Consider the following 144,179-nt stretch of genomic DNA (forward strand, 5'->3'; position numbering starts at 1 on the left):
GCCGAAAGGAAGGAATCCCCAGTGCATCCTGTGCAAGAACTAAGGGAGGAAGCCAGGACACAGCCAAAAGGAGGGTTGGCCATAGGACAGGAGGCATTAGGAAATCAACCCACAGCAACAGGCACTCAGACACGAATCAGGCAGACAAGGAGAGCAACCATAAGGGAGGAAATGATCCCTGAGTATAAGAACACATGGACTGATGCGGGACAGCTAGAAACATTATGGCCAATTGGGGCGGGCAGACCGGTAACTCGCTCCATGAGCAGAGTGCAAAAATGGCCAGTTTTATAAGCAAGCTCCCAAAACACCGGCATTTTACTCTGATGACGTTGGCAGTTAGCCAATGAAAGCTAAATGTATTAAAACAGTTTTGTTTGTATTTTATCCTGGTGTTCGATTATCTTTTTGAATATGAGTATACCCAGGATTCGTATTTTTAGTGTAATTAGGATATATATATATATCCTAATTACGCTAAAAATACGAATATATACAGACATGTTTTCTGAGGTTTTTGCGGGTGTTTGTATGTAGGTCTTTGGTTGTTCGGGTTTTCTCCTGCGTAAAATTGGAAGTGTCTTGGCAACGTTTCGACGAAGTCCCATTCATCATCTTCAGGCTGGTGTTTTCAGCTTCGTGCTTCGAGGAGCAATGTGTGGTCTTAGCTGTTTCTTCCTTTTAACTGCCAGTGGGGGTATGAACTGATTGGGTGGGAGCTTGGCTGTGCTCTGATTGGCTGGGAGGTTGGCTGTGCTCTGATTGGCTGGGGGGTTGGCTGTACTCTGATTGGCTGGGGGAGTGTTCTGTTTGGGTGGGGGCTTTGTTGTGCTCAGGTTAGTCTGAGTTGCAGGGGGGTTTAAGATGGTGGGCTGCCTTGCTATTTTAACCCCAAAGATAAAATTGAGTTAGAAAATCAAGGAATATATGAAATCCCATGCACTGCTTGTCCCAACACATACATCGGACAAACCAACAGAAGAATAAGTGCACGCACTGAAGAACATAAGAACTCAGTCAAAAAAAGAGGAACCAACATCTTCCCCGGTCCAACACCTTAAAGCCACAGGACATGAAATTGACTTTAAAAATACCAGAACTATCGCCAAAACTGAACATTTTAATAACAAAATAATCAGAGAAGCCATCGAGATAGAAAAACGCCCACACAGCATGAACAAATGAGATGATACGTCCTGCCTACCAGCCATTTGGAAACCCACCCTTATTGAAAAATGACTCCCTAACACAAAAAATGACACCAGACCCACACTCACAAAAACCAAACAGGATGTCACCACCACACATCCACGCAAAAAGCAAACCCAAAGCCACACCGATGATGAGGCACGACCACAAACCAGAAGCCAGACCACAGCTGCATCATTAGCCACTTTAAACCCCTCCAATCCATACATGAAGCAAACTGATACCCTCCATGAAGACGAGGCACGACCACGAACGCGAAGCCAAAAAATAGCAAGGCAGCCCACCATCTTAAATCCCCCTGCAACTCAGACTAACCTGAGCACAACAAAGCCCCCACCCAAACAGAACACTCCCCCAGCCAATCAGAGCACAGCCAACCCCCCAGCCAATCAGAGCACAGCCAAGCCCCCAGCCAATCAGAGCACAGCCAAGCCCCTAACCAATCAGAACACACCTCCACCCAATCAGAACACAGCCAAGCTCCCACCCAATCAGTTCATACCCCCACTGACAGTTAAAAGGAAGAAACAGCTAAGACCACACATTGCTCCTCGAAGCACGAAGCTGAAAACACCAGCCTGAAGATGACGAATGGGACATCGTCGAAATGTCGCCAAGACACTTCCAATTTTACGTGGGAGAAAACCCGAACAACCAAAGACCTACATACAAACACCCGCGAAAACCTCAGAAAACAAATATCGAACCTCTATGGGGAGGAAATCCACCATCTGACCAGGACCTATGAAAAACTTGAAGTCCAAAGAGCTTCCATTTTATGCGACCTCGCATTCCTACGCAACTGCCGAGATCAAAATCTAATCCCCACATGTTTCCAACTGAAATTCCCCTCCAACTCTGCAGCCACCAAACGGATCCTGAAAAGAACAGAATTGGCCCTAATCAGAAATGAACTTCACACAAAAAGATTCCTCCTAGACCGAATTAACAAAGATCTCCTCACACTCCACCTCAAACTCAGCAACAAGATCCACCTCGCACTTTGGGACAAATCCAAGCAACTTGCTGTCGGGAGAGCCAAAACACAGACCACCCTCAAGACAGATACACACACCAACAAACTCCGAAGACTACAAGAACGCCAGAAACAAACCCCTCCTCCCTCACAGCCACACATGAAACAAACAGTGCATAACATCTCAGATAGGATCCTCACCAAAGCCGAAACCAATGTCCTTTCCAAGGATTCAACTTTGCAGTCGCTCCCAAACACATCCCCACTGAAACCATTATATGTGGAGTTGAAACCAGCCTGACCAAAATCAACCCCGATGACGCAAACAGAATCAGACTCGAAATTACCAACCTTCTCTGCACCAGCAAGCCACCCAAAAGCAACTTACCCAAAGAGGAACAGACAGCACTACGTAACCTGAAAGAAGACACCAGCATAATAATCCTACCAGCAGACAAGGGCAACGCCACGGTGGTCATGAACACATCTGACTACCAAACCAAATTAACCAACCTACTCCAAGACTCCACATACAAACCCTTAAATACAGATCCCACCACCTACCTGGAAAAAACCACCAGATCCAAAATAAAAGCCTCCCCCATTAGCGAAGAGATCCAGCAAAGAATCATTCCCAGAGAGAAATCATCCAGATGCCCCAAACTCTATGGTCTCCCCAAGATACACAAAGAAGGAACCCGACTCAGAGCTATAGTCAGCTCCATAGGCTCACCTCTACAAAACCTAGCTAAATTTCTCGCCAAACAACTACAGCCCTATGCAGAATCCATCACCTCACACGTAAAAAACTCATTCCAGTTTATAGAGATCATAAAGAAACAAAACTTACAGCCCAGCGACCTACTCGTGAGCTTCGATGTCATATCCCTCTTCACCCAAGTGCCTATCAAAGAAGCCTTGACAGCTATCCAAAACAAATATAACCCCCCAAACACATCTTAGATCTGACCAACCACTGCCTATCCAACACATACTTCATCTATAATGGACAAAAATACAAACAAACAGAAGGAGCACCCATGGGATCACCCCTCTCACCTGTCATTGCAAACCTCTACATGGAACACTTTGAAACCCAAGCTCTAGAAAAATCTGATTACAAACCCAAACTCTGGCTCAGATACGTAGACGACACCTTCATAATCTGGCCACGTGGGAAAGAAAAACTGGACAACTTTCTCACACACCTCAACAGCCTACACCCCAAAATACAGTTCACCATGGAAACAGAAGCTAACAACCAACTTCCCTTCCTGGATGTTTTAGTCTACAAGAAATCCAATGGCTCCCTAGGACAGACCATCTACCAGAAGAAAACACACACAAACCGCTATCTGCATGCTCTCTCACACCACCACCCAGCACAGATCAACTCCGTAGCCAAGACACTCATCTCCAGAACAAAATGCTTAGCTGACGAACAACACCTAAAAACCGAACTACACACTCTCGCCAATGTACTAACATCCAATGGATTCCAAAGAAATAAGATTACAAACCTAATCCAAAAAGAAACCCCCACTAAAATCCAAGACAAGACAAAGAACAAGAAAACGGCAAAGCCCTCCTCCCATACATAAAAGGCACCACAGACAGAATCAGTAAGATTCTCCATAAACACAACATCAAAACAGCATTCTGCACAAACAGAAAAATATTCACCATCTTAAGATACCCCAAAGATAAAATTGAGTTAGAAAATCAAGGAATATATGAAATCCCATGCACTGCTTGGGATTTGCTTGCTTGCTTCCAATTTTGCGCAGGAGAAAACCCGAACAACCAAAGACCTACATACAAACACCCGCGAAAACCTCAGAAAACATATATATATATATATATATATATATATATATATATATATATATATATATATATATATATATATATAGAGAGAGAGAGAGAGAGAGAGAGAGAGAGAGAGAGAGAGAGAGAGAGAGAGAGAGAGAGAGAGAGAGATATTTAGTATTCCATTCTGTAGTTAAGCATTTGAACAGAAATTTCTCTATGTACTTATCTTTAAAAACATAAACATGACCTTGTCAATAATCCCTCCCATATCCCACCAGTGGTCACTGACAAAGACATCCAGATGAAACCTAGTATGTCTAACTATTATACCATCTGCTTGTTGTTATTTCAAAGAAAAATGTCCTTATTATGCTCCAGAGGACAGTATTGAAAAGTAGTTAAAACAGGCTTAAACATTCAACTGGCATAGCTTTATAAGAAAACACAGTGAATAGGGAAGGCAAACTATATTTTAAATATTCAGACTTTCTCGAGAAATGCGTAGGCTTCTGAATACACATATTACTATTTTGAATTTATTATCATGATATAACAAATGCCATTTTTGCAAAGATATTTATTTCATAATTTAGAAAAAGATATGTTATTAATGTATTTTTCAAGAGGATTGCTCATTCAATAACTTTTTAAAAGGATGTGAATTGTATTCAACCTATGTTTTTTACTCCAATCCCACGAATCCTCAATGCTTTGATAAATAGGATCCCAAAAGCTATCTCACTTGCTTAATAACATGATAGATAAACTCAAAACAGCTGAAAGAAAGAAAGTTGACATGAGGAACTTTCTATGACATATCATATTGCAAACTGTGTGAAAATAACTAAAGCTATTCATGAAAAATTATTTCTTTACTTATGAACAAAATTTTACACCAACTTATCTTTATCTCTCTCTGTGATATATAAAATCTCAATAGAAATATTACCATATAAACACAATATTAATGAAATCAATGAAAAAGCATAAACAAAGGCCCTTTCTCTTCTCATATGCTTCAAATGCATCAAAGGACCACTTCAAACAAACGTTTTCAGAAACTTTTTAAAAATCAGGAGAGAAGAGCCTAAATGTTTTCAAGGGAAAATGTGCTCCATAAAGTTGGTGCCATGACTCAGCATTTTTGTAATAACCTAATAGGACAATCAGATTCATTTATACCTTATTTTTTACATTGTGAAATTTCATTTATACTTTTTGGTGTAATAGAACTTTTTTCTTTCCATCTTTTGTATATTTTTTAACACAACAATTTCTCTTTTGCTTTAAGACAAAGGAAAAATATTGATATATTGGTCTAGTACTTATTCATCCTGAATACCCTGAATTCTAAATCAACATATTATTTCTTTAATTCTACAGACTTTTTGTTAGGAGCTCCCATTTGTCAAATTAAACTAGATTTTGCAGAATAGTGTTCATCAGATTCAGACAAGGCCCCAAAGTGGTGTAATTTATATTGCAGGCCATCAGTTCAAAGTGCCTACTGTTCAGGCATTAAGACATTTATTCTTGGCTGCTAAAGTCATAGCCTAAGGAACCTGAGCTATAGAAACTGTTTTTGATTTTTTAAAAATGTATAGCTTGTCTTATTTTCAGAAAGTGGGAAAATAGGAAGGAAATTCGCCAGTAAAGACCAGTAAGAAGTAGAATTGTACAGTTGCTGGAAATGTATCAGAAAGATTGTTTTTACATTTTTGTTTTGCTTGTAGTGTATTACAATGGTACAATGGTAGCCAGTTTTTGTCTTTTGTTGTTTATTTTGACTCTCTGATTTAACTCTTTCAAAATCTTCTAAAATTCCTTTATATTTTGGCTTAGTTATCCTTACTATTATTACTTATACATTTTACACAAGACTACAAACAAATACAGATTTATATCATTAAAGTTAAAGCTGTTGCTGTTTGCAATTTTTCTCACTATATTAGGTCAAATATGTGGAAATATAAGAAATTTTAAGATGAAGCATTGCTTGTTTTAAATAATGAGTACAATCTATCTTTTATAGGGCAATCCTTTCCCAGATGGAATTTACATGAAATAAGTAGCTTTTTCTGCAGTAACAGCATTAACCATCCGAAATTGATCTAAGAAAGTAGAACCATAGTTCTACACCTGTGGTATACAGCACATTCCCATTTTTAAAAAAGCCCAATTATTCTTATACAGCATAAACTACCACTGTTCTGGTCCATATACTGAAGAAGAGAGAAACATATCATGGTTGGAATTATTCCCAAATGCTTCTATTAAGTTTGGTTCAAGTAAATTACTTTGATATCATTTTGAAATGAACTATTCAGGAAAATATAACTTTTTAAAAGTTAAATTATTTATTATATGAACAGCCAACCTGGATTTATTTATATTATATCCCACCTTTTCTATTTTTTACAATTTTTTTTACTATTTTTACAACTCAAGGCAGCAAACATATCTAATACTCCTTCCTATTTTCCCCACAACTTCTGAGTGAGATAGATTGGGCTGAGAAGCAGGGTTAACTCAAAAATCACCTGTTTGAGTTTTGTGTTCACTAGATGTATGAGAGATTCTGGGAGTGTGTGTGTGTGTGTGTGTACGCAGCAGAGGAGGCATGGGTCAAGGTTATTCCTCAAACATTTGGCAGTAAAATAAATGAATTTCAGTTGCCTAACATTTTTACCAGTTTTTCAAAATAAAGAGTGGGGATATCTAGCCATGGGCTAGTTATGTTTGAATAGTCCGATAGAATAGAGTTTGACATGTCTGCTATAATGTTTTAAATGTTTTTAGAGTCTTTTCTTAGCCTTGAAGAAGCAGGCCTTTTCTAAAGCAGAAAAACCTGGGTACTTGAGTACTTTTTATAAAACCAGATTGTGTAGGATTGATAATTAAAGGTGATATTGTATATAGCAGGATCCAATCTAGGTCGGTCACTGGGATCAGAAGTTTAATCTTCTGAGATTTTGGACTCATGCTGGAGCCCCCATCCTCGGGGAACTTCTCTCTAGCAGAGAGCACACATTTTGCTAGAGAGAAGTTCCTGGAAGATGGGCTCCAGCACGATTTCAAAACTCAGAAGACTAAACTGCTGGTGCTGTAACTGACCCAGATTGGATCCTGCAACATTATCCTGGGATAGTCACCTTCATTTGTGAGAAATATTGTATATAATCTACACTGATTTTGTTTGATTGATGACATGCTATCAAGTTGGTGTTGCCTCTTAGCGACCACATAGATAGATTCCTCCATAACAATTTGTCCCTAATCCCATCTTCCAGATCTTCCAACAGTGCATCTACCACCATTGTAATTAAACCCATCCATTTTGCTGCTGATCATCTTCTTCTCTTTCCTTCCATTTTTCCCAGCATTACAGCCTTCTGCAGAAAGCTAAGCCTTTCAATAATTAGTTCAAAATAGGATAATTTGAGACTGGACATTTATGCTTCTAGTGAGGGTTCTGGGTTACTTTGGTCAATATTCCATTTGTTTGTTTTCTTGGCCTGCCAGTGTTCTCTGGAACCTTCTCCGATACCAAAGCCCAAAAGCATCAGTACTCTTCCTATCCCATCCTGCTTCTCCAAAGTCCAACTTTAATTTCCCTAAAGTGTCACAGGAAATACTATGGCTTGCACATTTTTTTAATGTTTGTAGTAATAGCAATAACCTACATGTTAGTGGCCTAGTAATATTTTTGTATCAATGCACAGCAAAGAAGTGAAACAATAACAATAACTCAACATGATTTAACAAGCATTACTGCTAATTCTCAACACAGGGGGATAGAAAACATTTATTTAAAAAAGACATCATCATAAATTTCCAGCTCAGTCAGAAGAATTGAAGCCATATAAAAGTATTTGGTTTAAAAACAAAAATCTAAATGTATCTGTTTCACCATCTGTATCAGGATTTTTCATGGATATATTGTTTCTTGGAGAGATAATAGTACTGTTAAATAGGCTGCTTGATCATGCATGACTAGGAAAAACTATATTATGTAAAATATCATTAATTTATTCCTTTGTTATATTTAGCTGTAATATATTCTAAATAAAAAATAAAAAACAGAATTTTACTGTGTCTGCATCATTGTAGAGATATTACAGTGTTGCAATTGCTTCAGATGAAAGACTAATATTCTGTCAATCCTTTTATTAACTTCCCAATTTCAATAAATATTTTGTTTCAGGTGAATAATGGCAATTAAATTCCCATTTACACTGTGTATAATTCTCATGTATGTTATCCTTTATTATACTTAAATGTTCATTAACTTCTTTATCCAGGTATTGTTTTTAAATTTAATTTAATATATTTAATTTAAAATATTCTAGCTGGGCTGTATGTAAAAGAAAGCATCAGCCTATCTGTACTTTAGTAGTTAAGCTTCTAATATTTTCTATGTACAAGAATTAGATTTAGTTAGAATTATATTCCAATCTAAGAACAGATTAAAATTTGATTAAACTTGATTAAAATTTCAAGTCATAAGTATCTGTTTCATAACAAAGTTTTAAAAATCTGCAATATATCTGGAATATCCTTAGCATGATCATAAAAATTAATAAATGCAGCATATTTATTTAAATACTTAGCCATCAGTATTCAAATTTCCATTTGGATTTATCATCTATTTTTCCCCCAAACATTTTTAACCTTATTAATCAAAATTATTGCAGTTATTGTAGATTGTGAGTTTCCACTCATGCATACTTGGCCAACCTCTCTGCTAGATAAAAGATTGTTCTGTTCTAACAATTAGACTTTCTTGTTAACAGAAAAAGTATCAGGTCTTTACATGTTCAGTTTGTTAACACTCTAATCCAGTGATGGCGAACCTTTTAAAGACCGAGTGCCCAAAAACTGGCCCCACCTCTGCTTCACCCCCTGCCTCACCCCTGCTCTGCCCCACTCTGTCCCCTGCCCCACCTGCCCACAGGCCACTCACTGCTTCCAGGGCCCGCCACAGATTGCCCAGGCAGCCCAGCAGTGCCATGGCAGCCATCCCATCTGCCCGCGCCCCCCAGCATCAACTGTGCACAATGGGGCATGAGGGCAGAGTCTTATCTATGCTGCCTGGCTGCCAGGTCCTTGGCTGCGCTGCTCCACTGCTCGGGGCGACTCTCCTCCAGGGGGGCTGTTGGTGACGGGATCGCAGGGGGAGGTGGGGCTGGGGCAATGGCCTGTGTGCCCACAGAGAGGGCTCTGAGTGCCACCTCTGGCACCCATGCCATAGGTTCGCCACCACTACTGTAGTCCTTCTTAAAAGAACATCTAAGACCTTTTTATATAAATGTCATAAATGCCATTTATGGCAAAAATGTGTGTACATATTAGAGATAGAAGGAGGAGGAGAAGGTTGAAGAGGAAGAGTAATAGTAGTAGAAGTAATAGTGCTGAGTATTTTTTCTTCTCTGAACAAAAATGACACACACTCTTTTTCTCCATAGATATGGAAGGGGCTTCATTGAAGACTATGGAACATAATCTGCTGTACTGATCCAACACACGTTATGTATATATGCTTTTCAACTTTTCATTCTGGGGCTGAGGAAGTCACCAATTGCCAGCTACTTTCCAAAGAGAGGACTAGAACTATCTATCTATCTATCTATCTATCTATCTATCTATCTATCTATCTATCTATCTATCTCTCCCACACATACTAGTCTCATGTTATTTTTTTTCTGATCATTTTAGAAGCTCCCATTACTTTCCACATCATGGAAAATCAGATACCTGTGTGTTATATTTATCTTGCCAAAAGCATCAGATTGCATGGTTGGCTGTTGTTTGCTTGATGGATTCATCAAAGATACTCCTCAATTGTGACATGAAGTTAGCATGTTTTCTGTATCCAAACTATTTTGTTGCCCATTTAACAAATTATCCAGTCAAAAGGCAAAAGATAAAACACTGGATTATCATCCAAAAACCAGCAGATCAGGAGAGTGACAGCTAAAGTTGCCATCAGTTGTGGGATTTTTCATAGGAGGGAAAGTAGGTGGCCTGTCTCTTGGGCTAGTTAATTTATTACCAAATTCATTTGGTCCACCTGGGCTTCTTTTTGGTTGTAATACTCTACAATTTTGCTCAGATGAAGAAATATATTGCTAATGACTTGCAGTTAGAGCTGCAGATAGTCTGTCAGGCCTTCAAACACTCTGAATTCAGCCATGATTCTTCGTTTTCCGGCTGCCACAGCAATGGGAGGGGGGAAACTGCATTCTTATAGTTTAGTCAAAACAATAACTTTCTTGTGGGAACCAAGGTCAAGCAGCTAAAGTGTTTGGCGGGCTGGAACTACTGTTAGGAAGCCAGCCAAAGGTGTTAATAGGGGATTGCGATTTATGACATATCAAATGGGTGGGGAGTTTTACTTGTAACCTTTTGGGGGGTAACTTTCAGTCTTGATTTCACCTTTGATCATGCTGATATTATGTAGCCATTAAAATTGTTCTTTGGGGAAATCAACTGCCTCAGAATTCTTATTTCTACTGATCTCATCTATTGAAACCATGACATAATTATTACTACTATTACTACTATTACTACTAGTAAAAACTGAAAGTCATTCTTTTCTGTCATAAAAGTGGGAATAAGAAATCCTACACACTAGGAGACTCACTGCCAATTATGAGGGATAGAGCAACACATTCCTGCAAGTCAACTGTCTTAAATTTGCAGAGAAGCAATTTTGTATACAAATGGAATATATCAAATGATTTAGAGATACAACAGTTATATTAATTTCAAGCACTAGAAATTCTGTGAAGAAATTCAATAACTATCAAGTGTAAAATGCAAGCTCTATATTTGGTAGAAGCAAGTTTTAATTCTTTTTTTAAAAAAGTATTTTATTAGTTTTTTATCATTACAATTTATCTGTGCTTAATAAACAATGTGTTGTCTGGGTTAATTTTTGCCTAGTCATAAAAATTAAGTTCTTACTCTCTATCCCGCTTTTCCAACCATTGTAAAATAAGTTCCATGTTTGAAAGTATATTGTATCTTCTTTTCCTTTGATTCTCAATGTAAGTCTGTCCATTTCCACACAGTCCAATATTTTCTTAATTATCGCTTCCTCCAATGGTATTGTCTCATTTTTCCAGTGCTGTGTAAATACTATCGTCACTGCAGTTAATACATGTAATGTTAAATATACATTTTGTTTATCAAACTTTTCTGGCATTATGTCTAGTAAAAAAAAGTTCAGGTTTAAGATCTACATGTTTTCCTAACATTTTTTCTAACCACGTATGTATTTTAGTCCATTTTTTTTAATTTTACACATGTCCACAACAAGTGATAATATGTACCAGGATTTTGATTACATTTCCAGCATTTGTTAGACATATTTTTAAACATTTTTGCTAATCTAACAGGTGGAAAAGTTTTAATTCTTGAACTTCTTTCTACTGTCAATGCTGTGTAGGGGATGAGCTTCACTTTTGGACAGGAGTTAGCGTCTGTTACTGTAATGGTTCAGTCAGAACCATCAGACTGTTTGCCAAATATAGATATCACAAGAAACACCACCTGCACTATTTAAATTAATTTGACTGTTAGTAAACGAAAAGAAATATTTCAAAAGATAGTATTAGTTTCATTCATTTAATGAAAGAAAAAGGATTCTGAAAAATACTGAAAATTTAACAGAAGCATCATATATATTTTACCTTTAATCTTATCAAGGCATATGATGGCACTAGATCAGTGAAATGTATTTCTACAGAGTTCATAAAACAGTTATATACATATTTCTTATTTGACTCTTCAAGGGACAAAATTCCAGAAAGTAACAGAAGTTGGTAAAGGCACTTTACAAACAGTCTGGATATTGGGAGTATTAAATTTATCTATGTTAATGCTCCTCATGAATATATAATAAAGATGATTTAGAGATACTGTTATCTTAGATTATATGCTCATAAATAGTCACGAAACATGAAGCATGAACTGTTACATGAATGTAAGATTAGGAAGGGTATATACTGTTGTAGCAGTTTATCTATTTGAAATGTACAGCTCATTTCTTTCTGATACATTTATAGTTCAGAGATCTGTTAAGAAAAAATTCTTTGCAAGCCTTGATAAAGAAATGGGTTAGTAAATTGATGGTGTGAATGGTAAGCCATACTAACTTTATAAACTTTTAAGACAATCTTTACTGGCTTTAAATATATTTGCATTTTAGTAAAAAGTAACATACATTATTGTTGCTTCAGGAAATGGTTTAAAGATAAATACCTGCATAATAATGAATCTCTATTATTATTTATGTTCCCAGGGAAATATAATGTTATTGGTACTTGATAAATTAGTAACTCAAGGTTTCTCAAATGTTGTAGTGCCATGAGCCCTAAAATGATAAATTAATATGAATTATCAACACATATCCCCTGTGAACAAAATTAATTATTTTGTCAAGTTTATGGTTGGGCAAAAAATAAAACCCATAGTGTTCTCACTTAATTCTTTGCATTTATTTTGTAGATAGATCCAAAATTCAGGAAAATATGGTGTGGAGAATTTTATTTTCAATTCAGTGTCAAAAAGGACATCCATGAAATGCTTATCTTCACTAGCAGTGAGTGTGCTAATGATCACTTTAGCATCGACTGACTGGATGCTTAACGTTATAAATTAGAAACAGACTTATGTTTGTGAGAAAAGCATGTTGATTTGCTCAGCTGACATGATTACTTGTATCTGCTTGAAAGAATGCTTATGATGTCCAAAGGAAGCACAATGAAGCAAGACAGATTATGGAAATTGGACAATTAAAAGTAGAATCTAGAAAATTTGAATTAGAAAATTAATCAGATGTTATATTGTGATTTAATTTTTCCACAGTAACCCTTGTAGATATGGTTTGTTTACCATGTGAAAAGCTGACAGCAAACTATCTGAAACTGTCTTTCATTTCATTTAGAATCCTGATTACTCAGATTTTTTTTTCTCATAGCTTAGCTTAAGTGCTGTTCACTATCCAGGAAAAAAAAACCCCAAATCTACATGAATATTGCTATCTCATTTCTGGCTCTAAACTATTTCTACCGGGTCATGCTAAATCAAGTGATCAGTGGAATTCTCCAGCAATCCTGCCCTCTCTTCTTGTGAATATCTCCATCCTGAAGAAATGATCTATAAATTATTATAGTAGTGAGTGCAGCTTGAAGCAAGTAATTTGGTGTCTTTTTGCCTCTGCCCTTATCATTTGTCAAATAAAGGAAAACTTGCCAAGAACTAAAAATAAATGATGGGAGGAGCATGCTTTAAGATTTTATATTTTATTGCAGAATCTGTTCATATAAATATTGTTTGCTGCCTGGCTTGGTTAAATTGGAGCCAAACTACAAAATCCCACATATACATGTACCAGTGGCCACATGCAAATACACTTTTTGCACAGTTGAAAACAGACATTTTACAAACAGAACTAAGAATGAACAAGCTGGGTAAATTAAAATTCTAGTGCTCACCTAAACATGTTCCCCTCATGACCCTGGCATTAATGACACCAAGATTTTTAAATTGTCTTTTTACCTATTGTATTCAGCTATTAGGGATGTGGTATCCAGCTGTTAGGGATACAGTATCAAAATAATAACAGAGGTCATTCAGCAGTCGTTCATCAACAGAAAGCAGAAAGCAGTGGAGTTTCAGCCTGAAATGTCCAAGTGAGCATGCTCTATTTACTTCCACTACTTACTATATTATTTGACTTTACCTCCCAATGTAATTGATGGTAAAATATTACAAATGACATACTGCTCCACAATAACTTCAGCACTGAAACAGTACAGCCAGGATAACAAGGTCATCTTATTCATGAACTGGGTGGGAAATACAGGTAATCTCATGGAGACATGGCTTAAAAAGAAGTTGCTAGGATATACTGTATGTGTTATTATTTTGCTTAGATCAAGGAAGGCTCATAAACAGTTTTAATTCTTCTAGATAAACATAAAGCTTCAAATTGGAACACACAACAGAGTCGCAGATGGGGGAAAAAATAGTATGAAATAGTATGAAGAATCAGAGTTGTAATCAGCATAAAAATCACAACTCACTTTCTTTTTAGTCAGTAAGCATACTAAAAAATTCAGATTAAAAATAGAACTAACAAATCTAATACATTCATAAGAACAGCATAAAAAAACAAACACAATTGTAATAATAATAGTCCTTTTGCAGAGACTAAAACAGAGAGGTATATTCCCACTAAAGTAGTCTATATTGAAAAACAAGAGATGGGAATAATAGTGAATGTCAAGACAACTGATTTGTGGATACTTGTCTGTAAAATTGTTTATGATATGCATATTCTTTAACTTGTTATTGTTAAATCATAAATAAACTGGATTGCCAGAATCACCTTCCATGAGATGGAAGGCATATACATTGATTAATAAATAAATCTAAACATTTATTCCACTTTTCTTCTTGTTTGCTGTTATAAGGGAGAGGGTTATGTTGTTCTCACAAAGCAGCTTGGACAAGAAGGAACAATTTATTCCAGCCTTTGTCTAAATGAAATATCCCAGTGAATATTTGCACGGCCTTAATATTTTGGTGCAAAATAAAAGAAAATGTCAGCAAGCGTGCAGAGATACTGTGACTTCAGGATTTTTACAAATAAATCCATAAATTGGTGGGCAATACGATGATATTTGTTAACCACTCAGAGAGCGCTGTAAAGCACTATGGAGCAGTATATACTGTAAGTCTAAGTGCTATTGCTATTGCTATAAGGCGAGGAAATCAAGGCCATTTTAAGACATTTTACTATCAGGAATACCTTACCTGAGGCACATTTTTATAAATCCTCTTTCCTTTTTTCTGAAAGAAAACATGAAGAAAATGTATAAATCTATCAAATGAAGAGGCAATTTGATCCTCTTTCACAACAACTTGATGTAAAACATGTTTCAGTTAGTTTTGAATGGTGAATTGGCACCATATACTCCAGATGCTTATTTGGAAGGATTGCTCCAAAAGTTTTTCTTTAATGCAGTAAGGCAATTTACTTTTTCCATCTGCCAAGAAGAGGCAAAGAAAGCACATGATAATTTTCATGGTATCTGATAATACAAAGAGTGCAATTATCTTCATAATTATTTCTGTTGAGTCTCTGAGGCTGTGATAAAACTTTATTCAATCACAATGTCAAATCATGTTATATTCCCAAGGGTGCTACCAATATAACTGGAGATGGCAATCACCTAACATGTAAAAAAAAAAAGATATTGTCCAAAGATTTAAATAAATGAATTCAATTTAGAAATCTTGAACCTGGAGCCCAATTGCCATAAATTTAAAAATGTAGTAATACAGCTTGTAACATAAAAATACTTTAAAACTTTAAAACTCCCTTTAATAAAGGATGTATGCTAGTATGCATTAGAAAGTAAACAAAAAAGGTTGTGAAAAATTTCTTCCAAATACAACCATGATCATTGGAAAACTACATATATGCATGCATTTGGGAAAAAAAAATATGTAAACTATTTTTCTAAACTTGTAAACAATACATTTATAAGTAGGAAATTGGAATTGGGCTGAAAGTGAAATTGGCACAGCCAAGTAGCTAACTTTGTGCACAAGAACATCTGCACAGAATATGGGCAAGAACTTCCCACATCCAAATGGGAGATCCTTCAGAAGGTCATGGAGAATAAGATCATGTGGGAGACTTCCGGTTTTGTGTCACGTCAAGACAGACACAGGAAGGCAGGGCTCTGCCTTCCATGCCCGATTTCGTCCTCCTGGGGGCCATAAAAAGGGCCTAAAGTTGGCTCAAAGAGGTGATGAAGAAGGAGGGGTGACTCATTGATGACAGAGAGATGGTGGTATTTCCATTTGATCTGAGAAAAACCCTCCAAACCGGTAGAAGAAGACTGGCTACATTCCTATGGACAGCCATTAGCTGCTGACAACCGAAGAAGAAAAATACCAATTAACACATCGCAGACAGCATGTTTGGAACTGGGTGAGAATATTGATCTTTTCTTTACAATTTTACAACTGAACTTCCTGGGAAAGGCTCCCAAGAAGCTAAAACCTCTGAACATGAACAGAAGTGGCATTTTAATTTCTATGGGAGACAGAAATACACAATATTGAAGTGGAAGTAACATAAAGCTACAGTTTTGAAATTTGAGAACTGAGATAATTGTTAAGATTTTCTCTTTGAAAAAAAAACATTGAGGTGAAACATAAGAAATCAATCCTTTGTTTTAAGAATGGAAAATTAATTTTGAATGACATCTAGTGGTGGATCTGAGTACAGCACTATAACTAGCTTCCTGACTGTTTGGTGATTCCTAGCCTAAAGGAGAACAACTGGCAATAAAGGAAAATATTTTGGCATACTTATCACTCTGACCTTGTTGGATTATAAATACCCACTGAGCTTGGACTTTTAATCTCAAGAGTTAGTGGAAGAGAAAGAAAAACTTGACCTTTGATTATGTCTGCTGGAAATGACTTTTGAGCTGTTTTCAGCGACGTTGAACACTTTGAACACTGTGAACATTGTGGATTATAACCTTGCTGAGTGACAACTTTTGGGTGCCTGAGACAAAGGATCACTATAAAATATTGCTTTGGGGATTGGACCTGTATTCTAAAATCTATTGGATTATAAAGGCTGCATATAAAGACCAGAAAGGTAGAGGAAACTTTGTTCTACTCTTACTGAGACCAATGATATTAGAGGATCTCCAGGAATGAATGCTTCAAGAAAAAGCAAATACCTTTCAGAAGGAAACATACTCTACACTACAACTAGTTCACCAAACAATTGTTGCATACAAAGAGGACATAAAAAGAAACCACAATGAGACTAAAAATAACTTAGATAAAATAAATGAGAAAATCTACAAATTAAATCTACAACTAGAAAGTTCCAAGACAACAACTACAAAGTATGAACAAATAAATCAGAGATTGGAAGATGAAGCAGAGGAAATGGATCTAGAGACAGAAGAGATGAAAGAAGGGAAATATAAACAATGAAATTGCAAAAGACCCTTTACCCTTTAAGCTTGTAAGATGCACCTGATGACAAGGAAAAAGATTTTGGGGAATGGAACATAGAGCTGTCAGGAAAAATGTTACAATTTGGGAGACAAAAGATGAGGGGAGAAATTGAGGGAGAAAGAATCTGAGAGTTGCTTAAGGAACATAAATGGGAGAAATTCCTCCTCAAAAATACCCTATCTAAATTGTCTCCCTCATGCCAAGCAACTTTCATAAAAACAGAAAGAAAATTCCTGGGTGATTTAATTGCCTTGGCTTAGAAAGCTACTTGGCAAAGAAAGAAAGTGAGAGTTAGATTTAAAAAATAGAAGATTTGACCTATTAGAAGGGGCATCATAAGTTTAAGTACTTGTTTGAATATGGTTAAAAGAACGGATGACCCTTAGATATAATTAGACTTTTATAATGAAAGATATGATTTAGAATTAAAATAGCATTTTTTCTCTTCTTTTGATATGGGAAATACGAAAATAAGAGAATTGGTATGAATAAATTTTAGCTATATAAATGTAATTAATATTGAGAAAATCATAACTGACAAAGATACTTTAAATATTGATGGAATTAAACCTTTTTACAAAAGCACAAAAAACAAGATAGTGATTAATGAATTGATATTATTGTTATTTATATAATATTAGTAAAATATGATGAAGATGTTTATATCTAACTCTATATACATCAATAGTACCAAGAACTATTGATGTAATTGTGTAATGAGGGGAAAATGGAAAAAAATGGGGAAGAAAGGAGGATATGGGAAAAAATACTGGATTGTGCAGTACTGAACAGACTTATATTGAAGAGGTTAATATTAAATATGTGAATCCAGACAACATGTTGTTTACTGAGCTCTACAGATTGTTATTCTTAAAACTTAATATAACTTTTAAAAGGGAATAAGATCATCTGGGCTTCCAGATCTAAACAAACAAGCAGATAATAGCCAATGAAAAAGAGATTGTGGTAATAGACAAGTAGCAGAAAACAACAATGATGATAAATGTAGTGGTGCCAAGTGACAGCAACATGAAGAAGAAGGAGTATGAGAAGCTGAAGAAGTACTAGAGTCCAAAGAACTAGAAAGGATATGGAAAGTAAAGCCCAATAGTCCCATTGGCGGTAGGAGCAATCCAGGCAGTGACTCCAAAGCTAGCAGTCACAATGTCAGGGGTCTCTCTCCAGAAGAAAACACAGCTAGGAACAGTTAAGATATGGCCCAGAACCCTCAAACTCCCAGGCCTCTATGATTGAGGAAGATTCTACCTACCCATAAGGGCAAGAAGGGATTTTTTATACACATATGCACATATAGACTCTTTCTTTCTTTCTTTCTTTCTTTCTTTCTTTCTTTCTTTCTTTCTTTCTTTCTTTCTTTCTCTCTCTCTCTCCCCCCTCTCTCTCTCAAACACACACACACACACACTCATACACAGACACACACAGAGAGATACACACACAAATACACATTTGCCCACATCCAGGAATTTGATCCTGACTGGTTCAAGGTTGATTCATCTTTCCCTTTCCAAGGTCAGTAAAATGAGGACCCAGATTGTTGGGGGCAATGTGCTGACATGTGTAAACCGTTCAGAGAGTGCTGTAAAACATTATGGAGCAATATATAAGTGTAAGTGCTATTGCTATTGTATGGATGGGCAGTCTGCAGTCCTAAAGTCTCAGGCAGTCTTGGATCTAATTTCAAAATCTGTCAGATAATTTTATGCTTTGTTTTCTGTTCCTTTCTTGCTCAAGAGAAGAGATGACAAAGCAAAACAGTTCATTGGAAACAAAGAGATGAGTACTCCTCACTCTTCATATGTTATAGACCCACCAATTACATCTTCAAAAACATTGTTGTTGTTGTTAATTGCAAAGTCATGTTCAACCCATCGCGACCCCATGGACAAAGTTCCTCCAGCTCTTCCTGTCCTTTACCATCTTCTGGAGTCCATTTAAGTTCACGCCTACTGCTTCAGTGACTCCATCCAGCCATCTCATTCTCTGTCGTCCCCTTCTTCTATTGCCCTCAATCTTTCCCAGCATTAGGCCCTTGTCCAGTGAGTCCTTCCTTCTCATTAGGTGGCCAAAGTATTTGAGTTTCAACTTCAGGATCTGGCCTTCTAAAGAGCAGTCGGGGTTGATCTCTTCTAGGACTGATCGATTTGAACGCCTTGCAGTCCAAGGGACTCGTAGGAGTCTTCTCCAGCACCATAGTTCAAAGGCCTCAATTCTTTGTCGCTCAGCCTTTCTTATGGTCCAACTTTCAGATCCATACATTGCAACTGGGAAAACCATGGCCTTGACTATACGCACTTTTGTTGGCAGGGTGATGTCTCTGCTTTTTAGTATGCTGTCTAGATTTGTTATAGCTTTTTAATTAAAAGCGTCTTTTAATTTCTTGGCTGCAGTCCCCATATAAGGTGATCTTGGAGTCCAGGAAAATAAAATCTGTCACTACCTCCATTTCTTCCCCATCTATTTGCCAGGAACTGAGAGGGCTGGATGCCATGATTTTGGTTTTCTTAATGTTGAGTTTCAAGCCAACTTTTTCACTCTCCTTCTTCACCTGCATCAAGAGGCTCTTTAGTTCCTCTTCACTTTCACATTAGAGTGGTATCATCTGCATATCTTAGGTTGTTGATATTTCTCCCGGCAATCTTAATTCCAACTTTTGATTCATCTAGCCCTGCCTTTCTCATGATGTGCTCTGCATATAAGTTAAATAGGCAGGGCAACAGTATACAGCCTTGCTGGATTCCTTTCCCAATTTTGAACCAATCAGTGGTTCCGTGTCCAGTTCTTACTGTTGCTTCTTGACCCACATATAGATTTCTCAACAGACAAATAAGATGGTCTGGTACTCCCATCTCTTTAAGAACTTGCCACAATTTGTTATGATCCACAGAATCACAGGCTTTAGCATAGTCAATGAAGCAGAAGCAGATATTTTTCTGGAACTCCTTAGCTTTCTCCATGATCCAGCGTATGTTGGCAATTTGATCTCTAGTTCCTCTGCCTCTTTGAAATCCTGCCTGTACTTCTGGTAGTTCTCGGTCCACATATTGCTGGAGTCTAGCTTGTAGGATTTTAAGCATAACTTTACTAGCATGTGAAATGAATGCAATGGTGTGATAGTTTGAACATTCTTTGGCATTGCCTTTCTTTGGAATTGGAATGTAAATTGACCTTTTCCAATCCTGTGGCCACTGTTGAGTTTTCCAAATTTGCTGACAAATTGAGTGTAGCACTTTTACTGCATCGTCTTTTAAGATTTTGAATAGCTCAGATGGAATACTGTCACCTCCACTAGCTTTGTTGTTGCTCAGATTTCCTAAGGCCCATTTCACTTCACATTCTAGGATGTCTGGCTCAAGGTCAGTGACCATCCCATCGTGGTTATCTGGGATGTTAAGCTCATTCTTGTATAGTTCTTCTGTGTAGTTTTGCCACTTCTTCTTAGTCTCTTCTGCCTCTGTTAGGTCCCTACCAGTTTGGTCCTTTATCATGCCCATCTTTGCATGAAACATTCCCTTCATATCTCCAATTTTCTTGAAGAGATCTCTGGTCCTCCCTATTCTGTTGTTTTCTTCTATTTCTTTGCACTGTTCATTTAAGAAGATATTCTTATCTCTTCTAGCTATTTTCTGGAATTCTGCATTCAATTGGGTGTATCTTTCTCTTTTTCCTTTGCCTTTCACTTCCCTTCTTTCCTCAGCTATTTGCAAAGCTTCCTCAGACAGCCATTTTGCTTTCTTGTATTTCTTTTTCTTTGAGATGGTTTTAGTTGCTACCTCTTGTACAATTTTGTGAACCTCTGTCCATAGTTCTTCAGGCACTCTGTCTATCAGATTTAATTCCTTAAATCTATTTGTCACCTCTGCTGTATATTCATCAGAAATATGATTTAGTTCATACCTGAGTGGTCTAGTGTTTTTCCCTACTTTCTTCAATTTAAGCCTAAATTTTGCAATGAGAAGCTCATGATCTGAGCCACAGTCAGCTCCTAGTCTTGTTTTATTTATTTATTTATGAGACTTATATACCGCTTTAAGTGAAAGCACTCTCTAAGCGGTGTACACCAGTAAGCAATGTATATATATATTTACATTGCCCCCAACAATCTGGGTCCTCATTTTACCTACCTCGGAAGGATGGAAGGCTGAGTCAACCTTGAGCCGGTGAGATTTGAACCTCTGACCTGCTGAACACAGTCAGCTAAAGTGGCCTGCAGTATTGCACTCTAACTGCTGCGCCACCTCGGCTCTGCTTTTACTGACTGTATAGAGTTTCTCCATCTTTGGCTGCCGAGTACCCAGTCAATCTGATTTCTGTGTTGGCTGTCTGGTGATGTCCATGTGTAGAGCCGTCTCTTGGGTTGTTGGAAAAGAGTGTTTGCTATGAACATCATATTCTCTTGAGAAAATTCTATCAGCCTGTGCCCTGCTTCATTTTGTACTCCAAGGCCAAACTTGCCTGTTATTCCAGTTATCTTTTGGCTTCCTACTTTAGCATTCCAATCCCCCACGATGATAAGGACATCATTTTTTGGTGTTGATTTTATAAGGTGCTGTAGGGCTTCATAGAACCAGTCAATTTCATCCTCTTCAACACCAGTGGCTGAGGCATAAATTTGGACTGCTGTGATATTGAATGGTTTGCCTTGGATTCAAACTGAGATCATTCTGTCATTTTGAGGATTGTATCCCAGTATTGCTTTTCTTATTCTTTTATTGACTATGAAGGCTACTCCATTTCTTCTGAGGGATTCTTGCCCACAGTAGTATACCTGATGGTCATCTGAGTTAAATTCACCCATTCCTGTCCATTTTAGTTTTCTGATTCCTAAGATGTTGATGTTCAGTCTTGTCATCTCTTGTTTGACTACGTCTAGCTTGCCTTGATTCATGGATCTTACATTCCAGGTTCCTATGGAGAAAAGATCTTTACAGCATCGGACTTTCCTTTCACCACCAGATGCATTCACAACTGAGCATCCTTTCGGCTTTGGCCCAGTCACTTCATTCTTTCCGGCGCTACTAGTACTAGCTCTCTGCTCTTCCCCAGTAGCATATTGGACATCTTCCGACCTGAGGGGCTCATCTTCCAGTGTCATATCTTTTTGCCTTTTGTTACTGTCCATGGGGTTTTCATGGCAAAGATACTGGAGTGGTTTGCCATTTCCTTCTCCAGTGGATCATATTTTGTCAGAACTCTCTGCTATGACCTATCCGTCTTGGGTGGCCCTGCACGGCATAGCTCATAGCTTCATTGCCACTACAAGGCAGTAATCCATGAAGGAGTCAAAAACATTATCTCTTGACAAAAAAAGTTTCCCTAACACAACTGCTTATTAATATGCAAAGTGAAACTATCGTCTTATATTTTTTTGAGTTTTTGTAAAAAATAAAGACTTATTATAAAGACAATAAAGAAAAAGTTATGAGGAATCCTTTAAAATGTCTCCCTTTTCATCTTCAGAATTTGCCATGTTTTCTTCCCTTCTCTATTTTCATTTTCTTCAAGCATTCATAGTAGATAAAATTTCAAAGTACTGACATTAATGGAATTCATGGATGTAAATATTTGAAATATGAAAATGTTCATATTTGAACATTTTCTCCTATCATTTGTTAATGAAGGTTTAGGACTTTCAATATTTAATATATGATAGTTGTTACATTGAAGTAACTCTCTTTCCCTCCTACCCATCAGTAATAATTTAAGAAATGTCTCCTAAGACCAAAATAATCTGACCAATTTAATATGAAGTTGCAAACAATGCTGTATGGTATGAAATTCCTCTTTGTGTTTCCTCATATTATTTAGTTGACTCTGAAAATTATATACTGCATATTTTTCCCACAAAAATATGTACATGGGTTCCTTGTCTCAAAATTTCCATAGAGATCATGGAATTATGCCTTACCAACAGAAGTAGAATATTAGATATTCTAGGATTCAGACATTCCATAACATAAAGCTTACAAACTTCCTGATGCATTTTTGGTTCCTTTGAAATTACTCTTACCAAATTGCTTGTCAGAAAGTCACAAATGATGATCACATGACCCCAGGATACTTCAACCATCATAAATCTGAGTCAGTTGCAAGTGTCTGAATGTTGATCACATGACCATGGGGATGCTGCAATAGTTATAGGTTGAAAAACGGTCATGTCACTTTTTTCAGTGCTGTTGTAACTTTGAACACTAAATGACCTATTGTAAGTTGAGGACTACCTCTATTTTGGGGGGGTCTTATTGGTCATTTGGCAGTGGGAGGTGGGGGAATCTCATTGTCATCTTGGGAATTTGATTGTTCTCTATACAGACTACTGCAAGTTGGAATCTTTTATGTGTTATATAACTTGCAGGGAAGCACTTCTATAACTACTACAGAAATAGCAAGAAAAAACCACATATTTGTATATATATTGGTAATTAAACTAAAAGAACCAGCTAAAAAAAGGAATGGCATAATACAAAAGTAATACAAGTGGTATTTCTGAACTTTTTTTCAAGGCCAAAAAGAGGGTTATATTAACTTATAGGCTTGAGAAACCCAACTGAAGTATAGCTTTCCTTACTTTCTTCCATTAAACATATAATTAGTGTTCTTATAAAAAATCAGTTTAATAAAAGGATCATCCCTTCTTAACAAATCTATGTAAAGGTAAAGAAAGAGGGTATGACCAACAATGAATTCTGCCTTTTTACATTATAATTATTTCTTTTGGAAAGCTGCAGCTTTCTGCCGTAATATTGCCAGAGTTCATTAACAGAAAAGGGAGCCTCACAAATTGAGTAAAGGAAACCAATGATGTTAACCTGGTTAAAGTTTGATATGTCATCATTAATGACATCTTGCCTGAATATAGAGCAAGGTGCTTTTCTGTTTTTATATGGTCTTCATTTCATGTTAGGAAACAGTACAAGGAGAAAATAGGAACACTGTTGCTATGCATCTCATGGTCCTTGATCACATCTCCATGGTAACTACCAAGGACAATTTATGCGGAAGCATTAGAGAGATATGCAACAATCATATTCTTCTTTCATATTCCACTTACATATGGGGAGTCTTTGGAAGGCTTTGAAAACTTCCTAAGCTTGTTAGTTGATTTGTGTTGATTTACTCCGTTTATCCTATTTGCATATATTTGTCATCATGTTTTTACTGCCTTAGTCATATACATATCCTGCCTTTTCTAGAAAAAAGAAACAACCTAGATTTAATTCCCTGCTCAGGAAGTAAATTTAGAAAATCGACTTATGCAATGCTGTCATAATTTGCTTTTAAAAATTGCTGTCACTCTTGATCTGTCAGACCAAACTAATCTCTTATAGCCTGTGGAGGTGGCTCAATATTTCTCATTTGCAAACATTTCTAAAGATCTCTGAATAACTAAATTATAACTGAAGAGTTTGCCACTGAGTAAGAGTTAGATACCCTGTTCATTGCAAAGAATTAAAGGCATACTATGTCTTCATTACAGTGATCTAGAACCAAAAGGAGTCTTATAGTCTTTTTTCAGACTAAGAGATCTTATTAAAAGGTATATGCTTTTATGAACTCACTTCATCAGATTCACCAACTAGCACAATTCTCTTCTTCCACTGTCTAAAATGATCTAAGGCTCTTTTGCTGTTTTGCTCCAAGGTGACTTCTTACCTTTTTATTGACTGTTTACCTTACATTCCTTTTTTCCACTTCCCCTGCTTTTGACATAACAATAGATCTGATGCCAGACACTTGAAACAAATTCTATATCTTGATTCCATTCAGAGGGGAGGAGGGAAATCCATCCAGATTTCAGGGAAGATTCTTTTTCATTTCCCGACATCTGCATATTGCATACACAACAGTCAGTGATCAGGTTGGTGTCAGATAAGGGTTATTTGCATGTTCACAAATACAAAAGCTTTGCATTATTTTATTGTGTTACAATAAAATCTACAAAGAAATACAGGTCTTTGGCAACAATTTAGTGTCAACTAGATTATATTTCCAATTACAAGTAAAGTGTCAAATAAATACACATCAAATATAATACACACATACTCACACAATAACAAATTATTCCTATGTCTAAAGGGCAGAATAAGGTAGTATATTTGGTCTTCAGGTCTATCTAACCATCAAGCAGTATATGAACTGCAATAATTCAGCTAATGATTAGAACAAAGCTGGATTTATAATGTTTAACAGCAAAGCACTGTGTTTTTTTTTTCCTGCTTTTGTTAGGAAAAGGGGAACATTTTAGCAATGACTCCTTGATACATGTTAAAAATTAAAGGAATGCATGATGATGACTTTAAAATCCTGAACAAGTCTTAATTGTCATAATCCCAAAGAGCATCCTCCCTCCAGTATTAGCCAAATCAATCTCTTTGGATAAGGAAGAATTTGACTTTGAGAATTCAGTTCCCAGATAAAGGTTAGTGTTTATAACAAAGACCTGTCTGTGTCTAGGAATGCTATCTCCATGATTTAATATCCTGCAAATCAAGGCCTTTAATTTAAAGATATAGAGGGCTATGTACTCCCTTGGTCATATGTGGATACAAATGTCAAATCTAAGCTCATCTCCATGTTGCTTTCTCTTCTGAATTTTTTTTGTGTGGAGAAAATATTTGTCAGTCATATATAAGAAACTTTCATTTCAAACAAAATACAAACTACACACACACACATAATTTGTATAAAAAGTTTTAATAGATAGATAGATAGATAGATATAGATTGTCTCTAATTATACTAAAAATGCGAATCCCGGGTATATTCATGTTGAGAAAAGTAGTCGAACACCGGGATAAATAAAAACAACTGTTTAATAAACTAACAACTGTTTGATAAACTTAGCTTTCATCGGCTAACTGCCAACATCATCAGAGTGGAATGCTGGAGGTTTGAAAGCCTGCTCATAAAACTGGCAGTTTATGTGCTCTGCTCATAGAATGCATCACTGGTCTGCCTGCCCCAGCTGACCGTATTACTTCTAATAGTCTTGCATCCGTCTGTATATTTGTAAGTTTAGGGATCACCGCCTTTCTTATTGCCGCTCTCTTTGCCTGCTTTTGGGGTATCTGGGTACACTTTGCTATAGGATGATCCCCCAGTGCATCATGTCTTGTGGCCATCCCTTGTTGTGAGTGTGGCACTCTGCTTCCCATCATTGACTCCTGTATGAATCGTGCTGGGGATTTCTCCCTTTTTGCCAGTCATATTTCTTTGCTATTGCATGAGACAGTGGTTCTGGTCTTGCATAGGCTGTACCCGTTGCACTCGTTGTGGGTTGTTGTGTTGTTGTTCCCACTTCCTTAGTGCCTGATAAGCAGGCAGTAAATCTATGTGACGATTAATTGAATGTTCATCTGACAGCCAAGCCTCCTTTAGTAATCGGCCACCTTTAGAGACATCCTGTACGATGGCCTCCACCCTGGCAAGGTCGAATGTGTGATTGTTGTTGGCCATATGGACCCACACCTGCAAGTGTTGCTCATGTCGTTTAATGGCCAGTTTTTGTTCATGGATTCTAGTTCCAATCCATTTGGTTGTTTCCCCAATGTAATTCCAGTGACAATCCTTACATTTCACTCTATATATCACTGAAGATCTTTCTTCATTGGGGAGTGGATCTTTGGGGTGCATTATTTTGGCACAAAGGGTTTGATTTTGTTTATGGGCAATACTAATGTTATATGGCACCAATATTCATGCCGTCGCCTCTGATACCCCATTGATGTATGGTAGAGTTGTCCATGTCATAGTGGTGCCTGCATGTTGTATTCTGTGAGGTTCATATGGTCTGCTGTATCATCTGATGAAATCAGATGGATAGCCATTTTGTCTGCAAACATGGCATAGATGATTCCTCTCCTCAACTTTTGCCCTATCCGTGTTGCAGTGAGTGTTCACATGCTTAAATAGCGTTCTGATACAGCTTATTTTGTGTGACATGGGATGATTACTCCTGTAGTGTAAAATTCTGTCTGTATGCATTGGTTTTTGGTGGACGGTCGTGTGGAGAGTGTCATCAGGCTGATGGCTGACTAGGACATCTAAAAATGCAAGTGTGCCATTGATTTCTTCCTCCGCTGTAAAGCAAATGTCTGGGTAAACTGAATTTAAATCTCTCATGAACTTGGCGCTATCTTTTGATGACAGCAAAAGTGTCATCCACGTATCTAACCCAAAATTTGGGGCAATGCACTGACATCATTTCAGCTTCGAGCTGTTGCAGGACCGCCTCCGCAATGACTCCTGAAATTGAGGATCCCATCAATGGGGTATCAGAGACAATGGCACGAATATTGCCGCCATATAACATTAGTATTGCCCATAAGCCAAATCAAATCCTTCGTGCCAAAATAATGAGCCCCAAAGATCGGAGTGCAACACTCACAACAAGGGATAGCCACAAGACAGGATGCACTGGGGGATCATCCTATAGCAAAATGTACCCAGATACCCCCAAAGTAGGCAAAGAGAGTGGCAATAAGAGAGGCGGTGATCCCTGAACTTACAAATATACAGACGGCGGGCAGACCAGTGATGCATTCTATGAGCAGAGCACATAAACTGCCAGTTTTATGAGCAGGCTTTCAAACCTCCAGCATTCCACTCTGAGGACGTTGGCAGTTAACCTAAGCTAAGTTTATCAAACTGTTGTTAGTTTATTAAACAGTTGTTTTTATTTATCCCGGTGTTCGACTACTTTTCTTAACATATATATAGATATATAGATATAGATATATATGTTTTCTGAGGTTTTCGTGGGTATTTGTATGTAGGTCTTTGGTTATTTGGGTTTTCTCCTGCGTAAAATTGGAAGTGTGTTGGCGATGTTTCAACGAAATCTCATTTGTCATCTTCAGGCTGGTGTTTTCAGCTTCGTGCTCCTAGAAGCAATGTGTGGTTGTAGCTGTTTCTTCCTTTTAACTGCCAGTGGGAGTATGAACTGATTGAGTGGGAGCTTGGCTGTGTTCTGATTGGGTGGAGGTGTGTTCTGATTGGTTAGAGGCTTGGCTGTGCTCTGATTGGATGGGAGGTTGGCTGTGCTTTGATTGGCTGGGGGAGTGTTCTGTTTGGGTGGGGCTTTGTTGTGCTCAGGTTAGTCTGAGTTGCAGGGGTATTTGAGATAGTGAGCTGCATTACTATTGTTTGGCTTCGCATTTGTGGTCGTGCCTCATCTTCATGGTGGGTGTCAGTTTGCTTCCTGTATGGATTGGAGGAGTTTAAAGTGGCTAATGATGCAGCTGAGGTCCGATTTCTGGTTTGTGGTTGTGCCTCATCATCGGTGTGGGTTTGGGTTTGCTTTTTGCATGGATGTGTGGTGGTGACATCCTGTGTGGTTTTTGTGAGTGTGGGTCTGGTGTCATTCTTTGTGTTAGGGACTTGTTTGTCACTAAGGGCGGGTTTCCAAATGGCTGGTGGGCAGGAGGTATCATTTATTCATGCTGTGTGGGCGTTTTTCTATCTCAGTGGCTTCTCTGGTTATTCTGTTATTAAAGTGTTCAGTTTTGACGATAGTTCTGGTCTTTTAAAAGTCAGTTTGATGTCCTGTGGCTTTAAGGTGTTGGACCAGGGAAGAAGTTGGTTCCTCTTTTTTGACTGAGTTCTTATGTTCTTCAATGCGTGCACTTATTCTTCTGTTGGTTTGTCCGATGTATGTGGTGGGACAATAATCAAAGACCTACATACAAACACCCGCGAAAACCTCAGAAAACACACACACACACACACACACACACACACACACACACACACACACACACACATATATATATATATATATATATATATATATATATATATATATATATATATATGTCTTTGGTTATTCGGGTTTTCTCCCGCGTAAAATTGGAAGTGTCTTGGCGACGTTTTGACGAAGCCTCATTCGTCATCTTCAGGCTGGTGTTTTCAGCTTTGTGCTTCGACCGTTTGCTGCTCGAAGCACGAAGCTGAAAACACCAACCTGAAGATGACGAATGAGGCTTCGTCAAAACGTCGCCAAGACACTTCCAATTTTACGCGGGAGAAAACCCGAACAACCAAAGACTTACATATATATATATATATATATATATATATATATATATATATATATATATGTGTGTGTGTGTGTGTGTGTGTGTGTGTGTGTGTGTGAGGGAAAACAGGTGGTTGTTTCCAACATTGCATTACTCAGTACACGCTGGTGTAGGCACATGCTGGTGTAACTCATTAGGAGGGGCGAGGTTGCCTCCTTGCAAGTAGCCTTGCCTCTACCAGAGGAAAGGACAAGAAACAATGGTTGGAAATTGACCAAAGAGAAAAACAACCTGGAATTAAGGACAAACTTCCTAACAGTGAGGACGATTAACCAGTGGAACAGCTTGCCTTCAGAAATTGTGGGTGCTCCATTACTGGAGGTTTTGAAGAAGAGACTGTCGGAAATAGTATGGATTCTCCTACTTGAGCAGGGGGCTGGATTAGAAGACCTCCAAGGTGCCCTCCAGTTCTATTCTGTTCTAACTTACCATCCATTATAACTCCCTCCATTCAGCCCTGTGCGTCCTTGGATCTGGTGGAGGAGGCAGTTTGTCCTCATTCTGCAGCTATGATCCTTCTCCACCCCATGGTTCTGACTAGGTCTCTGAGTTCTACAGCTGCATCTCCAGCCAGGTGCTTGTCCAGTTGTTCCCCAACAGTCCCTCTGAGGTTCCTGGCCTGTCTTCTTTCTCTGGCCCATTCACTCCAGGCTCAGAGACCTTGGTGTCTTCTCAATGTTCCTCCACACTCCATTCTGAAGTCCCCAGAGTTGGCTCTTCTCCAAGCTGGTGTCTGGGGAAGCTATTACACAACCAGAATTTCTATTTCTAAGCAAGTGACAGATTTTATTTTCGTGGGCTCCAAGATCACTTCAGATGGGGACTGCAGCCAAGAAATTAAAAGATGCTTGCTCCTGGGGAGGAAAGCTATGGCAAATCTAGACAACATACTAAAAAGCAGAGACCTCACCCTGCCAACAAAAGTGCGTATAGTCAAGGCCATGGTTTTCCCAGTTGCAATGTATGGATCTGAAAGTTGGACCATAAGAAAGGCTGAGCACCAAAGAATTGAGGCCTTTGAACTATAGTGCTGGAGAAGACTCCTGCGAGTCCCTTCGACTGCAAGGCGTTCAAACCGGTCAGTCTTAGAAGAAATCAGCCCCCGACTGCTCTTTAGAAGGCCAGATCCTGAAGTTGAAACTCAAATACTTTGGCCACCTAATGAGAAGGAAGGACTCATTGGAGAAGGGCCTAATGCTTGGAAAGATTGAGGGTAATAGAAGAAGGGGATGACAGAGAATGAGGTGGCTGGATGGAGTCACTGAAGCAGTAGGCGTGAGCTTAAATGGACTCCAGAAGATGGTAGAAGACAGGAAGACCTGGAGGAACATTGTCCATGGGGTCACGATGGGTCGGATTTTCAAAACAGGAATTTTATAAAACATATATGTTTACTTTCTTGGTATGGCAAGCTTTAACATGAAGCTTAAAAATAAATGTACTACTTCTGTTTTTAAGAAGAAAAAGCTAGAATCCATGCTCTGGTAAGACAAATAGACTGGTCTTATCGCCACAGAAAATTGAGAACATTATGGGAAACCACTTGTATTGCAGTTCATCACATCCAGAATAAGGAACAGTCAGTCCCATATAAATGTCTGATACTCTGTGATAAACATGAAATTCATTTTGTTTATTAGTTCTTATGAAAAGGTAACTTACAGCCTGAAGGAAGAGTGTTTTAACCTTTAAACAACAATGTTTATACAATTTTACAGATAGGAATTAATTTGGCAAATTTTGAGAGACTAAATATATGCTTTAAAGCTAATTTATTTTTTTAGTAAATTTAATAGATTAGGATTAATTATTATCTTTTAAAATTTAAATATGAAATTGACCATAGTTGAAAGGTATAGGCATGTTTGATTGTTCAAGATACTTTAAGAAAATGTACTGCTTAACAATAAAGTTTGATAGCAGTAGTAGCACTGAAGCTAGAAAAGGTTAAAGAATCAAAGTCTGTATATTACAGACAGCTCAGCAGATCTTATTTAACCTGACCTTTATTGTTTTCTGAACTTGAAGAATAATGTTTCTGTATTGATATTTCCATGTAGCCAAAATCCTATGTTTCACTATAATGTACTGCTGGCAACTATTTTTAATTAGAACAATTTGTCAAATTATAGTTGAAGAAATAGCAAGAAGGTAACACAGTTTTTGCTTTTCAAGGGGATTTCTCTGAGAGTCCAAATGAAGTCAGTGACAAACATCTCTTAATGCATCAAGATACCTGCCAAATATTATATTTTAATATAATATTAATGCATCAAGATACCTGCAAAATATTATATTTTAATATAATATTTATTGTATAATCTTTTGTTTTACAGGGTTTTTTTAGTGGTTTAGTTTTGTGTTTTAACTTACACTTGCTCCACTACAGTCTCTGATAAAGTTTGCATTATAGATTATTTTTCAGGTAAACTACAGTTTAGAAGGCATGAACTAATATGCTAAAAAAGCTAGTAGATACAATTTTGACAAATTATACTATGCTCTATGACAAACTGTTAGATTCTCCACATTTTGGGAGTGATGATAACCAACTCCTGGGATATATTTGCATAGAAAAGTATATGTCACCTTCTTCACAAAGTCCTTGGCCAGATCTACAAATTTGCTCACTAAGAAGTTTCCTTAGGTAGCAACTGCACTGAACCATAGAGTGTAATACTGATGCCATTTGTGACCATTATCCCACATCATACTGAACTGGCAGTCTGGATTGGATTGTTCTTCACCTTAGATAGCAAAATATATTGGCCAGCCTAACTAGAAAGAACTATGGAATGATTTATAGGTGTAAACTGTAAGATTTTTTTGAAGTTAGGGCTATATAGAGAAATAATTATTGTGATTTCATTTAATTTATTTAAAACTGTATCTCTCTTGAAATTTTAAATTCTTTTTGTAGGTTTTTTGTTTTTATTGAGAAGATTTCTAGAACTCTGCTGAGATTTTAGTATAAATTGGAAAGAAAGTTCAATCACATACAAGGAATCAATCAACCAATCAGAATAGAGCTAGAAGGGACTTGGAGGTCTTCTAGTCCAACCCCCTGCTCAAGCAGGAGACCCTATACCAGTGGTTCTCAACCTTTTTAATGCCGCGACCCCCAACCAGAGGTAAGTCGAGGACTACTCAACCGGTCATAAGTCGAGGACTACTCAACTGGTGCAGCACCGTTTGCAGAATGGGATTTTTGGCAGGCTCAGCAGGGCACAGACAGCCTGGACAATTCCTATTGGCTTTTGAAAGCCAATAGAATTAGACTCTATTCAAGAGAGTCTATTCTATTGGCTTTCAAAAGCCAATAGAATAAAAGGGAGTAGCACAGCTAAGAAAAAGGGGGGGGGAAATGGTGGACTGCGTTGTTTGGCGACCTCCATGAAATGGTCGTTCGACCCCAAATGGGGTCCCGACACACAGGTTGAGAACCACTGCCCTATACAATTTTAGACAGGTGGCCTTCCAGTTTTTTCTTAAAAACCTCCAGTGATGAAGCACCCACAACTTCTGATGGCAAGCTGTTCCACTGGTCAATTATCCTCACTGTTAGGAAGTTTCTCCTTAACTCCAGGTTGCTTCTTTTCTTGGTTAGTTTCCATTCATTGTTTCTTGTCTTGCCTTCTGGTGCTTTGGAAAATAAGTTGACACCCTCTTCTTTTGGCAGTCCCTCAAATATTGGAATACTGCTGTCATATCCCCACTAGTCCTTCTTTTCTGTAGACCAGTGGTTCTCAACCTTTTTAATGCCACGACCCTCAACCAGTCGTAAGTTAAGGACTACTCAATTGGTGCAGCACTGTTTGCAGAATGGGACTTTTGGTGGGCTCAGCAGGGCAGAGACAGCCTGGACAATTCCTATTGGCTTTTGAAAGCCAATAGAATTAGTCTCTATTCCAGAGAGTCTATTCTATTGGCTTTCAAAAGCCAATAGAATAAAAGTGAGTAGCACAGCTAAGGAAAAGGGGAAAAAATGGCAGACTGTGTTGTTTGGCGACCCCGTGAAATGGTCGTTCGACCCCAAATGGGGTTCCGGCCCACAGGTTGAGAACCACTGCTCTAGACTAGCCATACCCAATTCCTGCAACCATTCTTAATATGTTTTTATCTCCAGGCCCTTAATCATCTTAGTTGCTCTTCTTTACACTTTTCCCAAAGTCTCAACATCTTTTTTGTAATGTGGTGACCAAAATTGGATGCAGTATTCCAGGTGTGGTCTTACTAAGGATTTATAAAGTGTGAATTTGATTCTATGCCTCTATTTATACAACCAAAGATTGTATTAGCTTTTTTGACTGCTGCCTCACACTGTTGACTCATATTAAAGTGATCATTCATCTGACTCCAAGGTCCCTCTCACAATTATTGTTTTTGAACCAGGTTTCACCTAATCTGTAGTGATATCTTTGGTTTTTTCCTGCCTAGGTTTAAAATCTTGCTTTTCTCCACATTAAATTTCATTTTGTTGGATAGGGCCCATTGTTCAAGTCTGTCAAGTTATTTTTGGATCCTGAGCTTGTCTTCTAGGACAGTGGTGGTGAAACTATGGCACGGGTGCCAGAGGCAGTACTCAGAGCCCTCTCTGTGGGCACACGCATTGTCACCCCAGTCCTAGGCCTTCAGCTGGGTTTTATAAAGCCTTTTCACTTTAGGCCTCCGCCGCCATGTGCAAAAAAAAAAAAAAAGTTCAATCAGTCAATTTCAACTTCTCGCGGAAAAAAAAGTTCTTGCAAAGTTGGAATTCATTGATGAACTTTTTAGTCCCACCCAGTCTGCCATTACTACTGCAGCCATGCCCATCCAATGGGCCACACCCATCCAATGGGCCACACCCACCCGGCACTCAACGATGCATAAGTGGGTTTTGGGTTGCAGTTTGGGCACTTGGTCTCTAAAAGGTTCGCCATCACTGTTCTAGGATGTTGGCTATTCCTGCCAGCTTAGTGTTTTCTGCAAATCTGATGAGTTCCCCTTCTCTCATCTAAGTCATTGACAAAGATATTGACGAGTACTGGGCCTAAGACAAAACCTGGTGGTACCCCACTGCTTACTTTCCTCCATGTAGATGTAGTACCATTTATGACTATTCATTGAGTATGGTTTGTCAGCCAGTTACAAACCCACCTAGTGGTGATGCTGTCTATCCCACATTTTTTTAGCTTACCAAGAAGTAGGTTGTGATCTACTTTGTTGAATGCCTTGCTGAACACTAAGTATACAATGTGCACAGCATTTTGTTAGTCTACTAATTTAGTCACTTTGTCAAAGAATGAAATAAGATTGGTTTGGCATAATCTCTTTTTAAAAACCTGTGCTGGCTACTAGTTATAACTTTATTTGTTCTAGATGGTCACAGATCTGTTTTTTTTATTATTATTTTTGCCAATATCTTCCCAGGTATTGAAGTTAGGGTGATTGGTCTGTAGTTTCCCCCTTTTTTGAAGATAGGAATGACATCAGTTCTTTCCAATCCTTTGGCAGTTCCCCAATGCTCCATAGTTTTTTAAGATATGGTACAATGGTTCTTAGATAGCATCTGCCTGATCCTTCAGAACTCTGGGATGCAATCCATCAGGTTCCAGTGATTTATATTCATCAAGATCAGACAGGTGTTCTCTTACCAGTTTCTTGCATATTTTAATTTTTATTTCTACACTTTCTTTTACAGTTATATTTTTGGTAGGTTTCTTTTTTCATGAAGAATGAGTTAAGTAGCTCCGCTTTCTCTCTACTGCCTGTTACTTCCTTGCCATCTTCTCTCTTTAGTGGACGACTACAGCAGTGGTGGCGAACCTATGGCACGGGTGTCAGAGGCGGCACTCAGAGCCCTCTCTGTGGGCACGCACGCTGTCGCCCCAGTCCTAGGCCTTCAGCTGGGTTTTATAAAACTTTTCGCTTTAGGCCTCTGCCGCCGTGTGCAAAAAAAAGAGGTTCAATCAATCAGTCAATTTCAATTTCTCGCAGAAAAAAAAGATCTTGCAAAGTTGGAATTGATTGATTGAACTTTTTAGTCCCACCCAGTCTGCTGTTACCACCACAGCCACTGCCCAGCCAATGGGCCACACCCACCCCATACCCGACAATGCATAAGTGGGTTTTGGATTGCAGTTTGGGCATTCGGTCTCTAAAAGGTTTGCCATCACTGGACTACATTATTTCTTGTTATTTATATGTTTAAAGAAACTTTTTTTATTATCTTTGACGTTCGTTGCAAGTCTTTATTCATTCTGAGCCTTTGCTTTCCTGACTTCATCTTTGCAGATTTGAGCTATTTGCTGATATTCTGCTTTAGTTAGGTGTCCCTCTTTCCATTTTTTTACTTATCCTTTTTGTCTTTCAGTTTATCAGAGAGATCTTCGTGCAACCATGCTGGTTTCTTCTTGGATTTATTTTTCTTTTTCAGTGGTATTATGTTGGACTGGGTTTTTATGATCATATTTTTCATCATTTCCATGCTTCTTGAATTGTTTTCTCCTTTAGGATTTTTATCCAAATAATTTTTCATAGGGTCTCTCTGAGTTTGTTAAAATCAGCTCTTTTAAACTTTAAGACACTGGTTGGATTATACTCTATTGCTTGTGTTTGCATTATATTGAATTCCAATATGATGTGTTCATTCTTGCCCAAAATTCCGGCACCATCAACTCCCTCTACATTTAGGCAAGAAAAACCAAATGCACAGATACAGTATAGGTGGTACCTCAATAGTAGTAACTGTGAGACAGACCTTGGAGTCCTAATGGACAATCACTTAAATATGAGCCAGCAGTGTGCTACAGCTGCCAAAAAAGCCAACACAGTTCTAGGCTGCATTAACAGAGGGATAAAATCAAAATCACATGAAGTGTTAATACCATTGTATAACGCCTTGGTAAAGCCACACTTCGAATATTGCATCCAGTTTTGGTCACCACAATGTAAAAAAGATGTTGAGACTCTAGAAAGAGTACAGAGAAGAGCAACAAAGATGATTAGAGGATTGGAGGCTAAAACATATAGAGAACAGTTGCTGGAATTGGGTATGTCTAGTTTAATGAAAAGAAGGACTAGGGGTGACATGATAGCAGAGTTCCAATATCTCAAGGTTGCCACAAAGAAGAGGGAGTCAAGCTATTCTCCAAAGCACCTGAGGGCTGGACAAGAAGCAATGGATGGAAACTAATCAAGGAGAGAAGCAACCTATCACTGAGAAGAAATTTCCTGATGGTTAGAACAATTAACCAATGGAACAGCCTGCCTCCAGAAGTTGTGAGTGCTCCAACACTGGAAGTTTTTAAGACGAGATTGGACAACCATTTGTCCAAAATGGTATAGGGTTTCCTGCCTGACAGGAGGTTGGACTAGAAGACCTCCAGGTCCCTTCCAACTCTGCTATTCTATTCTATTCTATTCTATTCTATTCTATTCTATTCTATTCTATTCTATTCTATTCTATTCTATTCTATTCTATTCTATTCTATTCTAGTTTAGTCTAGTCTAGTCTAGTCTAGTCTAGTCTAGTCTAGTCTCACTTCTTCTCTATTAGTAAGGTCCAGTATAGCTTTTCCTCTGGTTCCCTCCTCTACCTTTGGATGGCAAGTTCTCAGCTAAGTTGATTAGGAATCTGTTCAATCTCCCATTTGCTGCAGAGTTTGTCTCCCAGTTGATATTAGGGTAGTTAAAGTTTCCCATTACTACTGTGGTATGTTTCCTACATATATTTGTTAAGTGATTAGCAAAGAGTTCATCTATTTCTTCTGCTTGGTTGGGTGGTCTGTAATATATGCCTATAGCAATGTCATTTTTTCCCTTTTATATTGACCCATATGGATTCTAGGAGATTTTCATTTTTGATTTTATAGTATTTTTTGTAAAGATGTAGTGATCTTTTATATATAATGCAACTCCACCTCCTTTTTTGTTAGATCTGTTTCTTTTGAATAATTTGTATCCTTCCATCAGTACATTCCACTCACGAGTTTCATCCCACCAAGTTTTAGTAATGACAACTTTATCATATCTACCTTCGTGTACTAATACTTCAAGTTCACCTTGATTGTTCGCTAAACTTTGAGCGTTAGCGTATAGGCATTTGAATCCTTTATGGGTCTTGGGTATGTTTCTTATTTCTCCTACTTTGTAACTGGGATTTCCATCCTTCCCATCAATGTCTAATTCATTATGTTTTTCTTTTTTTTCTTTTGAATGGCAGATGTTACTGGTTTTTTATTCTACTAAAGCTCTGTAGCATACATAATTTGACACAAGACTGTTTTCTTATGAGGGAAAAAGAAACAACTTCAATCTTCTTTTATTGTTGTTTTTGTCTACTAGAGTGGATCCTTCATTCCCTAATTAGCAGATATAATTGTCTTGTGGGAAAGTGTAAGACATTTTGTTAGGGCATGTGTAGAGATTTGGAATAAGAATTCACAGTGAATTAATTAAGTAGTTTGTACTTATTTACATTGGTATTATATTACATATATGTGTTTAATTTACTTATCTGGTAGAAGCTTTAAGAAAGGAATTTTGTTGCACTGCTACTGTAGTTTGTGATTAATTGGTTATTTTCAACTTTTGAAATGAACCCAGCTGAAGCCATTTTCAATCATTCTCAGCAAACTAACTGGGCAAAACTTCTGCCCTTTGCTGAGGTGGCATACAACAATGCTGTGCACAGCAGTACTGGACTTATTCCCTTCAAGATAGCCACTGGCAGGGAATTCGTTCCCATGCCTGAATATCCCCAAGAGCCCCCTTCCTCAATAATGTTGACAGAATGAGTAGACTCACTGCAGAGCACTTGCTCAATGCATTAGCCAAAGCCACAAAAATTCAGAATGAGCAAGCTGATAAAAGGCGATCCCCCCCCAAAAGCCATTTCATGTAGAAGAGAAAGTTTATCTCTCAAGCAAATACCTAAAATTAAAATTACTATGCAAAAATTAGGATCTAAGTTCATCGGTCCTTTCCCTATAGTAAAGACAATAAACCCCATGACTGTGAAGCTAAAAGTCCCATGATTCTTAGGGAAAATACATCCGTTTTTTCATTGCAGTCTGTTAAAGTTGGTTTTAGAGTCAACTTTGAGATCAGTAGCTTAAGTAGTCCCAGGTCTCATTATAGTGCAAGATGACATCCATTACAAAATAAAATGGATTCTTTACTCTAGACTGTACAAAGGAAAATTATAATATCTAATTCTGATAAACGCTATCTTTTATCAGAAACTATATGGGTAAATAGTAAAGATGTAAAGGCAGATAGATTAGTTCAGAAATTACATGAACAACATACCCAAAAACCTAGAGACCCTCCAAGTGATAGAGCAGGAGATTAAAAAGACACTATTGTGTACCTATGCTTGTTATCTTCCAGGTACTTCTTTCTCTCTAGGGGAGCCCAACTGTCAACTTTTCAAATGAACTTGGCTGAAGCCATTTTCGGTCATTCTCTGTTGCAACACAAATTGGGGAGGGGGGGAAGACAATGAAGATATTGCCAGGCATAACACAGAATGATCCCATGGGAACCGAGGTCATCTCCACAGGTTCTGATATGTTTGGGTTCATTTGTTGGAACCTTGACAATTATACCATGTATGCCTTGAAAGAAGGCAGATTTAGGGCTTTGTGACACTGATTCTTTATCTCTTTCCCCTTTTTCACAACTACCTTTTACATCTAGAATAACAAATAGAGCTTTGGCAAAGAATGTAGATTTGAGGCATTTATTTATTTGTGATAAATATCTAAACATTAGTGTTAAGAGCTACCATTTTTTTAGAGCTGCAGGGATGCTTTCATGAAGCTATAAGCTAACAAATTCAGCTATAAATAATGACTCGCAGATTTGCAGATAAATACGTATGAAACTTTTATTGAAATATCAGATTTTAACATTATTTTGTTTAACTGTTGAGGCATCATGGCTGTGGTGGTGCTAGAATATGATTTAAGATTTTAAACCAATTACTTTATGCAAACTACAGTGCATAAAAGCTGTCACTTTACCAGTTCAAAGTAGCATTTTAAAAGGCACCTAAGGGCTTTAATTTCACGAAATCAAATGACCTTCTCCAGAGGACCTTCTTTGATTGCATCTAAATCTGACACTGGTATTGGTCTCCACAGCATAACCCAACAGCTTTTATTTGTTCCCATCAAAATGTGTCCAAGCATGTAGCTCTTGCTATTTAAAATATATGAACCAGTGGAGTCCATAGAATTTGACAGCTTACATTTGCAGCTTTTGTTTGTACTTTAATATTAAAGATATTATATTTTAAAGGCTGGGCAAAGCATCAGCATTCTATGCAGGGGTTATATTTCTATATAAATATAGACAGATGTTAGATGTTTTACTGTAGTCAGTTTGTATACTTTGAAGAATTTTATTTAGGGTTTAAAGGTAACAAAATACCCCAATATATTTCTTGGTTATGTTTATAATTTAATGTATTGAAATTACTTAGAGTTTGAGGTACCTTACTACTAGTTTACCCCTTTTACTGGACTGCTTCCAATGCATAACTTAAGATTGAAATATGTAACTTAAATGCCCAGTAGTTATGCTAATACTTAAAGGACAGTAATAGTTGTTTTTGCATTTAGAGCAAAAGGAGAATTTGAGTGGGATGAAAATTGTATGTCATTACCACATTTGATTCACACTGGGTGTTGGTTATCTTTCCCTTGATCTCCAGAATTAGTGGTATTAATTTAAAATTGTGGGATTTTCCCCCCTCAGGTAATCTATGACTATATACAATTTTTCAAAATATGTCAAAATGCTAACAAGAGACTACATAGAAAAACATATGTTTTCCCTTATTTCATCTATCTATCTATCTATCTATCTATCTATCTATCTATCTATCTATCTATCTATCTATCTATCTATCTATCACTGATCTCTCTATCATCTATCATATTTATATAGCCAACCATCCAGTGGTGGGATTCAAATTTGTGAACAACCGGTGCTCTATGTGGATGCCGCTTCTGGAAGTCCATTCTGGGCCTGCGCAACAAAAAATTAGCTACCGGTTCTGCCAAAGTGATGCGAACTGGCTGAATCCCAACACTGCAAGCATCTCACTAATAATTAAAGATTTAACAATTAAAAAACACAATCAAATCATTTCTTGATAAATGTTTGGAGTATTTATCACCAACATTAACAGACTTGCTTTAGCATTTACTTATTACCTATGTACTGTACATTGTTTATGAATTAAGCATGTATACATTTAAATATTCTTATTACAATTTTATTTTTCAGAATTTTAGAACTTATTTATGTTCATGAATAAAATATTGGAAATTAGTTCTAAATTTGATAATTTTGGAAAGATGGACTGGTAGGCTGTTCTTTAAATTATGATAAAGTATATACCTTTGAGTCTAGCATAATAGCTGCCTACAAAAACTCTAATGAGTTTCCATTAAGAAAAAAGTGAAAATGTGACTCTGGGAAAGAGTGCTTGATCAATGATAGGGTTTATTTGAGGATTTACTTCTGCTGCTTAGTACCAAAATATTAGTAGTAGGTGCTGTCATGATTATTATACACTTTAATTTACTGTAGCAGTCAGTTGCACCAGATGGTCAGTTTAATCTTTCAGCCTATTATATCATTACTTTAAAATGGATATCTCTTTTAAAATCTGAATCGCAATAATCATGCTAGGACAGACAACAGTCCAGTATCTTATATTTATGTCTTTTTCCTGTCAAGTGTTGATTTGTGACAGGATGGTAAAGCCTATTCCTTCGAGAAGAAAACAATAGATGTGTTGTGCTTCTGGCAAGAAATACTATTTTATAGCTTATACAGCACGCATGACATCCCTCAAATACTTCTATGCATTGCTCATAAGCCATGTCAAATTTTCCTAAAATAATTAATTGAATTACCTCCCTAGTTTGCTTTTGTTTGCTAAATGTCCTTTAGCCCCCCATCCCAAGATTAGAATGCAAAATAATTATTTGGTACATCGCAGTGCCAGTAATGGGTGTTGAAGGCTTCTTAAGTAATGCTTCTCAAAATCTCTTCATCCGTATCTCTTTATTTTCAATTATCTGTCTTTGCATAAATATTCACAAGGAGTCTTAGATTGTATCATTTTATATTTCCATGTTTTGTAGAAAGTATTGCTTTGCACAGGGTCAGTTTGGGGTCGTGAGTAAGGCATCAGGCTAGAAACTGGGAAGCCATGAGTTATAATCCTGCCTTAGGCATGAAGCCTGCTGGTGGATCTTTTCTTGATAAGATTCCAGAAGTGGTTTGCCATTGCCTTTTTCCTAGGGCTGAGAGAAGGGGACTGGACCGAGGTCTTCCAGAGGGCTTTTATGCCCTAGGCAGGACTATAACTTACAGTCTCCTGGTTTGTAGCCTGAAGCAGTAACACTACATAATGTCAAGCTCCACTTTCTTTAAAAAGAAAAAAAAATACATTTTCGTTAGGTAATGAGAACAGTGAATAACCTTAAGGTACAGAAGGAAAAACCACAACAAAGATAAAGATCAGATTATCTTGGTAAAAATATATATATATGTGAGTCTGGTCCAGAATTGTAACCTAAGAAAGTTAGGTTGCCAGCAGTTCAACAGTTCGAATCTTCCCTGCTCAAGACGGACTCAACCTTCCATCCTTCCGAGATCAGTAAAATGAAGACCCAGATTGTTGGGGGGCAATATGCTGATTCTGTAAACTGCTTAGAGAGGGCTATAAAGCACCGTGAAGTGGTATATAAGTCTAAGTGCTACTGCTAAGAAATCATCTCAGCCATGTCCCTTACTAGTTTTCATGAAAATAAAAGGAGAGAGGAGGAATCCACATTCAGACTTGCAAGACTCTGTTACTATAACTTTATAATAAAAATAAATTTAGCATGCATGGTTTTGCTTTCTTCATCTGATCTACCTTCAAGGGCTGATATTAATCTTGTAAGTCTAAACTGTGGTTGTTTGGGGTGTTTTTTTTTCCTGATGGATTGGAGTTTCAGCAAAACAAATGCTTCTGAAACTTCCTATGCTGTTAAAGATTATAAGAAATATACACATTTATGAGCATATTGGACCATTTATATATACCCCTATGTATTAATGTATCAATCAATGGTTCTCTCTCTTTTTTAAAAAAGAACAAAACCTAGAACAATAAATTCCATAGCTGTTAGATGCATGCTGAAAAATCTTTGCTGTATTTCTAAAAATACGAATAAATTATTCCTGAACCTACTTTTTCTTCCTAGGATATTTAATTGTTTACACTTTATAGTTTAGCTTCTACCTTTGTAATTATGGAAAAATCCTTAAAACTAAATAGTTGTTTTATTCAAAAACTTAAAAGTCAATAAACATTGCAAATGAAATTTATCCATGTAAACAACTTTGAAATATTTCAATAAAAAGAAGGTCTCATGTTTTTAATAATTTCTACTGCCAATAATTGTACCAGAAGCAGAAAATGCTTGTTAATCAATATTTCATTATTCACTAGCCTTGCCCTATTTTAAAACTTAATCGCATTCAAATATTTTTAGTTCTTTTTTCACAGACTGAATTTAAGTCATAGAAAATATTAACTGTGGTTGCTTCATTGTCCATGGACTTATACTGCATGTTATGTGGAGTTCTGAAAGGAAAGCCAAAAGCTATCTGCTACAATTTATTGAAGATCCTATGAAACATAAAGTAGCAAAAAAGGTTAAAACAACAAAATTATATTTGCCTGATTATATATTTGTAAAACAGATCACTTTTATAACATCACAAACTTATACATAATTTTATAAATGTATTAATGATTTAATATCTACTGCACCACTCAAACCAAAATAATTCTGTATACATTTTTATTACTTTTATGTTGTTCCATTGTTTTGACTACAGCAGTACACTTTTTTATCTCTTTTGACTCAAATAATATAAAATTCTGAAAAAATAGCTTGAATAAAGTAAAGAGGAAATTAATAAGAATTCTTGAATCTTGATAAACAGTTCTTCTGTACCTATCTTTCAGTCTTTCTGTGTAAGTATTAAAAACAGCCGAAAGCAGGAAATATTGTCTGTTCCTTCCCCATTCATAGCAACATTGTCATAGTCTACCAGGAAGATAACATGATAGGTTTTTTTTAATGCAATCTCAGGTTGCACAAGCTAGACACTACTCATAAAATGATTAGATAGTGTATTACTCCTACATAACCTCAACAACAGAAAATTGCATCCAAGTTTGCAGAGATGCAAGTGAATTTATCTATAGGTACAGCAATGTGTCCCATCTTTTACATTTTCTTCCTGTATGAATCAGCAGTGAATATACTGTGAACAATATCAATCTAGGTAGAATCATATTTTCTGATCTTGCCTATATGAGGTTAATGCAAAGGCTGAGACCAATTTTTAGAGTCCGGGACAAAAGCTTTCATTCATCAATTCATCATCTTTGTTTGATGCCCCTATTCCTACTCTTACAAAAAAGTACACAAGAAGAAGGAGAATATTAGTGATAATATTCTAACAGATGTTTAGAAATGAATGGAATATGTGTTTCTCCAGCATTATGACTGAAGAATCCACCAATGGGTTATTTCAGTCCTCCTGCCCAATCAGACCAAGTTGTCAAGTTGTCATGCCTCCTCTTTGTCTGGGACCTCCCAATTTCATCTTGGTCTTTCGCCCATGAGGATGTGATAACTTGACTCTCAGTTCATTTGGAGCAGGTCAGACTAGATGTTATTAATCTATTGGTGGATTCTTCTTGAGATTGGGAGAATTAGTGGAGGTTATTTCCTTCTCTGGGAAATCTGAATCGCTTTCCCCTTTCCTTCAGGGCTAGATTAGTACTACTCTCCAGGACTGGGTGGTGGTGGTGGTGGTGGTGGTGGTTTCCCTTCCCTGAATTCAGCAGTTTGCTGAGCTATTCCAAAACTTTTACCTGATAGAAGTGGGGGGAGTTTCCCTTCGTTGTAGTTAGAGGGGGATTGAGTATTCACACTCCCCTCGCAAGTGCGCATGTTTTCTGGCTGGTGGCAGCCATTTTGAGGCCTCGTGGCTTCTTCTCTGACCGGGCCCGGTCAGGGATTCCTACAGCGGCTGCCATTTTGAATCCGCGGAGCTAAGCTTTCACCGAAGTTTCTTTCTGGCCGAAGCACAGCTGAGTGGATTGATTGAAGCGAGCGATGGGGGGAATTTTGCCCGGACTTTTCGTTTGCCCTCTGGCTGACGCTGAAGAGGAGGAAGCCTTATTTTACAGCAGTGAGCTGTTTCGCGCCGATTTGCCAAACCAATCTTTTCATTGCAGAAAAGCCTCGAATTTTGCTTCCTTACCCTTTGGGTAGCCTTTGACTGTCTTAAGAGTCTCAATTCTCCTCCTCCTCCCCCCTTCCTTCCTCATGGAGCTCAGGGCGTCCGCCATTTTGAGGCATATTTCCATAGGGAAATGCCCATTTCACACCCAAGGTAGAATGCCATTTTGTGAGATTGTTTAAACAACTTGCTGCAGTTATATATTTGTTCTGCATAGTTTCACTGGTATTGTTACATAGATTTTTCACATGCCTTTGCATTATCTGTATTCACTTTATCATTGAGCTTAAGTGTTTCAGAATCTATCATTCCTATTGAAGACTTATCAACAAGAGTGTGGAATCATTGCAGAAGCAACGGTCCTTCAGGCCCTGCTCACCACGTTGCCTATATCTGCCACTCTGCATCTAGTGGTTGCTTCAAGATCCTGACCATCGCCACTATTGTGGGACACATGTGATTTCTTCATCAACTTGGTCTCAGGTCCATTGCCGGATGACGAGTGCTTCAGCACCAAGCGTGAGTCCAGGTTAGCCATTTGGGCCAACTCACATTAATCCACATGAAGTCAGTCCCTCTTCAGGGGGGCTCCTCACATCCCTTGCAGAACGAGTCAGTTCCAGAGTCACCTCTGGGTTGCATCTCGATTGATATGGCAGAAAACACTGAGCCACAGCCTTTGGACACAGACAACACCTCCATCCAAGTTGAGCCGGCACCCGTGGCGCCTAGAGGTAAGGCCAAAGTCAAATCGAAGTACGGCAGGAAGGCTGGCAAGGCAAGCGATAGGCAGGCTGACCGAACACACAGAGCCCTGGAGAAGCAATTCTTCCGGGCCCAACGCTTGTCTGCTGAAAGAGGTCATACACTGTCAACCTCCACACCACCTGACACGGGGGCGCCTCTACCATCCACATCAAGAGCTTGGTCACCTGAGAATGTGCATCAGCAGGTCTCGACTCAGACCTTTGGTCAGAGAGGACTACCTCTGTTTGGGGAGGACCTTGATTTGCCCAGCCTGTCAACAGCACCCACCGCTGCTATCACACCATCTGTTGCAGGGTTATGGCCTCTGCTAGAGCAGCCTTCTCCAACCAGCTCCAAGTGTGGATATCGCAGGCTGTGTTCCAAGCCATGGCATCAGCGAGTCAACAGCAGGCGTCTCCCATTCCGGGGTCTTCTTCTGCACCAACCACCTCCGCACGACCTCCACTGGATCGGTCAGGTATGGTCTTCCCATCCCATTCTCCTGAATCCAACTCTTCCAACATTTCAGATTGTGAGGGAGATAGAAATGGTTGGTCAGATTGTGAGGAACCTACCCATGAATCTCAACCCATGGCGGAGCTCTTTAACGCTTCGCTATTTCCTTCATTGCTGCGCAGAGCCTGTGCAGTGGCAAGTTTTCCTCTCATCCAGTTCCAACCCCTCAGCCTTCCTCTGATCAGGACACTAATCCACTGTTTGCTGTGCCTGTAGACGAACACCTACAAATTCCCTGTCCCCTATTATTCCTCAAAAATATTCGGGGCAGTGGGAGTCACCGGCTGCTCAGCTGACCCAGGGAATGGCTGAACACAAGATAGTGGATGTGGCTAAGAATTTGGCAGATTTATTGGAGGTACCAAAAGTAGATGAGTCACTGGCTCCACTTTTTTCGACTGCCAGTCTCCCGGCAGATGTCTCGGACGCCCTTAAGGCGGAAGATAAAAAATCTGAAATGGCCTTACGCAAGGTCCATTTGGCATCTGCATGGGCTACAAAGGCGGCAACTTCCATTTCCTTTTTTGCCAGGATTTCAACTACCTGGCTTCATCAGTTGCAGGACAGGATTCCGTTGGAAGAGGCCAGAATCCACCAGGATTTAACCAAGCTAATAGCCACATCCGAGTATATGGCAGATGTCTCCCTGTATTCGGCCAAGCACTCAGCCTGAGCAATGGCTTCAAGCGTAGTCACGAGGAGGCTTCTATGGCTCAAAAATTGGAGGGCTGAGAGTAAACATAAGTGGCATGCGGCCACTGCCCCCTTTCCGGGTGGCAGATTATTTGGGGAGGCCCTAACGCCATATCTCATCGAAAAAAAAAACAAAAACAAAAGGTGATTTCTCATTTGGCAAGGAGAACTAACAGATGTTTCCTCCCTTACAGTCACCGACAGTCCTTTCAGACTGGGACCGCAATGGAGTCTGCACAACCATACCGACCCCCAGCGCCTAAGAATGAGTGCTCCTCTGACAGGCAAGCTATAGGGACAGAACCCGGTACCAACCCCAAAACAAACATTCCTTTTGTGGCAGAAGGGGTCACCCCTTCCGTCGCACCAAGTGACTCAGAGAGGACTCCCCCCATTGGCGGCAGAGTTACTCTCTTTATCCACCAATGGGAAAATACGACCACAGACTCCTGGGTTCTGCACATCATAAGAGAAGGCCTGTCCCTGGAGTTCAAATCCATGCCAGTAGATCATTTCATGTCTTGCCCAGCCATGAGAAACTCTGTAAAAAGAGGGCTCATGGAAGACGCCATCCAACACTTACTCACCATCAAGGCTATAGAGGAGGTCCCCCTGAATCAGGCGGGACTGGGGTATTACTCCATTCTATTTGTAGTCCCAAAATCTTCAGGGGGATGGAGGGCAATCCTCGATCTCAAGGGACTGAACCTCCACCTTCAATACTGGAGGTTCAAAATGCAGATGTTACATTCCATCTTAACCAGCATAAGATGGGGGGATCTATTGACTTCAATAGATCTAAAGGAGGCATACCTGCACATCCCTATACTCCCGGACCATGGCAGGTATCTGAGATTCTGCTACCTCAACCGCCACTTTCAATACAGGGCTCTACCATTCGGTCTCTCCTCAGCCCCCAGGGTCTTTACCAAGATCCTGGCAGTGCTGGCAGCTTATTTAAGGTTAGTCCCTGTACAGGTCCAGTGTTATCTGGATGACATCCTGGTCAAGTCCCTGTCAGTTTCAACTGCCCAGTCAGATTTGGCCTTCACAATAAGGACCCTACAGAACCATGGGTTCTTGATAAATTTCAAAAAGAGCCAGTTGACTCCCTCAACCCACCTGTTACATCTGGGCACAGTGATAGACACGGAAGCTTGTCATGTGTACCTATCAGAGGAGTGGCGCAGGAGCATCAGAGACATGGCACTCAGGGTGTGCAGAAGCAGGACTGTGTCATTGGCCACACTTTCTCAACTCCTGGGGAAGTTAATATCACATATAGCAATAGTGCCGTGGGCCCGGTTACACACACGGGATCGTCAGTGGTTCCTGCTCCCGTACCAGAGACAGCACACCAGTACATCCAACCAGTTGGTGCACGTTCCTCATCAGGTGCATCATTCTCTCGGCTGGTGGACTTCATCGGCCATTCACAAGGGGACTCTATTCAAAGAGCCCAATCGAATCAGGGTGACCATGGACGCAAGTCTCTTTGGTTGGGGTGCACATCTCCAATCCCAGATGGCTCAGGGTGAGTGGTCACAGATAGACCTCAGGTACAGCATAAATTGGCTGGAGCTCACAGCAACCCATCTAGCTCTCAAACATTTTCACACAGCAATCAGGGGGGAACATGTGCTGGTCCTGATGGACAACGTGACTGCAAAAGCTCACATGAATCGGCAGGGGGGGTACCCGGTCTAAGTCCCTCATGACAGAGGCTCGAGCATTGAGCTCCTGGGCAGAGAAACATCTTCTCTCCATCAGGGCCAAGCATATCTCGGGAGAGGCAAACAGGCAGGCAGACTTCCTCAGCAGGTCGATAGTGGATTATTTGGAGTAGATGTTACATCCAGATATCTTGAGGGAGATCTCGGACAGATTTGGTTATCCGATCGTGGACCTGTTCACCTTGCCAGGGAACACCCAGCTGCCCAGATTCTTTTCTCGGTTCCCCTCCCAGGGAGCAGAGGGGGCGGATGCCCTGTGCAGCTGGTGGCCGCAAGGCCTGTTGTACGCTTTTCCCCCACTGCCTCTGCTTCCAGCAGTTATCAGGAAGATCCTGAAGGAGCAGGCAGAAGTGATCTGTATAGCTCCTCACTGGCCCAGAAGACCATGGTTCACAGACTTGGTGAGCCTTTCAACCTCAGACACCTGGAGGATTCCCGATAACCGAATACGGTTGATGCAGGGGGATCTTCAACATCCAGACCCCCAATGGCTTTAATTGACTGCCTGGGACTTGAACGCTGCACCCTGACTAGGGAATCGTATTTGGCGGAGGTGATAGATATGATCCAGGTGGCCGGGAGGCCGGCGACTAACCGTATTTACGACTGTACGTGAAAGAGCTTCTGTCGCTGTTGCGACAGGAATCACGTGAGTCTGTCACAGGTAACCATTCCCAGGGTGCTAGAATATTTGATGGAGGGCGTCAAAAGGGGGTTGGCGCCCAACACTATCTGCAGTTAGCAGCACTTTCTTCTGTACTCTCTTGGGACTCCTCAGAGTCCTTATCAAGGCACCCCACCATATGGTCCTTCCTCAAGAGAGTCACTAATAGTAGACCCCCTGTGGTTCATAGGTATCCTTCTTGGAACTTACCTCGGGTTCTTCAGGCACTAACCTCATCTCCTTTTGAAACACTTAAAATGTGTTCCTTACAACACTTGTCACTCAAGGTCTTCTTCCTGGTTGCAATTACCTTGGCTAGGCGCATTTCGGAATTGGCTGCCTTGTCGGTCACCAAGGACCTGTGCATGTTTCATGATGACAGGGTGGTTCTCCGGCTAGACCCTTCATTATTCCCAAAATAAATACGGTATTCCATAGAGCACAAGAGGTCATTCTTCCAGATTTCTGTCCTCACCCGTCACATGAATTGGAACGGCAATGGCACACTCTTGATGTAAGGAGAGCCTTACTCTGTTATATCAAGCACACGGTGCCCTTCTGTAAGTCAGAAGCCCTGTTTGTGTCCTTTCAGCCTTTTTCAATGGGTCAAAAGGTGTCAGCTTCCACCATAGGTAGGTGGATCAGGGCCTGTATCACAAGCGCATACGTCTCACTTGCCCTGCCAGTTCCTCCTTATGTGATGGCTCACTCTACCCGCAGTGCTGCTACAAATTCAGCGTGGGCAACCCAGGCATCCATTGAGGACATTTGCAGGGTGGCGACATGGTCCTCGCCATCAACTTGCATTAGACATTACCATTTGGACAAATTTGTGTCGGCTGAGGCCGTTTTCGGTAGGCGTATTTTACAACAAGTAGTCACACCATCTGGGGGACTGGCCCCAATTGACTCCCACCCTTAGGGACTCCGGAAGCTTTGGCACATCCCATTGGTGGATTCTTCAGTCATCATGCTGGAGAAGGAGCGTTGGCTTACCTGAATGCCTTTTCTCAGCATGATGATGAAGAATCCACGCCCTCTCTTTTAGAAGTCAGTCAGATCCGGGTTGGGCACTTGTTATTGTAGTTTTTTTCCTAATACCTGCTTGAGAATCATCACGTTGAACTGTTGTCATTGGCTATGCCGTCGATGAAACTGGGAGGTCCCAGACAAAGAGGAGGCATGACAACTTGACAACTTGGTCTGATTGGGCAGGAGGACTGAAATAACCCATTGGTGGATTCTTCATCATCATGTTGAGAAAAGGCGTTCAGGTAAGCCAACGCTCCGTTTGTATGTATATGTGTATACACCAATACAGAGTGAGAGAGAAGTTCAGGACCTTTAACAAACATTAAAGTCAAACCTAAATTCTTCTAATAGCAATGACAAGCAAGCAAAAGGTTATTATATTCTTGGAAATTTCAGTGGAGAAGTCAGCAAGTATAAAATAACTACAATTATAATTTATTAAATTTATATGCTATTAAATAAGCAAGTAACATTTCAGTCAAGAGTGCACAATGGGTAAGAGAAGCAATGAAGTGAAAGTATAGTCTCTGGTTTGACTTTAGATTTGGAACAGATGCATAAATCTTCTCCATAAAGGATATTACTATATCCCCTTTTCATCAGCACTGACAGTAAATCATTAAACCTTGCTTATGTGAATTTTCTTCTATGAGTAATTCTATGGAGGCTATTGGGGAGTGTGAAACAACTACGAAAGAGGTCCTTGAGACAGTACAATGAAATTGTAATTCTGTCATTCTATTTATTCAGATCAAGGACTCTGTTTAATTATGTGCATGGCTTTGTCATGCTATTCTGAATGCTATTAGGAGTAGAAGAGCTACTAAAGTACAAATAATCAGTTATGGTTTTAGAAAATGGAGGTAAGCTTATCTGCCAAAGCAAGCTGCACTAAAAATTCACCTTAATGGATGTTTCTAGCCAGCATTTCAAACGAGAGACCCTGATTCACTGTAGAGAGACATCCAAGTTCTAACTGCAGAAGTGCATTTGGAGTAAAGTGTGACACTCATGAACAGTTCTGATGATTTAGACTGGATGATTTTGAAAAGTGAATAATCAGAGAATGCCCATACTGGGTGCTTAGCATTTTAACACTGTACATTTTAATGGTTGCCAGAAAAAAATATGTTCCTATTGATGCTGGAAAAATCTACTGACTGCATTGGGGGCTTTGTGAGTTTGGACTGTGTCCACTCATCTTTGCTGTTTCAGGAACTGGACAACTGCAAATAGATCCCTACATATTTACACATCTTTACTTGCTCAGTGGGATGGGTATTGATTTCCCAAATATGCTGGCTCTATTGCTTGGTGAATGGTAACATCTTCATTTTTTAGTAATTTATTTCCTGTTCCTGAATTCAGCTACAGTCCAACAGCTCCTGCAAACTCCATATGGATTAAAGGAGAGAACAGAGAATTCAGCATAGAGAACTGTGGAAATTACTTTATGATTTACTGAGGTGGGATGAAATTCTCACTTGGAAAGGGGCTGGACAATTCCATTAATGTGAAAGTTGAATAAATTGGGAAGGGCAATTTATTGCTTGACATCCAATTCTGTGGGATTGATGCTGCATTTAATCTGCATTAAAATGTTCTTATATATATTATAATTAGCACTAGAAGCTAACTATAATAGTTGTTTTTTCCATAATTGTTTCAAGAAATCAAATTAAGAGCTTCCTTCAAGTCAAGACTGGTTCTGGGAGGCTCTAGTATTTTTAAGCTAAGTTTTGTAAATTAAACATTAAGAAATCTAGCCTAAAGGTAGTGTGTTTTACAGCCAAAACCTCTTCTTGAATTAGCAAGTTTTGTGTGTAGATGCAAATATTTTATATTTTATTTACTGTGCTGACCAGGCTAACTAATCAACAATTGCCTGTCCTCCTTTTTAAAAATGGAGTGCTTATTGAATAGTTCAATTCTTCAGAATAGAGGAGCATCTGATGAATGATTTTATCTACTATGGAAATAGATGGAACGGAGGATACACAAATGAAGGTGAATATATGTATCCCAGGATCATATTGCAGGATCCAATCTTGGTCGGTCTCCAGGACCAGAGGTTTTGTCTTCCAAGCTTTCAGACTCATGCTGAAGCCCATCTTCAAGGAACTTCTCTCTAGCAGAATGTGTGCTGTTCTGTCTATGATATTTATAGTGCCTGGATAGAGGATACAGCATGGCAAGGAATGGTGGGATTGCAATGGTGACCATCTTCATAGTAGGGAAAGTAGTTTCAGGACTAGAAATTCAATAGGGTCTGCTATATTCTCCTTGATGGACAGCTGTGTGGTTGGTAGAGAGTTCTGAAGGGTTGGTGGGTGTGAAAATCAGCTGCCTGGGCTTGATAGATTGGTTGATATGGGTAAAGAAGGAAGTTAACAGGAAGCACTCGCTTTTCAAATCTAAAAAGTTCAGCTGGACAAAATCACCACCAGCTGCTTTGCCATATAGTTTAAGGAGTTTGATGTGATAATTGGTGTTTGGTCAGAAAGTGGTCTTGCAAATTATATGGTTTGCTAACTGTGACTGAAGCCTATTTAAATTCCTAGCACTAAAGGCTTGCCTAGACATTGAATTGATTACAGTAGGTTTCATGGGCATAATTTTCTAACACAATGGATTATTTAAGCAATAATACTAGCTCATTGCTAGCTAGGCTAGCAACTGTTCTGGACCACCTAGCAAGGCAGTACTCACCTGTGCATGCTTTCAATCCATTCTGAGTCTAGTTGATGGATGGTGCATAAGGGCAAGTAACCCAAGCAATGTGAACAGCTACAGTACTTCAAAGATATGTTTCCCAATGGAGGTGATGGATGTTAGCATGTGATGTTAACAGCTCCTTGGGGGTCCCATAAGTGAATTATCTTTCTTGGTCAAAAATAATTGAGCTACTGTATATAAAAACCTTAGCTCATATTTGGTGGCTAAAAGTCAATGTCCAACCTCCTATTATTATATCTTTATACTTGGTATGGCAGGGCCCAAAAAGGAGGAGTTTGTCAAATACAAATTTAATATATATTTAATACATTAAAATATAGAAAAGGGGATTTGTCACCAAGTCCTCTACTTGCATTAAAATAATCAACTACAATCAAATTGGAAACTGAAAGGTCAAATCTAATATAAAATCCTAGGAAACCCTGGTCTGAGAAATCAGCCTGTTTTGGCTGATAGGACCAATTCCTTCATCAAGCAGCTTTGAAGTTTTCCCCTTGTATGCATCTTTAGCAAAGCAAAATAGCCCTATTTATTTCACCTGTTCATAATGCTGAATAACTGCACATATAAACAATGTACAACATTAGCTATAGAGACCTTTAAGCTATGCTATAATGGATTTAGAAATAGTGCACATTCCAGTTTGTATTTCTAGTCAAGCATGGGAAAGATTTGCCCAGGCAAAGATTGAAGAGGTGAGCCATTTTCATTGATGCCATGACATCTTAAGACAAAATTCCACATAGAAATTCTGCATGCAGAGAATCAACTGCTTTACAATTCATCCATAATGCCTTCTTATATGTATCATTATCATCATCATCATCATCATCATCATCATCATTATCATCATCATTTTAGCCATTGTCTGTCCACTACAGGATGAAGGCCTCTTCTGCATGTTTCCATCCAATATGGTCCTGAGCTTTCTTTTGGCAATTGGGCCTGCAATACTTGTTGATTTTGTCGATCCATCTTGTTTTAGATCTATTTTGTAGATGCTTTTTATCAAGTGGGATCTATTCTATGAATGCCTTAGGTCCACCTGCCATCAGTCATTCTTGTTATGTGACCAGCCCATTTCCATTTCAATTCTTTTACTCTCTTGATGATATTGTATACTTTCGTTTGTTCTCTAATCCATGTGCAGGTCTTTCTGTGTTGTCTTGTAATGCCGAGGATGTATCTTTGCTCTTAGATGTATACCTGATATATTTATGCTAATTAATATATAACTAATTCTTATTCTGAAACACCTCAGATATGATACTGTTTCTATTGGCAGAAATTTAACAGGTCTATAAGATAATTTTCTTTCGAGAGATGTAATTATTATGTTGCTGATTTGTATGCTACTTTCACTGACTAATTGATGTACAATTGTGCCAAAATCATTGGTCTAGTAGAAAAAAATATTTTCAGTTGTGCAGGCCAAAAATTAATGTTTACTTAATATCCAATCTTAAGAAAAGTCTTGATGAATTCAATTTTGTTTTCATTCTTTTGTTCATATAGTAGATGCTATTTTGCTACAGTTGGAATTTTCTTTTTTAACATAGTCTGCATTTTTGTTGTTAAGAGCTCACTGTAAATCTTTGTAATCAATGCACAATGTTTAAACAGCATGAATAATTTTTGACTGACTGAAAACCTGTTCAAGCAATTCAGTGCAGTCAGCAGAAATAATTGAGGGAGCTTCTCTCAAAAGACACCTAGTCTCCTGAGTATTCTGGCAGTTTTATTGTCTCATTATTGTACTATGTGGTCTTAAACAAACTACTGGTAGGAGCTTCTTCCAACAATACAGACACCCACAGTTTGTTTAATTGCCTAGGCTTATCTTTCCATGATATTTTCAATCCTGGTAACTTATTCTCATCTCTCATTCCAGTACTTCCTTCTGTTGCTGCTTCCCTTCTTCTCTAAAACTGCTTTTAGAAAAACTTCACTGCTTCAAGTTCTCCAGGACTTGATGTCACTCACTTTATACACTTTCTGTTTCTGAAAAATAAATTGTTACAAAGTAATGATGGCAAGGTAATTATAAGTATATTTCAAATGATTGAATAAGTTAGATGCTCAACTACAGACATTTATATTTTGTAAATCCAGTACAAGAATATTTTAGCCAAGTGCTCTTTATGTAAATTTCAGTTTTTATCTATTAGAATAGTAGTTTAGTTTTTCAAACCTGTTTAATATGAAAGTTGATCACCTTTTGGAATGATTATTGCTTTTATTTTTATAAATGTTAAGACAAAATCTCTGCTTCTCCCCTCAGTGTGTAAGCTAATCAGAATTGAAAAGCATATATGCATACGTACATGCATAATTTATATACACTATATGCTGATTATGAATTGAATAGCACAAAAATATACTGTTTTATGAGCTCCCTAATATAGCAAGCAACATACCTAATCATGCAAAACTTAGGAAGTACAAACAATAATACTAAATAATAATTTTAAAACTTTATAGACTATTTTATTTTCCTGTACCATATGATGATATTTCTTCCAGAAAAGTCATTTCCAAAAACTGATGGTGATGTCCTCTTTCTTTATACTTTGGTCTAGAAATTCATTTTTGTCTAATGGTTTGAAATAGCTACATGAAATTTCTGGGATATTTTAGCAGGATTTGAATGTTATGTGGTGGTTCTCCTTTCATTTGATTTCAAGAAAATCAACAATGAATTGGACTGAATTTGAAAAGCTTTTGAAGAAGAATCAATGCATTGATCTCCATTGTGTCATCAATGGGAAAGAAGATTCCAAAAATAATTGGAGAGCTTATAATGATTCAGTAGAAATAAAATGTCCCCCCCAAAAATCTAATCATGTAGCCCAGAATGTCAGGTGATAAGCTCAATTCCAAATAGATATTGAAATTTTGCTACCTTTTTATACTAAGAAAGTATAAACAGTAACACCTACAAATGGCTTGGTAGCATGTTTTATCAGGGACTTGATCATAACTTTAGACAGGATATTCTCTACCATCCTCTGATATTTTAGGAAAGACAAGATCCCAGCAGAGAGCCCTTTGGAATGGTCTGATGATATATCTGGTCAATATCTTGGAAACCTGCACATGTGGTCCTTTGTTAGGAATGAGTTTATGAGAATTTTTCTTCTAGTAGGCAGCTATTGTTCCCCTTCTCTTATCAGATATGAGTTTATAGGAATACAGAGAACAAGAGACAAACAAAAGTGATTAACAATACAATTATGCAATTTCCAAAGCTCAGTAAATAACTTTAAGCTCAGGTATGGAGAAATCTGCAAAGTAAAACTTGCTTAGTAATAGCTCCAGTTGACTAAATGCCTTTTTTTACCGGTGCTATTTGTTTATTGTTTATTTGACCAGTTTATATAGCTTCCAATCTTATATACATGACTCTGACCCTAACAATATAGCCACTTTGCAGATTCCATACCTATAGCCATGTTACAGTATTGCCAGGCCAGATGGCAAAGTGAGATCTTTAGATCCTTCCAGAAGGCCAATAAGATCAGGGCCACTCTAACCTCAGGTGAATTGATGTTCCAAAGAGCAGACAAGGGCCATCTCCTGGATCCTGTCAGATGACCATTTTTTTTGTAAATGAGACCCACAACATGCCCCTCCTGATGGACCTGATGGGATAGGTAGATGTGGTTAAGGACAAGCAGTCCCTCAAATATCCCTGCCCCGTACTATATGCAAAGAAAAAAAGAGGTCCTATGCTATTATTCCTTTGCCAAACTTCCACAATGCTAATACAGTGTTTGGCAACAGCTCCAATGTGGCTGACCACTTCATTCATAAGTCCCCTCCTTCATTTACCCTGGTCACATGACTCAGGATAGAGCTGCAATTCACAGGTTTGAAAGAATTCTAGAAGCCATTTTTTTCTATTATTTTCCTACTTTGTTTTAATCTTGCTCCATTATTGTAAAGCACTCCATATAAAACACCTATGTAAACATACACACAAAATAGATATCAGCAGATATCTAATACACAATAGCTAGATTATAATTTTTAGATTATAATTTTTAGTTAGGTTTCTTTCTTTTTTTTCCTGGAACTGAAGATGGCCAACGTTTTTATTTACAATAAATCTCTGGGTCAAGAGATTCCCAGAGAATCTGCCTCATAGTGAAGGCTTTAAGATAGGCTTGAATCTGGATCTCACTGCTATAGTCTAGCCCCTTAACCACTACCCACATTGTTTATCATCTCTAGTTCTTTCAATAATGGTTTGCTTTAGAGCTGACTATATGGGAACCCATTTCTTTTGTTATTAATCACACTTCCTATGTTTATACCACCTCTGTAAGCCAATACCCAGCAGACTCCAAATATTGCAGAGAAAACTAATTAACATAATCTTCTGGCTTTGTGACCTTATGAAACTTTCTCCCTATGGAAAATCACTAGTCACACAGAAGATCATCTTTTTTAAAGCTTTCTTTTTTTCCCCCAGTGCTGATACCATGTGCTAATAATGCCTCTTGTTTCTGTATAAATAAATCATTTCATTATTTTATGATAGCATTGAAGACTATCCTGGAAGCATTTTAATTGGACATGGTTATTATATTTTAACAGATAAACAAATGGTTATCAGACTGCTAATAGCAAAAATAAGCAAGGGAAATTCGGACAGTCCAAAATCCACTGACAAAAATATTATTTTTGTACTGGAAATAGTCACTTCAATATCAATTTCATGAATGTCCACACTCTAAGACAGACATGTCAAACTCGCGATGTCACGTGACGTTGTGCAACGTATTGGGACAGTTTGGCCATTGCCGACAATAGGGTGGGCACAGCTTCTGCGTCCGGCCCACAGGCTGGCAGTTTGATACCCCTGCTCTAAGACAATGTAAATTTGTGAAGTTTTAAGTCCGTACCAGATACTGATAATGTATATATTTTTAAAATAGCTATATTAAATTAATTCAGCCAAAATGGTAGTTATTGTCCAGTGCTGTATTATGAAATATAATTGAAAATCATGAACAGAAATGGTATCTTTTGGAAAAAATATTGCAAAAAGAAATGATGTTCATATTATGGAATTTGGATCAAGGAAAACAATAATGTCTCATTAATTCTCCAGGATATATTTGTATGGAAATTAATTGAATAGCAATTAAATTAACCTTCAGCAAATCAATAAACCAGTAGACCTAGAAATATGAGAACTGACTCTTAAGTTTATACAAAATGTCGAGGGAAAGAGAGAGGAAGAAGATATAAAATTATCATTTAATAAACGTGTCTTAATAAATGGCACATAACTCATAAATGTTTTTTGCTCCTTTTGAACTGGGAACATGGGTTCACTTTAGCACATAAGTCTTATTGAACATAAGCAATGGATTTCTTCATAAACATGCTAAGGATTGGGCTATAATTGTTCTAAATATAGGAAACAAAACAGTGGGGTAAATCCTTTCTGCAAGTGACTAATGGAAAAACTAAGGGAAAAACAATTTCTTTGAACAAGAATAAGTCTTACTCCTCTTTGAAGGGTTTTTTTTTTCTCATTCATTGCAGAAAACTAGGCTTTTTTGAAATCCAGTTTGAAAAAAACCATTTTAGAGCACAAAATTGGTGGATTTCACACAAATTATTATTTATGCTTCTTTATTTACATAGTATGAGAATAAACCATGTTATCCAGAAGATGAATGATGCATAACAATCTAGTCCCTGCTTCCTTAAGACGTATTGGACACTATTCTTAGATTTACCCAATAGTGCCATTCAATTTTGTCTTGCTGCTTTTATCAGAATGACAAAAGTGGCATTGCAAAGTTGCATGGCAATATCCATCCTTTTGGGGTGAATATTGCAGTACAGGTATTGCATCACTCAAACCTTCCTTTTCTCCCTCATGATCGCAGACACTGTTCATGCCATTCTTGCAGGAGCTTTGGGAATTAATATCTAATATATTTGTAGACATCCCTAAATTAAAGTGTCAGATTTGAAAAAGCTGCTTTGATGGCATATCTATAAGTATATAAAGGGACTCTTCCATTATACATTTTAAAAAGTCATAAACTTTGGTACATTCTATTTTTTTATTTCTACATGCTCATTTGCAAGATTTCATACAGATATATGCATGCTGTAAAAGATAAATTGACAAAGGCATATGCAATTCAAATATATTCTAAGAAATCTTGCAAGTGAGCATGTAGAAATAAAAAAATAGAATGTACCAAAGTTTATGCCTTTTTACATGTATCATAGAAGCAGAGAATATTAAAAAGTACATATGCCAAGGATACATGTCTCTTAATGCAGGGGTGTCAAACTTGCGACATCACGTAACGTGTCGCGACATATTGCAACTTTTTTTCCATTGCTGGCAATGGGGTAGGCGCTGTTTCGCCATGAAACATCCGGCCCACGGGCCGGCAGTTTGACACCCTTGGGTTTGTATAATTTCAAAATATATCAAATCAAAAAGTATTTCTTTTATTCATAATAAGTCACTATTAAAATAAAAACATGTTTAAATATAATGCAAATTTTCAGTGTGTATCAACCCACGGATATAAAAATAAGCTTCTGTTTTACATATTTAATTCATTCACAATATGAACATAGAAATAATATATTTATTGATAAAAATTCCCCATATTGTTACTATTTGGAAACTACCTACACTTTCCTCTGTATCCAGAAGGACCTAAGCACATTTTTCACTTAGCTATGCTGGAATGACAAAATTGCAGTTATCTTATTTGTTTCTTCACTCAGACAAATGTTTCCATGATGATTCTAGAAAGAAAATATTCCAAATATAATAAATAGCAAAAGTGACTCTGCCAGGGAAAATACTGATACTCACCGAATAGAGGATTTTGTGTCGGTACTGTGATGAATGTTCATTAATGCCTGCAATTTCATGGCAAGATGCAACCTCTTTAATGGCATACTTCCATGCTATTGCCAACAGCTATATTATGGCATTGACCTTATATTGGATTCTTTTCTGCAAAGTTTGCAGACTAAGGCACAGATACTTTTACATCTCTTAACCCCAACCTGTATTCTGCTCGGATGGTTTTTAGTTTAGTTGAGAGAGTTCACTTCATCCGTGCACATTATATGGCTGCAGACTTTCAAGGCTGAGGTAATCCTTCATAAACTCTGTAAAATATGGTTATTTTGCAATATGAACAATGTTCCAGGTAGTATGCATTAAAATCCTCCTGGGACTCTCAAATATCTCCCAGAATCTCAAGAGAAGGGAAAGATGCTGATTCAGTTATCTCTCCTCTACAGCAGTGGGTTTTCTTTTATTCCAGAAGAAGACCAGGACCTCTATTGGCAGGTTTTTATATATTTCTTACAAACTGCTATTTAAAAGCAGTCTATCACTACTGCCCTATGTCCAGTTTATAGTTTCTCATAGAATGAGAAAGCTGATAGAATCAGCTATTTATACAGAAATATTTCCCAGGCCAAAGAGTTGGTTGTATTGTTTGAAGATTTAAGATCATGGTCAAAATTCAATAATATTCACTGTAGAACAATTCTGATAAGATGTACATATTAAAAATATGTCAGACCTATTCTGGTCGTTTTAGACAATTATACTATACCTTATTATGACTACTTTTAAAAATAAGGCAAGAAAATTACTTATGTGATCTTTTAGACCACGGGTGACAAACTCATGACGTCACGTGTCGTGCCGCGACGTATCATGATGTTTTTCCCATTGTCGCCAATGGGATGGGTGTGGTTTTGGCATGATGCCTCTGGCCCACAGGCCGGCAATTTGACACCCCTGTTTTAGACTATCTTAAATCATTGTATAAATAAATAGGATTTTTCTTACCAACTGCTGCTTACCAACTGTAGCTGGAATGTCAGATTAGAATAAAGAATGAATATTTCAGCTTCCCAGTAAATCTACAGTTATTTCTCATAAACTGTTGAAAAGTGATTATTAATCTGGTGAGCCTTTCTTTCTTAGTATTTTCTGTTTTGAAAATATTTCAGGGTGACTGAACACTTGTCACTAGGAAATAGATTTAAATTTCTCATTGTTGAAATGAAATAAACAGCATTGCTGTTAGACTTTCAAAGAGATGCATTTCCATCTCTGAGCCAAAGAAAATGGCTTTTTTTAAAAAAAGCCGCAACCCCAAGAAAAACTTTATCTGTATGTCAGGAACTACTATCACTTCAAATTCAAACCTATTGCAACTTCTGTTTGTTCTTTACTGTGTCTCAATTCAATATATATATATATACAAGAGGCGTATATTTGAAAAAAAATCCATTTGGCTCTTTTTCTGCAGTTAACATCACCCTCTCTTGTTGGCATGATTTTTATATTTTTTAATAATACATATTTATTGGATTTTTTAACTGGCTATTGTACACCACCCAGAGTCATTGTCTTATGAGATGGATGGCTATACAAATATGATAAATGAATGAATGAATGAATGAATGAATGTATCAGGCAGATAATTTTCCTCACATTTTTTCATTCTCATATTTCTCAAGTTCTACTACCAGCTTTGATTTAGTTTATTAAGAGATCCTTTGCTTTCAAATATATTTTAAAAAATAAAACAAGTTTGGATAATTTATCTTGGAATGTAGACATTCATTTACAGGTAACTTTCCAGTAGTCAAATGGTGTCTGGTAGCAATAGCCCTTAGACTTATAAACCACTTCACAGTGCTTTACAGCCCTCTCTAAGCAGTTTACAGAGCCAGCATATTGCCCCCAATAATCTGGATCCTCATTTTTACCGACCTCTGAAGGATGGAAGGCTGAGTCAACCTTGAGTCGGCCAGAATCAAACTGCTGGCAGTCAACAGAATTAGCCTGCAATACCACATTCTAACCACTGTGCCACCACAGCTTCTCCAGTACCCCATAATTCAGTGAAACCCCAAGGAAATAAATCTGGCTGTGCCTGTCTGAGGAATTCTGGGAGTTGAAGTCCACAAGTCATAAAATGGCCAAGTTTAAAAACCCCTGATATAGACTACCTCATTGACCTTCCTCAATAGTTGTCCTATTATTGCTAATAAGATAATTTCTGTTATTTTGTTATTTTTATTATGCTATTTAAAAAATGAGAAAAAAATCTATATTGTTTTTGATTTTCAAAAAGCAATTGGTATAATCTTAGCATTCAAATATATATATATAATTATATATACCATGCTGTTCTTCATCTTCCTCTTGGCATTTCCATAAAAGCCTTTTTCTCCGTTGGGAAAAATGCTATTCCAACAATAGTAGTGTCTCATGCTAATACTGTTGGATGGCTCTTTGTTGTCATCACCAAGTCCACAACCTGGGTAATTGCATGTAAAGCCATTATTACTGCATTCACCACCACACAGTTTGAGCAAGTATACTTATGCAAGAATGAATACATCTGCAATGAATCAGCTGAGATGTTATTATGATGCATTTAATAATATTACTCCCTTTGGTCATTCTGTGGATGAAAGAATAATATATTCAAATAAATACATAAATAAAAAGATTCTACACAAAAAAATTCAGATGCCATTTTAAAATATGTTTTAGATTAATAATAGTCTTCAAATTGGGAAGCAGCTTTTAATTATGCTAGTCATGTTGAATTAAAATTATGGCAGTCGTAGGGTTGTTTGTATACTTCAAATTTCAGATGATTTGCCTGTAAAAGAATGACATCATAATTCTGGCAGATATGTTATTTTGAGCTTTTATAGACTCAAGCATATCTAATCAAATGTATATGCCTGTCATTCTCTATAGGCTCAGTCTAGTGTAAATGCACTGATGAGCAAGGTTATTCAGCTGAAAAGACTGCTGTTGGCTAAGTATTGGATAATATGCTTTAAAATAGTCTAACCTGGGGGGTGGGGGGGAGTTTTCAGTCTCAGCAAATTTAAGATGTGTGGACTTCAATTCCCAGAATTCTTAAAGGTGCTGAGGCTGAGAAACACTGTTCTAACCCATTCATTATTTTCAACTCCTGCCATGATTGATCACTAATTTAGGGGCAGATACAGTTAATTTCTGGAAGAGTAATTCTTCAACTTTTGCTCCAATGAATTCAGTCTGAATTATCTTCAGAATTTGGCCACTCTTAGTAATAGTTTAGTATTAAGTATTACAGCATAGGAAATGCTTCATGCAAGAATTTATGAAGATTCCAGGCAAAATTAAACCTGAACCAAAATATAATCTTCTTTAAATATCTTATATTATCAGGCTCCAAAGGAAAGTGGTTTAACTATAATAAACTCCATTAAGGATTTATTTTGAGAATATATATGATTAAAAAGGAGCTTCATAAAGGATCAGAATAACAGTAATAACAGCCTGGAATTCTATCCTGATGGGGCTCAAGGTTGACTCAGTCTTCCATCTTTCCAGGTCGGTAAAATGGGACCCAGATTGCTAGGGACAACAGGCAAATAATATTTCTTCATTGTAAACTGCCCAGAGAGTACTGGGAACTCATAGTAATGCTACCATTAATCACTGCACCACTATGTATGTATGTATGTAGATATATATGTACGTACAAATGAACAAATGAATGAACAAACGAACAAAAGAAATGAATGAATGAATGATCAATATAAGAAATCATGCAAATTGTGTAGCAAATAAAAGATACTTACGATGACAGGCTGGATGGAGTCACTGAAGCAGTAGGAGCGGGCTTAAATGGACTCCAGAAGATCGTAGAGGAAGACCTGGAGGAACATTGTCCATGGAGTCACGATGGGTCAGACACAACTTCGCAACTAACAACAACACGATGACAGGTGATAGCAGTCCATGCTGGATTTATGATGTACTAGAAAGAAATTACAATTAGAAATTGAGTGCACTAAATAATGGTATGTCACAAGGCTCTTTGAAGTAGAAATACCTGAGAACTTGTGGGTGCTTGGAGGAGTGTGCCAATTCTCAAAATAACAACCACAGAGACATAAATAGTGGCAAAGCACTAATATGGCAGAATGTTATATGCTGCATTCTCTAGTCATTCCACCTGCAGAATGTTCCCACTTCCCATCCTCTTCATGACCTGTTTTCCTTGTTACCTTCTCGGAGGAGGCTTCATGTTATCTGAAGCAGAACATCCAGATTCAGTCATAGTTTTGTTCCATACAGTATAAACCTTATGAATTCTAAAGCTTCCTCCTTCCGTTATGTATTCAAGATGGACAGTGATTAATATTTATATGTTACTTATATGTAAGGGGTAGGTATGTATGTGTGTGTGTGTTTATATATATATATTACAGCTGCCTAACATGCAGACAGCCCAGGTTCGAATCTCAGAAGGGTATGTCTGGTTGAAAAGAGCTAAAGAGTTCGAAATAGCTATTCCAGTTCTCCCTTAATTCTTTGCTAGCAATCCAAATTTTAGAAATATATATATGTGTTTTCTGAGGTTTTTGCGGGTGTTTGTATGTAGGTCTTTGGTTGTTCGGGTTTTCTCCCGCGTAAAATTGGAAGTGTCTTGGCATATATATATATATATATATATATATATATATATATATATATATATATATATATATATATATAAACAAATAAAAGAAAAACCAAACACCAGGATATAATAAACCAGCCTGTTTAATATAAACAAGCCTGTGGTTAAGAAGAGTCACTAGGGTTTCGTCCGGCCAAAAACTGCTGGCGTCATCAGAGTTAGAATAGGAGGAGATCGGGAAGGCAGCTCATATAGCCTCCTGCCTCTGCGCCCAGCTCCTTGAGCGTGTCATCGGCCTGTTGATTGTATTAATCCGTGTCGCGCAAAGTTGTTCCACATCAGGCAAACTGTCCGTGGCTCCACTGGTTGTTTTACGATCCTCAAGTGCTCTTTTAGAGTGTGTGCAAGCACTTGGAGGGCGGCTGTCAATCCATCCCTGTGCCTAGTCTCCCTCCCTCCCAGGGCCATTATCCTCCCCCACCCCCAAGGCCGTTGTTGTAATTCCTCCGCTCCTATCCTGCAACAAGCAGCTGTTCCGGCATTCCTGCTCTCTATCTTCCCCCTCCCTTCCCCTCCTTCCAGATCACTTCAGCGCTTCCGTCCCTGGCTTAGGGAAGTTTGGTCCATCATCTCGGTCCATGGGAGTCATGGTCATCCCACCTATAGAGCCATCGTCCCAATTATGCAAAATGCTGTCATCGTCTTCCTTAGAGATTGTGCCCGTCTCATCCATCATTCCACTGCCCCAATCCTGCCAAGGAGGAGTTAAATGTCTTCTCAGCAGGCCGTGGTGCTGTTTTTCCCATCTCCTAAGAGTCTGGTAAGCCGCCAAAAGATCTATATGCCAGTTGATGGAATTTTCATTAGAGAGCCAGGCTTCCTTGAGTAGGTGGCCACCCTTGGTAGTCTCATGAGCTATGACCTCTGCGTTAGCTAGATCAAACGTGTGGCCAGAGCTGGACATATGGGCTCACACTTGTGAACATTGCTCCTGCCTTCTAATAGCCATATATATGTTGTATATAGTATGTTTAAATGTGTGTCATGTATGTGTACACTTTGAGAGGAAGCAACTAAATTTCATTTTTAATGTGTGCCATTGTGTCCACAATAAAGATGGTTGTAATGTCTGTCTGTCTGTCTGTCTGTCTGTCTATCTGTCTGTCTGTCTGTCTGTCTGTCTATCTATCTATCTATCTATCTATCTATCTATCTATCTATCTATCTATCTATCTATCTAAATATCTCTGCTTGAAAGTTAGATGAATATACTTTCAATGAGCTGGTATAGGGCCCAGACCATTCTTGGACCTAAGAATGATTTTGGAGGCTATCTCTTTCATTTTATAAGAAGAAATATTGGGCCAGTGGTGGGATTCAAATATGTGAACAACCGTTCTCAGTGTGGATGCTGCTTTCAGAAGTCCATTCTGGGCCTGGGCAACAAAAAATTAGCTACAAGTTCTGCTGAAGCGGTGCGAATTGGCTAAACCCCACCACTGGGCCAGGATACTAGCAAACACCAAGAAACAGCTTTTTAAAAGGAACTAAGTGACCTGTGACCCACTGGGTCATCCTTTCAAAGATATTTTCTTAGCTAAACAGAGAAACAGAATGACCATGGATGGATTAGGTGTTTTGGTTTTCAAATTAAAGAAGAAAACATCATTTTATTAAAGAAAAAAGATGCATAGCAAGACAACATAAGGCAAGACAGGTCTACCTGATCTCCAGCAGCCAAAGGAGGGGATGGTCTAAGCCAATTTCAGAGTAGAAAGCAGTTTAAAAATGAAACAGGATGGACAAGGACTGAGGTATAGTGGCTAATGTATTTGACTGACATCAGAGAAATCCAGTTTCTACTATATCTGCAGCCCCAGTAGTTCACTTAATGGCTTTCAGCCAACATATCTCACAGGGTTGTTGTCAAGAAATATAGGCGGATAGAGTTCTATGCATGTGCCTTGAGTTCCTGAACAAAGATGTACATGTTTGTGTGCCCATAGAAGAGGCACATAAGTAACACAAATATCCAGACTTGTCTTCATTTATTTTAAGTGGCGGCTTTCATAAGAGCCACATGATGAGTCAATTCATTGCTGCTAGGTGGGGGAGATAGTGAAGTATTATGAAATTGGCTGGCAAACTGTCATGTACATTGAAGATGAATATCATGTGACCGCAGCAGCAGCCCAGCAGTGCAGCAACAGCCTGAAGTAGCTATACCTTTCCTAAATTTCATTCCCTCTGGGGTCATGAATCTTGGATATTGTGTTAGCCCATTTGTGGTACCTTGTACAATTTTGCGCAGATAAAAATGCTTTTAGGGGAACATATATCATGCAAGTTCTAGTAATCATTGTAGATAATTCCTGTGGCTAATGGCCAATGATCCAAGAGGATATTAATTTATAAGATTTATATGTCTGTCCATCTTACAATACTTTGGGATCCTTAGTGCTCTCTGACTTGATTGTTTTCTTGCAGATGTTTCATTATCAAACTAGGTAATGTCATGAGTACTAGTAGGGAGCAGGTTTGCTCTCAGTTTATATGCTACTAGCTTGTCCTGCCAATGCTGGTAGGAGTGGTCTTGGTGGTTCCTTGATTGGGCAGTTTTTTATTGTTAGCTTGTTTGGCAGTTTCTTAATTAGGATATTGTTTGCTTTTTGATTGTTAGTCTCGTGTTAAACTTGGTGTTAATCTCTGCTCATCTGGCTGTTGATTGCTGCTGAGGAGATGTTTTGGTCTTATAATTTTCTTTTGGGCTTTTTGATTATCTCTTTTGAATGGTATGTAGATGTTGTTTATATCTATGTGCCTATTGATGGCCAATTTGTCTGAGTGCTAGGCTTCCAGGAATTCAACCCAAGGCATTTTTTGGTTTGACTTGGTGTAGGATGCTCTCAGTTTCCCAGTTGAAACTGTCTGGAATCTGTCCATGTGTTTTAAAATTAAGGTTTTTTCACCATGTCTTCTGACTGCTAGTTGGTGTTCAGGAGTATACTCTGCAACTCTTTTGCTTCCTTGTACTACATAGTAGCTATTTCATTGTATATTGCAGATGTCTCCTATTTTTCCTTCTGGGGTTGCTGGGTCTTTTGGTTTACTTAAGATTTTTTGGAGGGCTTTAGTTGGTTTGTGTGTTACAGTGATACCATGTAGTTGTAATAATGGTGGTTTCTGAAATTTTTGATGTATGTCAGTGTTATCCTTTTCACAGCTTGTGTTGGTTGTACTATATTGGGTTGAATGGACAGGCACTTTTTGATGAAGTTGCATGGATATCCATTTTATTGGAAGATATTGTATAGATCAGGGCTTTTCAATCAGTGATACGCATACCACCGGTGGTACTTTAGCACATGGCAGGTGGTATGCAACCGTTAGCTAAGTGTAACGGGGAAGGAATGAGCTAAAGTGGTGCCACACAGGCCTGGAGGAGATCAGCTGGAGCTGCAGGGTTCAGCAGAAGCCCCAGGATCTGCGCATGCAGCTGCATGCTGATTGGAGCTTCCAGAGCATCCAGAAGAGAAAAGGAGGAAGACAGAGAAGAGAGGAGAAGCTATAAAAGGAGCAGGTTATGGCAGGAGAGGGAGAAAAACACATAGAGAAAGAGGAGAAGCGTTTTTTGTTAGTGAAGCAGTGAGGAGAGAGAGAGAGTGGTCGTTGTGAGCAAAGGTGAGTGGGAGGCTTTTGCAAACAAAGTGTGAGTAAGTGAAAGAGCGAGTGAGCAGCCTTTGCCAACAAAGTGTGAGTTAGTGAGTGAGTGAGTGAGAGAGAGAGGCTTTTGTGAGCAAAGTGTGAGTGAGTGAGAGGGCAAGAGAGAGAGTGAACAGCTTTTGCGAGCAAAGGGTGGGTGAGTGAGAGAGTGAGTGAGGGGCTTTTGCGAGCAAAGGGTGAAAAAGAGAGGTGGGGCTTTTGCGAGTGAAGAGTGAGAGAAAAAGGGAAAAGTGAAGGGGAGAAGGGAAAAAGAAAAGGCATTGACTTCTGACTTCCTCTGTTGCAGTAGAACAGTGGTTCTCAACCTGTGGGTCAGGACCCCATTTGGGGTCGAACGACCATTTCACGGGGGTCGCCAAACAAGGCTGTCTGCCATTTTTTCCCCCTTTTCTTTGGCCACGCCCCTGGCACCCGGTGATGTATAAGTGGTTGGGGGTCACCACAACATGGGGAACTGTATTATGGGGTCGCGGCATTAGAAAGGTTGAGAACCACTGCAGTAGAAGGAAGCATTAACACTGAACCTCAACTTTTTACTTTTCCATAATATTATAAACTAGCCATTTCTATAACAACAAATGAATCTAATCAGTAAAGCCCAAAATCCTCCCCTTTTTTAGTCATCAAGTTTTTGACACTTTGCTAAGCACTGGTGGTACTCAAATATTGTCATGTCTTAAAAGTGGTATAATCTGTGAAAAGGTTGAAAAGCTCTGATAAAGATGATCTGTGTCCTTTTTCTGATGCCTATTTTATTTAAAACATGTTCCAAGGCTATTCTCAGGCCAGCATAGTAGCATCTTATTATTTAGAACTATCGAAAGTACCTTCATACTTCGGTATGAAATCAATTAATTAATTTTCAAAAAAATAGTTTTAGGTCAGAGAAGTGGAATCTGAGTAATCAAGGGCAAATAGGATAGAACAAAAGCATATCCCAGTTTTTCTTGGTAATTTGCATCTAAAAGGAATACTTTAGGGGAAACAAATCTGATTGACTTTTATTGCATTTTTCCTTTTGTAAACTGTAGATTGACTTTATGGTATGGTGTTAATGTATGTATTATGCACAAGGGGTTACTAACTCAGTTCTGTAATAAACTTACTATATCAATTGAAATGAATGGGCTATGAATCAAAACATGTGAAGATTAGTTGCTTTGGAGGGTTGGGGCTGATATAATAAAATACCAGTTCTTCACAGAGGTTGCAGGGTCTCTTAATAGAACCATAAATATAATCTACTTCCAAATATTATGCAAAAGAAGTACACAGGGAATTTAAGAATATAGTAAATACAATCAAAAGTTTATAAAAGGTACCCAACTATAACATTAAATAATAATGGTTCAATTTCAATGCAATTCAGGAGTAGTGTTATGGGATAATCCTAATTTAAGCAGAATGGTTATATCTGTTTTCTGTGTAAACAGGACTTTTCATTATATTAATATTGGGTAATAATATTACCTTAAAAACTGAAGGAAATTTTAAAACTTTTGCAAAGCTAAAAGAAAAAAAAATCCTGTGCAAATCACTTATTTGTAGCTTACTCTATTCAAACTTTTGGGAGGGAGGTTTTCTTTGTGTGTGTGTGTGTGTGTGTGTGTGTGTGTGTATCATACTGGTGTCATTGCTACTTTTGAAATTCCATAGAACTTGGGGATTTTGGAGGAGGTAATTATGGATCCAGTTACCCAATTTTTTATATGAACCTGAAAAAAGTTTATTAATGTGACACTAATTATTATTCACTTTTGGGAATAAGGAGCTTAACCCCCTTATAAATAAGTGGAAGATTACTTAAAACAATATAAAATTAATTTCACATCATATTAAAATGAAGTTTATACAGTAAATACTTTCTTTGTGTAGAATGGCCAATTCAGAGAATGTTTGATGGCTTGGAATACTGTGTTTCCCCGAAAGTAAGACCTACCCCAAAAACAAGCCCTAGCTTGATTTTTGGGGGTAGACCTAATATAAGACCTACCCCAAAAATAATCCCTAGTTTTGGGGCGAGGCACACACCTAAAAATCAATCTAGGGTGGGGTATGGAGCTGTGCCACGGGCCCCACACCCACTTACCTTGCAGTCAGGCCTCACCTTGCTGGCTCACTTTTTCTGCAGCATCCCCAGGCCTTCATTTCATGGTCAGAGGCCTTTCTGGAAGGCCACTGCAGCTGAGAACCAAGCTGGAAAGGCCTTTGACTGCGAAATGCAGGCCAGAGCAGGAATGGAGCTGAGCTCCATTCTCAGCTGCAGACTGAAGCTGCTCCTTCAGCCCCAGAAAAAGTGGACTGGCTGGGTAGAGATTTCGGTGCCGGAGGTGAGCGGAGGAGACTCCCCCCAAAAATAAGACCTGGTGCCTCTTTTGGAGGCAAAAAAATAAAAATACAAATAAGACCGGGTCTTATTTTCGGAGAAGCACAGTAGAAACTTAGGTGGTGCTGTACCTGTCTTATTATTGTCATATTTTTATTTTGTGCTGATATGATAATGATAATAGGGTTTAGGATTAATCAGTGTGTCTAAAAATCATAGAATCAAAGGGTTGGAAGGAATGTTGGAAGTCAACTGGCCTAAACCTACCATCCTGGATAAATGGCTGTCAAATCTTTTCTTGAAAACTTAGACCACCTGCAATTTCAGGAGGCACATTTTCCATTGTTTAATAGCAATGTCAGGAAACTTCTCATTATTTCAACTTTGGATCCGTCACTGAAAAGCTTCTCCCCTTTGATTCTAATCTTAACACTGGGCATTTGGGAAAATAAATCCTGCTCTGTGACATCACTTCAGATGCTGACATTCTTGGTGATATCCCTAGTATTTGGAATCTAATACATTAAAATGAGATACCTTTGAGCCCTTAGTGGCTTTCTAAAAGAATCATTGCACAAGTGCTGAAGAACAAATGTATGTTTTTGTCACATACCAGCATATGTGTTTTTACTACTGTAATTGTTAATATGTGTTTTTGTCAATAATGGAATTAAGGGTTTTTTTAAAAAAAATGGGGAAGGAAAAAGAGTTTTTAATCATTTTTATATTTCTTTTAGAAATATTCTTTTTAAATCACAGTTTTTCAGAGCTTTCTCTTTTATATATTCTATACTCTTATCATGAGTATAGAAAAGAGGCTTTATGGCTGCTTTTTAATGGCAAAATGACTTGGGGGCAATGAAATTGCAAAATTGAAATTGACATTTCACTAGCCATATTGCTAGTTTCTTCAGAACAGATATTCAATCTTTATTACAATTATATATTATAATTATGGTAATAATTGCCATTATTATTGATTTTGAGGTTGTATTGTACTATGGATATTGTTGTACAGTTTTTGTTTTGGTAATATAATAAATATTTTAAAAATATTTATGCTAAGTTTGCACAATTATATCAAGAGCTGATATATTAACTATTCATTACATACACACACACACATCTGAACTAGACTGTGCTGTTTCTCTGGGCCACATATATGTGTGTGTATGAGGGTATATGCATAATTTATTTTATTTATTTTTTGTCATGTTTATGCAGTGTATATTGGTGGTGATTATCCTTTGAGAGCTCTATGCAACAAAATCTCATTTTAATGTATGCTGATTAGTGTACATTTAAAGTGACAATAAAGTTATTTATTCTATTCTATTCTATTCTATTCTATCAGCATCAGTTGTGGGTGATAAACAAGAACTACAGAACTTCTTCTTAGTATCATAATGCTGAATTATTTCAAATTTCTAAATCTTAAAAAGAACCTATTATTTGCTTCCATCCTCGGTATGTATCCCCACTTTTTGCTATTTATTTATATGTTATTAAAAAACCAAGCCCTTTACATGTTTACTCTCAGATAAGTATGTATCTAATTACAACCAAAGCCTGAAATGTATTGGCTGAAATCTCACAATGGCATATTTTGACAATTGAATCTGGCATATTTTGTTTTGCCTTCTATTGTTTCATTATATCACACTGATTTTTTAATACCACACTTCAGATGATATTTACTTTAAAAATTAGTCTGGGTAACTAAGAATATCTGATTTGCTACATTTTTATCGCCTGCTTATAGTTGTCAACAGGTAGTGAGTTGATTAGAATGTATTTTAAAAATATAGATCTTGAAAAATATTCTATACCTATGAAGATCAAAATAGTGCAAGCAATGATATTCCCTGTGACATTCCATGGAAGTGAAAGTTAGAGTTTTCAGAAGCAGATAGGAAGAGTATTGACACTTTCGGATCTTGTGGTTGGAGATAACTGAGAATACCACGGACCACCAAGGGAGAAAAAACAAAACAAATGGATCATCAAACAAACCAATCTAGAGTTCTCATTTGAGGCACAAATGACCAAGCTCAAATTATCTTACTGAGACACATTATGCAAAGACCTATCTTTCTGGAGAAGGCTATGATCCTGGGGAAGATAAAAGGAAAGAAAAAAGAAGGAGCATCAGCACAGTGGACGGATCCATGAAAGAGAATGAAAATCAGCTGTTACTGAACTCTTTTTTCACACAGCAGTGCAATCTCTTTTGGGTCACTGCCCTGGTCCCATAATATGTTCCTTATGGTCATGACCTTAAATAAGTTTTTTTTTCCTTAATGGTGCTTTAAATTCTCATTTCAATCATTCAGTCCATCTTTTCAGGTAATTAGCTAATCTTTGAAAGTGTTTGGAAGTTGTATAAATATTAATGGAACAGATATTTTCCCATTCTATTTGGCCTCAGTGTCCACCATATATACCACCAATCTCTGTAAGCCAACATGAAAGTTATTAAAGTTATTAATCTCATTTCTGTAGTCAATTTCAAGCACTCAGTCTTCCAACTTTCCATTATTGAAACCTTTCTTAACAACTTAGGTTAGGAATAAAAATAGATACCTCAGATTTACTTTTGATAAAATATATATCATTATATTCTTAACAATATGATAACATATATTTTATCCAAAGGAAATAATTTAACTTGTTTATGGGGAAAGGTGATTAAAAAGAGAGAGTTACAGAATACATATTGATTTGATTTTCCATTTCACAGGAAGAAAGAGCAGATAGTGGAAAAATGTATCAAGGAGGACCAACAATTGCTTTCTATCACTGGAAAGAGAAGCAGTTTTTGTTCATTTTTTTTCTCAGAGCTCTTGTTAAGTTTATTTCTTGGTGTTATGACTTTATCTCTAAAGGCTTTACTAAGTGACAATTTAATGAAGCATTTGTGCTGCCATTCATGTTACAGTGAGAACTATTAAAAAGCCATATGGGATACTATGTACCTTTTTAATGGTAGTCATCAAATTGAGAATAGACCCTTGTTTCCTTCCCATTGATTCTCCTCATATACTTGCCAAACACAAAATGGTAAAGACAGGAAACAAAGACTTTTCAAGTTACTCCTATTTATTCTAACAATAGTGGTACATAGTATGCCCCCTTCACAAACATAGCACTATGAGCAAAATCATATAGGAATCTGCAAAATATTATAATAAAAGTCATAAATTGCATGAGAATGGGACTGGTAGCTAAATCATATTCATATCCATGGCTAGATTAATGAAAGGGAAATCTAGTCTAGACTAGCCCTTAGGCAGGGTAAAATAGATGCTTTTATGTGTGGTTCCATACTCAAGAAAAAGGACATCCCAGCATTAGAAGCAGCTTATAGAATAGATTTGAACAGTGAAATAATTGGGTAACAGAAGAAAGGGAGTGAAAATCGAAGTTCTTATTTCTATATTATAGCTATATATTTGCTTAGCTCAGCAGCAGCATTTTAGAAATAACATTTTCAAGCTTCCGGTGGGAGGCGACGGCGATGGCGGCTAGCTTTTAGCCGTCCAGCTGGGGAAGTGTCAGAGCCGCGGAGCGCAGCGCGCATCAGCTGGCCCGCGGCTCGGAAATCCCTTCCCGGGCAAAGGGAAGGGATAGAGAACGCAAGAGTAGAGGTAGAACCCCTGAACCCCCTCTGGATTTATTTCTAGAGGGGGTGAAAGGAGTGTTCCCTCGGAGCTCTTGCTGATCTCCGCCTCCCAGCTGTTTTTGCTTCCTTGGAAGCAAAAGAAACCGCCGCTTCTATCTCCGTGTTTACAGCATTTTGGTGAGTAATTTTTAAACGGACGGAGCAGTTTAAAGGACTTTTTCTTATATTTTAGGTGTTTATTTTTTTATCTTTTGATTTTTACTATTTTTCCTCCTTTTCTTTGTTATATTAGTGAAAGGACTTAAGATGGCGTTTTGAAAGTGTCGGAGTTTTTTTTTTCCTTTCTCTTTTGTTTTACTTTCCCTTTTTAAGGATTGTTTTTTGCTTTTGCTTTTGCTTTTGGCTTAGAATTTTTTTTTTTGAATTGTTTGCTCTTTTATTACTTATTCTTGGGATTTATTCTGGACTTTTAATGATTATAGTTTGTCTCTTTTTAAAAATTCTTTTTTTCTTTTTTTCCTCCTCCCTTTTTGGCTGGAGGGGAAAGGGAAGTGACAATTGTGCTTTTTAAAATGGCTTCAAAGAGGCAGCAGCCTTCCTCAGTACCCAAGGTTATTTCTTCTCCTATAACTTCCACTGCACAGCTACAACAACAATCTAAACATGCACCACCGGCTCAGCCACCACCCTCCCCTCCTCTACCTGGACTTTCAGTGCAAGAGGTTAGAGGCATAATGGGAGAGATTGTAGTTCAAATGAGAGAGGAAATGACTCAATTTGTTTCACAGATTAAATCAGAAATTAAATCTGATCTCAAAGAAGAGACAACGGGGATAAAGTCTAAATTGCAAGAAAATAATAATGAATTACGACAAGATATACTGGCAGCTGTTTCAGGTTTGGCTACTGTGGTGGTTAAGCTCGATGCAAGGCTTGAGGAAGTGGAAGACAAAGTTGACTCTTTAGATGACAAAATTCAAGACGTGGAAAGGAAGGTGGACTCCTCACAAGAAGATATTTTGATGTTTCAATACAGACAAATGGAGTATGCTCTGAGGATTAGAGGCCTCAAGGAAGATATGAATCAAGATTTGATGGAGGTGGTTCTTAGTGATCTGGCGCTGGCTTTGGATATGGATAAAGGAGAATTACAGAGAGAAGTAGAAAAAATTTATAGACTCAACTCCTGGATTGCTAAGCAGAAGAATTTGCCCAGAGATGTGGTGATTTACTTTACAAAGAAGTCCCTGCGGAATGAGATTATACAAGCTTTTTACAACAAAAGATTTCAGATTGCCGCCCAAGATGTCATCATTCTAAAGGAAATCCCATCTAAAATTTTAAGAAGTAGGAAAGACTTTGCTTTTTTAACCAATGAGCTTAAAGCTAGATCGATGCCATTCAGATGGGAAATTCCGATGGGTATCGTTTTGAGCCATGCTGGGACACGTTACAGATTGAACACAGTTGACAAAGCTAGAGATTTCTATACTTCGGTCCTGAGTGCAGGCTCAACTTCATCTGGTCGGAAATCTTTGAGTGCTAAGGAACCTGAGCAGCAATCTGAGGCACTAGATTTGGTTTCCGCAGGGATGATAGAAGTGGCAAAGCAACGCCAAACGGAGGCTAAAGAGCAGAGGATGACTCGTGCAGCTTATAAGCGTAAAGAGAAAGAGCAACGTAAAAAAGAGCCCAAAGAGAATTCTCCTGGAAGTGCATCACCGCCGGTGGGAGGAGCAAGACCCAAGAGTTATGCAACACACGCAGCTCTGTCAGAGTTTGATGGTGTCTTCTCCAGGCTGCGTGCCAAGGGAGATGGCAAAGTTTTTGACCTGGAATGTTAATGGATTGAATTCTCCTCAGAAACGGAAAAAAATCTTTTATTATTTGAAACAACATACCAATGATGTTATTTTTAGAAGGAGGGTAAAATTTACTCCGCAATTATTTTTGTTAGGTATTGTTACAGATTGTGATACAAAGGAGGTTGTATTGATGTTAAACTTGATCACAGCCGCGAGGCTGTTAATTGGACAATATTGGAAGAAGGAATCTTTGCCTACACTGCAGGAATGGTTTTTTAAAGTAGCTTATCTGGCAGAAATGGCAAAGATTTCGGCTTTCTTAAAGCAACAAACGCAAGAGAAGTTTTTTGCTATCTGGGACAAATGGATAAAATTTATACAATTTAGATTGGGTATACAAAAATATTATATAGCTTTTTCATAAGTTTTATTTTTATATATATTATAGATATCTTTTTTATATATATAAATATAAAGTTTTTAATTTAATTTTTATTTTTATTTTTTTTTTTTTTTTATTATTATTTCTTAAGCCTATATTCTGCTCTGGGAAGCTCAGGGGGGGGGAAGGGAGGGTTTTTGGGAGGGGTGTGGGGTGGGGGGTTTTTTTTATATGTATTGTTTAATTTTTTTTTTCTCTTTTGTATATGTTGTTTTTTGTTCTGTATTGTTCTTGTTTTTTTTTGTAAAATTTATAAAACTTTTAATAAAGAAATAACATTTTCTGACCTTCCTCTGCCCTTTCTTTACCCTTAGCTTTGTAGCAATCATGAGTCTGATAGAGTTTGATCCCATGCATCATTATTAGTATACAAGGATGCTGGTTGCCTGTATATCTTAATAAAGAGCAAATTGGAAGTTTTTCAAAGGAAGCCTCAGATTTTTTTTTCTTGATTAAAACTGGGAGACAGAAGGGAAATTATTACAAAAACAGGACACAGTGATTACAGCATAAGCAGTATGGCACAGGTTTTCAGTGTTATTCCCCAAAACAATTCCCAGATGTAACATTCTACAATGGGGGTGGTGGTTTTGATCTTCCTATGTCAGAAGCTCAACTTTCAGTACTCTAATACTCAAAAGCAAACATAAAACAGATGGTAAAACAACAAAAACAAACTGTTCATGTTATAATAAAAATAATAATAAACAATAGCATAAAAAGGGGGTAGCACTATAAATAGAGTATTTTCATCAGATGGTGACATCTCACAATTTATATAAAAGCCCTCTGGAATTCCATTTTAACTTGTTATTATTAAAGGAACACATCAGCTTACAGGGAGATGCCTTTCTATCTCACAGGAACCATGACAGAAAAAAAAAAACTATCCTAAAACCCTCTGAGTGGAAACCACAAACAAATTTTCGTAGGATCTATTATGGATCTATCTTTATGTAGGTCAAAAGCGGCATTTTGTATTCAAAATTCTATTGGCAAACAACAATACTTACTACCAGGTGGACTACTGCATTTTCTTCAACTCAGGTTCTGTGTGATTTTTAAGGAAAGCATTTTAGAATAAAATTCTATTTGAGAACAAAATAAAGCAACCTAGAACTAAGAAGAAATTTCCTAACAGTGAGAGCAATCAACCAATGCAATAGCTTGCTTTGAGAAGTTGTGGATGTTCCATCACTGGAGGCTTTCAAAAACGGACTGGACAATCATTTGTCTGAAATGGTATAGAGTCTCCTGCTTGAGCAAGGGGTTGGACTAGAAGACCTCTGAGAGCCTTTCCAACTCTATTATCTATGTTCTATGTTCTAATAGTCCAACTGAGTACAGTAGTGTTATGATCACATATTACCATGTGAACTTCTTCTACTCCAGGTAATGCTGAAAATTATACAGCAAGTGAAAGTCTCCTGACCATATGCAGCATGAGTTCAGGAAGATCACCAAGTTGCTGATTCACTCCCTCAGGAACAGTGCCATTTCTTCAAGAGATAATACTGAAACGGACATCTTGTTTTTATTCAGCTTTAGCCTGTTTCTTCCCATTCATTTCTTTATAGTTTCCAGACAGTGACACCCAATTCAGATTGTATTATTCTTACAGGCTGGGGTACATAATTGGGTACCTTTATATTGATAATATCATACTTTGAATGATGTATAACCTCTTCCAGTGGTTTTATACAGATGTTGAAGAATAGGAGAGTTTGAGGACCATACCCTATTGATGGGCTGGATGCCAAAACAAAGCAAGGTTAGGCATATATTTCAAAGAGTCCAGGAAGTCTGTAATTGGGGAGTTTGTCTGGCAAGAGCAAAGAATGCTTATTGACAGGGAATATGCTTGTGTAAAGCTTGTAACAATTCTGGGTGGTTAGAAAGCTGATAAAAGTAACGAAGACTTAGGCATCTTGCAACCTCAGCTAAAAATTAGGAATAGAGATGGCCTGGAGCAAATAGGATGTGCATTAGATAATTCCTGAAGCATTCATTAGCCAAAGCTTAGGAAAAGGGACTGCTAGAGACCAATAAAATAATTGTTAGATTATCATTGAAATGTTTATTAGATGATATTTCTTATATATCCCACCTTATCGTGCCTTCTGCTTAAGTGAAAATGTATAAAGCTTTCTTAATTCTGTGGTTCAGGGTTCCTTGGCATTTTGGCCAGGATCCCTTTTCTTGGAGTGCTTCAATAAAAGACAACAAAACCTGCACCTCATGTCTGGTGTTCTTCATCGGCCTCAGCACCAGGCTCAGACCCAAACTGGGGACAACACTATGATCTATCAAAGAGTCATCAAATCAAATATTTAATATTGTCATAGACCAGGATATGGAAAATAGGATACCAACAATTAACAATGTTAAAAAAGCTAAAAATATAAAAACAAGTTACATAATGTTTAAAAAAAACATTAACAATATATTTTTAAAAGTGTATGTGCCTATGTTTGTATGTATGTCTAAAAACCTTTAGAGAAATATAAAAACATTAAATAAAAATCCCGTTTTCCCATTTGCTATGACTGTAATAAAAATTTGATCTGATTTGATTAAAAAAAAGTGAATCACCAGTTTCCAAGCTCAGAGGCATGAAAACTGAACCCATACAAGAATTAAAAACTAGCGGACTCACAGCAATCTGAATACAAGGTATAGGCACGTGAATAGGGATTCTCTAGTAGCCTAGTCATATGATTTCCTAACCCTGAAACATCAGAAAGTAAATTTCTGAGATGCCAACATTGCCACCTTCACCTAGTCAGGTTTCAATAATATACTGTTGGGGCGTGGCACTGCTATTCATGGCAGATTATTACAAATAGATTGGCAGTTACTATCAGCAACTTGTGGCCCAAATCCTCATGATTCAGCCATTAGGACTAGGATTGATACTGCTGGGATGGAAGTGCTCATTACCAGAAGACCGCTGATCTTCCTTTCCCTGGAATAGACTGTTACATCTCTTTGACCTATCAGAAGTGGAGTCATGCTAGTCTCCTAATTAGCCTTGTATATTTACCTAAACCAGTTAAAAAGAAACATCCCATTTGCCCAAGCATTTTGCTACATGTTGAGGCCAATAATTTGTCAATATCATCCCTACTGTCCCTTCATCTTTACAATCACTTCCTCTCACTATCTATGATTCAGAGATCTACTCAGAAACAGCCAGGGAGATTCTGTGCTTCAGAATACCTTCTCATCAGTGCACCAGAGTATCCCTTTTCCTCACTTCACACTCATTTGAGACTGAGGCTGTCTTCTCTCATGGATCTGCCTCATAACCCAGAAACAAATCCTTTAGATAAACATCTTTAACTGAAAATTAGAGGCACTAACACCATCATGGAAGAAAGGGCCAGAACAAGGCAGTCCTGGAACTTCACATACCAGATCTCCTGTACTTTCCTATCCAGCACTCTGGCCCTAAAATACTTAGATAAGTAAGGTTGTAAAGTATGTGGAATGGGAAAGGGTAGTGATTAAATAATGAAACTCCTATTAATTGTAGAAAAAGGAAGGGGACTCACTCTTTAGGCTTTTCCCTAAAAGAAAATGTTTCCTGAGTCAGATAGCTGCTTAAGGTTCTCTCTTGATTGACCACTGTCACTTAGTCCTTTCAATTATTGAATCTCAAAAGAAGATTTTACATAAATGATGAATACTCCTGCCTTTCTGCATTTGGCATGGCTTCTGCAATGCCACTGTTTGCTGCAAACAAGGACCAGAGCTTCAAATCATCATCATCACCATCATCACCAACAACAACAACAACACTACTAAACCACTAAAGATTAAAATCTTATTTAAAGTATACTTTTCTCATCATGGCTTTCCTGTAATTTCCATCTTTGAAAAGGTAAAAGATACAGCATATTCTTTTGTATTAACATGAAATGTAGTTCTGAAACTCACTGCCTATAACACAGTTTGGTAGACAAAAAAAGCACTTGGCAATTTAATTAGCAATATCCAATTCTAAGCCCACTGAACTCCAGAAAAACAAGGATGCTGAATACTGTCAAACAAATGGTTTTCTATCATTTCACAGAAAGGCTTTTTAAAATAGTAATACTGCCTCTCTTTCTCAGATGCTCATTTTCTTTGCTGACATTTCCACTCTGTTTCACTGTATTGACAATAGTTTCAATATGTGCAATTCCACTTTTCAGTCTCATTTTCGTAATCATTGTCATTCCACTTTTTATGCATTGTAAGCATCCATTCATTCAGTTACTGTGGTGCATGACAGAAAAAGCAATCCTATACATGTCTACTTTAAAGTAATTTCCACTGAATTAAATGGACCTCCCAGGTAACAATACAGTCCTATAGTCTTACTTGGAACAACAAATGAGTCCATGATATTTGAGAAATGGACTAACAGATATTAACTATTAACATCTACAATAAATAGATTTCCTCTCTCCCCAAACTGAGAAAACAGCTATTATATTTTCTGTTTTAGAAACATTGAGAGAATCACTGGTATAGTAGAAAGCCATTTCTGAATCCAATATAACCAAATTGGAATATATGTACTCCATTACACACTGTAATATGATACAGGCAATATTTTAAATTAGTTGTATTTTTAAATTTCTTTGTTTTGACAATTTAATCAATGTTTCTGAACTGGAATATTTGGAAATTCACAAGTTGACAGACTTTTAATAGCTAGAAATAGGTATCACTTTTGTTTTTGCTTCTTATACCCTTATGGAAAATTACGACAAGTGGATTTTTTTTCCAAAATAACTCAGTGCTGTTATAATGAAAAGAATACAAACATACATTGTATGCTACTCACATTCTTTTTATAAAATGTTATACTAATTATCAACAAGTATCATCAAGGGCCCAATGCTCTTCAACATCTTCATCATTGATTTGGATGAGGGGATAGATGGGGTTAGGGTTATTCTTCAAAGCACCTGAAGGCAGGACAGGAAGCAACAGATGGAAACTAATCAAAGAGAGAAGCAACCTAGAACTAAAGAGAAATTTCCTGTTAGAACAGGACAGGACAGTTAGAACAATTAACCAGTGGAACAACCTGCCTCCAGAAGTTGTGAATGCCCCAACGTTGGAAGTTTTTAAGAAGAGACCTGACAGCCATTTGTCTGAAATGGTATAGGGTTTCCTGCCTGAGCAGGGGGTTGGACTAGAAGACCTCCAAGGTCCCTTCCAACTCTATTATTATTGTTGTTGTTGTTGTTGCTGCTGCTGCTGTCATACAATGCAATATTTATTTATCTGTCTATATACTGTATAATATCTATCTATCTATCTATCTATCCATCCATTCATCCATCTATCTATATCTATCCCCATCTACTCATCCATCCATCATTCTTCCAGCTGAGAAATTTCCATAAAATTTTTATTTGTAGATAATGGACAACAGAACAAGAATATACAATCACATATTGTCTGAAAGGGAAAAAAACTATTGCTAAATTCTGTGTGATATTGCTATCAAATATCCATTATTTGTGTGATATTGCTATCAAATATCCATTATTTCTTTTATTATAATTTTATAGTTCAGTGCAAAATCTGATACTTGCTGAGTTGTAAATAGATCTTCCAGCCTTCTTAAAGTGCCACTTTGAGCAACTATATAGTCGGTCTCTTATAGGGAAGTGCTTTGAACCTCACACAAACACAGCATCCTGAAAAAAAATGCTACTGTTTTTTTAAAAAAAACCTCAACACATAAAGTGGCTCTCAAAACAGTGGCAACTTTTATAAGATTCATGAAGAAACTTTAAAATATGTAGCTGTTTCAGTGAATACAGAAATGTAATAAATCAATCCTATTTACAGGAGTCAGTTAAAAGGAGAAAAAAATGGCATAATATTCAGTGAGGTGTGCACTGTTTTTACATCAGGAAATACTCAAGAGAACCAAACAGTATCAAATGCAATTGCAAGCATCAAAAACAGTAAATATACTAGAAAGATCAAATAAAGAATAGAAAAGAGACATGCCAAGACAAAGTATTACATGCCCAGTATATTAAAGAAAAATCTAGCAGGCAAAGCAGATAACAAGACCTGTCAATGGCTAAGAGTTCAGAAAACTAAAGAAAGAGACAGAGCCTTAAGAACAAATGCATATAAAGGAAGAGTTGAGAAGGCAGCAACATATAGAAACTATTGTTTCTACAAAGAAGCTGAACAAACAGTGGACCACTTATTTAGCTGCTGTAAGAAGATCAAATAGACTTATTACAAATAAAGACATGACATAGCAGCAACAATGCTACATTGGAATATCTGCAAGAAATAGCATTTACCTGCCAGCAAGAACTGATGAGACCACAAAGTAGACAACATGATAAAAAAATAAAGAAGCTAAAGTGTTCTGCTACTTTAGGATTCAAACAGACAAGCATCAGCCATAGAACATCTCAGATATAACAATTATCAATAAGAAACAAAATAGTCTAGATATTGGATGTTGCAGTATTTGGAGACAGTAGAGTTTGTACCAATAATGGATGCAATTTCAAAGCATTTGGGGTATCACCTAAACACCATCAGCACTGAAAAAGTCACTACGAGTTAATTGCAAATTACTTAATTACTTGACACAGCATACATCCAGCAATGGTACCTTTAATATTATTTAACATCCATATCTGTCTATCCCAAGTTCTTCAGAAAGACTTGAAAGGTGGGCAAAAATGCCAAATCCAATCTAAACCTCTGGCTGATTGTGCAGCCAACCATAATAATACTAATGTAGTAGCTGAAATATAAATGAATAAATATAAGATTGCTAAACACAGAGCGAACAGCTTTTTGCATTAGCCAAGATTTAGAAAGATATAGCGCATAATGTTTTTGTAGGTTTTCTTCTTCATTCTGTCCTGGCATTCCAAATGAAAAAGTCCTTATGTTCATTGAATTTGAAACAGTAAGGCTTCTGAGGTTGAAAGAAATGTGTCCTTTTGTACATGGTAGGAAGCCATAGATCATGACATCCTAGAAACTCAATTTCCAATCTATTTGATTAGCACTTTCAATTATAGTTAGAAGCAAATAGAAAAGATTGAATAATATGCCCAACTGATTCCAGTGACCTGTTAGTAGCATTCTATAAAATGCTGAAGTTTTGGTAATTTAGTATTATTTTGACTAAACTAATACAACAATTAAAATTTTCCAAAACCTTCTTTGAAACAAAGGGTATAGTTATATGTCTATCATTATACTGAACAATTTTTCAACTGGAAAAAGCAGTCAAAATATTGCAGCATATATGCAGTATTAAAATTATTTTCATCCTCCTCTTCATCTAATATTCATCTCCGAGAAATTGTATTATTAACTTCTGGGAATTTAATCATTTAATTTGGGATAAGTCTTCTGAAACTAATGGTCCATCTCTTAAATTGGTATCAGATTGTCATAAGAGATATACCATGCCCTTGATACTGTGATCATGTTAACTGTAACTCCCCATTGCTGCAATCTTATGTACAGAGATAGAAAATCAATTTAATAAAATTGGACATGCTATACAATGAAAGTCCATTCAAGGTAGATTGACAAGCTAATGATTTCTCAATTTTTTCCTCTATAAACAACAATATTGTAAGAGTGCCAGGTCACTGTTGCCAAAATAACAACTGCATATTGCCTTGCAGCAGTATCATCTGATTTATCTTCAGTAATTATCTAAAAGGTGCTTTTATATGCAATTAAAGTGATTATTATCCCCGCAAATGATGAATGATTTAGTAAATCATTTAGATAGATTTAATATTATGAAAGTTGTAACTTCAGAGAACATTCATAACCATTATTTGCTACTTGAGTCTCATTAATCACTCAGTTGTGCAAGCATAAGCTCTAACCATCCATGAGAGATAAAAAAAAGCCCATGCATCAAAAGTCATTAATATTTTTGTCTTTATGAATACATAGAAATATATTTCTCTGTTTTTCTGAAAACTTTGCTAGGTATTTTTTTAAAATAGTTTATTCTCTAAAAGGTGAGATTTTCTGGATCATTAAAATTTTTCTGCATTTATTAACAACCGCCTTTAATTTTAAACTTTTTCTTTCTCAAAGCAATAATTGAAAGCTGTGAATGGTACAGCCAATGAAATTTTATGTGAGATAGCACATGTGGCAATGTTTTAAATAAATAAAGTTTACACAATGTACATAATTATTAGAGGGTAGGAATCAGATTAGCAGTATGCTTTAGTCCAGTATTCAAAATCTATAAAGGCATCTTAGTCTTTTACTTGATTGAATTACACTTTTTTAATTTTTTTGCTGAACTCCCATAGAGTCAAATCCATAATTTCCATTATAAATCACTCTCTTGATTACATCTATGTTCCTTGTGGCACCTCTCTATGGTTTCTCACTTCCTTGGTTACACTGGCTAAGAATGAAACCAGATATTCTCCAATCTATGTGGAAAGTATCAGGGTGAGGAAGAATATGAATCAGAGTTTATGAGAAAAAAACCTGTTGAAGAACCTGTGAGGATATACAGGATTGGAAGAAAATATGGGATGATGGCATTCTATTGTCTCAGACAGAATAATATAATAAATGATTTTACTCTTCTCCATTATTGTAAACGTGTTTATGTTTCTATTATATCTTTTTGAGATAGTTTGTATTTTTTTAACCAGCTGTTTTTGAATTCATAATGCTTAAGTATTTTTGAGAAATAGATTTTTGGTGTTTTTGTAATCTCCTTTTGGACATTTTCTTGAATACCTGAAAAAACTGACATCCAGAATATGAGAAAGCAACATTTGAATACATTTTTCAGTGTCCTGAGATCTGATATTATACAGTATATTATATAATACTTTTTAAAATTAGCAGTTGTGATAGCCATCACTGATCACGTACTGTCAACCACAGGTAGCATATAATTTCTAATTATACTGAGTTTATTACTTCATAGAAAAGTGAAGTCCATTTAACTTCTGGGACTGAGGGCTTTTGATGGGTAATGCCTTGTGAGTCACATGAAATTGCTGTCTCTAGCATCTTTAAGGTAGTTGTACCCACTATGACACTTAATAAAACTGTCAGCTATGTCCTCTTTAAAATCATCTTGGTAGTTCTGGTCTTCTTTCCAGCAGCTTGCAAATCTTAATTAGTTTTATGTGTTGCTTAGATTTTTCATTATGTTTTTTTCAAGCGACTAGCCCATATTCTCTTCACAACTATAAAATTTCAAGGAAATGTGACTTCCAGAAAAACTAATTTAACAATAATTATCAAATGCCAGTAGAGTTCTAAACAGATACATAGGCTATGATGCTGAAAATATGTCAACTCAAAAGCCCTTCCTGCAGAGGAATAGAAAGGAACTAAATTCAAAAGGTTTTACAAAGAATAGTTGTAAGCTAGTTTCTAAAGTTGATAAAAATAAATGCACATATCTTTAAAGAAAAGCCATTATATTAAGCAAAATAATTTCTCATTATCCTGCAAGAGAATAATGTTCTAGTAAAAATATTATTCCTGATCTCCAAACCTCAGTATCAAAGAACTTGTTTGTGCATTAACAATCATATTTCAGGGATGTCAAGCTGATGTACGTTTATAAAGCGGCTACATATGCAGTAGAAGATGCCACCAACAGAATATGCCTTTAAACTCAACATAATTATCTCTAGTTATTTGATGAAAAGCTGATTTTAGATCAATGTAAGAGACATAAATATTCTCCCTGACTTAGATATCTATTCTCAAACATATATTGTAAGAGCAGCAGTGGTCAAAAGCTGACTGGCTAGCTCTAAACTCTGCCTCTTCCTCCTAATACATTCTCAAGTATATCTATTTCCAGTACAATTGCCCTATGCTGAGCAAATTTAAAGACAATAATAGTTATCTGAGGCAATGTGTTCCCTTTTTATGTAAGGGAACAATGATAGCAAGGATGTGACTCTTAGATACACAGTGATCATGGAACATTTTCAGTGTGTAACTGACAATGCTCAAAGAACTGCAACTGAAATATGAGATTATATAAGACATCAGTGGACAGTATAATCCTGCAGTTCTTAAAAGATATCAAGGTAAAATTATGGTTCGATTCTTTTGGTGTTCAATTATGACTTTACAATGTATATTAATTAGAAAGGATGCAACTTTTTAAGATCGGTGGTAGGAATTCCACAGTATGTATCCAAAATAATGTAAAGTGTCTGAGATTAAACAATGATCAAGCAGTATGCAAATATCATAAATTTATATTCTGAACAAAAGTTTTCATTTTTTTTCTTTTTTTCTCTCTTTTTTCTTTTTTTGCTCATTAAGATTAGTACTTTCAGTACTACAGGACGATATCCAATCTCACTGGGAAAAAACAATGTAATGTTTTCCATTTAGCCAATAGGTGCACTCTAATTATCGTGATTTCAGTGGGGCTTCTATAAAGCTAAGACGAACAGAAAGAAGTGTGGGGGAAACGATAGAACAGAATATTATAGAACAGATAACTATAGAACAGAATGTAGTATCTCTACATGTCTACTTAGTATATATAGCAGTTATGAATGTGCTAAATTCAGGGGAAATGTGCAGTGAAGGCCTACACAGAATGCAGATTGATGATTTATTTTATTTTTAGTAGAAATATATTTATTTGTTTGAATCTGCCCCAGATAATATCTCTCAGATATGTATATGCCACTCAGGAGAATACAAAAGTCATACACTCTGAAATATTTTCCCTTATGGATTTGTGGTACATTTGTACAAAGTATGTTTCATGAAAATATGTAATGACTTGTTACATGGAACATTTTAAAGTATTTCATACTTTTTATAAACCTTTGACTCATTTCATTATAGCAACAAACCTATAAAGAAATTTGGTCCACTGAAAACAATCTTTTTGAATGCACAAATTGTTTTCCTCAAGACATTTAATTTTAACTTGTTTTAATCAATATGTCAACAAGTATTTGATTGAATTTTAAAATAAGATTGATTGATGCTCTCTTCTTGGTGTTGCAATCTATTGCTAATTAGAATTTATCATTATTAAAAGTGAAACACTGTTGTGAAGTTTGAAAAAAACCCAATACTTATTTATTTTCTTAAATTTGTCCTTTCTTTAAATATAATTTTATTTTTCCTTGTCTTAATCAAAAGTTTTATCATTCAAGTCTTTGAAAATTAAAACAAAGCTATATATTTTTCCAGTGCTTTTTTTCTAAAAAAAAAAAAAAAAAGTTGCCGGAACTCACACATGTCATACAACCCGCCTTGCCTACTCTATAAGGTTCCATCCAAAAAAGGTGCCGGAACTCCGTTCTGGGCGTTCTATGAGAAAAAAAGCCCTGTATTTTCCCATGTTTTTTGCCCAAATCCTATTATGATTGGTTTATATCTAGTTGATATTTTGGATACAGCACCATGTATTTAACAATAAACATCTTTAATAGCTTTCCTTTTCAAATAGTATGATCACATAGTTTGTTATGGTACAGTATATATACCTTGCTTTTTTTTTTACAACTCAAGGCAGCATACATAATGCTACTTCCACTATTTTCTGCACAACAAAATCATAAAAAACTATTAAAATCTAAAGAAAGGGGGGAGAAAAGAAAGAAAACACTGTTAAATGTCTACAGATTACAGAAAGTAAACCAGAAAAAAAGTGCGGAAGCTGTAACAAGCAAAAGACAATAAAATATCAAGCAAAGAAAATAGCATTTGGGCCATATAACTTAAGGAATAATACTTAAAATGAAACAATACCAGATGACCAGCTGTACTTTTCATTAGGAAAACATTGCAATTTATGCAACAATTAAAATATTTAGTAAGCATCTGTACTCAAAAACAGGAAGCTCCAAGGAAAAAATTGATGCATGCAAAGATAACCTATTAAAGAAGAAAGCAACATTGTGGAAAAACTAAAAGTTTTGACTGAGAAACTGGAGTTATAAGCTCCCCCACCACACACACACACAAATAGAGATCTTAATGCAGTGATGGCGAACCTTTTAGAGACTGAGTGCCCCAAAACTGGCTCCACCCCCTGCCCTGCCCCCAGCTCCGCCCACCCATCCCCGTCCCACCTGCTCGCAGGGCCACTCACCACTTCCAGGGCCCATCGTAGATTGCCCAGGCAGCCCAGCAGCGCTATGGCAATCACACCCTCTGCCTGTGCCCTGCAGCATCAACTGCACAATTGGGTGTGAGGGCGGAGTCTTTCTATGCTACCTGGCTGCCATGTTCTTGGCTGTGCTGTTCTGCATGGGCCATGCTCAGGGGCGACTCTCCTTCAGGGGGGCTGCTGGAGAGGAGGGAGTCACAGGAGGAGGTGAGGCTGGGGCAACGGCACATGTGCCCACAGAGAGGGCTGCAAGTACCGCCTCTGGCACCCGTGCCATAGGTTCGCCACCACTGTCTTAATGAAAAACTACTTTCCAACAACAACAAAATCAAACTGAATAGTAAACATTTATAAAAATGGTTCTGGTGATTAAGAATCTGGGCTTCTGAAAATAGGTTAGTATTTATGACCACAGAGAGAGAGCTAATGTAGTGGTTAACATGCTGGATTACAAACCAGGAAGTTGTAAATTCTAGTCTTTCCTTAAGCATGAAAGTGTGATGGGGGAGGGGATTGATGATGCTCTAAGGAGATTGACAGGTTTACTGGCGATTGTGCATTGTACCACAATAGTCCTCTGTGCCAGGCAGGTCTTAGCAAAAGAGCCAGACTAAGTATATCCATCAGCCTTTTCAATATGGTGAGAAAACAGAAAGAATCCTATACTGGATGACTATAAGGTTGTAGTGCATGACTATTGATATTTCTAGATTATACTTGCCCTGCAGAAATGGAGGCAAAGGTTCACTTCAAGTCAACCAAACTATTTAAGAAGAATGCTGATTTTGTAAAAGAAAATCAATAATAAGCATTGATGCAAGTTAAAATGGGAACTTATTGAATATACAGGATACAAAATATGAATATCAAAATAGTGTAAATTAAAAAAAATGCTGGCAAGGAAAATGGTCAATTTCTACCTAGGATTGAGGGGAAAGATAAAACCTGGCAATGGCTTATAACTGAAACATTAAAAAATGAAAGTTTTATTTCAACTGCCCAAGAGCAAGCTATTCAAACTAATACAATCAAGGCCAGAATTAAAAAAATTGTCAAATGATTCAAAATGCAGATTGTACAAAGAAGCAGAAGAAACAGTAAATCATAAACTAATACCAACAATACCAACTAATACCACAATACCAAGAAAGAGGAAAAATAACAGCTCTCAAAAGAAACCACCATGGCTGCATAAAGAACTCTGATAAATTGAAAGATAAAAAGGACAAGTATAGAAAGTGGAAAGAGGGGCACATAACTAAGTCAGAATATCAGCAAATAGCCCAAGCCTGCAAACATGAAGTGAGGTCAGCTAAGGCTCATAATGAACTAAGGTTTGCGACCAAAGTCAAAAATAACAAAAAAAGCTTCTTTCAACATGTAAAAAACGAGAAAAAAGTGAAGGAAATGATTTGTCCATTAGTGGGTAAAAGTGGCAAGAAGGTGATAAGCAATAGGGAGAAAGCAGAACTATTTAACTCATTTTTTACATCTGTCTTTACACAAAGGGAAAAAACAGACCAACCTATCAAAAATAGTGCCATAAAAAACTGAATAGAAACACAAGTTAAGAAAGGCAAGAAAATGGTAATTGAGCACCTGTCCAGCCTAGACGAGTTCAAATCATCAGGACCAGATGAATTACACCCCAAGGTTCTCAAAGAACTGGCAGATGTGATCTCAGAACTACTGAACTATATTTTTCAAAGATCTTGGAGCACTGGGGAACTACCAGAGGACTGGAAAAGAGCTGATGTAGTTCCCATCTTCAAAAAAGGAAAAAAAATGGATCCAGGAAATTACAGACCTATCAGCCTGACCTCAATTCCTAGAAAGATTCTGGAAAAGATAATCAAGCAACGAATCAGTGAACACCGAGAGGCAAACAAAATCACTACTAAAAGCCAACATGGGTTTGTCAAAAACAGATCATGCCAGACAAATCTTATTGCACTCTTTGACCAAGAGACAAAATTAGTGGATCAGAGGAATGCTGTGGATATAATTTACTTGGACTTCAGTAAGGCATTTGATAAAGTAGATCACAACCTACTACTTGATAAGATAGAAAAATGTGGGTTAGACAGCATCATCACCAGATGGATCCATAACTGGCTGACTGGCCGTACTCAGTGTGTGGTCCTCAATGGAACCGCATCTACATGGAGGGAAGTGTGTAGTGGGGTGCCCAGGGCTCTGTTCTGGGCCCAGTGCTCTTCAACATCTTCATCAATGATTTGGACGAGGGGATAGATGGGGAACTCATCAAATTTGCGGATGACACCAAGCTGGCAGGAATAGCCAACACTCCAGAAGACAGGCTTAAGATACAGGAGGACGTGGACAGACTTCAACACTGGGCACTATCTAACAAAATGAAATTCAATGGTGAAAAAAGTAAGGTTCTACATTTAGGCAAGAAAAACTAAATGTACAGATATAGTATAGGGCAGTGTTTCTCAACCTTGACAATTTTAAGGCATGTGGACTTCAACTCCCAGAATTCCATAGCCAGCATTGCTGGCTGTGGAATTCTGGGAGTTGAAGTCCACATGCCTTAAAATTGTCAAAGTTGAGAAACACTGGTATAGGGGGTACCTTGCTCAATAGTAGTAACTGTGAGAGGGATCTCGGAGTCCTAGTGGACAATCACTTAAATATGAGCCAGAGTGTGCTGCAGCTGCCAAAAAAACCAACACAGTGCTAGGCTGCATTAACTGAGGGATAGAATCAAGATCACATGAAGTAAAAAAAAAAATTAAATATGCATGCCAACCATACATTAAATCCCACTCTTCAAGAGAGAGAATATCCTTATTCGTTAAATTAAGCCAATCACTTATCCAAGTTAAGGTGGCTGCATCATAATATAATTTCAAATTAGGTGCTTTAAGTCTTCCTCTTTCTCGGGCATCTTGCAAAATCTTAAACTTAACTCTTGGTTTCTTCCCAGCCCAAATGAATTTATTGATACCCTTCTGCCATTCCTCCAAATTTACATCTTTTTTTCAAAATAGGTATCATCTGAAACAAGAAAAGAAACTTTGGTAGAACATTCATTTTTACAGCTAAAATTCTCCCCAACAATGACAATTGCAATTTTTTCCAGTCATTTAAATCCTTTTGTACTTTTGCCCATAATAATTCATAATTATTCTTATAGAATTTTCCATTTGAAGCCGTTAAATATATTCCCAAATATTTAAACTTTTTCACCATCTGAAAACCTGTAGATTTAACTAAAATTTCCTTATCCTTAATTGACATATTCTTAGATAATACTTTAGTCTTGTAATTATTAACTTTAAAACCAGAAACGTTCCCATACTGTATTATAAGTTCTAATAGACAATCAACCGTTTTAGTTGGTTGTTCCAAAATTAAAACCAAATCATCCGCAAAAGCCCGCAATTTATACTCATTCTTTTTTATCTTTATACTCTTGAGTACCGTTGATTCTCGAATCTGAATCAACAAAATCTCCATTGTTAAAACAAATAACAATGGAGATAATGGACATCCTTGTCTTGTTCCCTTTTCAATATTAAAAGTCTCAGTCAGTCCCCCATTAACAACAATTTGGGCAGATTGCTGCTGGTATATAGCCTTAAGCGCATATAAAAACTTATCCCCAAAATTCATTTTCTCTACCAATGAGAATAAAAATTGCCAATCTAGTTGATCAAAAGCTTTCTCAGCATCCAAAAATATAAAAGCCACAGGAATCTGATTATTCTTATCCAAATACTCAATTAAATTAATAATTTATCTTACATTGTATTTCATATATCGCCCTGTTATAAATCCTGATTGATCACTATGAATCAAATCCTTCATAACCTGCATTAGTCTATTTGCCAAAATTTTAGAAAAAATCTTATAATCTACATTTAACAAAGATATTGGCCTGTAATTCTTAGGCTCTGTAAGATCTTGATCCTCCTTCGGGATCAATGATATAAACTCTCTTTTCCAGGAAGGGGGGACTTGAGCTCCCAACAAAATACTATTAAACAGCTCCTTTAATGGCTCCATCATTTCCTCAGATAAAATTTTATAATACATTGACATCAATCCATCTGTTCCTGGAGACTTTCCCACCTTTAACTGCTTAATGGCTAAACCAATTTCCTCCACAGTAATTGAACAATTCATCGCATTTTGTTGTTCCTCAGAAAGTTTAGGAAAGTGTACTGATTGTAAATATTTATCTATATCCATTCCCTTTATATTATCACTTGAGTGTAATTTTGTATAAAAGTCTAAAAAACTCTTTTTAATCAAATTATGCTGAAAAACCTCAGTACCTTTATATTTTACTTTCTCTATAATCCTAGCCTTCTGTTTCTTTCGTAATTGATAAGCCAGCCACCTCCCAGGCTTGTTCGCATTACAAAAAGTATTATGTCTCATGTACGCCTTACTGGCATCCCAAACCATAGGCATTGAAGTACCCTTATTCATATTTAAAACAAAAAACTCCTTCAAATACTCTTTACATTTTTGTACAAACTCTTCCCGAGTAAATAAATTCTCATTCAGTCTCCAGGATCTTCTATTCCCATCTTCCAAATATAACTCCATCCACACCGGACTATGGTCAGACAATGTCCTAGGAAAATTTTTTACCTTCTTAACCCTAGAAAGAAAATCATTAGTAATCAAAAAAAAAATCAATCCTTGAAAATGACTGGTGTCTGTCCGAATAAAAAGTAAAGTCTCTATCACTTATATTCCTTTCTCACCAAATGTCAATAAGTTCCAACTCTTCTTTCAAATCAAAAAAAGTTTTAGGTAATTTAGTTTGAGTAAAAGTTTTAGAAAAACTCTTTTTATCTCTCATTGAATCCAAAACTCCATTCCAATCTCCCATCAAAATTACAGATTTATAATCCAACTGAGATATTTTCCCATGCAAAAGCTTGTAAAATTGCTTCTGTTGTTGATTAGGGGCATATAGTCCAACAATAAGAACTTTCTTGCCTTGTAATAATAACTCCACAGAAACATATCTTCCTTCCGAATCAGCCTCTATTAATTTAGCCGATAAGTTTTTCTTCACATAAATTACAACACCCCCTTTTTTCCCTAGAGTTGGAGCCATGAAATGTGATCCCAAATGAAAATTTATCAAATATTTTGAATCCTTTAAAGTTATATGAGTCTCTTGCAAACATATTAAGTCATTATTATGTTGTTTCAAAAAGTTTCAGAAAAACTTTTCTCCTTTTCTGTTGTGAGTTTAAACCAGTGGTTCTCAACCTTTTTAATGCCGCGACCCCCAACCGGTCGTAAGTCAAGGACTACTCAACTGGTCGTAAGTTGAGGACTACTCAACCGGTCGTAAGTCGAGGACTACTCAACTGGTGCAGCACCATTTGCAGAATGGGACTTTTGGTGGGCTCAGCAGGGCAGAGACAGCCTGGACAATTCCTATTGGCTTTTGAAAGCCAATAGAATTAGACTCTATTCAAGAGAGTCTATTCTATTGGCTTTCAAAAGCCAATAGAATAAAAGGGAGTAGCACAGCTAAGGAAAAGGGGAAAAAATGGCGGACTGCTTTGTTTGGCGGCCCCCGTGAAATGGTCGTTCGACCCCAAATGGGGTCCCGACCCACAGGTTGAGAACCACTGGTTTAAACCATTAACATTTCACGTCAGGAACTTTGCCATCTCCACCGGCCTAAAGCCTCTGAAGCATGGCCTGAAGATCAATTGTCAAAGATCTTTTAGGTCTTGCCCCTCCCACAGGCTCTGTAATAACAGTTCCTTCTATTTTGTCACCACTCTTCTGCTGCTGCTCTTTTTCTTTACGTTTATGGGCAGCTCGTGTCATCCTTTGTTCTTTTATCTCAAAATTCTGTGCAGCCAACACCGCTTGTTCCATAACCATCCATGAAGAGGCTCCTGCCATAACAGGCTCTTCTTCAGTTTTACTTATTTGTGAGGGTGAAAATGGTCCTGCCTTTAAAATAGAATAATAAAAATCTCTTGCCTTTGAAACTGTGGTTAATCTATAACGTGTTCCATCATAATTCACTGCTATTCCATTTGGGATCTCCCATCTGAACTGGATTTGGCAACGTTTTAACTCATCAGACAAAAAGGTGAAATCTTTTCTGCTTCTTAACATTTTTGGAGGTATTTCTTTTAAAATTATCACATCTTGGGCTGCAGTTTGAAACCTCTGTTTATAAAAAGCCTGTATAATTTCATTACGAATAGATCTTCTGGAAAAATAAATGACCACATCTCTTGGTAGGTTTCTCTGTCTAGCAACCCGTGAATTGACTCTTTTAAATCACATATTTTGAGGAATGCTTTACTTCGAGTTTGGAAAAGGTATTTTTATAGGTTAAATTATAAAACACCTATCTGGGGGATTCCTGGACATGCAATTGAGGGAACTTCTAAGGGGATAAATTTTGATAAAATTTCGTATAAAGAATTATTAATTTGGTCAGGTTTGGATTGGCATTTAAAATCCTTAGATGTATTAAGGCAAGAAAATATTCTACAGTCATGGTTTCAATATTTACAAATAGTGGACAGGTGGACTGTAGATAAGAAAGAGGGAATAACATTAGAAGATGAAAACTTGGTAATTCAGATTAAAGATCAGAATCAGGCTCATATAAAAAGAATTTATAATGTTTTAATAGAATTAGATTTGGAAACAGAATTGGTTAAAGATTGTATGATTAAATTGGCTCAGAATATCCAGGAACTGATCCCATTGGATTTATGGGAGATAATTTGGATTAGAAATGTTAAATTTACACAAGCTCAAAATTTGAGGGAAAATTTTTATAAAATGTTTTATAGGTGGCATTTAGATCCTAAAAAATTATTTTGTATGTATTCTAATTTACAACCTAAATGTTGGAGATGTGGTAATACGGATGCAACTTATTTTCACATTTGGTGGAATTGTAAAAAGGTAAAGGCTTTTTGGATTACGATTTGGTGGAACATTCAAAAGATTTTTTAAAAGGAAGATAAAGTTTACTCCTCAATTATTTTTATTGGGTATTTTTATGGATTTAGATGATAAAGAAACCACTTTAATGCTGAATTTATTAACTCCAGCAAGGTTACTAATAGGTTCATATTGGAAGAAAGATTCATTGCCTACTTTAGAAGAATGGATATTTAAAGTTTCTAATTTAGCAGAAATGGCAAAAATTTCTGCTTATTTAAAGGATCATACACAAGAAAGATATATTATTGTATGGAGAAGATGGATAGATTATATTCAGAAGAAGTATGGGACTATAAAGTTTCATTTATTTTATGAGTAAATTTTATAGTAAATATTGTATAAGAGATTTCTTTATGATCATGTAATTTAAGGGGCTAAGTGTGATTTTTTTTCTTTCTTTTTCTTTTTTCTTTTTTCTTATATATTGTTAATTTTGTTATTAATAACCCTGTACTCTGCTCTGGGAAGTGAGGGGGGGTTGAGGGTGGGTGGGTGAGTGGGTGAGTGGGTGGGTAAATAGGTAGAATAGGATAATATAGATATGGCAATTTATGAGAGAGGTGCTGCATGGGCATTTCCCTTACGCTGTATTCCTGTATTTGAGAGGGATGAGAGGGGAGGAAGGTGAAGGGAGGAAGTAGGATGGTAAGAGGAGAAGAGGAGGGGAAGAGAGTAGTGAGGGGAGGAGAGAAAGAGGAGGGAAGTAAGGAAGGTATTAGGGAGGGTGGATGCAGCTTGGGGGGAACGAGCAAGCGGCACCTATGGTTATGGTTATGGTTATGATTATGAATTTATTTTATTTTGTAAAGTGAATTTTGTTGTATAACTATGTTGGATGAATGGAAAATAAAAAAAATTTAATTAAAAAAAAAAGATCACGTGAAGTATTAATACCACTTTACAATGCCTTGGTAAGGCCACACTTGGAATACTGCATCCAGTTTTGGTCACCATGATGTAAAAAAGATGTTGAGATTCTAGAAATAGTACAGAAAAGAGCAACAAAGATGATTAGGGGACTGGAGGCTAATACATATAAAACATATAAGGTTGCTGGAATTGGGTATGTCTAGTTTAATGAAGAGAAGGATGAGGGAGGACATTATAGCAGTGTTCCAATATCTCAGGGGCTGCCACAAAGAAGAGGGAGTCAAACTATTCTCCAAAGCGCCTGAAGGCAGGACAAGAAGCAACGGATGGAAACTAATCAAGGAGAGAAGCACCCTAGAACTAAGGAGAAACTTCATGATGGTTAGAATAATTAACCAGTGGAACAACCTGCCTCCAGAAGTGTGAATGCTCCAACACTGGAAGTTTTTAAGAAGAGACTGGACAGCCATTTGTCCGAAATGGTGTAGGGTTTCCTGCCTGAACAGGGGGTTGGACTTGATGACCTCCAAGGTCCCTTCCAACTTTATTATTATTATTATTACTATTATTATTATTATTATTATTATTATTATTATTATTATTATTATTATTATTATGGATCATCGCACAGTCAGCCAGATGTTCAGACTGGATTTGGCATTTTGTCTACCTATCGAGTCCTTATCCAGGACCTGGGATAGGCAGATGTGGATGTTTGATGGTATTACAGATATCGTCGCAGGATGGAAGCAGTTCCTAATAAGGCCGCCTTTTGCAATTGACTAATAGCGAATTTGTCAATGCCAATGGTGTTCAAGTGGTGCTCCAGTTGTTTTGGAATTGCACCCAAGGAGCCTATGACTATTGGTACTACCCTTGCTTGCTTTTGCCACAGTCTTTCTATTTCTATTTGTAGGTCTTTGTATTTTGTTATCTTCTCCAGTTCTTTCTCTTCTATTCTGCTATCTCCAGGCACTGCCACGTCCACTATCCAGACTTTTTTGTCTTTCTTATCAACAATTGTTAAGTCTTGGGTGTTATGTTGCAGGTGCTTGTCTGTTTGAATTCTGAAGTCCCAGAGCAGTTTAATTTTATCATTTTCTATGACTTTCTCTATTTTATGATCCCACCAGTTTTGGCTTACAGGCAAATGATATTTTTTGCAGATCTTCCAATGCACCATTGTTGCTACTTTGTCATCCACTGCTTGTAATCAGTTTGTGCAATCTTCTTGCAACAGCTTACCAAGTGGTCCACTGTTTCTTCAGCTTCTTTGCATAGGCGGCACTTACTGTCTGTTGCTGTCTTCTCAGTTTTGACTTTGTATGCATTTGTCCTTAAGACTTGGTCTTGTGCAGCCAGAATTAGTCCCTCGGTCTCTTTCTTCAATTTTCCTGCTCTTAGCCATTGCCAGGTCTTGTTATTATCTGCTTTCCCAGCTATTTTTTTAACATATTGGCCATGTAGTGCTTTGTCTTCCCATGCCTCTATTCTGTTCTTCATTTTGTCTTTCTTGTAGGCCAGTTTGGTCTCTCCAGTAGTCAGTAAACCTTCCTGATATACTAATTTCAGTGCATCTTCATCATTGTTCTTCAGATATTCTTCCAAAGCCATTTTTTCTTCTTCAACCATCTGATGTACTTGTAGCATTCCACGCCCACCTATTTGCCTTGGTAGATAAAGTCTATCAATGTCACTGCGTGGATGAAGGGCATGATTCATTGTCATTATTTTTCTGGTCTGCCTATCCATTGCTTTTAGTTCTGCTTGAGTCCAGTCCACTATTCCAGCTGTGTACCTAATGACTGGGATTGCCCAGGTGTTGATTGCCTTTATGGTATTTCCTCCATTGAGTTTGGACTTTAAGATCTTCTTCACTCTCTTGATGTATTCACCTCTAATCTTTTTCTTGACTTCAGTGTGCTTGATGTTGTCAGCTTGAAGGATACCCAAGTATTTGTAGTACTCTTCCTCATCCAGACTCTTAATGTTATTTTCGTGGGGCATCTTGATTCCTTCAGTTTTCACTATTTTTCCTTGTTTGATAGTAAGTGTGGCACATTTGTCCAAGCCAAACTCCATTACAATATCTTGGCTATATATACGGACAGTGTTGAGCAGCGATTCTATTTCAGATGATGTTTTTCCATACAGCTTCAGATCATCCATGTAAAGGAGGTGGGATAGTCTAGCAGATGTTTTTGATGTTTGATAGCCATGTCCTGAGTTATTCAGTATTGTTGACAGAGGAAACAGTGCAATAACAAATAGTAATGGTGATAATGAATCTCCTTGAAATATTCCTCTCTTGATATTAACCTCTCCCAGCTTCTCACCATTGATCTGCAACTGTGTCTTCCATTGTGCCATCGATCTTTGCACAAATTTTCTGATGTTTCTACTGACTCCTGTTATTTCTAGGCACTTTATTATCCAATCATGTGGCAGAGAGTCAAATGCCTTTTTGTAGTCAATCCATGCCACATTCAGGTTGGTCTTCCTTCTCTTGCAGTTTTCCAAGATCATTTTGTCTATTAGGAGTTGATCTTTTGTTCCTCTGCTATTGGGGCGGTTTCCTTTCTGCTCAGGTGGAAAGAGATTGTTTTCAACTAGATGCTGTTGCACTGCATCAGCTAATACACCAGTTAGTAATTTGAAAGTTGTTGGTAAGCAGGTAATTGGCCTGTAGTTACCTGGTGTTGCCCCTTTTGCTGGATTTTTCATTATTAGATGATTATTATTATTATTATTATTATTATTATTATTATTATTATTATTACCTCATGCAAAAAGATTGCAGAAAATGATTAAAAACAACAACATAACAAAGTCACCAAAATGATTCACTGGAACATATGCAAAATTATCTATCTTGTATCAGTAATAAAAAAATGATGGGAACATAGAGTTTAAAAAGTAGTCAAAAATTTGCAGGTTAAAGTACAGTGGCAATACCAAGGGATAGTAGAATGGAAGGCAAAAAAATTAGAGAAGGTCATAAAGAATCAATACATGAAAATCGAAATTGAAAGATTATAGCATAAACCAGCCATAGTGGTACCAGTAGTTATTGGTACTCTGGGTGTCATACCCAAAAATCTTGGAAAGCACTTAGAAAATATGCAGATTGAAAAAAATTCCACCTGTACATTGCAAAAAAACCAAACTGCTTGGATCTGCACATATACTACACTGGCAGAGCTAAAGAACTAAGCAAATAAGTCTCTTCTCTGGCTTGGCAATGAGTTGAGTAAAGGCCAACCAACAGAGAAGAGTGGGGAACTTTGTTTTGTCAAGCCTGATAAAGGTAATCTAGAAAGTGCTTTCTCTGTAGGTTTTTCTTTGTTATCCTTTGGCATCCACCATCTTCCTCAACTTTCTTCTCCAGGCCCCCATGCCTGTTTCTTCCTAAAACTAATGTTTAAGCTAAGCAGGGGCAGAACTTTCAGATATTCATATTCTGCTGCTGTGGCTTATTCATAAGGAAGATGGGCTTTCCTTTCCCCTTATGTATAAAACTAGTTGGGTGAATCATCATTTCATGCTCTACTACAGCAGAAATTCTTCTTAAATAATACAGATCTTTATATAGCCCACGGGTGTCAAACTCGCAACGTCACGTGACGTGTCGTGACATATTGCGACTTTTTCCCCATTGCTGGCTATGTGGTGGGCGCAGTTTTGGTGGGACGCATCCAGCCCGTTGGCCAGCAGTTTGACACCCCTGGGCCAGTTCAGTTGTTATGGTAGGTGCCTGAACCATCTCTTGTTTTCACCCAGCTGTAGATTTGGAAACATTTAAATCCACTTAAGAGAATTCAGATGTACTGAATCTCTCAGATGATATGTTGAATACAACGAGTGAATGAAAGAAAAAAAATACCATATATACCATTCAACTTCTGGATTTAAATCACAATTATTACAACTCTTCGTAACTTCTTACATTCAGATTTTCACATGCATATCTACATGCATAGATCAAACTATATGAATCATATATCTGTTTTCATCGTACTTTATTCTTCCAAGCCAATATGTGCTGACTACTATGTACACATTCCAAGAAAATAATAGAATAACAATGTACTTGAAGGGATTTACTACTCCCATAATTGTCTACAACCACATATATAAAATTAATTAAACTAAATGTCTGCACAAGAAATAAAGAGAAAAGAAATACAGGAATAAGAAGGTTCTAGCTAGCATATAAAATAAACACACAAAAGTAACAAGGTACCTTCTACAAGAATTATCCAATAACATTCTATAAATAACAGACTGCTAATATTACATATTAACCCATTTCTGGTATTAGATTAATCCAAGCAACTCTTCTATTTTGAAATTACTTAAGTGATGAAGAAGAAAAACTCTTACCCTCTGGATGTTATGAAGAAGAATTATTATGAAATAAAATATTATAAAATAGTAAAAAGAATAGTAGAGTCCCATTATCAGGGCACATAAATCATTGTCAAGAAACATAAAAACATTTACAAGCTATATTTTTAATTTGGTGTTTCCAAAGGGAAATTCCAACAAAGAAACAATGGAAGAATACAGTTAAAGAAAAAGCATTCTCAGACTCATTTCTGGCTTGCTAGTACAGTATATAGTATATCTCAAATGCAGTGACTTGACTCAGTATCCGTCATGATAAAGTTTATTATGTATTCTTTGATTTAAAGAAAGTATATGATAAAATGAATACACTGAGTTATGCAATGTTTTGTATGTATGTGGAACTGAAGTTGGTTCTTAAATGTGATAAGGATGATAAATTATGTAATTAGCAGGAATAAATAGAATTCTTAATGAATTATTCAACACAGAGCTGTAAGACATGATGACCCCTTGGTAATTATTGTGTGTATGTGTGTATGTATGTATGTATGTATGTATGTATGTATGTATGTATGTCTCTCTATATATATATGAGTTAGAAAATCAAGGAGTATATGAAATCCCGTGCATCGCTTGCCCCACCACATACATCGGACAAACCAACAGAAGAATAAGTGCATGCATTGAAGAACACAAGAACTCAGTCAAAAAAGAGGAACCAACTTCTTCCCTGGTCCAACACCTTAAAGCCACAGGACACAAAATTGACTTTAAAAAGACCAGAACTATCACCAAAACTGAACACTTTAATCAGAGAAGCCATCAAGATAGAAAAACACCCACACAGCATGAATAAACGAGATGATACCTCCCGCCTACCAGCCATTTGGAAACCTGCCCTTAGTGACAAACGAGTCCCTAACACAAAGAATGACAGCAGACCTACACTCATGAAAACTACACAGGATGTCACCACCACACATCCACGCAAAAAGCAAACCCAAAACGATGATGAGGCACGACCACAAACCAGAAGCCAGACCACAGCTGCATCATTAGCCACTTTAAAGCCCTCCAATCCATACATGAAGCAAACTGACAACCACCATCAAGATGAGGCACGACCACAAACGTGAAGCCAAACAATAGTAATGCAGCTCACTATCTCAAATACCTGTGCAACTCAGACAAACCTGAGCACAACAAAGCCCCCACCCAAACAGAACACTCCCCCATCCAATCAGGGCACAGCCAAGCTCCCACCCAATCAGTTCATACTCCCACTGGCAATTAAAAGGAAGAAACATACATCACACATTGCTCCTAGAAGCACGAAGCCGAAAACACCAGCCTGAAGATGACGAATGGGACTTCCTCAAAACGTCACCAAGAAACTTAAAATTTGACATGGGAGAAAACCCAAATAACCAAAGACCTACATACAAACACCCGCGAAAACCTCAGAAAACAAATATATATATATATATATATATATATATATATATATATATATATATATATATATATATATATATATATATATATATATATATTTTAATGGAACTCGAAATAGCTATACCAGTTCTCTCTTTATTCTTTGTTAGAAACCTATATATATATATAGACCTATATATATATAGGTCTTTGGTTGTTCGGGTTTTCTCCCGCGTAAAATTGGAAGTGTCTTGGCGACGTTTCGACGAAGTCCCATTCGTCATCTTCAGGCTGGTGTTTTCAGCTTCGTGCTTTGAGCAGCAATGTGTGGTCTTAGCTGTTTCTTCCTTTTAACTGCCAGTGGGGGTATGAACTGATTGGGTGGGAGCTTGGCTGTGTTCTGATTGGGTGGAGGTGTGTTCTGAATGGTTAGGGGCTTGGCTGTGCTCTGATTGGCTGGGGGAGTGTTCTGAGGAGGCACGACCACGAACGTGAAGCCAAAAAATAGCAAGGCAGCCCAAAATCTTAAACCCCCTCTGCAACTCAGACTAACTGAGCACAACCAAACAGAACACTCTCCCAGCCAATCAGAGCACAGCCAAGCCCCTAACCATTCAGAACACACCTCCACCCAATCAGAACACAGCCAAGCTCCCACCCAATCAGTTCATACCCCCACTGGCAGTTAAAAGGAAGAAACAGCTAAGACCACACATTGCTGCTCAAGCACGAAGCTGAAAACACCAGCCTGAAGATGACGAATGGGACTTCGTCGAAACGTCGCCAAGACACTTCCAATTTTACGCGGGAGAAAACCCGAACAACCAAAGACCTACATACAAATACCCGCGAAAACCTCAGAAAACATATATATATATTTCTAAAATATATGTGTGTGTGTGTGTGTGTGTGTGTATGTATGTATGTGTGTGTGTGTTTGTATGTGTGTGTCTGTATACAATACTCATGCTGACATTCGAGGGGTGTTATTTAGAAAGTACAGGTGATGGTATGGTTACAAGAACTGAAGAGGAAACCAGTGACTCTCAACCAAGACTATTGTTGTGCACGTATATTAACGATTCAGCTTTAAGGCTGCTAAGTACCAAGCCTATTAATTCATGAGAAAGCCATGAAGAAAATCAATCAGTCAATCAAGGATTTAAATTTCTATGGCTATAAAAGGCATCATGCCAGCCAGTACTCTGGCTGATAAAGATTCATGTGATTGATATGTAAATAATCAACTCAGCCTTCTCCATTAGCTGTGAAGAGAGATGCCTTCCCTCTGGTACACTTTAACACTGTGAGAAAGAGACCAGGAGGTATACAGCATTGTCATATATTTAAAGTGAGTCCACTGGCTAGAATTTTGTATTCTTATATTTTTATCTCAATAAAATTTGTTGAAGACAACTGTAAGAATCCTGCTTGAGAAACAATTTAAGTTTATGTCAAAGACCCTGATGGGCAGTGGCACTCACCTGCTGGCCATGGGGAATCAATTGTTTTGTATGGCTATATTCTGCTATGCAAAACAGACTTTACTCTAGCTGAGTTAAGTCTGTGAGACTTCAACGAAACAAAGAAGCATAATGAAATATGTGATTTTCTGCTGACTTCTGGTTCAGGAGCTGGAAACAATTACTGGTTAAGAACACAAAGGATTTTTAAAAGGCTAGATAGATAGCATGATGCAATGAATATTGTGAATCTGGAAATTAATGTATCAAAGGGCAAGTAAATTGTGTCTATTAAGGAGAATGGAGCAAATGGTTTCAAATTATACATATAAAAACTAGAACAAATGAATTTGTATATACTGGTAAAATGAATAGACGCTTTAAATTGTCCAAATACTTGTGTGAAAGTAATGGGAAATATGTGGTCTGTGAAGCATGAATGTTTACAAAAGTTATGGAAAATATCTGAAAGCATGGTTGTTTATCAAATAAGCAAAATGTGCACAAGAGTATGCTTTTTCACACTTTGTTACATAAGGTGAATGCCACGGCAATTACTTAATTAGAAAAGTTTGAAATTGGAAATGATAGGATCAAGTATGAATGTGTGTTGAATAAATATTGACTGAATAATAAAATACTTGATAAGAGAAGAATGCTAGGGTGGTTTATTATGTAGTAAGCTTCTGCTGTTTTACTTCTCTCAGTTGAATATAAAAGCTCGTAAACAATTTTTTTGACAGATATCTCATGGGATCTCTTCATTCCTGTAGTTCATAAAGGAACTGAGAAAGATCAAACAAGAGAACAAGTGCTGCCAGGACTCAACAAAGAACAAATTCAATTGAACACAGATTAGAGACACCATTAAGGCTTGTCTTGTGTGGTAAGGGTAATACTTTGATACTTTGCCACTATTATTGTATCCATAAATAATCACTTCATAGCCCTGTTTTGGGTGACACCAGCCCCCTTGGGTAAAGAGGTCTCAAAGAACCTTTTAGAGGAGTGTGAAGAATTTAGCTCAATATCTCTCACACAAAATTATTCAGATTTGCTCACAGTTGGGTGCTGAGCAGTTACTGCAGGTCCAGAGGAGATGCCTAGGGACAGTGATGGGATTCAAATATGTGAACAACTGGTTCTCTGTGTGGATGCCGCTTCCAGAAGTCCGTTCTGGGCCTGGGCTGGAACTCAACAAAAAATTAGCTACTGGTTCTGCCAAAGTGGTGCCAACTGGCTGAATCCCACCACTGCCTAGGGAGGAATCTTTCCCAATTATCTGTGAACAGTTTGAACCTGCTGGGCCTGAGAAAGTGGATGGAGTACTTAAGATGAGCCCAGCCACCTGGTCTAAATCCATGCCCACTTGGCATGTTGAAACAGCTCACGGGTGTTGTATGAGTAGATTCTAGTGGTGTTTAATTCTTCTTTGAGTGAGGGGGCTGTCCTTTTACCTTTTAAAGAGGCTTTGGTTCACGCCCTTAAGAAATTGCTAGACTCCACCATACCGGACAATTTTTATCCAGTATCCAATCTCCCCTTTTGGGAGAAGTTAGTTGACAAGGTAGTTGTGTATGAACTTCAGAGGGATAAAGATTATCTGAACCCTTTCAACCAGGATGCAGACCCCTCCCCAGGTATTGGACAGAAATGGCACTGGTCATACTTTTGCATGATCTCTGGCATGGGCAGGATGGGATTGTGCCTCTATCATTACCTAACTTAACTTCTTGGCTTTTGATATCATCAACCATGATATCTTTCTGGATTGACAAAAAGGATCAGGAATGGGCAGCAGATTGGTTTGTCTTCTTTCTCCAGGCTAATTTACAGTTGGTGGTGATTGGGAGCAGAGATACTGTCCTCGATCCATATTGCTTCAAGAACAAGTTGCAGTCCTGGTTAGGAAGGCCTTTGCACAGCTTCATGTTGCACACATTTCTGCCAATTTCTAGTTTACAAAGCTCTACTCACCATCACTTATGCTCCAGTCACCTCCAGATTGGACTACTTAAATGAGTTGGGTGGCTAGATAAATTTGACATAAATAAGAATGTGTGAGGATCAATTCATATAACAAATATGACAGAAGGGTCAATGGACTAAGAGGAAGAGGAAGACCAAGAAAGTCATGATTAGGAAGAGTTGGTGAAATCCTTAAAAGGAAAGAGATGAGAAAATATAAAGAATAAAATACAGCATTGATATGAACAGGTTGAAAGCAAGAATAGTTTGCAAGGATAGAAAAATATGGCTTGTTACAATAAAAAGCATTGATTAAACTATATTCTTCTATATTTCCTTTAATATTTTATTTATCTCTGCCTTTACTATTTTTACTCCATTTTTACATTTTGAATAACACTGTTCATTCTAACAAAAGTATTGTATGTGTCTCTGTGTGTATAATTTATATGAGAGACTTCAACATGCAAGAAAATATTCATTTTAAAGGATTTGTCTATCACCTTATGAGTCAAAATAGTGATTGAGTTAAATTTGCAAAAATACATAAAAATAATACTTTATTTTGTTCTTCTGAACAGAGAAAGGCTATCTTTTTATAAGCCCATGTTCATGGAAACAAGTTTTTTTAGAGATGACTTTATACCATGTATATTAAAATCTTGGTTTCATTCATTTAATAACAACCCTTTTTAGTAACCAAATAAATAAATTAGCTAGACTGTAATATCTTAAGAGGCACTGTCTGCTCAAATTTCAAAAACAACTAATCATATTGCTTGGAGCAAGATATCACTGAAGTGTGAAGAAGCACCAATTACATTTCTTCATTTCCTTGCACCAGAGGTCAACACTTCATTAATCTACCAAGCAACCTTTATTGTAATAAAGTTTCCAGTGGGACAATTCAAAGGGTTACAGGTGAATAGAAAAGAAAGACATTGACCAACCACTTTCTAATAAGTGGGAAATAAATATTAAGTAGCCCATGGCAGAAAATTCATTAAAAACAATTAGTTTTTAAAACAAAAGGTGGAGGAGCTAGTGAATCAAATAAAATGTACTAAATCTGGTTTAGGATGGCTAAGGCTAGTGTTAACTTGGATTCACTTTAAGTCTGTTCCCATAGATATAAAATGTCTTTATTAATATATTTTCCTTCCAAATAGAAAAAAAATGATGGCATTGTTTTTTAAACAGGAGTAATATACGTGGAGAAGTAAAATTAAAAGAACTCAAGGACAGAGTACCAGACATGCTGTGAAATGATATAAGAAAGTATTTGCAGAAGACAACAAATTCTAAGTCATGCAAATGGAGAGATGAAGGAAAAATGACGGCAGCAATAAAAAGTGGAGAACTTTCATAACAATTCATTTTATTATTGTGGAATGTTTAATAAAAGGAAAAACCCTTGAATGACAAGAAAGTGATCTAGCAAAGGAAACAATCTGAAAAAAATTCTCTGATTTTGTCTCGTAAAGGAGTCTCTTTCTCAATCTTATCTCCTGCTCTCTAAATCAGAATTATTGTAATTCCATTCAAGTGAAAGGAAGATCCCATTAACAACAAGCAGCGAAGCTGCACTGCAAGTTGTGTTCCTCTGTATACAATATCCTTCCTATGTGAATACCAAATATGTTCATTTTACATTTCTAAAGTGTCAAATCAGTGTCAGAGTGTCAAAACAATTTGGAGAGAAGTTGATGAAGAAGCCTATATTATATCTATACATTAGTTTTCTGACATTTATCTTTTTTGATATACACACATATAGTATAAACACATACAGAGACACATTATATAAAGGAAATAAAATTATATATACTGCATTTTATATAAATAATTTTATATGTTAGTATTATTATGAATGATTGATGATCCTTTATGGTGCCAATTTTTTGTTGTGATTTATAAATATTCCCATTATTTTGCTCTAGAAATGGCAAAAAAGAGAGAGAGACAGAGAAATGGAGAGAGAGAGAAAGAGAAGGAAAAGTGGACAAATGTCACAAGGGGGTCTACGGCTTATATTCTCACAGGCAAATGCTGTACCTGAGATATGATGAGGATAATATAAATTGCTGCTGCTAAATCAATAACCTTTCCTTGACTAATTTTAGAAAGCTGTGATCTTCTTCTGAGCATTGTGTTTCTCTCCCATTACAGAAAGCTAATACCAATATATATTGACAAATGCAGCTGAGTTGTGTGATGGAGTTGTTTTTCAGTCTCAGTGGAGTCTAATTCTAGGAAGGAAACAGAAACTAAATATCCAAAAACTTCTATTTTTGTCACACTCAAAATGAGGGATTCAGATTATATGTACATGTTAAAACAGATTGATGCTTAGGAAAAGTCACTATTCCTAAATTTTGTTTCCCCTTATCTTTAATTTTATGTTAGTCTTGTGGTACTGTATTTGTGTTGATGCATTTTTAGTTGATTATTTGTTTCTTTATTCTGAAACTATGCTCGATTGAATAGAATACTTAAAAATAGGACCAGGCTGGCTGCAATATTGAATAATCAGTTCTTTCATAAACATCATCTAAAAATTAGCTTTCAGAGAATGCATTGCTGTGTGTAATTTGTTTCCTCTGTGCATTGGGAAACTGAACAAAGTGGTTTAACCACAGTCGTAGAACCAGATCAAAAACTATAGCACAAGGAAGAAGGATTTCATGATCATATTTGCTTGTAAAAGGTTCTCAAATATTTTTTATTTTGCATAACTTATTCATTTTGTATGAATGCAGAGCAATGAATTAATTCTCCTAATCTGTAGTTGTCTACATTTCCCAAAGAATTTTACAAACATGCATATATTTCCTATGCATGTACAAAGAATTCTCCACCCCCAAAACAAAAGCCAGAATTTAGCCACAGTTGTATATCATTGCCAAGAGATATTCATAATTACCAAATTAATTCCAAAATAGGTGAGAACAGTGGGTTGATATCTATATAAAAGGGAATTATTCTAGCAAGGAAGTTAAAAATTATAAGGCTTCTGATTTTTCAAACTAACACATTTTATTAGAAATTACAGCTTACTTATCAGATACTTATCATATACACTGGCTAATCTGATCTAGGATTTAAATTAGGGTAAGGGAGGGGAACAAGGGGAAAAGCAGGATGATTATGCAGATATGTGAAGAGATTATCAAATAATAGCAATAAAGTATTGAAAAATCAATTTTTATTGAGAATGAGTTCAGCAGTTTCTCATTTAATATCTTCATTGCCACAGACTACAGATATTAACTCAAGATTTAAATCATTACATTTCTTCAACCCTTTGTGGACCCCCTGTGATGACATTGCACCGCTCCCTCTCAGGGGTCTGCAGACTTCAGGTTGAGAACCACTGGTCTACAGCATATTTAACTGCATATTTAACTACTTTAGTTGATCCTAAGGTGCAGAAGCTTTCCACCACTTCAATATCCTCATTGTCATGTCTAAGGCTAGTTGTGTTATCTGCTATCATAGGTTTGGTTTTCTTTACTTTTATTTTGCTCATCATTCATTGTGTTCTTTTAATTGTGTAAAACTCTTTATTACTAGAACTTGCAGATATTTCACAGGCTTGGGGATTCCCAGATGGTAGGAGTCCACACATTGGCTGTTTTATGTATGATATTCTTCTGCTTGTGATTTTCCTTTTATAATGTTTACTGTTTTCATTGGTTTTAATTGATTTTTGTAGCATGTCTTAATAGAAGATCTTATTGCAAAAGTGTCACTTTGTGGGCAGCCATATAAATTAACAGAAAAGGTGAAGAGCCTTTTCTGCTGTGGCCCCTGCCTGAAAACCAGTCTTTACCAGTTGGCCTGAGGTCCTGACTGGGGCAGGGTGGTTCATGGGGAAGAGAGAAATTTCCATGCCATATCTATTCTTGATTTTTAGTTTTCTATAAAATTTTCTTAATTTTAATTGCTTTGTATTATCATTTTTACCTTTTCATTATATTGTAAGCCACCCAGAGTCACTGAATCTGTGGGTAACTAGCATAAAAATTTAATAAATAAAAATAAACCAATCCATTAAATGTTTGGTTCTCAGAGTAGTGTAATCAGCACAGCTGAGGTTATTGATGTTTCTTCTTCCAGTTTTAAAACCATTTATCTTCTTCCAATCCAGGTTTTCTTAAGATTTTCTTAAGATTGTATTGTTGAAAGATGTGATATATAATTAATTCAGGCTGAATAACAAAGAAATTAAAGAAGTCTTAACTGGCAGAATTGAAGAAATTGATAGCTAAAGTACAATTAGTTGAAAAATAATGTGAAACAAGGCAAAATTTAGAAATATAATTGAAGATTTCAGTGAAGAATATCTAGAGAGAAAAATGTTCCAAATTTTGTGTTATATGTTTTTAAATTCACTCAACTTTCTAAATATATTTGTATAAGATTCATAATCCAAATAAATCAAAGATTGTAAGATTAAATGAAGAATTTGAATGCAGTAATAGAGATGCAACAATGATAATTTTAATGAAAGATTACATTTACTTTTAATATTATACTAGAGAAAGTAATGGAAGATATTTGTCACTGGAAATTATTCCAGTTTTCATAGCTAAAATGATAATTTGGTAAAAATTATTGAAAATATACTGAGTAGATTGAATTATTCTTTCATATCTGGTGACAATGTCGTAAAATTCAACAATTCTGAAAAAAATGTTCTGTAATTTTAAATTTGAATCCCTGTTTCAACTGATTAATCAACTATACATCCTTTCAAATCAAAGGAAATTAGTTTTGAATATGCTAACAATCATAATGATCTTAAATGCTTTTTATTCATCAAAAGGTGTGGAAGTATGCTTCAATGTCCACAATAGTTTAAAAATGATTAGGGAGGCACAGTGGCATAGAAGCTTAAGATGCTGGACCTGTTGATCAGAAACCCAGGAATTCAAAATCATTATTGTGAGTAGATAAATGGGTACCACTCCAGTGGGAAAGGCATGAGGAGAGGGGATCTGGCTCTGGACCTGCCTGGGCATGAGGCGAGATAAATAGCAGAGGGCCCAGAAGATGTCATCAACCCAAATGCTGCTAACTGGCTGGTGCCAACTAGTTTGCCCCCCCCCCCCGCGGGGCACCATGAATAAATGCACAGGTGTGAAACCAAACAAACTAGCAATTAGGCTGCAGGACTACTCTCTAACATGAGCAGTGTAGATCTCTCTGACAAATGTATGTCATATAAAATAAATAAATTGATTTTTTTTGAAAAAAATCCTACTTAAAATTAGGTTAAAACTGAAAACCGTTCCTGGTCTGTAATCTAATACAAGGATTTAGATTTTGCCCAGGGTTTCTCTATATAGAGTCTATATTTTAATCTCTATTAAATGAAGATGGCATGAAATAAAACTTTAACTATGAGGTACTCCTTAACTTACAACCATTTGTTTAGGGACCATTCATAACAGCACTGAAAAAAGTGATATGACCATTTTTCATAGCATACTTGATAACTGGCATCTATTTATGATGGTTGCAGAGTCCCATGGTCATGTGATCACCTTTTGCAACCTTCTGACAAACAAAGTCAAACAGGAAGCCAGATGCATTCAATAACTGTACTACTAACTTAACAACTCCAGCAATTTGCTTAACAACTGTGGCAAGAAGGTAAAATGGGGCAAAACTCACCTAATAACTGTCTTGCTTAACAATGGAAATTTCGGGCTCAGTTGTGGTCCTAAGTTGAGAACACCCTGCATGACAAATTTATTGACAAGGGCAGTTGTTACACTTATTTCATTAGCAACTGCATTTTATTTTGTTAAATCTGTTTTCATAGAAATAGTTGCTTAAAACGCATAATGCACAAATGTTTTCCTTTGTCACCTTTATCTTATTGCTCCATTCTTGCTATTATTGTAGTATAACTTGTGTTTGCAGTCAAAATGATGAACTAATGATAAGATGAACTGTATGAGCCATTAGAGATTAATACATTTAAAATAACCTGCAGTCTACAGAAGCATATCACAGTTTTGTGGTGCATAGTTAAGCTAGTATAACCTTTTTGACTTGCAGTCCAAAATAGACCTTTTTTATTATTATTTGGCCTAACAAAGCTTCTCCATGATTTTTTTCTAGAATATGTTTTTTCTAGATTCTGTGTGTGTGTGTGTGTGCATCTGCATATGTATACATACATATACACCTGCTTATAAAAATCTATTATTTTGATATTCTAGAACCCCTATATCTTCACGTAACATTGTACTTCCACTAATCTTAGAGTTTGCCGAATCATTACATTTCTGTGAATTTACAGTAAATTCAAAAGTATATTCATCTATTAAAATAATTTTAACACAAAATGATAAATAGTGCTTCAATACTTGTAATATCCCAATTGTTTTTTTTTATTCATTAATCTTTTACCTCTGCCTATTTTCTCCTCTCATCTGATTGGTTCTTCTGTAACTATCTTTTCTCTTCAACTACTACTGGTAACTCATGTCATTTATCACATTAAATTGTGGTTAAAATACAACAACTAGATTCAAAGAAGCATATGTAACAGAATACAAATCATAATAGCTGAGTATATATGTCACAAAAACCCAAATCAAAGCTACATTATGACTTAGAATGATGAGTATATTTGATCCTTTTCCTAGCTGCATTTCACTTTCATGGTAACATCAGGGTTGTTGTTTGTCTGATTTTTTTCTATTTATCAATACCATACCAGCAAGCTTTTAAGAAAAACCTAAAGACATATTCTCTCAGGTCTATCCCATTCTGACTTTTACTAGTATCATCTATGGTTTAGTTGCAACTGTATTTGATTTTAGTACTATGATGTCTAGGTATTTCAGTGGTTGCTCTTTATGGTTTCTATGGTTTTTACTAATACCATAAATTTTAATGATAAAAGTATTATGTTTTTATATTTTTCTGGCTTTAGAACTTTAGATTTTAGTTATTCTTATAGTATGTAAATTAGATTATTGGCAATAAAGTGGCTTTGATTTTGTGTAAAGGTATAAATACCCTTATTGCTGATTTATTGTTCTTCACTCCTTTGGGAGCATTTCTATCTTTAAAGTTCTCAAGTATGGTGAGCAAACTAATGAAATTTGTTGTCCATTTAGACTTGTATTTGTATTTGAGAAATACTATTATTGAAAAGGTAGTGGTGAGTCTACTCATTCAGCATTTCACTGGGGGTCCTAAATTAAACATATTTCTTCCTGGGTTCACATACAAGGAAAGACTCAAAGATGCTTTTTCATGAGGCAACTGGACTTTCTTTTTTCTCTTTGAAGGCATTTCACTTCTCTTTGTCTGAGAATGAATGATGACTGAGACTCTCCATAGACATACAATGAAAGACAGCTGTCCAAATGTAAGAAAATTGCATATTTACAGACAGCTACTGTGTAAGCACCTGTGCATGTTCCAAAGAGCCTGTTTAATAATAATAATAACTTTATTATGGTCATAGTCCAGCAATAGGTGTCACTTTTTACAATATATTAAAAAAATAGTACTGACATTAATAGTAAATAATAACATCCCTGTTAAGAAAATACATGTTCTCAAAATGTTAGGGTCACTCCCTAGTTTACGTGAGTGGAAAGCCGATAAGTGTGTGAGTAAATATAATGTTCCACAAATTATTAGAGATATCTCCAAAAAATTGGCACAAGTTGACTATTATAAATCTGTGAACAATTTTTTTCTTGTGGACATTGCCACAACACAGTATTTTGCCACTGCATGCGTGATAGAAGGGTTTGAGTCCTGGAGGAGAAAGCCTACATAAAAATTGTCTGCCCTCCCTGGCAATCTCTCTAATAAGGGGAGAATATATGCTGACCTATAAACTCAGTAAAACTCACAGTACAATAAAACATGTGAGATATCTTCGACTTCTCCTTTACCACATATACATACCCGTTCTGCTATTGGTGTTCTCTTATACCTGCCCTGGAGGAGTGCTGAGGGAAGAATGTTAAATCTGGCTCTGAAGAAAGCTATTCTTTGTTTTGGGAAGGTCAGATCATTCAAATATCTTGCCGATTCGCACACACCCTGTTTGATTCTGTCCCTATTGTGGCAAGGCAACCTATTTAGTTCTTCTTGGAACTCCATGTCCTTCATTCTATTGAATACTACTTGCTTTGCTTGATCAAAGCCTCGTGACATTAAGAATACTGAAGAGAGCCCATAGAGCCCAGTTTATGATCTATCGTCTGTTTCCAGGGGGAGGGGAAGTTGTCAGTCAGCACTAACGGGGACAGTCCCTCTGGAAAGAAATGCATTTTAAGCCAGTGAATGATCATCATCTTCCCGGGTCTTACCTGAATTTGGGGCATGCCTGTCTCAATTCTTAATTAGGCATTTGGGGTTCCTTTGGGTGCAGTTAAGATGGCTCACAGGAATTTGGTTTGTATGGTTTCTAACAAGGATCCTTGTTTCTTGCAAGGATTCCTGTTTGTGCCCCATATAGAATTTGCGCTAATGTTTTGGCCTCGAAAAGTTTTAAGGCAGCAGGTACTAATTGACCTCTGCCTATGTAAAAGTAATGTTTAACTGCATTTAAGGACCTATTGGCTGCTTGCAATGTATGATCCAGGTGTGCCTTTCATCTCCCTTGCGAGTGGAAAACCACCCCAAGGTATCTAAATGTTCTAACCTGTTCCAAACTATGTCCTTCTATTTTCCAGGAGTATTGGCTGGGTCTTTTAGCAAAAACTAAAATTTTTGATTTATCAAAGTTAAGGACCAACTTGTTCTGTCTGCAATAGCCAAGTGTTGCCCTAATTGCTCTCTTCAGTCCTACAGGAATTTGTGAAAGAATGACCACATTGTCGGCATATAAAAGAATCGGGATTTTGCAATGTGCTAGGTTGGGTGGATGCAGATCGGGGTTCTGTAAGAGATTGATCAGGGAGTTGATGTAGAAGTTAAAAAGGGAGGGGGACAGGATACAACCTTGCCGTACCCCTTTTTGTACCCTTACTGAGCCGATTAAAGTCCCTTGAAGATTACACCTCACTTTCAAGGTGGAATTGGCGTACAATTTTTGTATGAGGAAAAGGAGGTGTTTATCGATACTAGTGCCTTTTAATTTCTCCCATAGGGTGTTCCTAGATATTGAGTCGAAGGCCTGCTTAAAATCAAGGAAGGCCACAAAAAGAGAGGATTTTTTTTTTATATGTGTATTTTTGTACTAGATGGCAAAGTACCAAGATATGATCCACCATTGATCTTCCTTCTCTAAAACCAGCTTGTTCACTTTTAATTATCCCCCTGAAATTAGCCAATCTTGAAGTTTATACTTTAGGTGTTTGGCATACATTTTACTAATAATGCTCAGAAGACTATTGGGTCTATAATTGCCTGGGTCATTCTTACTACCTTTTTTATAGATTGGTATGATAATTGCTAATGCCCAATCTCTTGGCATATGGCCCATTCTATCTATAAATGTAAACAGAGATGCTAAAAGTGGAGCCCACCAACTGGGATTATTTTTTATTATTTCTGGCAGGACATTGTCAGCACCAGGTGCCTTATTAGCCTTGAGGGCTGCAATCAATCGGGATATCTCGCCTGGTGTAACAGGAGGCCAGTAAGGTGTTTAGTCCAAATTAATTTGGCTCTCATTAGTTACATAGTCAGGTCTGTTTGCTTGTGAATATGAAGCCCTGCTGAGGAGTAATAATATGTCTTTTTCTTTCTCTAATGTTCTTACATTCCAACACTATCAGGTCCAAATTTTCTGATCTTCTTTTAAGAAATTATATACTATATTTTATTTTATACTGTTTGTTACACCTGTTTGTCATAATTCAAACATTTAGATCTTGGAGCCATTAGAATGATTAAGCCAATGCTCATAAATTTCTCTCTCTGTGGATGTGGTTATTTTAGGGTTTAGATTCTCCACCATCCCTTTCTATATTGTACAATAGTTTTAAAGTCACATCATTAATATTCAGTTTTGAATACCTGTAGATTATAGTAACTTCATATTCTGTATTAGCCATTCATACTTACGTTTGTTTAGTAATTTTTCAGCTTTATATATAGTTTATTTACCTAGATTACCTAGGTAATTACTTAGATTTATATAGCACTGCATTCATATTAATCCTAAATATATTTAAAATTTTAATGATACAGGTGCTGTTTTTATATTTTGCTGGCACTTTAAATTTTAGTTATTCTTATAGTATATAATTAGACTATTGGCAATAAGGTGGCTTTGATTTTAGTAGTGTAAATGTTGGTTGATGATTAAAATAAATAATGACCCAACCAAGGATTAAAATAAAAAAATCAAACAATTCTCTGATATGTAATGCATGGTGTAAAACAGGAAGCATGTAAATAGTGCAAAATTCTGTGGCCCACAGTCTATTTCAGTAACTTTGTCCACTGTTTTTAGACTGTATTTATTTAATTAGTGTATAATATTTACAGGGGTCATGCAATCACTGACATAAAAATTTAGTTTAAATAAAGCATCAGCAACACACAAACAAGATATGTGAACAATACAATATTGGAGGTAAATATTAAATTAAGATAAAACCATAATAAAATCACCATAATATGGAGCCATAGAAATGCAATGGGATAGATCTTATAATTTGATATCTAAGGAAGCTAACCATCTAACTGCTTCTGGTGTGGCTATGAGAAGATCATCCCAAGTGGCTTAAAATTTCCGGAGGAAACATTCTTGAACTATATGTATTATAGTTTGTTCTAGTGCACCACAGTCACATAGTGGGCTCTTGGCCATTTCCCACTTAAAGAACTTCACCTTATTCTGGCATGACCAGATTCTTGGGATATCCTGATTCTATGCATAGAAACATTGAGCTTCACATTTGTGTTTACCACATTTTAAGCCAATTGGGTGAATCAGTTACATGAATGAATTCTATTAATTTCTCTGGTGTCTATTTCATTAAAAGTTGCCCCTTAAGTAGCACAGCAGTTGTAGAGATTACATAAATTTAAAGGTAAAAATTATAGAATGTATAAAACATTATGTTAAAAGTGTTAAACAATGCAGTACCATTGCTATAATAATGATTGTCTGACAAAAGTAAAACTGATATTTAAATCTTTAACAGAGATGTATTCATTTTTTTGAGGTTGTGCTGGCAGGTTGCCTGTTACCTATAAAGCAATTGCTACTGTAATAAATAAGTATTAGGAAATATTAAAGATTAATCCTGAAAATTTATATACTTGTCCAGATAATCCAAAAATCCAGGTACTAGTTCAATGTTGAAGGTTGATAAAAAGGGTCAGGAACTTTCCACTCACACACATGGAATTATTCTCTATTTACAGTGATTTAATATATCAGCTTAGTTTAACAAACTACACATTTTTTTTTGTTTCCTAGCATACCTGACCTGAAGATGGCGCTGCCACCGGCAGCCTCAAAATGCTCTCTGATAGTTTTGTTATTTTCTATTATTCTCTGTGATTCACTTTGAATTTCATACTCAAGAGACCAAGTGTTAAGTGTTATGTCCTGGGCCGGCAGGCGCAGGCTGCAGCGATTGGTCCGGGCAGACCACGTGGATTCCCGGGACCAGAAAGGCTGTTCCCAGCCTTGCGCGCGTGTGCAAGGTAGGAAAATCCCTTGCAACAATTGGCCAGCAAGGTACTGTGCAGGGGACTATAAAAGGGAACTGCACCATTGTGTAAGCTGTTCTGTTGGTGTTGCAATAAAGAAGGACTGTTTGGAACTCGTTACTTCATCTCAATGCCTCTTTCCCGAAAACAACATTGGCGACGAAGGTGGGATGCCTGCAAGGAAAATGAAGTAAAAAGCCAAGCTGACTCACCACGGAAGGCTGGCAGCTCGGAGAAGTGCAGCATCCAGAGATCGCGACTCAAGCCTGCCAGTATGGAAACGCTGGAGGTGAGCTCAGCAAGGGGAGTCCCTTCTCAAACCTTGCAGCAGGAGGCATGGACGAAGTTCCTGGACTGCAACAATGGTGAAGATAGGCAGGCTGTCAGAGTTTGACACAGCTCAACCAGAACGCTGGAGCTCGTATGTGGCCCGGGTGGAGAACTATCTCCAAGTGAATCAAGTTCACGAAGACGGCCTCAAAGCTGCCACATTGCTGTGTGTTTGTGGGCAAGAAACCTTCAATATTGCAGAGATTCTGGTCTCCCCAGCACCACTGGAATCAATCGCCTACACAGACTTGAAGAGGATGCTTCAAGAGCATTTTGAACCCAAGCTCTCAGTGATTGCCTGGCGACACGCATTTGAGCAGAAGGACCAGAGGCCTGGTGAGTCTCCTGCGGAATTTGTTGCAGCCTTGCGACAAGCAGCTAGGCCCTGCGAATTCAAGGACTTGGAAGAGAGGCTGAGAGATCGGCTGGTCTGTGGCCTGCGTAGCCGGGAGTTGCAGCAGAAGCTCTTCGTGAAGGAAGGCCTCACGTTCCAAGATGCCTTGAGGGATGTTGCTGCCAAAGAAGCAGCAGGCGGAGCTGTGAGGGCCATGCGGCTTGCCAAGCCCCCTCAAGTTCCAGCCACATTCATCAAGAGGTCGCTTACGAGGAATCCGAACAGGATCCAGAATCGGAAGTGGACCGGCTGCATCAAGCTCTGGAGAGAAGGCCTCACAGAGGAAAGGCCCAGCCAGCATCATCCCCTCGGTGTGTCGGGTATGGAGACTGCCATCGCTGCGCAGACTGCCGTTTCTGCACTGCCATCTGCAGGGCAAATGGTAGGTAAGGCCATATTGCCTCCATCTGTTTGGGCCACCAGAGGGAACGTTACCCAGAAGAATTGCCTCAGAAAGGTACCAGGGTCCCCAGCCAGAACAGGGTGGGTTTCTGCACATCACATAGGAGCATTTTTAGAACAGGGGTCCACTGACCACTTAGGAAGAAGCTTCATATCGATGTGAAGCTGCAAGGGGTCCCCTTGTCAATGGAGTTGGACACAGGGTCCACTCTATCGATCATTTCCCTAGATACCTTTAACAAGGTTTGCAGTACAAGCAGCCTACGGGTCAAACTCAGGCCGTCGAACCTCATCCTCACAGATTTCCAGAATTCCAGAGTCAACGTGAGGGGGGAGGCCATGCTCAAGGTGCAGCATAGGAATTTTGAGGGGCTGCTAGATGTAGTTGTGGTTGGGGGAGACCGCACGAGCCTCATTGGACTCGACTGGTTTGAGGCCCTTGAGATTCAAGTGACTGGAATAAACAGAGTGCAAAAAACAGGCCTGCCTGGGGTCTGCAAGGAGTTTGCAGATGTGTTTAGTCCAGAACTTGGCTCATACAAAAGCCCCCCGATTTCTCTGAGGCTAGATCCAGCCATAGCCTCCATTAGAATCAAGCCACACAGGGTGCCCTTTGCCTTAAAGGGTAAAATAGATGCAGAGCTGGATAAGTTGATTCAGGAAGGTATCTTAGAGCAGTCCATGGGAAACCCCCGTAGTTACGCCACTGAAGGCCAATGGTGAAGTCTGAATCTGTGCAGACTACAAGTGCACACTTAACAAAGTGTTGCAGCAGCATTTGTACCCAGTACCTGTGGTCAGCCACATTCTGGCCTCCCTCAAGAGGGGCCAGATCTTTGCTAAGCTTGACCTGGCTCAGGCCTATCAACAATTGCCAGTTGACAAGGCAACGACCAAGGCCCAAATTATAATAACTCACAGGGGGACATTCAAGGTAAGAAGACTGCAATTTGGAGTAAATGTGGCCCCAGGCATCTTCCAGAGTGTAATAGAGCGAACACTCCAAAATATTCCTGGCATTTGCCCATACTTTGACGATGTCCTCATCACTGAGGACCCAGCTGACAATTCAGCTGAAAGACTGAGAGCCATTTTGCTATGTTTCCGCCAAGCGGGGCTGAAGCTGAAGCAAGACAAGTGTAAGATCAGGGTCAACTCCACTGAGTTCTTAGGATTCCGCACTGATGCTCAGGGCATCCACCCGGCTGAATCCAAACTGCAAGCAATTCAGCAGGCCCCAAGTCCCAAATCCAAAGGCAAACTTCAGGCCTTTCTGGGACTGTTAAATTTTTACCATTCCTTCCTTCCCCACAAGGCTGCAGTGGCTGAACCATTACACTGGCAGGCCCCTTGGCAGTGGACACAAGTACATGAAAAGAGTTTTAAAGAGTTTCAAGGCCTTGCTCTCTTCAAATGCGGTCCTAGCGCATTTCAATGAGCAATTGCCAGTGTGCATCGCCTGTGATGCATCCCCTTATGGGATTGGGGCTGTGTTAAATCACTTGAAGGCTGATGGGACACAAGTCCCAGTAGCATACTACTCTAGGACCCTATCCTCAGCTGAACGCAACTACGCACAGATAGATAGGGAAGCCTTAGCTTAGAGACAGAATTGCAGAAACATACGGTTAAAAGAAGGGAGGGGGCCTCTGCTTTATATCAACAAACAATTTTGCAAAACTGTAACTATACTAAAGAAATTCTGTGATGTGGACTTAGAGACACTAATTATCAATTGCAAACCATTTTATTCTTCACGAGAGTTTTCCTCATTTGTCCTATTTGCAGTGTATATTTTGCAGCAAGCTTGCATAAATAAAGCATTACAAACTCTAGCTGGCCAGATTGTGTGGGCTGAAGAAAAATATCCTGATTCACTCGTCATTGTGTTAGGAGATTTCAGCAGTGCTAACTTAAGCCAAAAGCTACCAAAATAGTTTCAGCACATCAACTGTCTCACTAGAGGCAAGAATACTTTAGACCATTGCCACACAATACTAAAAGATGCCTATCAGTCTTTACCACAAGCAGCTGTGGGACATTCTGATCAAGTATGATTCACCTTGTACCTGTTTATAGACAAAGTCTTAAAACCATAAAACCAACAATTAAATCAATGAAGTCTTAGACTGAGGAGGCAAAGCTAAAGCTACAGGCTTTCTTTGACTGCAATGATTGGAAAGTTTTTGAAGATATCTCTGCAGACTTGGATGAACTCACATATACTGTAACATCATATGTTAGTTTTTGTGAAGATCTATGTGTGTGCCAACCAGAATCTTGCGAATATACAATAACAACAAGCCTCGGTTCACAGCTAAACTCAAGCAGCTATGTTGTGCCAAAAAGGAAGTCTATAGGAAAAAAGATAGAATGCTGTACAATCAGGCCAGAAATGTATGAGTATTAACAAGGGAGATCAGAGCAGCAAAAATAAGCTACTCTGAAAAGCTAAGGGATAAGTTTTGAACAAATGATCCAGCAAATATGTAGAAAGCTCTAAAAAACATCACTAGTTACAGCAAACCTCCTCTCCTTGCTGAAGGAAATCAACAACTGGCAGATGATCTGAATGTGTTTTACTGTAGGTTTGAGAGGAAACCACTATCACCTATCTCTACCATCCCCATCTTAGATACACCAACAGTCAAACCTCCTACAACTGACTCCATCCCCTTTGGTCCCCCACCTCTGGTGATCACCAGAAAAGGTGTGCAAAGTTTATTTCACAGGCAAAATCCTGAAAAAGCACCATACCCAGACAAGATAACTCCTTCTTGCTTGAAGGTTTGTGCTGACCAATTGGTCCCCATCTTCACCCACATTTTAATAAACCATTAGAGATGTGTTATGTTCCTTCTTGCTTCAAATGCTCTATCATCCCAGTGCCAAAGAAACCCTCCATCAAGGAACTGAATGACTGCAAACCAGTTGCTCTGGCATCCATAGTTATGAAAACTTTTGAAAGGCTAACGCTGGCCCATTTGAAAACCACCACGGATCTGCTGTTAGACCCTCTGCAATTTGCCTACCAAGCATATAGATTGGCAGATGATGCTGTTAATATGGCTCTGCACTACATCCTACAATATCTTGAATCTCCAAAGACCTATGCAAGGATCCTTTTTGTAGATTTCAGTTTGGCATTCAATACCATAATTCCAGATATTCTTCTCACTAAACTAAATCAGCTATCCGTGCCTGACCACACCTGTAAGTGGATCATAAGCTTTCTAACAGACAGGAAGCAACAAGTGAAGCTAGGCAAAATCACATCAGATACCTGTACAATTATCACAGGGCTGCTATGCTCTCTCCACTTCTCTTCTCTCTATATACCAATGATTGCATCTCAAAAGATCACTTTGTTAAAGTACTGAAGTTTGCAGATGATACAAAAGTGATTGGTCTTATTCGAGACAACAACGAATCTGCATACAGATAGGAGGTTGAACAACTAGCCTTGTAGTGTGGCTGGAATAATCTTGAACTGAACATACTCAAAACTGTAGAAATGATAGTAGATTTTAGGAGAAACACTGCTATTCTACAACCTCGTACAATACTAGGCAACACAGTATCAACGGTAAAGACTTTTAAGTTTCTAGGTTCTATGATATCTCAAGATTTAAAATGGACTCTTAACATCAAAAAAGCACAACAAAGAATGTTCCTTCTGCACCAACTCAGAAAGCTCAGATTGCCCAAGGAGCTGCTGATACAGTTCTACAAAATAATTATTGAATCTGTCATTTGCACCTCTATAACTGTCTGGTTTGGAACTGCAACCATACAAGACAGACATAGACTTCAATGAATAGTTAGAACTTCAGAAAAAACAATTGCTACCAGCCTGCCTTCCACTGAGGACCTCTATACTGCATGAGCAAAAAAGAGGGCTGTGAAAATATCTACAGACCCCTTACATCCTGGACATAAACTGTTTCAACTTCTTCCATCAAGACAACACTATAGGGCATTGCACATCAGAATAACTAGACATAAGGACAGTTTTTTCCCCCACGCTGTCACTCTGCTTAACAACTAACTCCTATAACACTATCAAACTACTTAGTAAAGCTGTATTACTATTATTCTCATCATCATCTTTCCTATCATCTATCCTTATTTTCTTATGACTATAACTTTGTTGCTTGTATCTTACAATTTATATTATTTTATTTAGTATCCTAGTACAATTTATGTTCTTGCTTAGCTAGTATCCTGTGACTATCACTAAGTATTGCATCTTATGATTTATGATGAAGTGTTGTATTTTATGATTTATGATGAATGCATTTTATGTTGTTTAAGATCATGTTCTATCATTATTACTTGTATGTACATTGAGAGCTTATGCACTGGAGACAAATTTCCTGTATGTCCAACCATATTTGGCCAATAAAGAATTTTATTCTATTGTATTCTATTTTCCCACAAGAGCAGGGTCTGGAGTTTTTTTATTCAGATCAGCCAAGCGTTGATACATTGGTTGTGACAGGAATTGACCAAATGGTTCATTGCCCAACCTTGACATCTTAGGCTAAAAGAAAGTGCCTGGCTGTAAGTAACTCATCCGGCTTTCATGCCTAAGGCAGGTCTAGAACTCACAGTCTCCTGCTTTCTAGCCTGGGGCCTTGACCATAGACCAAACTGGCTCTCTTAACAAACAATATCGATACAGCTTTATATATAAAACAGAGCTAATCTGTTTTATTCCCTCCCTCCCTCATGCAGCTACTTTCTGTGCTTTCTCTTCTGGGCTCAGTTCTATTTGAGAGAAAAGAACAGAGAAAAGGAAATTTTCTGGGATTGCAACTCCTTTGTTATCTTCACTGATATTTGTTTATTTATTATTACAAAATAAGAATTTAAACTGCTGAATAAAATGAACAGATGTGTAGCATATAATAAAGTATAGAATGTGCTATGTAAACAAGAGAAAAATATATGCCTGTAAATACAAAGATTTTGGAAGTGATATATATATTTTAATATATGTACTAAACATAGGTTTACCATTTTATCAGTGGGAAATTCTGAACAGGTGAAACTATACATTTACAAGGGTCTGTATGTGAATGGAGGGAGTGGAAAGGAACCAAGAAAGAAGCTAAAATCCAGGCAATGGTATATTAATAACAGTGCAGAAATCCAGAGAATGGGAGGGCTATATAAATGTTTTTAATGTATAATTTTCTAATAGACTAGAACATCTTTTTGAAAATTATACATTAAAAACATTTATATCACTTTATGTCAAAAAGTGTCTTTCTCAATTAAGACTCATATTAAAATGTCTGCATTTTGGAAGTTGGAGATATCAAATGCACTAGCGGCAGTGCATGGATCAAACTGCTAGCAGTGTTTTCTTAAGTCAGAGGTGTTAAACTGCCAGCCTGCGGCCCTATTGCATCATGCGGAGGCTGCACCCACCCCAGCTCCAGCAATGCAAAAAAAGTTGTGATACATTGCAACATGTCACGTGACATGGCAAGTTTGACTCCCGTGGCTTAAGTTATCTAGGTTTTTAATTATGTCCATCTGATCACATTTTGGCAGAACTCTGAATGAATCAATTAACCTTGTTTCTTCTTCTAAAAGATTCTTTCTTGCTCCTGCCTGAATGAATGTTTATTTAAGCAGTTTCCTCTCAAGGATTTTAGAGGCTCAGGGCCTTCATGGATGGCTGTCACTGACGTATCATATTTAGACTTTAAAAAGATCACACAATCTTGGAGGGACAAATTCAGCAGTATGTGCCTTTGTGAATGACCCAGAATGGAAAAAAATGCAAAAGTATGCAAGTAGTGTTTCATTTAAATAGCATACAAGGAATAGTGGAATGCTTAAATATTAATAATTTTTGTTTCGGCCCATTTTACTTGGTTACTATTCAGTTTTGAGAAAATGAACAAAAATACCATTGGCTCAAAGAAAGCAATAGACATGTTGATCCCCATTGAACTCTGATTAGTTTGTTATTAGGGAGTGAATATTTTAATTTTACTCTCCCTCTTTACAGCCTCCTGATTTGTGCGTTCTCCTCCTTCTGTACTCTCCTGCCTCTTTATTCGAAGCAATCTTCCTTCTTAAAGGAGAGCTCCTCATGTTTGCCATAGAAGAGGAGAGTCTCAGTAACAACTGAACTTTATGGGCTTTTGGAGATGCATCCCATGCAGTTTTGAAGAGTCCACCTTTCTCTTTACTTCTGATTACTGTTCAAAAATAGAAATACAGTAACTGCAGTGAATAAGCATTGTCAGATTATAAAACCATTTCTTTTCCTGGTTTTTTTTAATCCATATTCCCATGGTCTTCCAGAGAAGTACTGCAAAGTACTCAGTGGTTGTTTCCCATATGGATAAGGTTAAAGTAGCAAGTCCTTCCTAGGAGTCAATTCTTCTCCTAAAAAAGAGGAAAGCTCTCTCTTTTTTGGCTGTCAGTCACTGCTTGCATATCTCTTTCCAGGGCTTCATAGCTGAGGTATGTGTACCACTTTTACTACTTAAAGTTGATGGCTTCTTATGTGCTAAATGTTCTTCAGTTCTGTCATTGGCTTAATGAAAAGTTGTGCTCCAGTCTCCTCTTCCTTTCACCCATCCTCTCTTTTCTATTAAGAAAACAAAGATCTCATTACTCCAGCTGGAACAAAATACATTAAGGACCAAAGCATGTGAATCTATAGTGGAGTCATAAGGTAGTAAAGTCAAGTCATAAAAAGTGTGTGTGGGGGGGAGGGGTATTAAAATAACCAACATGCAAAAAAAAAAATAGTACTAGAATGTATATTTTTTTTAAAAAAAGTTAATATATTATTAATTCTAAAGTAGGTTATGAGGAGTTTGCTAAAGAGACTTCTTTACGTGTAACATTTTCAGCTCCTCTTCCTGTCCTCATTGACATCTGGCCAATTCTCTGAAAATTGTAGTCTCTTCCACCAGTCAGTTCTCTCACTGGATCTCTCTCTCAGATTCTGCTAGCTCCAGCTGAGTGTCCACTGCAGATTCCTTCACAATGACATACTGAGATGAAATGTGCACCTGCAGCAGCAAAGGGAGAAGTTTTTGCCAATTCAGAGGTTTCCTAGAAAAGGACCCATATAAAAAAAAAACCTGTAATCCTGAGCTGGGAGAAGGCAGGGAGAAGAGGGTCTCCAAAGCAGGGGTCCCCAACCCCTGGTCCATGGATCAGTACTTGTCCACGGCATGCCAGCAACCAGTCTGCACAAACAAGCAAAGCCCCATCCATGGTATTGTGTAGTGGGAACAGCGAGGCATTGAAGACATGAAGTTGAATTAACAGCTCTTTATTAGGTTCTCACAGAAGCAAGCTCTAGCAGCTGCCTGACTTATATTTATATGGACAGCCACTAGGCAGTTTAAAGTATTCATTCGTGCCAAAAACAACTAGCTTAAAGTTATACAGACAGTCTATCATTCAAATAATGCAATCAGTTAACCATTTCTTTATAACAGACCCTTTGAATAGCTTAATACCTAACACCCTTTCCCCCTGAATCAAAACATTTCCAAAAACTGTGCATATTCATTTAGGTAAGCAGGCAGTTTCTGCGTTCGATTTGACTGCCTCATTTCTGCCTGAGATTCCCGGTCTACCCTCAGTTGGCTGGATAGACCAGAGCCTTTCTGACAACTTTGGTCGGGAAGACCAGTCTCTGTTTGTCTTTGGTGGCAGGTAGACGGGTCTCCGCTTGGCTCGTCTGTTCCAGTAGACCGGTACAGATGTCTGAGAGTGGAGCAGTCTCTGACAGGCTGGAAAATAAGTCTTCTAGCATACTTTGATCTGCAGACACAGTTTCTTCGGTCAGAAGCGACTGACCCATGGCTGAGTCATCCAGCCTGTTTCTTGATTTCACACCGGACTCTGGAGATCGAGACACGCTGCTGCAGTCAGGCAATTCTTGGCTCTCCTCTTGGTCAGTGGTGAGGGTTAGATTAGCCTGCCACTGATGCAGCTGATCGATGTGGCAGCGCAAAACGCGCCCATCTTCCAGGACCACTTCGTAAGAGAGTGGTCCTGACACCTTACAAACCACAGCTACCACCCACAGTGCCCCTTAACCATAGTTCCTTGCCCAAACTTGTTCGCTGACTTGCAAATTCCTCAGGGGCTTGGGCTGTGCTGTCTCTGTTGCAATTCTGTCTGAATGGAGATGGTCCAGCTTCATGGTCAGCCAATTTCCCCATATCAGCTCTGCTGGGCTACGACCCATTCAAGTGCATGAAGTAGTGTGTTGGCAGAGCAAAAAGTCTGCTAACTTGTGATGCCAATCACCCCTGGTTAGTCTTTTGAGTGCTTCTTTGGTTGTCCTGATCATCCTTTCAGTTTGGCCGTTAGAGGCCGGGTGAAACAGGGCAGAGGTGGCATGTCTAATCATATTAGAGCTTAGAAATGACTGAAATTCTGCAGCAGTAAATTGTGCCACATTATCTGATATGATTACATTGGCTTTGGATTTGACGGCTTTGAAACTATTTTCATGGGCACTAGTCCAGTGCCATGGTGCCCTTATATCTAATACCCTGTGTAGAGGCTCTGCTAATGCAGCTTGTGAGGTAGAAAGGCATGATAAAAGTTAAGTAACCCCAGGAATGCTTGCAGCTCCCCTTTTGACTTTGGTCTGGGAGCCGGCAAGATAGCTTTGAGCTTCGAATCAGCTGGGTGTAATCTGGCAGCGTCGATGCAGAACTCCAGGAACTCTGTGCAGTTAACTCCAATTTGACATTTTTCCCTTTTTAGCTTCAGCCCCGCTTCGTAGAAGCGCTGAAGAACAGCCCTTAAGCATTCAGCAAGTATCTCTGCTGACCCCCCAGCAATTAAAACGTCATTGAAGTAAGGGCACACCCCCTGGAATGTTCTTTAACGTGCATTCCATCACACTCTGAAAGAGCCCGGGGGCTACACTGACCTCAAACTATAGGCGGCGGACCTTGAACGCCCCTCTATGGGTAACTATTGTTTGAGCCTCAGTGGAGGCGTCATCCACAGGCAGTTGCTGATAAGCCTGTGCCAGGTCCAGCTTTGCAAATAAGTGACCTCCTTATAAGGATGCCAGAATGTGGCTAACTACAGGTACCGGATACGCATGCTGCTGCAGTGCCTTATTAATAGTGCACTTATAATCAGCGCAGATACGCACCTCTCCATTAGGTTTGACAGGTGTAACTATGGGAGTTTCCCACACACAGCTGTCAACCTGTTGCAAGACTCCCTGTTGGATGAGCTTATCTAACTGTGCATCAATCTTGGGCTTAAGGGCAAAAGGCACTCTATGAGGCTTTACTCTGATTGGGGCTACAGTTGGATCAAGGTGGAGAGCAATTGGTGCTCCTTTGTACTTCCCTAAGGTGGGACTGAATACATCCACACAGTCCTGGCAGACAGCTGCCAAATCCATTGTTTTGGTTCTGTTGATACAAGTCACATGGATGCCTAGGGCATCAAACCAGTCTAAGCCGAACAGGCTTGTTCGCTGGTCTTCCACCACCACAACACTGAGGGGACCCTCAAACTCTTTGAATGTCACCTTTATCATAGCTTCTCCTTTAACCGCTACACAGGAGTTTTGAAAATCTGTCAAAACTAAATCTGATGGCTTGAGTCTGACTCATTCTCCGCCGTTTCTGCAGATGAAGTTAAAAGTCTTATAGGAGATTATAGACACAGCTGATCCAGTGTCCAGTTCCATAGTGCATGGAACTCCTTGCAACTTGACTTTTAGTTTAAGCTTTTCTTTTAGGGGGTGGCAGGTTCCAGTTCTGAAGATGCTCCTTCTCCCAGAGCAAAACCCTACTCTATTTTGCCCTGGGGCCCCATTACCTCTCCTGGGGAATTTTTTGTGTGGCAATCCCCTCTGGTGACCTTTACAGATGGTGATGAGGCCTTGTTTGCCACACGCCCGGCACACAGCAGTGTGGAACTGGCATTCTGAGCATTGGTGTCATCTGCCACAACCGAGACAGCTAAGGAATGGAAGTCCTTGTCAAATGGCAGCTGCCTTCTTTCTGGGATCTTCTGCACCCAGTCGATCTCAATGTCGACATCTGGGTCTTCTATACTTTCTGATTTTTCATGATGTACAGTCGATTGGCTGGGCAGATTGTTTGAGGGATATAAAGCCTTGATGGTTCCATCTGTGGCTTCTTCTGCCATTACTTCTTTTAGTGAGTCCTGGAATGTCAGGGTTTCTTTAGCAAACAGCCTTTGCTATAAGTCTCTGCTTCACAAGCCAGAAACTAGTCGGTCCTGGAGCCTGTCTTCTAGGTCGGGAAACTCGCAGAGCTGGGACGCTTGGCATAGGGCGGCCATGAATTCAGCAATGGTTTCACATGGCTGCTACTCTCTCATCTTGAATGCTATAGTGGAAAAAGGTGGCTCGAAGTGCTCTTTGAGTCTACATTTTAAGTCAGTGAAAGTGACTGACTCCAAGGGAGTAGGAGTTCTCTGCTATATCAAAGGTGGCTTGGCCACACATGCACAACAAGGTTGTGGCTTTTAAATTGTCTTCTCTGATCTGATTCGCTCTGAAGTACTTTTCTACTCTTCAGACATACGAACTCCATCGTTCGGGGTTTGTTACATCGAACTCTGAAAGCTTGCCAACTTTGGCCATGATTTGGCTGTTTTGGCGTCTCCAATGCCTTATGCTGCTAGGACTTTTGTGAGTTTCCTAGGGATGGGTCCCTTACGAAGGCGATAACTCCAGTGTTTATATACTGGCAGGTAGAAGGGGGGAACACTGTTCCAACCAGGGTGCTGAAGACTGTTCTTACCCCTTTAGTGACTTAGCTCTCTTCTTCCTAGCAGCATAATCTCATCCTCATTGCCACTATTGTGTACTGGGAACAGCGAGGCATTGAAGACACGAAGTTGAATTAACAGCTCTTTATTAGGTTCTCACAGAAGCAAGCTCTAGCAGCTGCCTGACTTATATTTATACAGACCACCACTAGGCAGCAGCCAATCAGTTTAAAGTATTCGCACCAAAACCAACTAGCTTAGAATGACGGTCTATCATTCAAATAATGCAATCAGTTAACCATTTCTTTATAACAGACCCTTTGAATTGCTTAATACTTGACATGTGGGATGCAGGTAGCATACAAAACCATGCACCCTCCAGTCTGCAGAAAAACATCTCTCCACAGAACTAGTTCCTGGTGCTCGAAAGGTTGGGGACCTCTGCTCCAAAGCACTGGGGGGGGGGGACAAGAAGTAACTATTGGAACCTTATCAAAGAGAGATCCAACCTAGAACTAAGGATAAATTTCCCAACAGTGAGAATAATCAGTCAGTGGAACTGCTTGCCTCCAGAAGTTGTGGGTGCTCCATCACTGAAGATTTTAAAGAGGAGATTGGACAGTCATTTATCTGAAATTATATAGGGTCTTCTGATATAACAGGGGGTTGATCTAGAAGATCTCCAAAGTCCTTTTCATTATATTGTTACCATAATAACTACATCCTAGAATCTCTCAGGCTATATCTGTTAAGTTAGAAAGTTATAGCTTTAGTTTGGCAAGATTTTGTCTGTTAGGTGTAAACAAATAAAGAATTTGATTTGATTCACTCTCACTATTTCATCTCTTGGCTTGTGCCTGACACATGCACAGTCCACACTGCTCTCTCTCCAAAAAAGTCCAGAATGTCTGACAGCCTTCTCCTCAATCACTTACTGTATGCTTTTAGATGATTGCTAAGGCAGATATTTTAGTTAGGCACTTTGCTTTTCAGTGTTGACGTGAAAGTGAGCCTGATTTTGGTCTATGAATAATAAAACTTTTAATTTTGAGACATTGGCATCTAGTAGTTCTCTAACTGGCATTTTCTCTGATTTCTTGAGACTGCTGCTCCCATAATTCCTAGCTGCTGTGAAACCTGACAGCAGAAATCAGTTGGTAGAAAGGAACAAGATTAATTGTAAACAGGTAATGACTTTTGTCTTTTTGTTTGTTTGATTCAAAGGAGATTTCAGGGCAGTGTGAAATGGACATAATAAAAATTTGCCTCTAGAAAAGAAAAGCACAATGAAAAACCAGGGAAAAAGCCAGTTTTGCGCAGTAGCACAAGTAGCCAAGGGATCGCGGAGCTCCACATCCTACAGCTGATTCTTCTTTGTTTGGGGACCCCAAATGGACCAAAAGTCACCCTGAAGAGGCAGCAAAGGAGGGAATTCCCACCGACCATGGAGAGATGGCAGTCGATCTGGTCATTCATGGAAAGCCCTCCAGAAACCAACAGAAGAAAGGCTAGCATCACTCCAGAGTCTAGGCCAAGCTACAAGCAGCCAAAGCCAAAAAGCACTAAGTTAAGCTTGATTGTAAACAATGTGCTTCGAACTGGGTAAGAATACCAATTCTCTCTCTTCTACTTGATTGGTTTCCTGAAAAAAAAAAAACCCAAGAAGCAAAAGTCCTCCAAAAATGAGAGGAAGGGGATTTTTGCTCCATCCTCCCACAGACGGAAGTGGCAAATTAAATTTTCCTGGAAGACAGAAATATACTGAAATTAAATGAATATAAGACTTAAATTTGGATAAGTGTGAAATTGGTGGAATTAGTTAAGATTTTCTTGGCAAAAAATATTGATGAAAACAAAAAGCAATTGCCTGTTTTGAAAACTGAAAAATAAATTGGTGCTGACATCTAGTAGTGGATGAAAATATATAATTATGGCTGCTCTAAATACAGGAACTGGCAAGCCCAGGAAAAGATAAGTCGTTATTGTGACCTTCAACATTTTAACTAAACAAAGAACAGCTATAATAAAGAAAAGAAAACATTTTGGGCTATCTACAAAGCGAGAACTATAAAACTTAGGAAAAAAATGACCTTCCTGGATTATAAATACTTATTGAATTGTGACTTTAAAGCTGTTTGCAGAGAAAGGAACACTTTGATTTTTGGCTATCATGGAACATCAGAGATCTGCAGAAAAAATATATCAAGTAAAAACAAATACTTTCAAGGAGGAATTATATGCTATGTTACAACTAATACAAATGACAATGACTTCAAACCATGAAGAAATTAAAAATAACTTTGAAAATTGAAATGAACACATCTCCAATTTAACTATACAACAAAAAAAACCTCTCAGAAAATAAAAAAGAGAGCAATCAAGTAAAGCAGATAACTGAACACAAACCAGAGGAAAGAGATTTAAAGATGGAATTCAACAATGGAAGAAACTATGATTTAATCCAGGCAGAGAAAAATGTCCAGGAAATATTGGACAAGGAAAAGACAACTTATACTTCAAGACTGCAAAATAAGTCTAAGGACAAGAAAAAAGTTTCAACAAAGTGGATTACAAAGCTGTCAGGAGAAGTACGAGAACTTGAGAGACCAAAAATAATAAGAGAAACTAAGAGAGAAAGAAAGAAAAAGATTTTCAAGGAATATGAAGGGACAAAATATTCCCACAAAAAACACCTTACTTGACTCATCTCTTGTACCTACAACAATATCTACAAAACTATGGGAATAACTTTTGGTCCAGCAGAGCATACTGACTAGGAAAGATGTTTGGCAAAAAAAAGGCTAAAATTAGAATTAAGAAATTAGATTATGGGAATTATCAGAAGGAATATTTAAAGATTAAGCACTTGTTTGAATATGGTTAAAGAAATAAAATTTTGGAGGGATAGTCTCCTCAAATAACATAGTATTCTTTGTTTATGATATGAGAAATATAAAAATGTTGGGATGATTTATATGAGGGAAATGTTTTAGATCAGCGGTTCTCAACCTGTGGGTCGCGACCCCATTTGGGGTTGAACGACCATTTTACGGGGGTCGCCAAACAACGCAGTCTGCCATTTCCCCCCCCCCCTTTTCCTTAGCTGTGCTACTCCCTTTTATTCTATTGGCTTTTGAAAGCCAATAGAATAGACTCTCTTGAATAGAGTCTAATTCTATTGGCTTTCAAAAGCCAATAGGAATTGTCCAGGCTGTCTCTGCCCTGCTGAGCCCGCCAAAAGTCCCATTCTGCAAACGGTGCTGCAAGTTGTCTGCAGCGAAGGCGAGCTGTCTGGAAGTTTCCACCCCTCCCTGCTGAGCAACTACTAAAAATGTAAGTAAAAGAGGGCCAGGGGTGGGAGGTGGGAGGCCAGCGGGTGCAGGGAGGGTTGCTGGTGCATGTGGGGCCTGGCGGGTGCCTTACCTCCCTTGGGCTGGGCCAGCTGGTGGCCCAGCCGGTGGTCGCCCTGCGCCGTCGCTGCCCCTTGCCAGCTACCCCTCAGCCGGTGCAGGGGGTGGCACCACGCATGCGCAGCGCTCCCGGGCAGGGAAAGTCCTTGACTTACGACCGGTTGGGTAGTCCTCGACTTACAACCGGTTGGGTAGTCCTTGACCTATGACCGGTTGGGGGTTGTGGCATTAAAAAGGTTGAGAACCACTGTTTTAGATAGTTAAGTGTAATGGATTTTGAGAAATTTTCAGTTAATAAGAATGTTTTAAATAGTTCTAAAAGATTAGTGGTGGATTTATTAAACAGAATACTTAAAGATTAAATATTGGTTTGAATATGCTTAAAAAGAATAGAAATTTTTTTGGACATAAATATATTTTAGCTTAAGACATGTTTTTCAAGTAGTATGTTATTTCCTTCTTTTTTCTTTTTTTTCTTTTTGTTTGTTTTTGTTTTAAGATATGAGAAATGTAAAACTGTTGAGATGGCTTGTTTGAGGAAAAACACTTAAATATTTAAGTGTAATTAACTCTAAGAAAATCTTAATAGGTAAAATGTTTTTGAACATTGTGAAGAAAATAAACTTAAATAAGAACTTTAATAACAGGATCTATGACAAGGTGATTAAGATGATTAATTAGAAAAGAAGCTTCATATTGATGTGGTTGTTACTTGTAGAAATACTAGAAAAGTGTTTATATTCAATTGTTATCTACTGAAATACTAAGAAATGTACTAATTTAAGGTTGATAAAAGAGCATATTATTGGAAGAAGAGAAAATCAAGAAAAGCTACTATGTGGAGTATGGAATTATAGAAACTAATTGTTATTGTTTGTAAATATAAACCCAGACAATTCACTGTTTACCAAATATTACTGGTGATTACGTTAAAAAAATAAAATATATTTAGAAAAAGAAAAAGAAAAACCAGAGAAAAAGAACAGTTAGTAATTGGATTCAGTGAGATAAATAAAATAAAATGTTCTGTAGAACATGTATCTTTAAAAGCACATAATAAAAAAAACATATAATAGTCAATATGATTGAGTTTACAGACAGTGTGAAAGACATTTTAATGGTCTTTAGATTAATGGACATTTTAACAAAATAATGAAGATTACTAGTATCTGAAACAGTTCAGACAATGTATGTAATTTGCATGATTTTATGTTATTACTTTCTTGCACAAGTAAATTTCAATTTAATAGACAATTGCTATAATAAGTACACTTATCCTGAATTGGCCCTCCACAACTGCCAGGAGATCCTGTAAAAATTTATACTTGGTTTAAACAATTGCAGATAGATGCTTTGTATGTAAGGTATGTGCTCCAAAGTACCTATTTGTCTTCAAATCAAATACATACAGATGGATGGACAAGATAACTGGGCAAGCACAGTAGGCAGTTGCAGGTATAATGCTGCATCTCATTTGTTTTAACTTTTTAATGTGCTCTAAAATTCATGCTTGCACTACAAATTGTTATATAGGTAATGTTTTAATAAAATTAAAATATCAATAGCAAAAAACAAATAAGATACATTCATTGAATGTTTATAATTTGGTGGAATAAACCTGGTTTGAAATCACAAGTCTGCTACGTTTAGTAACAATTTAATGAGATTAAAAGAAATCCAAGCCTCGCTTTATACACTTGATAACATTTGTATGGGATTTAAAATAATCAGATATTTGTTGTTATATTATGTACCTTGTACAATCAAAACATACCCAATGTACAAACCCAGCACTTATACATATGATTTGAAATCATGTTCAATAAGTTTAGCTGATAATAAATCTCAATTACTCAATAGTTATATTTGATATTGATGAAGTTTAATATTAAGGATGTTTTCATTTTATTAAACTTATTTTTTTCTAAAGAATATTAGAGCTAGATATAAACTGACTTAACACTGTATGCTAATAAATATATGTTCAATTTTACATAAATAACTGCATGCACACACATATAGACATATACTAGTATGAATGGATTATTTATTTTTGCAAATGATAATCATGTGTATTCTATCTAATAATAATATAAATATGAAACTTTTAAATACAAATTCATTAATATATGTTAATGTTAATCAGGACTGATCTGAGCTAAAAGCTTAACTCTGCGGGCAACTGAAGAACTGTTACTTACAAAGAACAATCTCCTGCTGTGTTCTCTTTCACTTTTATTTTGAAGACACATCAGTGTTTTTTTTTTTTTTGCCTTTCCCACAATTGCTTTATTCATTAGCTATCTTTTAAAACATAATTATTTCAACTATTTTAATGTTAGTCTTGGAAATCAAAATGTACACTGTTTACTGTCAATGCCTAAGGAATTGCTGTTATTAAAACTTTTTTGAAAAAATGTTATTGTAAGTATGTAAATGTCTTACCTGTTGAACAAGGAGATACTGAAACCAGGAAAACAAACATCTACTGTATATTATCCATTCCCAACAGTTAGAACAATTAATCAGTGGAATGACTTGCCTTCAGAGTTGTGGGTGCTCCAACATTGGGGGGGTTTTAAGAAGAGATTAGGCAACCATTTGTCTGAAATGATACAGCGTTTTCTGCTTGCGCAGGGGATTGGATTAGAAGACCTCCAAAGTCCCTTCCTATTCTGTTATTCATTCTGACTTTGGCCAACTTAATTATTAGTGCTTTACTGAAAACTTCCTCCTCCCCCGATTTTTAAATCTTCAACTGAGAGTGGTACAGTGGATAGAGTATTGAGTGAGGACCTGTTCAATACTCAGGTACATGTCAATCCTCAAGTATGGATGCTCTCTAGAGCCATTCAATGTCTCTTAGCCCACCTAGCTCACAGGCTGATTAGGATAAAAGTTGAAATTGAAAATATCATCTTGTCTGGCTGCTAGAGTAAAAGGGGTGAAGACAAATATGTTATGAAAATAATTCTTATTCAGTTTGACTTCTGGGGAATTACTACTTTTACAGGGCAGGAGGACTCAGTAATTTCAATAAATTCAAAGCAATAGAGAGTGTCATATCTATAATGGCAACATAACATCAACAGTTTTGAAAGAGGATTTCTTTACAAGATCATTAACAATTAGAACATGGAATATGAGAATATAAAACAAAAAAAAATCTGCAATTGTGAAAGGAAATATGAAGTGTAGTAAATGGGATATTTTAGGAATAAGTGAATTTAGAAAGTCTGGAATGAATTTAATTTAGACTAGTATATTATTGTTGTTGTTATTATTATTATCTGTATAAAGGAATGGAATTAGGTTGCTTTTAAAAAAGAAAAACCCATATATATATATATATATATATATATATATATATATATATAAACAAATGTATGGAATATAAAAGAAAATATTTTGGCATAGTATTCTAATTATCCAATGCATAACTGAACTAGTGTAATGTAGTAATATCTGTGCCATTTACAACAGAATTGCAAATTGTTGAGTCACCCTGCAGAACATAGTCTTTTAGTTATATGAGACTAATACTTAGTAGGCTACATTTGGTCTGTCAGAAGAGAGGTTTATGTAGACCTAATATATGTTGTGTAATTCATGTATAATATCCACTATTTGTTCATTCAAACTCCTGCATATTTTAGTTATTTTTTTCTCACATACCTACATACTCATATACCCGCACCAGTCATTAAAAAATGCTGTATGAATTTATTCTTTTCCTTATTAAATTTGGCAGCTGTTAATGTTTATTCCTTTTCCACTCCTTAATCACTTCAGCCTGCTCAATGTTCTGTGAATGATTTATGAATATTTTTCTAAGTTTCTCTCATCCAGCTTAACCACTCTCTCTTTCCTCTTCAATATACATTTGTGCTAAAAATGCAAGGGATTATCTGAACCTCATGAGACTATAAATTGTATGAATTCCTGAAAAGTATGTGCATAAGGTAACAGTTCTCTTGAAGCACTATACTGAAATCATTTTACCTTCCCAGTTAAATTTATCACTCTTTTTCTTAGCAGGAAATATATATATATTGTTGGGGGCAATATGCTGACATTTGTAAACTTCTGAGAGAGTGCTATAAAGTACTGTGGAGTGCTATATAAGTCTAAGTGCTAAGCCTATTGCTACATTTTGAATATTGTTTATTATGTATCATATCCCCTTCCCCAATATTGATACATTTACAATAACCCTGTAAGGCAGGCTGAGTTGAAAGAAATTAATTAGCTTAAAAGCAACCAATAAACCTCATGACTGATTTGGAAATCAAAACAGAATCTGTTTAGATTTCAATTAATATGTTTATCACTATACTGTGTGGTATTTTAATATGTATCATACTTCCATACAATAATTAATTCATCTGTTTCACCATTTTATCTTAATCTGAGTATTTTTTAATTTCTAGAGCTCATATATTTTTTAACATAGTACTCAATTTTAAACAAATTTTAGTGCATTTTTGAATCCAGAACAGACCCAATTCAAGTACATATAAAATGTATTTATTTATTAAATTTATATGCACCCATTTCACTATCCTGGGTGACTCTGGGTGGCTTGAAACATAACTATTTCTTAATTTGCTTAGATCAGCTCAGTTTGCATTTAGTTTTATAAGGAATTACTTGATTCATACACTTGTTAATAATGGCTTATTGGATAACCATAGTTAACTGGGTTTGCATTCTCCTGTCTCTCAGTGATAAGATTATTAATTACTGCTAAGCATGATTACTAATCATTATTCTAGGATGAATAGCAACATTAGACAATATACTAGAAACATATTTTGAGATTAAAAAAATATTACTTGGCAAATAAATATTATAAAAATGTTCTGACCTACCCAAAATGTTTGGAAGTAGATGTTCCTGATATTTGTATACATAGGGTTTGTATAAAGCTGATGATATACATCTGTTTTTAAAATCCAGGCCTTGTGGTTCTCTAATATTTTTTTTTTTTTAAAATGCATCTTCTGGGCCTCAGTGTTGTACTTTGTTGATGGCCAAAAATGCTTACTTAAAAAATGTTCTGCTAACAGTTTGACTTTTTATTGGCTTAACAGAATTTATATTTATTATGTTATAATATTTTGTGAAGTAAAGAATAATTACCATGTACACTTTAATTGGATTGTAAATATGGTAGTCAGAAACAATCTCCAACTATAATTGGGGGCTTGTTAATTCACTTTCTTAGTTAAGAGTATTAGGCAACCAAAGGATTCTTATTATTCATCAAGACAGTTCATATATATTAAAGCTTCTGTGAAGTCTCACATCTTCTCGTGAGCAATGCCCCAAGAAAACTTGTCTGGAACACAGGGCAAGAACTATTTTAAAAGCCTTTTAAAATTCAGGATTGAACATGTTTATTCTCCAGATTTCTATGTAGGAGTAAATTCCACCATATTCAATCAGAATTTCTTAGTATTTAGCTTGGTTTAAAGTCCTGTATGCTCTTACTTAAAATTCAATTCATTCATTCATTCAGTCAGTCAGTCAGTCAGTCAGTCAGTTTCTACAGCTATCCAACCAAGTGACTCTGAGTGGCTGAAAATTATAAAATTATAAAAATAGTAAAAACAATTAAAACAGTAAAATGGTAAAAACAACATAAAATAAATGTAAACAGCAGCCAAGATAATTAATCAGCTAACATAAAGCCAAGAAACAGAGTCCTTAACATATTTTGAGCCCCAGGTTCAGGTACATAGCCAACTTTTTAAAGCCTTGTGGAAGGCTAACAGGGTTGGGGCCATTCTAATCATTGAGGAGAGAATATTCCATAATGTAAGGAAGGGGTCTTCAAACTTGGCATGCTGGCTGAGGAATTCTGGAAGTTGAAGTCCACAAGTCATAAAACGACCAAGTTTGAAGACCCCTGATGTAGGGGCTACAGCAGAAAAAAGCCCATCTTCTAGTTTCCTTCAGGGATCTGCAGCATGTACAGTCTATCGAATCAAGCTGGACAGGTAGAAACTCTTGGATAAAGTACTGTAAGTCTTTCAGGTAACTCTTAATGACATAGTTACATTATCAATCTGTTCTTAAAGCATATCTACTCTTATTAACTCATGGCCTTTTAAAATCTAAATGGAATCTTATTTACAATGATACTTGAATATGACTTTTGTCAAAAGACTATCAAATCCTGCAATTACTTATCAGTATTAAATATTACAGCTGCCTTATTCATATTATTATGTGGCATTCTACTTCCCTATACATCTTCATAGACTAAATGCATATAGAATTACGCCCTATCCCCCATAATCCTAATACTTAGAACTGAGAATTGCAAAAATGTGATAAATATATAATAATACTTAGAAATATGTATGCCTGTTATAGCTCTGGATTCTTAATGAAGTTGTTACATTTGTATATATATTAAAACCACGTGAAGGAACACCAAATAAGAATTTGTCAATGGAGTCTGGAAAATATATTTAAGATTTTTTTCCATTTAAATGAATAATGTGTACTTAGTTGACCTGAGAATCTGCAAAAATGTAAATCTGTAAAATAAAATGGAACCTTAATGAAAAAGATGAAGATATAAAGGTGTTACCTAGAATGTTTATGCAAATTGGGCATATATTTGCAGCAAATAAAAGTTTATATCGGTTCCTGAGGGAAACACCAGAGGATTGAAACAGTGAGTAGGCACATTTTATCTAATGATGACAGAAAGCACTGCAAAGCAGCTGGCATGTAAAGCATAAGGAAGAAAATCAACCAAAGGAGCAATTCAAGAGTGATCAGCAGAAGCAGGAGATGTCAAAGATTTATTTATTTATTTATCACATTTATATAGCTGCCCAAAGATGTTCTGAACCAATAGATCCCCCAAACAATTTTCATGTTCTTGAAGAAGAAAAAAGGTGCTGACTTTATTTTTTTAAAAAACACACACACAAAAAAAAATAATATTAGGATATTGTAGATATAGGGAAATGACTCCTATAATGAAACAAAAAATTGATTTGGTAAGTTTCCTGTAAATCACTGCCACAAGAAATCAAAACATGTATGGGCTGGTTAGGCCTATCAACTTTATAATGTGTTTTCTCCTACAGCAGAAATCAGGGATAGGGTGTAACATTTTCCAAGCCTTATCAAGAGTGCTGTTATATTTATTAAATTTATATGGCCATCCATATGAAGTACACGACTCTGAGCATTATAATTATGAAATAGAATCAATCAGTCCAACCAAGGAATGGGGTCTATCACAGATATGGGTTCCCAGACTTGAGCACGGAGCCAAATCTTCATGGCTTCATGGAAGGGCAACAGGGCCAGGGCCAATCTAATCTGTGAAGGGATGATATTTCAGAGGGCAGACACCATAACAAAAATGTATTTCCTCCTTGACTATGCTGCCAAAATCCTTAGTAGGTGGAATCCAGAGCATGCACCTTCTGCCCAAATGGATGGGATAGGTAGAAATAATAGGGGAAAGTCAATTGTAAGCAACTTAGTCTCAAGTCATGAAGGGCTTTAAAATTGTCAGCACCTGGAATTGCACATGAAAGCATATTAGTAGATAATGCAGCTCTCAGAACAGTGGTATCATGTGCCAAAAACAGCTGCACCTAACTGCCCATGCCACCATATTTCATATCTGAAGCTTTTGAAAGCTGTTCAAGGACAGTCACATGTATGACATATTGCATTATTTCCAGCCTCAAAGTCACTGAGACATGACTGATTATGAGAAGTCTCTAATGATAGACTACCAGTTCTATATAAGTTGTATCTCACAAACTATATTAAAACCTTAATCAGAAGAGCTTTAAATTGAATTTAGTGAATGCTGGAAATGAAAACTTGTAGGAGTATTTCTTTAATAGGGTCCATTAAACCTATGGCAAACAAAACAGAACATCACCTCATAAATGTCTTGTCCATTGTTTGCAATATGAAAACAATGAATTTGAGCAAGTATGCAGAGGGGCATATGCTTTAATAGACATGATACTAGAGATCTGGTAGAATAACTTCCATCACTGGAACATAGCATTTTGTATGTGAGGAACAAAAGCAATAGAAAGGGAGTTGCACTCTAGTTAAAGTACCTGTACTTGCTTAGAAATCCAAGTGAATAAATTTAGCAATACTGTGAGTTATTTGACTTAACATAAATGAATTAACAAAAGCTGTTTTAGTGTCTTTTATGGCCTGCCCAGACTATAATTATCTATACATATCAGAGGAAACAAATTCTGTCTAACAGACTTTTCCAGGAAATTCCTGATCAGTATGACTAACAACTTTCTCCTTCAGAGGAAGATACAAAAGCATTAGTTCTCTTAGACATGAGTATGGATGATTTAGTGGAGGAAGTGAAAAGTAACATCTGATGGAGGGAGGGAGGGAGAGGGAGGGGAGCTAAGGATTGAACTTGGTGGCCTAAATGTTTCCATCCAGTCTTACTATTTTACTGCATATATTTATGTGACAACATAGTCTTCCTCTCCAACTGAAACCTTTTAAAGATGAAAAGTAAGGCAGACAAAAGGGTTTCAGAAGCCTAATAAATAACTGCAAATGTTATAACATTTGGAAAAATGCTGACTGGGCACGTAAGTTTTACATAAGAACAGTTCAGTGTGTTCGCTAAGGAAACGTCCCCGAAATATCTTCCAAGAGACTTAAGCGACTCCTTCCCCTGACATTCCAGTTCCGGGATTCCAGCGCGGACTGAGGTGAATAAGTAAGAAAGAAAGATGAGTGGAGGTTCAGTCAGAACATCTGTACGAAAGGATTGCTTTTAAGCTACTTAATCATTCATGTTTCTCTTTCCCTCGCTGTGCAATTTGCTCTCTAATTGCTCCTCTTTGCATTGATCTGGTGCCGGGCGGAAGGGGACTCCCTGGAGTCTGCTGATTTATTGAGACCTCATTCCTTCTCCGTTTTCACCTTCCATGGAGGTCTCTCGCTCTCTGGCTCTATTTTTAAGGCAGTCTCTCGCCGCTCAGCACCTGTTCTTGTAGCTCGGCGTGCAGAGTTTGACAGCTCTCCCGCCAATGCGATCTCGAGCCAGTTTAACCGGAGGGCTTTGCCCTCGCTGCTCTCCTTCCTTTGGCTCCCTGCCGCCACGGTAACTCCCTCCCTCTCTTTCTCCTCCCACTCTCGCTTCTCCGAAGAAAACAGAACCTCTCCTATTCAAACTTTGGTGGGTCTCGGTTTTCTAGCCTGAGGGAAGCTCCAGCCTGATCAAGCAGAGTCAAGCGAGAGCTTTTGGTGTCCGGTTAGGCGCGTGGGTAGGCCATGGCTGAAGCAGGAGGACAACCTGAGGAAGCGTCTGCAGTTGACGAGTTCACTGATATTATCAAGAGCAGATCTGGTAGGACAAATGATTTGGGGGTGTTACACATGTGTGTTGGATTTGTGCTTTAAAAACAAAAGCCATAAGCATCTTTTCCACTGAGTGGAAGAGGATAACAGAAAAAAACTGGCTCCGAAGTTGCTGTTGAGAAACTTTTCTGTGGCATGCAGCTGCCAGGCACTGTTCTACTAAGTTAAACTGTATGTTCAACTGTATTAGTGCTGGGAATATGGCACTTTGGGGAAAGGTCTGTATGCCTTTAATTTCCCTCCTCCTTTGGTCAAAAGGCATTCCCACTTTACCTCATTTGAGATCAAGTGGTCTTAAATCACTTGTTCCTGAGAAGCCAGTGGAAACGTGACTGAGAATTAATGTAGGTTTAATGAGAACAATGGGATGTATTGGGATGGGGAGGGGTGTACATAGAAGACAGATCCAAAAGAAAGAAAGAAATATGTTTTATTTAGCATTTTATGTTACTTTTATCTCTCTGAACAAACTGTGACTTGTTAGCTTTGAATTATTAATGCAGGAAAAAAGTCAGGGAAAAGCTCTTATCTATTTATTTATTTATTATTATTATTATTATTATTATTATTATTATTATTATTATTATTATTATTATGCACAACAACAGGTTCTAGGTTTTAAGAATCTCCTAAGTTGCAGCACAGACCATTATAGCCACAAATGGAAGCAGCTATAATGGTTCATCATTGGATAAAGTTTCAGTTGCCTGGGCTGGTGCTTTGTTTTTAGCCTTGGAAAAGAACCAGTTCAGGCAATTCAGGTATTAACTGTTTGTTCAGAATTCATATTTTTACAAAACAATATGGAGGTACTTAATTGTTTCTGAAAAGTTATGTAGTTAACCAGCTGAATGAAATGATTGCCATATCCACTCTATAAGACATATAGTTAAGGTTTCTTTCATTTCTAAGTTAAATTCCAAAACAAAACAAAATGGAATATGAGAGACAAAGAGGAGTCTGTCTGTTGCCAGTCCCAGGCTTAATTTAAACAAGATGCATGGTTTGCAGTAAACACAGCATTCATGTATCTTCACTCATGTTTCCTTTAAATGAGTTACTTAAATTTATTACACTGGCATGTCATGGAGCCACAGTTTGGAACAGAGCCATCTTAGCCTGCTCATACTGTACATAGATCACCTGAGGACTCTTATGTGAAAATATCCATTTGAAATTCTGTGCAGTTAGAGTTTATAGACATGCAAAATCATCATGATGCAGGAATGTGCAAGAAACCTTTTTGGGAAACATACTTACAACATGCCGGAACCATGAAAGCATAGCTGAAATGGTTTGTTAGTGCTCTTAATTCCTCTTTTAATTCCTCACCTAACTTTGGGTTCATCTCTCCACTCTACATGACAACAACAAATTTTGGTTTTTTATTTAAATGTTTGATACCTGGGATTACAGTCATATTTTGGAGGTGTCCTTGAAATATATAATACAAATGCCAAAATAAATTCTATGGTGACTTAATCAAAAACTACCCTGAGATGTTTTCAGGTTGTTACTTTGTTTTAGGATCTAATAATGACAATTTATGGGACCTTCTGTAATATTCCAATACTTTAGAATGAAAGAAAAACTCCAGTTTTTTCAAAAAGCTGCTGACTTTCAGCAAGTTTCAATTTGTTTCTTGATCATAAATAAAACTGAAATTTGAAATAAATTATGAAATCCTAGGTGAATTCTGTGATGGATTAGAATTAATCCATAAAAATCTATTATTGATTCATTGTAATGGTATTCTAGGATTTGGCTTCTAATAGATGAAAAACATCTTGTTTTCTTAAGACTCTTAAAACTTTGCTTGAGAAGGGGTTAGCATTCCTTAGTTGTTCTTAGTTGTTTTTTTAAAAGGGAAACTCAATGGGGCTAAGTTCTGTATAACTGCACATAAATTGACTTGCATGAATTATACAAAATATTGTACTTCTAGTAATGATGTCTGGAGTGATTGTTAAGAAATGTAATTACCAAAGAAATTAAACTCATGTCACCTTCAGATTGAAACTTGCAACTCTAGCATTAGGCAGGGGCACGTTTCCCAACAAAACACTCTTTGCAAGATTGCTGTTTATAATCTGAACTCTATACGTGTATTGCTTTCCTTTCATCTGTGCTCACATTTGGTATTGTGAGAAATAAAAGAGGTCCTATATCATTTGAAAGGAGAAATGCATTTAAACATTTTTAAAATCAGAACTTTTTCAGAGAGAAGCTGTGTCAGTGAGGTTAGGTGAGTTGGACTAAAAGATGATGATTGATTTAAGGTTTATTTCCCACTGAACTTTTATGATTAAAATTAATGTTTAAACCTACCTGTGAACATATTGGATCTTCTGGGTTAGATATATTTCCATGGCTTCCAAAATTACAAAGGACAACTATTCAAAGTTATGACAGTAAGCAGAGAATCTTTCCATCCAAAGAATGGTAATTTATTTACAATTACGACTTTTGAAAACAATTCAAGGAAGATTGAATTTAGTTGCATAAAATTAAATGGTTTAAAAGGACTACATATAGTATTATTTGTAGAGTGACTAATTTTTTCTGTGTTTTAACATTGCCTGTGATTGGTTCTACTTTGATTTCCATTTAATGCGAAT

At 37.4% G+C, this 144,179-nt stretch overlaps 1 protein-coding gene across 7 annotated transcripts in view; it reads left to right on the plus strand.

The window, feature by feature from the left end:
* Positions 1-141,277: 141,277 nt before the first annotated feature.
* Positions 141,278-144,179, plus strand: part of DMD (dystrophin) — a 962,852-nt gene continuing 959,950 nt past the window's right edge. For 4 of the 7 annotated variants that reach the window (XM_039329652.1, XM_039329648.1, XM_039329654.1 and 1 more), the window contains exon 1: positions 141,282-141,550. In XM_039329652.1, coding sequence (XP_039185586.1) covers positions 141,475-141,550 — 76 coding nt within the window. In that variant the 5' untranslated portion in view covers positions 141,282-141,474. Of the gene's footprint in view, positions 141,551-144,179 lie in introns of all 7 variants that reach the window. The other 3 variants (XM_039329649.1, XM_039329655.1, XR_005555060.1) reach the window with 2 other exon arrangements.

This window comes from Crotalus tigris, unplaced genomic scaffold, assembly GCF_016545835.1.
Source record: "Crotalus tigris isolate CLP2741 ecotype Arizona unplaced genomic scaffold, ASM1654583v1 scf7180000024401.5802323, whole genome shotgun sequence".
NCBI lineage: Eukaryota > Metazoa > Chordata > Lepidosauria > Squamata > Viperidae > Crotalus > Crotalus tigris.